Raw genomic sequence first — 140,790 nt, forward strand, 5'->3', positions numbered from 1 at the left:
AAATCAGGGCCAAATGTGCTAATGTTTCTAATGCCAGACATGGGTAGACTTCTTCAATTCATTAGGCCAATGAAAAGATTTTAAAACTATTTTGAGCAGAGAAATGTTAACAGGTTACTTCGAGAAGCTTCTAGAGCAAGGTTCTGGGTTTGTGTGGGTGGGTTTGTATATGTGTGTGTGTGGGGGGGGGTTCTTAAGGATGAGATACCTGCGCACAGAGGAAGGGGGAGCCGAGAACTGCGGGTTTTAGAGATGTATGGGGTAGACCCCAGGGTCTGGAGGACAGCAGCCACGGTTTTGCTCAGGAGATCCAGTGTCCTACTCACGCCCTGCCCAGGCTCCCCCTCCCGCCCAGCCACAGCCCTGATGCAGCTTGCTTCCTCTATTTGCAAAGAGAGAAGGCTTCCTTTTATTTTAGTATGAATTCACACATACTCTATAAATGTGTGAGCTCTGGAAAAGCATTACTATACCTCCAGAAAACCATTATTCATATTTTTTTTGGGGGGGGGAATATTTGTTGTCATTCCTTTTCTTCAAGTAGTTAACATTTTTTTACATGGAAATCCACGTATATTCTTGCATTTTTTGCTTTACTATTGCATGAAAAATCATTTTCCAGTCATGTTACACAGTCTTGAGAAACAACATTTTAAATGGTTTCATAGTATCTTTAGAGAGGCAGTCTACCCTGGGTTCCTTAGTTTATTACTCTCCAACTGTGATTTCAGTGTTTCCGTTTTTACAAATAAAGTCTGGATAGCTACCTGTACACACACACTCACCCCTCTTTATCTACCATCTATGTATCGAAGGCAGGTGAATACGGACGAGAAGATGGACGAGAAGATGGAGGAGGCGTGGGAGGAGAGGGAGGACGAAGGGAGGAGGACCATTGCTTCACGTTAGGAACCCTGGTCGCGGGGAGCGGAGCCAGGAGTGAACACTACAGTCACCGCGCCGAGGCTGCGGAACGGGGCGGAGCGGCCAGAGTCCGAAGGCGGAGGCCAGCCCTCCACACTGCGGAGAACGGGGCGGGCGCCTTTGCCGCAGTGGCACCTGGCCTTGGCCTCAGCGGTCTCTGGCGCCCCCTGCCGTTCTCGCCGTAAACTTGGAAGGGGCGGCTGCTCTTCCTCTCCTTTTCGCCGCTGCCTCCTCCATTTTGCCGCAGCTTTTTCCTTCACCCCTCACTCCCTTGTCTCTCTCCAGCCGTCCGCTTGTTAATGTGGGGGTTCCAGCCCGAGGAGCCCCTTGCGGACCTGGCTGCTTGTTAGACCCAGGGGAATGAGCCGGCCGAGAGGGGGCCCGGGCGGGCCGGCTGGCGACTGGGCCAGGGTCCAGTTCCCCTCCCGGCATTTTGTGGCTGATCTTGAACTGTCGCCCCTAGCTGCGGGGGCCAGGAGCTCCTCCTTGCAGATCCTGGTCTCTCAGTCTCTGTGGTCCCGGGTGGAGGTGCTGGAAGGGACCGAACCCCGCCGCTGTAGGGACTGCACAGCCTTGCCCCTGCAGGCCCCCCACTTCGGGCAGAGGAAATCGGACAGGAAAGCCAGAGGCCTGGGGATGTCAGGGGCCGGGACCTCCCATTGTCAAAGAGAAACCAGAGCTGGACAGTAGTTAGAGTGGTGAAAACAGATTTTACTCAGGACTACGGCAGTAGGGGAAAAGAAACTTCGGCAGAGAACCGGCCTCAGTTCTGAATACGGCTTGGGCCAGTGGCAATGCACAGCCAAGGAGCAGGGAGGGGGTGTATCTGTGGATGGAACATTATTAAGAAGAAATGGCAGGGTCAGGGGGACTCGGGCTAAACGGACCTGTGACGGTTCTTGCTGAGGGCAGGCTAGGGTGATCACACATCACTGGGCAGGGCTGGTGGAGCCTAAGGAGCCTGATCATATATTGAGGGTGATGGGATATGAGGGATTCTGGCCATGGGGCCCCCCACCCGCTCTCGAATTCTAGCCAGGCTCCTGGCCTGAAGGACTTCTCATGGTCCAGCCTCCAGACTTAATCCACGTGGGGCCAGAAGGCATCTGAGTGACCCTCCACAAAGCCAGGGTCAAATCTCTCCACATGAGGTTCAATTAGCATCCTATGTCACCTGGAATCCCCATTTACGTTCCTCTCTATGCCTCCTGTGTTTGGACCGGGGTTATCGCTCCTGCTGTCCCACACCAGGGATTGCATGGCCTGACCCAAGCCACCTAAGCATAGTTTGCAGGCCGGGGATGATTCCCAGTAGTCAGACACGAAGCTTGATTCCAGAACCCACCCAACTGCCAACCCCAGGGACCCCACAGACCTCCCAAGCAGAGCCAGTTCCCCAGGAGGGCTGCTCGGAGGAGGAAGAGAGTTGCAAACGCTAGAGCCCAGGGATTCCTGCCTGCCCACTGATTCACTCACACGACTTGGAGCGCCAAGCTTCCACACGTGACCCAGCCTTACAAAGACTCAGGATCGCCATACCTTTTCCCCCTATATTCTTCTGTCCACACATTCACCAAGTATCTGTAGAGCTCCCGGCTGCCTGAGGGGCAAAGCGGAGTAAGAAGGAGCTCCGAGGGTGAAGGAGGGAAGATGGTATTATGGCCAAGGGCACTCAGGGAGCTTGTGCAGGGGAAACTGGGAAGAACCGGTCAGAAGGGGGGGCAGAAAATGCGGCTCCCAAGAGGTCACCTCAGAGCTAAGCTGTGAGCAGTGAGCTGAGCAGGGATTTGCCAAGTAGACCAAGCAAGGAAGCCTGGGGTCTCTTGGCAAAGGAAGCAGGGATCCTGTGGCCCCAGGTCCCTGCTCACATGACCAAAGCTGCCCCAGAGCAGGGGAGGTGGGCAAGGGGGGACTAGCCTGAACACGGAGGGCAGCACGAGGAGTAGAGGAAGTGTGTTGGACTTGGGTTGGGCAGGTTGATCACTGGCAATGTGGAGGGGGCATCTAGGGTAGCAAGATTGGAAAGATGGGGTGCTAGGACTGGTATTGGCCTTGAACCCAGCATCCTGACAAGCAGACCTAGGTCAACTTTCTGCCTTTAGAGGACTGATTTTCACCAGGTTTCCCCTCTCGCTGCCACCCCCAGTGACAACTTTTATTTCTTTTTTTTTTCAGCATATTGCAAACTCTTTATTGGTTCTGTCCAAAGGCAACTTACAGATTATAAGTGGGTTTATGTGGATCCTTTTTTGAGGGTAGTCAGTTATCATTTTGATAACACAGTCATGGTTTTAATACTCTTTGAAGGGAAAAAGCAAACATTAACACTGGGTGAAAAAGATAATCACCAGCGACAACCTTTAAATATTCCAACATGCCGGGAATCTGCTGATGAGTCACTTGCTAGGATTTCTGTGAAAGTATTGGACCCAAGTCATTTGCGAATAAAGTTGGCATTCTCTCTTTAAAGATTTCCTCCTTTCCTTCCCCGCTCCACCTCACCAAAAAGGGGCGCCTGGCTGACTCAGTCCTAGAGCACGTGACTCTTGATTTCGGGGTCATTAGTTCGAGCCCAAGGTTGGGTGTAGAATTTACTTTTCAAATATAAATTGAGGATTTCCTCCCCCAGAAAAGGCTGGGAACTACCCAGAATTCTGCCTGTAGGTTTAGGAATATCATCTTAATCCATGACACAGTCTCTCCAGCTTCCTAGTGCCCCTGAGTGGAGAGTGTCTTCCTGTCTTTTCCTCTGTTGAGTCCCAGGCCCAGCCAGGGCCCAGAGTAATCATGGGGCTGGGGATGAAGCAGGCCGGGTGCCGGAAGGAGGCGGATTGGCGTCTCCAGTTGCCGCTTTTTCTCAGAACCTGAGGTACCTCTTGGTTATGGGGAGCAGCCCAGGCTCCTTGAAAGCACCTTGGTTTCCTGTACAGGTTTAACCAACCTCAAAGGTGACAACAGGTTTCAGAGAGGAAGGAGGAGCACTACGGAAGGGGCAGGGGCCGGTAGGCGCTCACAGGCTCCCTCATGGTCTTGGATCCAGGCGTTGGGTACCATGGCTGTCACTTGTCAGCGCTCTTGGCCACCATTGGTGTGTTTGAATAAAGTTTGAAATGTAATTCGGTCTATAAAGACAAGCACACAGAACCGAACCAAAGTTTGGAAGCAGAGAGAACAGTTTGGGAAATACAAATCGTAATCCAGGTGAGGAGGGGTGAAGGAACTGACACAGGAAGTGTGGCGAGGCCGATAGACATAACTCCCCTCCAAGCTTCCTGGGAGCTTGAAATCAGGTAGGGCCAAGGGAAAAACAGCCCCCATGGTGCCTGGTGTCCCGTAGATACATCGAGTAAGGGCTGGGCTGTGGTCCTCCCTCTCTGTGGGACGAGTTCTGTCAGAAAACAGACCCCGCAGGTGCTTTCTGTGAGTGTAGGCCAGGAGGAAAGCCTTGATCTGGCTCCTGGCAGTGCTGGGATTCCAAAGGGACGCCATGTTCTTTTCAGCTCTGGAAGTGAAGTAGTGCAGCAGATGACCCAATTAGCCAAGCCCACACCCCCTTCCCAAGCAGCCTTCCTTCCAAGCTAGTGAGGTGATTTGTCTTCTGCCATTCAGGGCTCCATCCAAGGGTGGGCGTTACCACGGGGGCCCTCCACATGCTCTCTGAGACCTCAGATTCCCATCATCCTGCCCCAGTGACCCCTCGCCCTCCCTTGGCATTCTCCTAACCAACCCCCTGTCCATCTCGAATTCAACCAACCTGCCACCCACCCTTCCCAGAAGAAGTTTCATGCGGGCCTGGGTTTCACAACACAGGGAGGGAGGTGGACGCTGAGAAATGGGAGGCGAAGGCTGTAATATCCCATAACTCAAGTGTTGTCATCTCAGCCCGACCATGGCCTTTCACACAGCAATGCAACCTAGAGCTATCTGTGGGGCAGAAGGAGAGCTGTAACCTTTCATTTAGAAAGGACAGAAGAACAGAAGGAAGGAGGTTGGGTGCCTGGGTGCCTGGATGGATAGGAGGAAGGGATAGAGGAGAAAGAATGAGGTCTAGAGACAAAGTGTGGAAGGAATGAAGAAAGGTGGGGGAGAGAGAGAGGAGAAAGAGAGTGTAGGAGGGAGGGAGGGAGGGAAGAAAAGAAAGAGAAAGACAGAGGGAGAGGAGGAAAGACAAAGGGAGGGAAGATTTTCCAGAGGGGTCTCAGAGGAAAGGGAGGCTGAGGGAGGTTCTTGGGCCTGTAGCTCAGCTCTCCTTCTGGATTCAGCCATGACCCCTCAGTGACCTAAGCATCTCTTCAGGGAAGTGCAAGCACAGGGAGTAAGGGGGTTCGTCGGAGACCTGCCATAATCCACCTGCCCACCCCCGCTGCCCCTACTGCACACAGCTTCCCATCCAGGGCAACTTCCACTGAAAAATGATGGCCCCTATCCCAGAGACAGTTCTTCTTTCCTTTTTCTTGGCCCTGGAATATGATTTAATGTGATTTTATTACATTTAAAAACATTCTGGGAGCACAGACATTTCTTTAGCGTCATGTACTCATTGTTTGCTCCGTGCAGGTCACAGTGACTTGTTCCAGAAGCCTCCTCCAGCAAAAAGAGCGGTCCGGATCTTCAAGGGGCTGGCAGTCCTCCCGCTGACAGTCAGATGGCGTCAGCGTCTCACACGGCGGGCAGCCTTGTCCTCAGAGGAGAACATGGGTGAGAACCGCATGGGAACGGTCTGGTCTTGTCGGGGCCGGTCAGGGGGATTAAGGCCCCAAAGAAGCCAGGTGTCTCTGCAAGGAGGAGGATAGTCCCCATAAATCAGTGGCTTCCTTCCCCCATCAGGAAGGACAGAAAGTCCCATCCACCTGGAAGCTTCTGATGCTACTCAACCCAGAGTTCATAGCTCCACATAACTTGGAAGGGACTTGGGTCTGACCCCCCGTGTCTGCCAGGAACCCCTGCATTGTAACTAGCTCTGGGCCTTCCTGCCCACCTTGTGAGTGACCAGGGCCCCACAGCCCTGGGGCAGGCCGGTCCTTGGGAGCCTCCCCCGCCTTCGCTGGTACAGTTGGCTTGGTGTGGCCACACGAGCCACTTCCTCCTGGGCCTCTCTCCTCAGTTCTTCCCTACTCAGCCCCCCACAACCAAACAGAAAGGTCCCCCCCACTACCCCACGTATATTCCCTGGCCCACTGTGTAACGGAGAAGGCTGAGGCAACATTTGGTGTGACTCCCATTCCAGGCGCTCTCCTCATGGCCCACAGACAAGGCAGTCTCTCTGTGGGGTCACCCTGAGCTCCTCTCATTTGCCCCTGCCCCCCCCCTTCCCCGGGGTCAGGCTCTTTGGGTCCCTGAGCTCGCTCCCATACCTCTCTCTGGGGCTCTGCCCTCCAGCTCTCAGAATCACAGGGAAGGAACAGTTCAGTTTCTCTGTGCCTGAGGCCTCGGGTCGGGATGGCCCGGGGCCGGGCTAGGACAGGAGCGCTGAGGTCTCCGTGAACAGTAGGAGCGAACTGCTTGCCTGTGGAAAGGTTTTCCTGTGTTTCCATTTTTCCCTAAGCTCGATAGCCACAGAAGAATTACCGGGCCCAAGGGCACAAGCTCCCTTAAGGTTTCTTATTTACCTGCCTAGAGAATCATTTCTTTCTGCTTAGAGAATCATTCATTTCTTTCTAAGGGAGTGGTTTGATACTCCCAACCCTCGTTATCTCCATCTTCAGCCCCGAATATTATTGTTTCTAATTAATGCTACTTTGACATTTGAAAACCATTGTTTTCTTGCGGTGTTCATTTTCATTTCTTTTTCCACTCGTGAGATGAATGTTTTTCTCATGGTCCAATACTCGTTTCTTTGCTCAGGCCCTTTGGCACTTTAATTTGGGGCATCTACTGGTGTTTTTTTTTTTTTTTTAAGTTCTGTTAAGTGAGCTTTTAATGAGTTCCTATTTTGTGTTATCCAGAAACAGTTGGGGGGCCAGTCTGGTGTAGAGATGAAGCTAACACATGTGGAACCCTTTGGACGACAGGCTTCATGGGAGAACAGGGCTCCTAATGAGATCATTTTAATACTGTAATAAGATAAATGTTTGCATCAGGCACAGGGAAGGGGAGCACATTCCCTGGAAAGAAAATACTGGAGCCAGGTACAGACAAAATAAGAATGAGCCAGGGCACCTGGGTGGCTCAGCGGGGGAAGCATCTGCCTTTGACTCAGGTCATGATCCCAGGACTCTGAGATAGAGCCCCACATCACGCTCCTGTTCCATGGAAAGCCTGCTTCTCCCTCTCCCTCTGCCTGCTGCTCCCCCTGCTTGTGCTCGCTCTCTCTCTCTCTCTGTCAAATAGATAAATAAAATTTTAAAAAAAGAATGAACCAATAGAAGAAAACACGGAAGAATTCACAGACAGAAAGAACAGCAGGAATAAAGGTCCAGGGGCACAAAGCAGTACTAGGTAGAGAAGGCCCACCAGCTGGGGGCTAAGGTGGGAGGGCAGGAGGGCTTGAAAGATGAGGCAGTTGGGGCTAGGAGGGGGCAGAATATGAATGGCATTGGGCTCTACTTAAAGGACCCTGGACCACTTTGGGAGGAGGAGGAAGAACTAAACTGGATGGCTTTTAGCGGGAGAACGATATGGGAATATCTGTCTTGAGATCTGATTCCCTCAGCTGCAGTGTTGAGCATAAATAGGAGAGGGATCCCCAAATAGAAGGGCATATTAGTTTGCTAGGGCTAATGTAGCGGTGTACCACACATTGGGTTGCCTAGCGACAAAAATGCGTTGTCTCACTTCTGGAGGCTGGAAGTCCAAGATCAAGGTGTCAGCAGGGTTGGTGCCTTCTGAGGTTGTGAGGAAGGATCTATTCCATGCCTCTTGCCCAACTTCTGGTGGCTTGCTGGCAATCTTTGGTGTTCCTTGGTTTGTGTAAGCATCACCCAAACTCTGGCTTCATCTTCACATGGTGTTCTTCCATGTGTGTTTCTCTGTGTCCAAATGGCCCCTTTTTATAAAGACATCATATTGGATTAGAGTCCACCCTAATGACCTCATGTATTTTTTTAAGATTTTATTTATTTACTTGAGAGAGAGATAGAGCACGAGCAGGGTGAGGGACTGAGGGAGAGGGAGAACCAGCTTCCCCACTGAGCACGGAGTCTGACTTGGGGCTTGGTCCCAGGACCCTGGCATCATGACCTGAGCCCAAGGCAGCTGCTTAACCTACCGAGCCAGTCAGGCGCCCCCTACTGACCTCATTTAAACTTAATTAACCCCAGGGGCTCCTGGCTGGCTTAGTCAGAGGAACATGAGACTCTTGATCTCGGGGTCTCGAGTTCAATCCCCATGTTGGGTGTTGAGATTATTAAAAAAATAAATAAATAAACTTGAAAAAAAAAGAAAAAGAAACATTATTATCTCTGTAAAGACCCTATCTCCAAATACTGTCACATTCCGAGGTACTGGGGGTTAGGGCTTCAATATGTGAATTTTCCAGGGACACAATTCAACCCATAACAAGAGGAGAGAGAGATTAGCAGCCTAGGACTTGAACTAGAGCCATGGAGGGACAGACAAAAAAGGAGGGACTGGAACACAATTCACCTGTGGATGTAAGAGCCTCAGGTCTTGCTGATTTTTGAAATGTGAAGGAAGGAGAATTCAGCTTCCAGATTTGGAATACTTCAATTTCAGAGTGATTTGTGTGTTAGTATCAGAGGAGGATGGGGAAGGGAGTAGAGGGGGGTCAGGCTGTAAGGTGACAAGATCATTCTAGATCTCTCGGGCTTGAAAGATCTATGGGACATTCCCATAAGTCAAGCAGGAGTGAGATCAGAGCTCGAGATTACACTTGGTAGTGAGATGCATGCAGGTTGAAGTTTAAAACAATGAGCAAGGACGTGATTGCCTAAGGAAAGCAGGTAGAGAAAAAAAAACAAAACGCCAAAAACAGAAGGCACAGGAACCCACAGGTATAAAGATTAGTATGAATTTATCAAAAATTCCAAGGAAAGCTACCTTCCATGGGAATGTTAGATGCATGAGAAAACAGACTGTGTCTGACTTGCTTGCTGCTATGTATTTAACTCCCTAGAACAGTGCCTGATACAGAGCAGCTTTCCAATAATTATTTGATGAATGAAGTTTTGAATAAGGTACTGAGAAATGTATGAAAAAGCAAGAGCTCAGTGCCCCAGAGCCTTGGGAGTGATTCTGTTACCTCTACCATACCTAACTTCAAAAATGCTCATATGGGGCGCCTGGGTGGCTCAGTGGCTTAAGCATCTGCCTTGGCCTCAGGTCATGGTCCCAGGGTCCTGGTATAAAACCCTGTGTCAGCCTCCGGGCTCAGCAGGGAAGCTGCTTCTCCCTCTCTTTCTGCTCCTCCCCTGAATTGTGCTCTCTTTCTCTTTCTGTCAAATAAATAAATAAAATCTTCAAAAAATGGTTTATTAAAATGAGCAAAAAACTAAAAATATGCTTCTAGGTTATTGACTTCGGTGACTTTCAAATATGAGTTGTTTGTAAAAGGTTTCTTTTTTCAAGTTTATTTATTTAAGTAGTCTCTACACCCCATGAGACTTTGTAACAAACAAAACCTGGAAATGAACCAAACGCCCATCAACAGATGAATGAAGAAACAAATTGTGGAATAGCCATGCAGCAATACAAATGATGAATTGCATGCAGCAATACAAATGGATATTGGTACACACAATGGCATTGATGAATCTCAAAATAATACTGCTGCATGAAAGAAGGTACACAAGAAAGGCTACATATTGTAGGATTCCGTGTACATAAAATTCTAGAAAACGCAAACTAATCTATGGTGGCAGAAATCAGATCAGTGGCTGTCCGGTTAGGGCTGGTGGTTGTGGGGACAGGAAGGAGCAGAAGGGAGTAATTAAAAAGGGGCAAGAGGCACCTGGCTGGTTCAGTCAGTAGAGCATGCAACTCTTTTTTTTTTTTTAAGACTTTATTTATTTATTTGAGAGAGAGAAAGTATGAGCCCAGGGGAGAGGTAGGGGAAGAGGGACACTCCCTGCTGAGCAGGGAGTTGACTTCGGGCTTCGTCCCAGGTCCTTGGGATCATGACTTGAGCTGAATGCAGAGGCTTAATGGACTGAGTCACCCAGGTGCCCCGAGCACGCAACTTTTGATCTCGGGGTTGTGAGTTCGAGTCCCGTGTTGGGGGTATAGATTACTTAAAAATAAAAATCTTTAAATTAATAAATAAATAAGGGGCAAGAGGAAACTCTTGTGAATGATGGTATGTTCACTCTCTTGACCGTGGCGATGGTTTCACTAATGTACACCTCAAACTTATTGAATTAAATACCTTAAATATGTGCAATTTATTATATGCCAAGTCTGTCTCAATAAAGATGTTATTTTTCTTTTTTTTTAAAGATTTTATTTATTTATTTGACAGACAGAGATCACAAGTAGGCAGAGAGGCAGGCAGAGAGAGAGGAGGAAGCAGGCTCCCCGCCGAGCAGAAAGCCCGATGCGGGGCTCGATCCCAGGATCCTGGGATCATGACCTGAGCTGAAGGCAGAGGCTTTAACCCACTGAGCCACCCAGGCGCCCCTCAAGACCCCTTTTGAGTGTAGAGATTACTAAAATATTCTTTTGATGTGTGTGGAAGAACAAAGAAAAAAGAAAAAGTATTGTCATTATCAGCAGATATGATTGTCTATTCCAAGACTACAGAGAAAGAATGAGAAATAATAAAAATAATAATGATCAGAAGAATAAGAAATAGTAATAAGAATTAGTGATAGACAGCAAATTTGATGTAATATTGGCTAGATATACCAAAATCCATCGCATTTCTGTACACTAGAAATAAACATTTAGAAAACATAACTGAAAGATAGCATCTCAAGAGAATGAGACGGTAAGCCACAGGCTGTTTTGGTTTATAAGCTCCTGGGGAGCTTTCTGTAGACTCTGAAACTGGCCCCCAAACAGGGAGGCAGGGAGGGGCAGAGGGAGGAGAAGGGGAAGCAGACTCCCCGCTGAGTAGGGAGCCAGACCGGCAGCTCAATCCCAGGACCCTGAGATCATAACCTGCGCCAAAGGCAGATCCTTAGCAGACTGAGCCGCCCAGGTGCCCCAGGTGGCAGGTTTAATAAGCAAAGGGAGCTCATATACGAGGCTTGTCTTGGGCAGCAGCAAGACAAGTGGATCCCTATACCCACCTGCTAAATCCGAAAAGTTTATGTAAATAGAGGCCTTCACTGGTTTCAATCCCATATACCATGCAGGAGTTCACAACACCCCATCACTATCTCAAGGCTCTGCCTTTGGACCAGCCTCTGGAAGAGGGAAAAGCAAGCAGAACCCATGTTCCGAGGACAGGGGAGGTGGTGAGGAGCCTCTGAGTGCCCAGGTCCAGCTCATGGGTCAGTCAGCTATCATGTCTTGTCCATGACCTTCCCCAACACTCTACCCATCACAGCAGGCTCTTACAATTTCTCTGGCTGCATTAGAGGCAGATGCCACACAACAATGTAAGTAAATGTAAGAGAAAACACTGATTACGACAATGATTCCAGGTGCCCCTGTGTGGCTCAGTCAGTTAAGCATCTGCCTTGGGCCCTGGTTATGATTCCAGAGTCCTGGGATCGAGCCCCACGTCGAGCTCCACGTTGGGCTCCATGTCGAGCTCCCTGCCCAGTGGAGAGCCTACTTCTCCCTCTACCACTCCCCCTGCTCATGCTCTCTCTCCCTCTCTTTCTCAGATAAACAAATAGAAATCTTTAAAAAAAGACTGATACCAAAATCAGTGACAACTTTTTCCATGAGAGCTCCATGATCTGAACCACTGATTTATTAAGTCCCCTAGTCTGGGGATTGGATCACTTAAGGCGTTTACTCGTGGCCTCGTGCGATTTATTAAAGATGACACATTAGCAGACTCATCAGGTTGAACACACAACTTTCTGTTGGGATAATGGCACAGGTGCCTCCTTACAAGGCAGTAATAATGTCTAAGGCCATCCTGTTTTGGAGGACAGTTTTTTTCACCGGACACATTTCAAGTGTTCAGGCTTTGTTGGCTATCATTTAAGGCTTGCTGGGTGAAGGTTTCTAGGTGTGCTGTAATATCGGCCATTCCAATGGTGGGGGCAAAGAAGGTGGCCAAATGGACCCATGGAAAACAGGATGTGTCCATCTGGCCTTGAGGAGAGGGTGGTGGGCAACTTTAGGAATTTGACCAGGTTGAGCACACCATACATGTTGGTGGGGGGAGGCAGCACTATCCTGTGTGAGGAGATGGACTGGGGATGGGATAAGTCAGACCAGGATCTCCATCTTCTCCCCTCATTCAATGTTGCGTGCTCCATTTCAGGTATAATCCATTCCAATGGTTCTGGCTTGCAGCAAGACAATGGGATCCCAGGGGAGATTGAGTAGTTCCCCCCCATGCAGGGGTGCAGAGTAACTCACCCATCCTGGTGCGATGTCCCATTGTAAATCCCAGGAGATAATGCCTTTCCCAGGTTTGATGGGACTTAGCGTTCTCAGCAACACAGCACGTAGATCCACGGTGAGAGTTGAGGTAATGGTTGTTCTCCAAGACTTCCGCAACTTTACCGTGTTGGGTGTTTCGACAGGGGTCCCAGTCTGGCATATGAGGCAATAGGTCCTACTGGTTGGTCATACAAATGTATTAAAGCCTGGGTCAGTACTTTAATCCACCTGACCAAGGTGGTTTTACCTGTTATTAATTTAATCTGTCGTTTTAATATTTCATCCTTCCTTTTTACCAACCCTGCTGTTTGTTTGTTGGTTGCAGGAGAGATGGAACCTCTGCTCAGTGTCACGTTCTTCTTCTTCTTCTTTTTTTTTTTTTTTAGAGAAAGAGAGAGACAGCAGGTGTGTATAAAGGGGGAGGGGCAGAGGGAACGGTGGGGGGAGAGAGAGAATCTTAAGTAGGCTCCACGCCTAGTGCAGAGCCCAATGTAGGGTTTCATCTCATGACCCTGAGATCATGACCTGAGCCGAAATCAAGAGTCGGACACTTAACTGACTGGGCCACCTAGGTGCCTCTCAAGGTCATGTTCTATGCCCAGTCTTGTATGTCATGACTTTTGAAACAGGACTCCCAATCACTGTTTAGTCCATTTTAATCTCTTTTTTAAAGATTCTATTTATTTATTCGACAGGGAGAGATAGCAAGAGAGGGAACACGAGCATGGGGGAGCTGGAGAGGGAGCCTAATTTGGGGCTCGATCACAGGACACTGGGATTATGACCTGAGCTGAAGGCAGCCGCTTAATGACTGAGCTACCCAGGTGCCCCACAATGATGGTATCTTTACATAGTTGTTTTTTTTTTTTAAATCTCCTAATGGCCGTAGTCTGGTTAGCCTGGCAATAGGGGAAAACGTGGGTTGGGCCGGATGAATTGTCCACAACAAACCAAGGTATATTTAGAACCCTTACTTGGGGCGGGGAGAGGGCAATATAATCATTTGCTAATCTCTCACTGGTTTAACCAAATCACCATACTTCAAGGGCAGTCTGGCACCCTTGGCAATGTGCCATCCTACTCCAGCCCTGTGGTGGCCACTCTTTATATGCACCCGATCTGCTGTAACCACTGAAAACTCAGTAGCTAAGGTTCATCCCAGTGCTTAGGGTCTCAGCTTTCTCATTGCCAGTGGGGTGTCAGTGCCTTATGAGCTGAGCCATGAAAAAGGGAGGGCTGTTTCAGGCTCCTGTAGGCAAATTCAGATATCTTTTCACATACACCCTGATCCCACAAGGGCTTATTTATGATTATTTACCCCTTGGTTTTCCACTGTCCAAGCCATAGAATTAATCCCTTTAGAACAGTCCAACTGTCAGGGCAAAGAGTTAATGGGCAGAGGTCAAGAGTGATCGCCAGACAAACCGCCAGACAAACCGCTCCAAGCCCAGCCCATTGTCTGCTGCATTGATTGCCATGTGAGGGAGTTCTCCCTGCTAGGAGTTGCTGCTCGGTGGGGTATGTGGCGTTTCTGCCCCTTCCAGAGCTGGGATCTAAATCCTAGGGGTATTCTGCGCCATAGCGCCTGACCCAAACCCTCTTGAGTCACAGACACATGTAATTCAAATGGTCGCCCTGCTTGGGAGATGCCCAGAGCTTTAATCTCTTTCCCTGATATTTTTCCCTTCTCAAAGGCAGCTTACCACTGATCCCCAGTCCCATGTGTGCTCTTTCTTTACCAGGAGGCACAAGGGATGGAGGCACCCTGCCAAGTGGGGAATGAAAATCTTCCCAGACTCCCAAATCCCTACAGAGACCTGGACCTTATTAATCATAGCTTTGGGAACAACATGAGTTTTTTTTTTTTAAAGGTTTTATTTATTTATTTGACAGAGAGAGGGATCACAAGTAGGCAGAGAGGCAGGCAGAGAGAGAGAGGAGAAATCAGGCTCCCTGCTGAGCAGAGAGCCTGATGCGGGGCTCGATCCCAGGACCCTGAGATCATGACCTGAGCCGAAGGCAGAGGCTTTAACCCCTGAGCCACCCAGGCACCCCGGGAACAACATGAGTTTTAACTAGACTTAACAACGTGAGACCTAACTAGACCTTAACTTAACTAGACACCCAAAACCTTACAGCAGTGTCTATGCCTTGAATTTTCTGTGGGTTCACTGCCTACCCTCTCCCTCACAGATGCTCCAGCAAAGCCTTCAGTGTGTTCTGTGGCAGAAGCAAATATTCACATGCTAATATTATATCATCAACATAATGGACCCATTTTACAGATGTGGGGAAGAAGAACAAGGATAGGTCTCGGGCCACCATCTCACGACATACTGTGGGCTGTGCGGGTGACCTTGGGGGAAGACTTGGAAGGCTCATTAGTCTCCTTCCCACATGAAGGCACATTGAGCCTAGTTATCAGAAACTTGTCAAAGTCTTTTCCATGAATCTCCTTAAAGATGAAGCACTGTTTTTTTTTTTAAAGATTATTATTTATTTGACAGAGAGAGACACAGTGAGAGAAGGAACACAAGCAAGGGAAGTGGGAGAGGGAGCCCGATGCGGGGCTCGATCCCAGGACCCTGGGATCACGACCTGAGCCTAAGGCAGACGCTTAACGACTGAGCCACCCAGGTGCCCCAAGATGAAGCACTTTTGCAAAAATGCTTTCTGTCAAAGCCTCAGAGTAAAACAATAACTATCTGTAAGTGACAAGAGACTTAACATGGCCATGGTCAAAGATCTGGTGAGAGTCCACGACAATGCAATTGACAAAAGAATTTGGGTATTTCTGTGACATACATTTTAAAATTATGACTGATAACATTATACCAGGACATATCTGATTTTAGGAATTTCATACAAATACATCTTTCAGCATCCTTTTTTGACAGGCTTCCCATGAAATGTAGCATATACAAAAAGCTGCGTAGTCATAAAAAATTTAGCTCTTTGAATAGAGACAACTCGGTTTTTTAAGTAGTCAAAGACCAGATAAAATCAAAACAATCTTTGTTTTTCAGTCAGATTACAGTAAAAGTAAAGAAAAACCATTGTTTATGGTTTCCTTTTTTAATGATTTTATTTATCTATACTATTTTAGAGAGAGAGCATGCGAGCAGGGGCGGGGGTGCAGAGGAAATAAATTTCAAGCAAACTCCATGCTGAGCACAGAGCCTGACATGGGGCTCTATTCTATGACCTTGAGACCATGACCTGAGCTGAAATCAAGAGTCGGATGCTTAACCGACTGAGCCACCCAGGTGTCCCTACAATTTCTTATTAAGAAGAGGCCAATAATCTAAGAAAACTGTCTTAGCAGAGAGAAAATAAAATTCTAATCTGGCAACAGTGTACTTTTGATATTAAAACTCTCTTATTTTTTCTTTTCAATTTGCATAAGTTCATTCCAACTCCTACGTAAGTCCATTCCAACCTCTTAGCTTGACTACCCATAAAATTCCTTTCTGTATTCCTTTTCCGTAGACCTTCTACAACTTTCTACCCATTCAGCTTTCACCCCAAAACTAATGAATCAGGTACACACTCACAGGGCTAGAGCTTTTTATTAATACTTGTGATCTTATGGAGGCTGTGGGCTGGATTTGGGGCAAGGGAACTCCTGCAACAGTCTGTATTTAAAAAAAAAAATCTTCCCCGTTTGTTTTTCTTTGGTCTCTGGTCAATGTTTTTGTTGTCTCCTGGGGTGTTTATGTTTCAAAGACATGTGATTTACAACTTCCTGGGACAGAGAAAGAATGCAAGTTTTCTCCTAGGAGTGTTGGGGTAATTGCTATTTAAAATGTTCCTTAGTACGAGGGGTCAGAAGGCGCAGGGCAGTTCATGCATTTCAGCATCAATCACCACGACATCCTCCTCTTCTCTTTCCAAACTTTCTCAGAGATTCCACCTCTTAACATCCTCATCAGGCTTTGCCCCAAGTACCCAGATGGTAATCTGAGCCAATGTTACGCTCTCCTAGCTTTGCCAAAAGTCACGCAATAAGACCTCTAAGTTGGGGCGCCTGGTTGGCTCAGTGGGTGGAGCGTGCGACTCTTGATCTTAGGGTGGTGAGTTCGAGCTTCATGTTGAGTGCAGACATTACTTAAAAAAAGGAAAAGACCTCTGACTCATGATTCTTTCCCCCCACCTGGTCTGCCAGCCCCGACGCTGATAGAGCAGCGCACAACCACGGGTCCTTCTCTAACCTCAGCTCTTCTAACTTTCTAACCCGAGCTTCTGCCTTTAGCTGGGTGTCGGTGGCCAGCCCGACTGCCCACAGGAGAGCCCAGCCCACTGTGGAAACCATGCATTTCCCTTCTTTGCTGCTGTGTGCTCTGCGCAGTTCCTCAAACAAACCCCTTAAATCAGTCGGCATTTTTGGGGTGACCTTGTGCTCAGGCGGCGGTCCACAGCGTCTGACATATGGCCCCCACCTCCCCCATGTAGAGGTCAATGGCCAGTTCAGGATTCCCCTCTGGGGATGCCTCATTCCCAAGGCCCATTTCTTTGATTTCCTGGATGGCTCACCAACTGTTGGTTTATAAGCTCCTTGGGAGGTTCCCAGGTGTGATTGGAAACTGACCCCCGAATGGGGAGGCCAGGGAGAGACGGAAGAAAGAGGCAGGCCCCTCCAGACTGGTAGGTGACAGGTTTAATAAGCAAAAGGAGCTTATGGATCAGGCTTGTCTTGGGTGGCCGCAAATGAATGAATCCCCGCACCCACCCGCCAAATCTTTTTTTTTTTTTAAAGATTTTATTTATTTATTTATTTGAGAGAGAAGGAGAGAGAGAGAACACAAGTTTTGAGGAGGGGCAGAGGGAGAGGGAGAAGCAGACTCCCTGCCAATCGGAGAGCCCGACCCAGGGTTCCATCCCAGGACACTCTATCGACTGAACCACTCAGGCACCCCCCGCCCCAAGTCTTAAAAATTTATGCAGAGGCCTTAAGTAGGTTCACTCACATATGCTATTGCAGGGGGTCTCAACACAACATCACTATCTCAAGCCTGTGTCCTTGGGGGCAGCCTCTGGGAGAGGGAAAGGTAAGCAGAGCCCACAGCTAGGTTGACTGGCAGTTGCGTCTCTTCCATGACCTTCCCCAACAGACTGGGAGAAAATATTTGCAAAAGCCATATATCTGGGGCGCCTGGGTGGCTCAGCGGGCTAAAGCCTCTGCCTTCAGCACAGGTCATGGTCCCGGGGTCCTGGGGTCCTGGGATCGAGCCCCACATCGGGCTCTCTGCTCAGCAGGGAGCCTGCTTCCCTTCCTCTCTGCCTGCCTCTCTGCCTACTTGTGATCTCTGTCTGTCAAATAAATAAATAAAAATTAAAAAAAAAAACTATCTATCTGATAAAGGACTGCTGTCCAAAGTATATAATCTCAACAATAAGAAAATGAACGTCCCGATTAAAACATGAGCAAGAGATCCGAACAGACATCTCAGCAGTGAAGACATGGATGGTGAATCAGGATATGAAAAGATGCTGCCACATCACACGTCCTGGGAGAATTACAAATGAATGCGACGGGATACCACTGCACACCTATCAGAATGGTGAACATTCAGAACGACATACCAAATGCTGGCAGACATGTGCAACAACTTTCATACGTTGCTGGTGGGTATGCAAAACGGTCCAGGTGCTCTGAAAGACAGTTATTCCATTCAGTGGTGGATATATATGTCATTATACATTTCTCGAAACCCATAGAATGTACAAGGCCAAGAGTGAACCCTAATATAGACTATGGACTTGGGGTGATAACTTTGTGTCCATGTAGGTTTACTGATTGGAGCACGTACCACTCCAGTGGGGGCATGTTGATAGGGAGAGAGGCTGTGTCGGGGGGGAGGGGGGCAGGGGGCTATATGGGAATTTTCTGTGCTTTCTCCTCAGTTTTACTGTGAACCTAAAACTTCACTAAAAAAAATAAAATCTATTAAAAGTATATATAGCAGGGCACCCAGGTGGCTCAGTCAGTTAAGCGTCTGCTTTTGGCTCAGGTCATGATCCCAGGGTCCCGGGATTGAGCCCCACGTCGGGCTCCCTGCTGGGTGAGGAGCCTGCTTTTCCCTCTCCCTCTACCACTCCCTCTGCTTGTGTTTGCTATCTCTTTCTCTCTGTGTCAAATAAATAAATCAACTCTTTTAAAAATAAAATAAAAAACAAAAAACATACATAGCATCTTCAATAGCAGCCCCAAATATAAAAACCTATAAATAAATATAGGAAGAATTGTAAAAATAATTACAGCAATTACTGCGTGCCCTGCACGATAGCAAGTACTTTATATATGCATCTAATCCTTAACGCAGTCCTATGGCATAAGTAATGTTATCCCCAATTTGCAGATGAGGGCGCCATAGCACTGAGGTTAAGCAACTTTCCCACAGTCGGACAGCCGAGCAGAGTCAGGATCTTGATTCATGCAACAGTCTGCAGAGTCAACTTTGATGGCCAAATTATGACATTTTATGACAAGACAGAAAAGGAGACTGAAAGAAATGAAGAGTCATACCAAATTTATCCACAGGGAGACTCAACGTCAATAAGATGTTGAGAGTCCCCAAATTAATCTCGTATTCAATGCACTTTCAGAGAAAAGCTTAAAAAGTTTGCCTGAGGACATTTTGGACTCTTTCCATAATTTGTGTATCCGTCGGGTAAATAAAATGATGAACGGATAAAGAAGAAGTGTGTATCTTTGATGGAATATTATGCAGCCATCAAAAAGAATGAACTCTTGCCATTTGCGATAACGTGGATGGAGCTAGAGTGTTATGCTAAGTGAAATGAATCAGTCAGAGAAAGAGAAACACCATATGATTTCACTCACATGTGGAATTTAAGAAACAAAATAGATGAATACGGGGGGGGGAAGAGAGGCAAAGCAGGAAACAGACTCTTAATGATAGAGAACACACTGAGGGCTGCTGGAGAGGAGGTAGGTGGGGGGATGGGTTAAACGGGTGATGGGGATTAAGGAGGGCACTTGTTGTGATGAGCACTGAGTGTTGTAGGTAAGTGATGAACCACTGAATTCTACCCCTGAAACTAACATGACGCTATATGTTAACAAACTTGAATTTAACAACGTGAAAAGGAAAAAAGTTTCCTGAGGACCTTCACAAGCAGACTTTAAAATTTTCATGGAAGTGTAATGGCCTCAGACACTTTTAAAAAAAAGAATGAGATGGGGAAATTGCCCAACAGATTTCAAGATTGTAAACACTGTAGTAACCAAGGCAGTGTGATAGTGTTGAAAGGAAACACAAACATCCCAAATAAAGGACAGTGCCCAGAAACAGAACTGATTAGAGCCATTTGACTTATGACAGAGCCAGACAGCAGATCAGTGGGGAAAGAATGGATATCTTAATTAACAGCTGGGACAATCCGGTATCCATATGCAATCCAACATGCAAATCAGTCGTAGAGGGATTGAAACATAAATGTGAAACCCAAAACTCTAAAAATTAGAGATGGTAAGGGAATAACTTTATAAACTTAGGGTAAAAAAGAATTTCTCTTTTTTAAAGATTTTATTTATTTATTTGAGAGAGCAGGAGCAAGCATGAGTAGGGGTGAGGGACAGAGGGAGAGAGAAAGCAGGGTCCCTGCTGAGTGTCCCATGTGAGGCTCCATCCCAGGACCCTGATTCCATTTCACTCGAGACTTCCATGTGATCCCTTCCATGGGATCAGGGATCATGACCTGAGCTCAGGAGGTTGAGAGTCTGACTCTTGGTTTTAGCTCAGGTCATGATCTCAGGGTCCTGAGATCAAGTCCCGTTTTGGGTTCCGAGCTCCACATGGAGTCTGCTTTTCTCCGTCTCTCCCTGCCCCTCCCACTCATGCTCTCTCCCTCTCTAAAATAAATAAACAAATCTCTTAATAAATCAATAATACTGTTAGAAAATGAATAATACAACCTGTGGGGTGTTATTTGTGCTAAAACCAGGTAAGGCATAATCTCCAGGAAGTATGTTGAGAGGAATAAGAATCCATGCACTGACATCATTTAAATAAAGTTTAAATACTTGCACAAGTACTCTAAGTTCAGGGATTTTTAAAAAACATTATTTAGGGCTGCCTGGGTGGCTCAGTGGGTTAAGCATCTACCTTCGGCTCAGGTCATGATCTCAGGGTCCTGGGATGGAGCCCCGCATTGGTCTCTCTGCTTGGTGGGGAGCCTGCTTCCCCCCCTCTCTCTGCCTGCCTCTCTGCCTACTTGTGATCTCTCTCTCTCTCTGTCACACAAAATAAATAAATAAAATCTTTTTAAAAAAATTTTTAAACTTTATTTATTTATTTATTTATTTGAGAGTGAGCCAGATAAAGAGACACGCACACATGTGCACTCTCGCACACACACGTGTGCATACACATGAACACGTGTGGGGCGGGAGAGGGGGCAGAGGGAGAGGGAGAAGAAGATTCCCTGATGAGCCAGATGCAGGGCTCCAACCCAGGACTCCAGGATCATAACCTGAGCTGAAGGCAGATGCTTAACCGACTGAGCCACCCAGGCGCCCCAAGTTCAAGGATTCATACGTATTTTGTAAAAATGTAAAAAAAAATGCAGAAAAGTAGCAACTATGTGAGTTAAGTCTGTTCTCTGGAATGTGCTCCCCAGGCAGATGTCCAGGAAGGGGTATGGCAATTTCCAACGGAGTAAGCTCCTTGTAAGCCCCCAGAACTGGTCCCAGGTTCCTCAGGGTCTTTGTCATGGGCTGCTCAGGAAGGCCCAGAGATGGAGAATGTGGAGCCACATTGACCTCACTGAGAGCAAAGAGGACTGGGTAACCCCAGCCTATGCTTTGCTCCTTTCCGTCCTCTCCCATTCTCTCCCCATCCAGTCCAGGAGAACCAGTTGCTGCATCTTTGGGGCACCCTCTCCTGATCCGGGCTTTCCCAGGATCTGTGGGACTTTGGCCAAATTCTTGAGCCAGTCCCTTCATTTTGAAATAAATGCCACATGCAAAAGAATGCAATTAGGCCTCTATCTTACACCATCCATGAAAATGAACTCAAAATGGATTAAAGACTTACACGTAAGATGTAAAACTGTAAAATTCCTCAAAGAAGACACAGCAGAGAGGCTCCTTGACACTGGTGTCGGCAAGGATTTCCTAGATTTGACACCAAAAGCACAGGTAACAAAAGCAAAAGTAGACAAGTGGGACTCCATCAGACTAAAAAGCTTCTGCACAACAAGAGAAACAATCAACAGAGTGAAAAGGCAACCTATGGAATGGCAGAAAATATTTGCAAACTATCTATTGGATAAGGGGTTAATATCCAAAAAAATTTTTAAAGGGGGGGGCAACTGGGTGGCTCAGTCGGTTAAGCACCTGCCTTTGGCTCAGGTCGTGATCTCAGGGCCCTGTGATAGAGTTCATCAAGGAGTCTGCTTCTCCCTCCCTTTGTCCCTCACCCTCACTGCCCCCTCCCCGCACTCGTCCTCGTGTGTGTGTGTGTGTGTGTGTGTGTGTGTGTGTCTTGCCCTCGTTCTCTCTCAAATAAATAAACAAAATCTTTAAAAATTTTTTTCAAAAAAAAAAAGAATTTCCTACAATTCAATAGCAAAAAACCCCAAATAACCAATGTAAAAATGGGCAGGACTTGAACAGATATCTGTCTAAAGACATAGAAATGATCAACAGGTGCACAAAAAGACGCTCAACATCGTTCATCATCACGGAAATGCAAATCAAAACCACAATAAGATATCACTTCACACCTGTCAGGATGACTATTATAAAAAAAAATAACAAGTATTAGTGAGGATGTGGAGAAGTTGACCCCTTGTGCACTGTTGGTGGGAATGTAAATTGGTGTAGCCGCTCTAGAAAACAGTACGGAGGCCCCTCAAAAAATAAAAAAATACAACGACCATATGATCCAGCAACCCCACTTCAGGTTTTTATCCAAAAGAATGGAAACCAGGATCTTCAAGAGATTTCTGCACTCCTATGTTCACATTATTCGCAATAGCCAACTTAGGGATACAACCTAAATATCCATGGACAGATGAGTGCGTAAGGAAAATGTGGTATAAGCGGGTAGTTTGGGGGCACCTGGGTGGCTCAGTCGGTTAAGCATCTGCCTTCAACTCAGGTGACAATCCCAGGGTCCTGAGATCCAGCCCTGCATCGGGCTCCCTGCTCAGCGGGGAGCCTGCTTCTCCCTCTCTCTCTCTCTTTGCTGCTCCCCCTGCTTGTGTATGCTCTCTCGCTGTCAAATAAATAAATAAAATCTTTTTAAAAATACGAAAATGTGATACATACATACAATGGAATATCATTCAGCCTTCGGAAAGAAGAAAATCCTGCCATTTGCGACCACACAATGAACCTAGAGGGCATGACGATAAGTGAAATAAGCAGGTCACAGAAAGACAAGGACTGCGTGACTACACATATACAAGTAACCTAAAATAGTTAGGCTCATAGAAGCAGAGAGTAGAATGGTGGTGGTCAGGAGCTGCGAGCGGGTGGTGAGGAGGAGGATAAATGGGCAGGTGTTGCCTAATGGCTATAAAATTTCAGTTATGCAAAGAGGAGTAAGTTCTAGAGATCGGTGGTGCAACATAGTGTCTCCATATAGGTAACTATATAGGCCATCTCTAGTTAACAAAAAGGTATTGGGCACTTTAAAATATATTAAGAGGCAGGATTTCACGTTGAATAGTCTTATCACCCAAAGAAAAACACACAGACACACACACAAGGGAATTCTGGGAGGCGATGGATATGTTTAGCATCTTGCTTGAAAACAATGGCATCAGGTCCAATGGCACACGTCCAAACTCACCAAGGTGTGTAGGTTGAATATGTGCAATATTTTGTATATCGATTCTACCTCAATAAAGCTTAAAAAAAAAAAAGAAAAGAAGGGTAAATATATGAGACTTTGTGAGGTTTTAAACTTGTATCCGCTGCGTCCAAGGTGGCTGGTGCTCAGGAAGCAATCAATACTGTCTTGCGTATTACCCAGGGGATAACGGTTAACTCTCTGTCCGCGCAGCTCCCTGCAGCCCCCGACAAGCCAAGCGCTGCCCCTGTCGCCAAGGGCACAAGTGCGTTAGATGGGCCTCCCGGGCAGCGTCCGCGGTGGCGCTGCCCGCACCCATGAGAGACATAAAGCGGGGGGAGGGATTGTGCAGGGCTGAGGGAGACCTAGAAACCTAGAAGGGAGGGGCTGGGTGGGACGTGAACAGCCCGCCCGAGGTGCCCAAGGAGGCCGGAGAGGCGGGGGAGGGAGGGGGACGGGGGTGAGTACGCTGGAGGGGGCGGCGAGAAGGCTCCAGGGAGGGAAGCACCCCACGGCGGGGAGGAGGGGTGCCTGGCTCTTCCAGGTCAGAATGCCAGCTCCCCACCGGGGGAAACAGAAAAGCACCAATCTCTGGATGAAGCAGCCTCCTTGCCCATCGCGTAACCTAACCCCGCCCCCGAGCAAACTAAGGCATTCATTCGTTCAACCCTTAGATCTTTCCAGAACCCTCCAGGTATGTCTGGGGTTGGCCAAACGCAAGCTCACCCCCAGAATCAAAGCCATACCTCCTTAGCGACCAATGCCAGGGCGAAAGGAGTTGGAGAGCCGGTTGGGGGGCGGAGCTCAGGGGCTGCAAGAAGAGTATTTACATTTAACCTTGGCCTTCGCACACCTTATATCTGGAGAAAATGTGTTGGAGCCCCAGGGGGATGAGGGGGATATCTGCTAACCTCCTTAGTGGTTTCTAAATGCCGCTCTCCACAAAAGGATACAGGGCCCTTTGGAGAAATAGCTTGTTCTAGGGCTGAGCAAGGGAAGTGTAAGATAAGCTTGCAGCATCTTGCACCAGAAAGTAAGGGAATGCTCAGGAATGATGGGGACATATCAGAATGATGTGGGAGGCAGATCGAAGGGGCCCTCACTGGGTCAAATCTGGACCATATAAGCACCAAAATTAATAATAATAGGACTTCTAGTTCCCACCAAGTTGGAGGAGCCCCATTCCTCCCAAGCCCTCCCTCTTACAGCTAAAAACCCCTGTAATTAACAATAAACATAGGAAGACTCCAAAAGGTGGAAAGAAGACAAACTTCCTAGGGACTCCAGGACTCCTAGGGACACAACAGTGAATTTCCCCAGCTTCCGATTGCTACCTGTGGACCCTGGACAGGGGCTCCAGAAGCCTCCAATTCCCAACTCCCGACAGGCACCGAAGAGATATAAAAAATGAAAAGCTACAAGGAAAGCCTGTTCCCCTTAGCCATAGGTCCCCGGAAAACAGGTGGACTGACAACAGAAAAGTTTTTAGACAATACCAGCCCTGCGAGGCCAAACACAATGGAAAATCCACAGCACTGCTCCCCCCCCCGCCCCCCCAACAACAGCCAGATTTCATCATTTCATCAGGGGAACGTGGCGCTCATGCTCCACCCCACCCCTCAGCAGGAGGAAGTGAACTGAGTCTCCATCCCCAGCCACCTGAACAGATGAGAGAGGGCTCTAAGCTGGATTCCACATTCTCTTCACCTCCGGCGTCAACAGGACCCAGCAGACAGGTGAGCTCACAATCCCACACAGAGATAAGGGGGTGGTGCCTGCCTGGGCCCTAATTTTGCTGGGGGCAAATTTCCTGCTGGGGGAGGAGATGAGTTTCCACTGCACCTGCAGTAGAAGGAGGCAGTGTGAGTAAGCGCTCGTCTTCACGGGGCACTTGGAAAGACTGTGCATTCTACAGGCGTTGGGCAGGTCACGGCTTCCATATACTTGCTGAGTTTTTGTCTAGTAGTTTTATAAGTAGTTGATAAGAGCGGCTGCTGAAGTCCTCAACTATAACGGTGTGTTTGTTTATTTCTTCTTTCAGCTCCATTGATTTTTTAATTACTATTGAAGTGCAGTTGACATACAATGTTACATTACTTTTGGGTGTATGACATCGCGATTTGACAATTCTATACAATATGCAGGGCTCAGCCCAAAAAATGTAGCTACCGTCTGTCAGCGTACAATGTTATCACCGTATTATTGACTATAATGTCTATGCTGTTCTTTTCAACATTATGACTTATTTATTTTATAACTGGAAGTTTGTAGTTCTTAATCCCCTTCACCTTTCGATCGTCTCCCCAGCTCTTCTTCCTCTCTGGCAACCACCAATTTCTTCTTTGTATTTATGAGATCTTTTTTGTTTGTTGTTGTTGTTTCTTTTGTTTGGTTTTTTTAGATCCCACATATAAATGAAATCATATGGTATTTGATTTTCTCTGTCTGACATAGTTCCTGTAACCTAACACCCTTTGGGCCTATCCGTCTTGTTGTGAATGGCAAGATTTCATTCTTTTTTATGGCTGAGTAATATTTCATTTTGTGTATGTATATCACATCTGCTTTATCCATTCATCTATGGACTGACACTTGGGCTGCTTCCATATCTTGGCTATTGATAATAATGCTGCAGTGAACATAGGGGTGCATGTATCTTTTTGAATTAGTGCTTTTGTTTTCTTTGGATAAATACCCAGTAGTGAATTACTAGACTGTATGGTATTTCTGTTTTTAATTTTTAATTTTTTAAAGATTTTTGTTTATTTGACAGAGAGAGAGAGTCACCGCAAGAGAGGGAACACAAGCAGGGCCAGTAGGAGAAGCAAGGAGAAGCAGGCTCCCTGTGGAGCAGGGAGCCCCATGCGGGGCTCGATCCCAGGACCCTGGGATCATGACCTGAGCCGAAGGCAGATGCTTAACGACTGAGCCACCCAGGTGCCCCTGTTTTCTAATTTTTAAAGAAACCTCCATAATGTCCTCCATAGCGGCTGCACTAATTCACATTCCCACCAGTAATGTATGACAACACTAGTTATTTCTTGTGGTTTTGATACTAGCCATTCTGACTGGTGAGCATCAGTTTTTGTTTTATGTACTTTGAGGCTCTTTTGTTTGGTACTTGCATATTTAGGATGGTATATTGATCCTTTCATCATTATGCAATATCCCTCTTTGTTTTTACTAAGGTTTTATTAATCTGATATTAATACAGCCACTCCTTTTTTAAAAAGTTAATGTTTGCATGGCATATCTTTTTCCATCCTTTTACTTTCAATCTACTTATGTCATTGTGTTTGTGGTGAATTTCTTGTAGATAATATCTGATATGGTGCTCAGTGTAAGTAGAGAAAAGATTTAAGGGGCACCTGCGTGGCTCAGTCCTTCAACGTCTGCCATGATCCCAGGGTTCTGGAATCAAGCCCCACGTCAGGCTCCCTGCCCCACGGGGAGCCTGCTTCTCCCACTGGCCTGCTTTTGTTCCCTCTCTCACCGTCTCTCTGTCAAATAAATAAATGAAATCTTTAAAAAAAAAGATTTAGGGATGCCTGGGTGGCTCAGTTGGTTAAGCTGCTGCCTTCAACTCAGGTCATGATCCCAGGGTCCTGGGATTGAGTCCCACATTGGGCTCCCTGCTCAGCGGGGAGCCTGCTTCTTTCTCTGCCTCTGCCTGCCACTCTGCCTGCTTGTGTGCTCTCTCTGATAAATAAATAAATAAATAGATAAATAAATAAAATCTTAAAAAAAAACATTAGGGGCACCTGGGTGGCTCAGTGGGTTAAGCCTCTGCCTTCGGCTCAGGTCATGATCCCCGGGTCCTGGGACTGAGCCCCGCATCTGGCTCTCTGCTCAGCAGGGAGCCTGCTTCCCCCTCTCTCTTCCTGCCTCTCTGCCTACTTGTGATCTCTGTCCATCAAGTAAATAAATAAAATCTTAAAAACAAAACAAAACAAAACCATTAATTTGGAGCACCTGGGAGGCTCAGTGGGTTAAGCGTCTGCCTTTGGCTCAAGTCATGATCTCAGGGTCCTGGGATCTAGCCCCGGATCAGGCTCTCTGCTCAGCAGGGAACCTGCTTCCCCTTCTCTCTCTGCCTGCCTCTCTGCCTACTTGTGATCTCTCTCCCTCTACCGAGTAAATAAATAAGATCTTTAAAAAAAAAAGATTTAAGGGGCGCCTGGATGGCTCAGTTGGCTAAGCGACTGCCTTCAGCTCAGGTCATGATCCTGGAGTTCTAGGATCAAGCCCCGCATCAGGCTCCCTGCTCCATGGAGAGTCTGCTTGTCCCTCTCTCTCTCTCTCTCTCTCTGCCCTTCCTCACACTCATACTCTCTCTCTTTCTCAAATAAATAAGTAAAATGTAAAAAAAAAAAAAGATTTAAGAGAATTATATTTAAAAAGTGGGAAAGGGGAGGCACCTGGATGGCTCAGTTGGTTAAGCGTCTGCCTTCAGCTCAGGTCATGATCTCAGGGTCCTGGGATCAAGCCCTACATTGGGCTCTCCGCTCAGTGAGTCTGCTTCTCTTTCTCTTTGTGCTTGCTCTCTCTCAAATAAATTAAATAAGTAATAAAAAATAAAAAGGGAGAAGGGTGAAAGAAGTAAGGTGTCTATACTTCATTCGAAGTAGTAAATGCTGATACCAACAGATGATTTACACGTATCTACTTGTTACCTAGAGCAACCACTAAGAAATCTATACAAAGAGATATACTCCAAACACTATAAATAAATCAAGTTGGAATCCTAAAACATGTTCGAATAACCCACAGGAAAGTAAGAGAAAGAAATAAGAAGGAGAAAACATGCAAAAAACATATTAACATGGCAGACTTAAACTGTAATATATCTGTAATGACCTTAAATGTAAATGATCTGGGCGCCTGGGTGGCTCAGTGGGTTAAAGCTTCTGCCTTCGGCTCAGGTTATGATCCCAGGGTCCTAGGATGGAGTCCCGCATCGGGCTCTCTGCTCAGCGGGGAGCCTGCTTCCTCCTCTCTCTCTGCCTTCCTCTCTGCCTACTTGTGATCTCTGTCTGTCAAATAAATGAATAAAATCTTTAAAAAATTGTTAAAAAAAATAAAAAATGTAAATGATCTAAGTTCATCAATTAAGAGAGATAGGCAGAGTGGATTAAAAACATGATCAGAATAACATGCTAGAATACATAAAGAACTCTCAAAACTCAACAGTAAAGGGCCACTTGGGTGGCTCAGTTGGTTAACTGTCCAACTCTTTTTTTTTAAGATTTTAAAAATTTGTTTATTTTAAAGAGAGAGAGAAAGAAAGTGCATGTGAGAGCGCGAGCAAGTGAGGGGAAGAGGAGAGGGATAGGGAGAGGGCCAAGCAGACTCTGCACTGAGTGTGAACCCATTGCAGGGCTCAATCTTATGAACCTGAGATCATGACCTGAGCCAAAATCAAGAGTCAGATGCCTAACCAACTGAGCCACCCAGGTGCCCCAGTTGTCTGACACTTAATCTCAGCTCAGGTCTTCATCTCAGGGTCATGAGTTTGAGCCCTGTGTTGGGCTCCACACTGGGCATGGAGCCTACTAAAAACAAAACAAAACAAACAAACACACAAACAAAAAAAACCCTCAACTGTAAAAAAACAAATCCCACTAGAAACTGGACAAAAGGTATGAAGAGGCATTTCACTGAATGGGATATGCAGTGGCAAACAAACACATGAGAAGTTGTTCAACGCTGTTATCCATAGGGAAATGAATATTAAAACCAGAATGAGCAGGCGCCTGGGTGACTCAGGGGGTTAAAGCCTCTGCCTTCAGCTCAGGTCATGATCCCAGGGTCCTGGGATCTAGCCCCGCATTGGGCTCTCTGCTTGGCAGGGAGCCTGCTTCCTCCTCTCTCTCTGCCTGCCGCTCTGCCTACTTGTAATCTCTGTCTGTCAAATAAATAAATAAAATCTCTAAAAAAAAAAAAAGTTTAAAAAAACCAGAATGAGCTCTCACCATGCACTCCTAACAGAATGACTAAAATAAAAAATAGAAATCCCAAATGCTAGCAAGCATGCAGAGAAACTGGATAACTCATACATCGCAGGTGGGAATGTAAAATGGTACAAGCACTCTGAAAAACAGTAGGGCAGTTTCTTATAAACTAAACATGTAATTACCATATGACTCAACACTTATACTCTTCGGCATTTATTACAGAGAAACAAAAACTTATGTTCAAATGAAAAAATTGTACACAAATGTTCATAGAATCTTTATTAGTAATAGTGAAAATGTGGAAACAGGGGCGCCTGCATGGCTCAGTGGGTTAAGCCTCTGCCTTCAGCTCAGGTTGTGATCTCGGGGTCCTGGGATCGAGCCCCGCATCGGGCTCTCTGCTCAGCAGGGAGCCTGCTTCCTCCTCTCTCTCTCTCTGCCTGCATCTCTGCCTACTTGTGATCTCTGTCTGTCAAATAAATAAAATAAAAATCTTTAAAAAAATGTGGAAACAATTTACATTCCTTCGGCCAGCAAACACGTAAATAAACTGTGGTACATCCATGTTATGGAACACTACAGAGCAATAAAATGGAATGAAATGTTCCAAAAGGAACACGCAACTTGAGTGAACCTCCAGGGAATGATGCTGGATGAAAGGAGCCAAACCCAAATGGTCATATGCTCTATGATTCCATTTGTGTAATAGTCTCGAAATGACAAAATGATAGATACAGAGAACACATTCGTGTCAGGGAACAGGCACATGGAGGAGAGGATAGAGGGTGAAAAGGTAGTGGATGTGGTTATTAAAGGGCAGCAGAAGAGAGCCTGTGAATTATATCAATGTCAATCCCCTGGTTGTGGTATCATACTATGGTTTTGAAAGGTGTACTATTGGAGGAAATTGGATAAAGGATCTCTCTGTATTATTTTTTGCAATTGCAGGTAAATCTATAATGATCTCAAAATAAGTTTAATTTTTAAAAATGCATAGCTCACATTTGATGGTCATATATCTCTGGTTTAGATCATGGCTACAAAGTAATCACCAGAGGGTGATGAGAATAAAGTGGGGAAGGCAGGAATCTTCTGGAAACAACAGAGAAAAACAAACAAGCACGTGGTGGCAGGAGCCACATTGCCTGGGCTAGAATCTTGAGTCTGCCACATACTTGTTCTACAGCCCTGGCTATTAACTCCCTTCCTCCGTGCCTCAGTTTCCTCATCTATAAAATGTAGATGAGTTAATATGTATAAATCACTTAGAACAGCACCTGATACATAGTTAGCACTCAAGGATTTCTTATTATTTCTATTTACCTAGGAAGGATAATGCTCAACTTCTGACATTGATTCCCCAGCGCACTAAAAAAATGCTAGGTTACGACCCAGCAATTGCACTCCTGGGTATATATCCTAAAGATACAAACGTGGTGCTCCGAAGGGGCACGTGCACCCGAATGTTTATAGCAGCAATGTCCACAATAGCCAAACTGTGGAAAGCGCCTAGATGTCCATCAACAGATGAATGGATAAAGAAGAAGTGGTATATATACACAATGGAATACTATGCAGCCATCAAAAGACATGAAATCTTGCCATTTGCGACGACGTGGATGGAACTAGAGGGTATCATGCTTAGCGAAATAAGTCAATCGGAGAAATATAACTATCATATGATCTCTTTGATATGAGGAAGTGGAGATGCAAGGTGGGGGGGTTTGGGGGGAGGTAGGAAAAGAAAAAATGAAAAGATGGGATTGGGAGGGAGACAAACCATAAAAGACTCAATCTCAAGAAACAGACTGAGGGTTGCGGGGGGGAAGGGGGATGGGAGAGGGTGGTGGGGAAATGGACATTGGGGAGGGTATGTGCTATGATGAGTGCTGTGAAATGTGTAAACCAGACGATTCACAGACCTGTACCCCTGGGGATAAAAATACATTATATGTTTATTAAAATAAAAAAATTAAAAAATAAATAAATAAATAAATAAATGAAACAAAAAAAAATGCTAGGTTGATATCTTTAAAAAGTACCATAAAACCACATCACATGAATATTTAACTTATGAAAATTTCATTATTCTGGGGATAACTAACATATACTATATGTACCCATTTGTGTGACTGTTCAGACTTGCTGTCTTCTTTTTGTATTACTCCATTCTTCTCCACCTTTATCCTAATTTGTATAATAAAAACAATATTAGGGGCGCTTGGGTGGCTCATTGGTTTAAAGCCTCTGCCTTCAGCGGCTCGGGTCATGATCCCAGGGTCCTGGGATGGAGTCCCGCATCGGGCTCTCTGCTCAGCAGGGAGCCTGCTTCCTCCTCTCTCTCTGCCTGCCTCTCTGCTTACTTGTGATCTCCGTCTGTCAAATAAATAAATAAAATCTTAAAAAAAACCCCAATATTAAATTTTAAAAATAAAAATAAATAATAATAGTAACTTATAGCCCATAGACTAAAACAGGGCATTGTGAGTGCATCCTGATATAAAGCCATGAATAAATTAAATATTTGATGAGGGAGAGGATATCTGCATGATCTCAAAGTGACTCTCCATAAATTACGTGTTAATTACAAAGGGGGATAGAGTAACTTTACAGGGGAGAAGCCTGGCAGATCCACTTCAATCAAGCAATTACAATGAATATTATCGGTAAGGGGAGAAATTGACATTATGTGCCACCTGATTGGATGCCCTTAGGACACAGCATCGCTTCTGTTCTATCCCTGACAAAGATACATAACCTGAACCTCACCATGAGGAAACATCAGACAAACTTAAACTGAGGAACATTCTACAAAATAACCGCCCTGCAATCTTCAAAAGTTTATGAAAGACAAAGGCAGACTGAAGAACTAATCTTGATTGAACAACACTAAAGAGACACGAAAACTCAACACTAAACATAACTGAACACTGTTGGAACAAGAGGTGAACACTGATGGGGTCTGAGGATTAGACAGTAGGAGTGTTGGGGGCAGGGGATGGGTGAGCCCGATGATGGGTATTAAGGAGGGCACGTATTGGGGCACCTGGGTGGCTCAGTGGGTTAAAGCCTCTGCCTTCTGCTTGGGTCATGATCCCAGGGTCCTGGGATCGAGCCCTACGTCGGGCTCTCTGCTCGGTGGGGAACCTGCTTCCCCCTCTCTCTCTGCCTGCCTCTCTGCCTACTTGTGATCTCTCTCTCTGTCAAATAAAAAAATAAATAATCTTTTAAAAAATCCTTAAAAAAGAAAACAAACAAAAAAAAAGAAAGTCGTTGGACAGCTACATAGAAAAATGAACAAGAAATTGAAACAGGCAATTGACAATATTGACATAGAAAAGTTGACATAGAGGGGCACCTGGAGGCTCAGTGCCAAAAGCCTCTGCTTTTGGCTCGGTTCATGATCTCAGGGTCCTGGGATAGAGTCCCGCATTGGGCTCCCTGCTCAGCGGGAAGCCTGCTCCCCCTTTCCCACTCACCCTGCTTGTGTTCCCTCTCTCGCTGTGTGTGTCTCTCTTTGTCAAATCAGTGAATAAAATCCTTAAAAATATATATATAGGGCACCTGGGTGGCTCAGTGGGTTAAGCCGCTGCTTTTGGCTCAGGTCATGATCTCAGGGTCCTGGGATCGAGTCCCGAGTCGGGCTCTCTGCTCAGCAGGGAGCCTGCTTCCCTCTCTCTGTCTGCCTGCCTCTCTGCCTACTTGTGATCTCTCTCTGTCAAATAAATAAATAAAATCTTTAAAAAAATTTTTTAAAAAATTAAATTAAAAAAATATATATATATGATACAGTGTCATTAGCTTGAACCGCTATGCTGTACCTTAGATCCCCCAACTGTTAATCTTATAACTGGAAGTTTGTACCCATTGACCGACGTCTCTCCATTTCCCCTGCCTCTCTACCCCCGTAATCAACACTCTACTCCATTTCTCTTTGTCTTTGTTTAGAGTCCACATATCAGTGATATCACAACGGTATTTGTCTTTCTCTGTCTGATTTATTTCACTTAGCCTAGTACCCTCTAGGTCCATCCAGGCTGTTGCAAATGGCAGGATTTCCTTCTTTTTTATGGCTGAGTAAATACTTCATTGTGTGTGTATTTATCTATTTTTTCTTGATCTTTTCATCCATTGATGGACACTTAGGTTAATTCTATGTGTTATAAATAACACTGCCATAAACACAGGGGTGCATAAATCTTTTTGAGTTGGTGCTTTCATTTCCTTAAGATAAATACCCAGCAGTGCAATTGGTAGATCATATGCTAGTTCTATTTTTAATTTTCTGAGGAGCCTCCATACTGTTTTCCACAACAGCTGCACCAACTTACATTCCCATCAACAGTGCACGAGGGTTCCCTTCTCTCCACAGTCTTGCCAACACTTGTTCTTTCTCATCTTTGCTGAGAATAGCCATTCTAACAGGTGGGAGGTAATCTCTCATTGTGGTTTTCCCACATTTCTCTGATGATGAGTGATGTTGAACACTTTTCATGTACCCGTTGCCCACTGTATGTCTTTGCTGGAAAAATGTCTCTTCAGATCCTCTGCCCACAATTTAAATTGGATTGTTCATTTTCCCCTTTTGAGTTATAGGAGCTCTGTATGTTTTAAACATTAACCCTTCATCAAATACACAATTCGCAAATATGTTCTCCCATACCCTTACGTTGCCTTTTCATGTTTGGTGGTCCCTCTTGCTATGCAAAAGCTTTTTAATTTGATGTGGTTCCCCTTGTTTATTTTTCCTTGTGTTGTCTGTGCTTTTAGGGTCACATCCAGGAAACCACTGCTGACCAACATCAAGGAGCTTTTTCTTGGTGTTTTCTTATGCGAGTTTTATGGGTTCGGGTCTTAAATTTAAGTCTTTAATCCATTTCGAGTTCATTTTGGTGAGTGATGTATGTCCAGCAATATTTTTTTTACCCAACAGTTTTACCTCACAAATGGGTAAAGGAAACACATATTACAGTTAGCTGCCTTACATTCTGTGGGCTCATAGCCAGAGAGCAAAACTTTCTTGGGCTATTAATTATTTTTATTTTTTTAAAGATTGTATTTATTTATTTGACAGAGAGAGATACGGCAAGAGAAGGAACACAAGCAGGGGGAGCGGGAGAGGGAGAAGCAGGCTTCCTGCAGAGCAGGGAGCCTGATGCTGGGCTCAATCCCAGGACCCTGGGATCATGACCTGAGTCGAAGGCAGACGCTCAATGACTGAGCCACCCAGGTGCCCCAAAGATTAATTATTTTTAAATGACTCTTCTCTTACAGACTTCAAGATGTAGGCGTTTTTCTGCCTTACCAACTTGGAGATTTTGATGCCAAAAGGGCATGTTATTTCCAAGTGCTGTGGCTTTTCCTTCCTCAGGTAATATCCTGACATGTTTCTATTTCGGGGAGTGATTAGTTGAATTGTCCGTTCTGTGGCCTTTCTTCCTCTACATCTCACTGCTTGTAAAACAGCAGAAATTCAAAGCGCTCTGAAATTTTTCGATTGCAAGTTTTCACTATTTTCCCTATATGCTATTTTCCTGACTAGTTCCAAGAAATTTCAAACATTTCTAGGGTATCTAGTAATTATTTGGGGGAAAAAAATGAAAACTCGAGATCTATCTTATGCCTCATACCAAAGTAAATGCCGTTGGGATAGAAGCTTTAAATGCTGAAAACAAAACAAAACAAAACAAAACGACCCAGACAAGCCTAAAGAAAAAGAAAAACACATTGGAACTATTAAATTAAAACACAGGCGAATATTTTTATAACTGACAAATCAGCTGTCATGAAAGAAAAAAAAATCGCTCAATTAGGCCTCCTAAAAATATAATTATGGATGTTTCTGAGCATTTTGCTATTCTTGTACCAACATAATTTTTTTTAAGAAAAATGAGATCAGTGAATGCTTATTGCTTTGCAACTTATTTTTATTCACTTGGCAATGGAATAATGGCATCTTTCCAAGTTAGTGCCTTTGTTTTAATGGATGTAGAAGTATCTCATTACATTGGAATTGAGAATGTATTCTCTTTCATAGTCTCCTCTTTTGTTAATATCTTAACTAACTAGGTTACAGGAGAAGCAACAAATAAGCCCACAGCGATATTTATAATGCCTAGAGAGTCTTATCAAAGGGTTTCAAAGGACCTAATCCAAAGGTTTTTTGACATCCTCTGCTCCACTGTGTGGCTGGAGATAAAGGATTCTGGAAAAACAAAATGCTGAGTCACAGAACATATTTTTTTTTTTTTACCACCTCTCAGGTGGATATGAATTTTAATATTAAAAAAATAGTAATTAAGATTCTGAAGACCATAAAGTTACGAAGGTTGGAAAATTACAAAGTTTTGCTTTCCAGAGTGATGATAAAAGTGTACCATTTTAGTCATTAACTTTAAAAAAAATAAACAACACATCAGTACAGGTCAGGTGTTGTTAACCAAAGGGAGAGAGGGAAAAGCAGCTAACTTTATGATCTAAATATTGTATCCTCTAAGCAGTTTTCAAAATGTGTACAAAATCAAACAAATACCTCTTTGTTTTCTTTGGTTCTCAGAATTTTTCCCTTAACACTGGCCACGGCCTGTTTCCTTCCAGAAAATTCCCTGGATGGGATTTTGCACGTAGCCCAGTAGAGGGCCCTGTGTTCTGAGCCGCAATCAGGCATGTATTTAAGACGCTGCAGAGACCAGTTAGGAAATGAGGAATGAGGGCTTCCAACCTCCCACACTCCACCCACAGGCCCATCAGTTTCCAGTTACAGCCGTTTGGCTAACAACAGATGGCTTCTGAGCTTCCTTTTAATCAAGGAGGCAGAAGAAATGGTTTCTAAGAATAACTAGCAGCTTGGGAAAATATCCCTATTATGTGAATTACCATGCAAGTATTTTATACTGCAGCTTTTATTCCCCTAGGACTCCTAGCCGCATTTGAAAATGTATTTGAAAGATATCTAGACGCATAATATGAATGCTTAGGAGAAATGCATTAAAAAGGAAGACATCACAATGGTAAATAATGATTACTACTGAAGAGATTATGGCTGATTTTGCCACATTCTTTTGTTTTCCTGATTTTAAGCATAGCACTTTTTTTTTTTTTTTTTTTGGTTTGGAATATTCCGTTTTCAAAGAGAAAACACAGAAGGGAAAATCAAGAGACAGGAAGTAAATACATGCCTATCAAAACAATTCAAGGGGTGCCTCTCTGTCTCAGTCAGTAGAGCCCGGGACCCTTAATCTCAAGGCCATCAGTTCAAGCCTCACATTGGGTGCGGAGCCTGCTTCAAAAATAATAATAATTCAATTCAATTAAAATTAAAAAAATTCAAAACATTTGGACCAACTTTTTAAAATTTTTATCAAAATCATTTTTTAGAACAGTCTAAAATGTGCATGAGAATGATTCATTTAGCCTTTACCTAATTGGTCATTTTTTAATTTTTAATTTTTTAATTTTTGATCTTTTGTTATTTATGTATTTCAAAATTTTTATTTATTTGGCAGAGAGACAGAGAGGGATACAGAGGGAGAGGACAAGCGGAATCTGTGCTGAGCGCAGAGCCCCACCCAGCTCCATCCCAGGACCTGAGATCATGACCTGAGCAGAACATAAGAGCCAGCCACTTAACCGACTGAGCCACTCAGGCGCCACTCATTGGTCATTTGTATCCTTTCAGCAAAAAAGTGGAAGGATGTACTTATGTGAAGAAGGCATGGATCACTTTTCCAGGAAGAAATTTAATCTTGATTTCAAGGAGGGGGGAAGAAACTGTCCAATGACTCTCTGTCGTTGAAGTGTGTTTTGGATTAAGAGATCATTTACTTATATTTTTCCACAAATATTTACAAATTCCTTTGAGGTACCAGGCGCTTATCATTCCATTAATTCTCTCCCCATTCCCCCCCCCAAAAGATTTCCCTGACTAATCTAGATTGCAAGCCCTACGTCTCAGGAAACCAGCACTGTTACCATTTTCATTCCCTCTGGTAGATCTCTCTCCGCAAGTCCAGCTGTCACTTGGCCAAGGCCCCTTCATTCCTTAGTTCTTCAACTATGCTTCAGGGAGACCTTCTCATGTCTCCCATCGCAGCTGGCTTCTGCCCTTCAGGCATGTGCTTTCTCTATACCCCTGGATGGGCACCTTCCTCAAACTCCTTGCAGACACCAGGTCTTCTGCTTAACTGTGGGCATCAAGAAGGAAGGCCAGGAAACCCTGGAGCCAAACCTGCGGACATGGAAATGCCATGTATGCCCAAGTGAGCTGTACTTACGGAATACGTAGGTTTGTATGCATTCTCTAGTTCCAAGATAGGGTATTTCTTCTCTTTCCCACCATATTTTCTTTTACATTTTTAGAAAGGTTTTATTTATTTATTTGAGAGAGAGGGAGAGAAAGAGAGAGAGAAAAAACAAGCCAGGAGAGGGCCAGAGGGAGAGGGAGAAGCAGACTCCCTACTGAGCAGGGAGCCCGATGTGGGGCTCGATCCCAGGATCCCGAGACCATGACCTGAGCCGAAGGCAGACGCCTAACTGACTGAGCCACCTGGGCGCGTGGCCCTATTTTACATTTTTAATTGTTTATTTTGAAATGCTTTTAAATTTAACAGAAAACTTGCAAGAATGGTACATAGACACTTTGATGAGGGTAGGGTTCTTTTTTTTTTTTTAAGATTTATTTATTTATTTATTTGACAGACAGAGGTCACAAGTAAACAGAGAGGCAGGCAGAGAGAGAGGAGGAAGTAGGCTTCCCGCCGAGCATAGAGCAGGATGCAGGGCTCGATCCCAGGACCCCCGGACCACGACCCAAGCGGAAGGCGGAGGCTTTAACCCACTGAGCCACCCAGGCGCCCTAGGGTAGGATGTTTTGTAGACCAAACTCCTCCCTCCCACTTAGTATTCATTGATTATTCTTGCATATTTATTTAAATTTTTAGTTTGACTTTTAACTTTTTTCTTTTTTTAAATTTAAATTCAATTAGCCGACATACAGTACATCTTTAGTTTCAGACGCAGTGTTCAGCAGTTTATCAGTTTCATACAACACCCAGTGCTCATCCCGTCACGTGCCCTCCTTCATGCCCATCACCCAGTTACCCTGTCTCCCCACGCACCTCCCTTCCAGCAACCCTCAGTTTGTTTCCTAGAGTTAAGAGTCTCTCATGGTTTGTCTCCCTCTCTGTTGACTTCCCATTCAGTGCCCTCGCCCCATTCCCTATGATCCTCTGTGCTGTTTCTTATATTCCACATACGAGTGAAACCACATGATAATTATCTTTCTCTCATTGACTTATAACTTTCAACTACCCATATGGCCTGTGTTTGTGTTTTCGCTTTAGGACCTGCTGGGAGGGAGTGTTAGACTCTATAGATGTTCTTCTCGAAGAAGAGCAAGTTTGGAAGACTTTTTCCACGAGGTGTCAGAATGTCTATAAATTAGGGCAGTGTGGTAATGGCACAGGAATAGACAAGCAAATAAATTTAGCCGAATGGAAAGCATGGCAACTCGCCCAGCACAGAACCTTGATATGATCCAGGTGCTACTATAGAGCATTGGGGGAAGGTGGGCGTTTTCAATAAATGGTTCTGGGCCAGTTGTGTATCTATATGGAAAAAAACTGAAATTGGTTCCCTATTTCACACTATCTATGAGACATCAACTCACAAGGCATTATAGATCTCGATAAGGGGGTACCTGGGTGGCTCAGTCAGTTAGGCATCAGACTCTTGGTTTTGGCTCAGGTCATGATCTTGGGGTCATGAGACCGAGCCCCACGTCAGGCTCCGTGCTGAGGGTGGAGCCTGCCTGGGATTCTTTCTCTCTCTCTCTGTCCCCACTCTTCCTCACTCATGCTCTCTCTCTGTAATACAACCCCCCTCCAAAAAAAGATGGTGATTATGGAAGGTGATGGGTATGTCAACTTGGTTGTGGTAATCATTTTGTAACATATAGGTATATCAAACCATTACCTTGTCCATTTTGAGATTTTATTTATTTATTTGACAGAGAAAAGAGAAAACGAGAGAGGGAACACAAGCAGGGGGAGTGGGAGAGGGAGAAGCAGACTCCCACTGAGCAGAGAGTCCGATGCGGGACTTGATCCCAGGACCCTGGAGTCATGACCTGAGCCGAAAGCAGATGCTTAATGACTGAGCCACCCAGACACCCACCTTGTCCATTTTAAATATATATAATTTTTTGGTCAATTATACCTCAATAAAGCTAGAAAAAGTCCCCAACCCAGCTATGGTGGGATACTCTGATGTGGCACTTAGATTTCCCTTCAAGCAAGAACTTGTGGTCCCAGCTGCTGGGAGCACTGAGAACACAGTCTTTAGCCATCAAACCCTGGAAGGGTGCTTATGGCTGCAGAGAGGCACTTTGCACAAGGCTATGCCCTCCCCAGGGCAGTCCACACCCAGTCACTGACTAATAAGGGGGTAGAAAGGCCTGGCTATCTTCGGCCCTACTCTGGAAATCTCTGATGGGCCACCCTCCATCTAGAGCTATTCTGCGTGATCAGCCAAGGCTGTCCAAGGCACTGCACATAAGAGCTCTCCTTGTCCTTCAGTCCAATCCAGCCTCTCCCATTGTTTCCATGTGCACCGATGCCAAGAACATTCCCGAATAAACAGTCCATGAACTAAACTCCACCACAGGGCCTGTTTATTAGAAAACTCAACTTGCACAGTCACCTTTCAATCTTGAGGCCTCTGTTGTCAGATTTTAAAGGAAATGACAGACATTGTGACTACCTGAGCAGAGGGACTAGTCCTTGTCTTCAAGGTATATGGTTTCAATAAACTTCTGTATATAATATAGTTAATACTGTGTATCTAGATTGTGCCTCAAGCCGCAAAGCTTCAGCCTACTGTGAAATATGTGCATTCTGAACAAAGATAAAAATGGAAAATATCCTTTAACCCAGCTCAGATTTCTGTTCGTTTGTACAAATACTAAGGCACACAGACTCTTGGATTAAACATGAAAATTTGCCTGCTAATTGTGAAGAACATCGGTGCTCTAGAAATGTAAGGGTTTTTATGTGAATTAAAACCTCATACTGGGTGGTGGGGGTGCCTGGCTGGCTCAGCTGGTGGAGCATGGGACTCTTGATCTCAGGGTCGTGAGTTCGAGCCCCGCATTGAGTGTAGAGATTACTGACAAATAAAATCTTTAAGAAAAAAACTCTTAGATGGGATGCCTGGGTGGCTCAGTTGGTTAAGCGGCTGCCTTCAGCTCAGGTCATGATCCCAGCGTCCTGGGATCGAGTCCCACATAAGGCTCCTTGCTCGGCAGGGAGCCTGCTTCTCCCTCTGCCTCTGTCTGCTTGTGCTCACTCTTGCTCCTCTCTCTCTCTGACAAATAAATAAATAAAATATTAAAAAAAAAAGAAAGAAAAAGAAAAAAACTCTTAGGGCACCTGAGTGATTCAGTTGGTTAAGCATCTGCCTCTGGTTCAGGTCATGATCCTGGGGTCCTGGGATGGAGCCCTGCGTCAGGCTTTCTGCCCGGTGGGGAGTCTGCTTCTCCTTCTCCCTCTGCCGCTCCCTCTGTTTGTGCTCTCTCTCTCTCTCTCTGTGTCAAATAAATAAATCAAATATTAAAAAAAAAGAAAAAACCCTCATTTTGAGGCTGAAAGTAATTTTCACCATCTTAGTCTTTTTTTGTTTCTTATTCTTCTGTATGACATAAAATTTAAAATTACTCTCAATAGAGACATTTAATATCAGAATAAAAGACTTGCATCTTCTTGAAATAGTATTTTAGTACAATATAAATGACCCATTTCGTGCAATATAAATAGATATTTATAAAATTATAAATTTTTAGTGCGAGTCTCTGTAGAAATCTTTCAATAGTGCCACTAGAGGGCCTACAGAGCAGCAAACACTTGGTACCAGAGAACTTGCTAGGTTTAGCAACTGCTGGTTTTAAGAGCATTGAAAGCTTTAAAAAAAAAAATTATTTATTTATTTATTTATTTATTTATTTATTTGAGACAGAGAGAAAGATAGGAAATGCATAAGCCGGTGCAGGGGAAGGGGTAGAGGGAGAGGGAGAAGCAGACTCCCCGCTGAGCAGGGAGCCCAAGGCAGGGCTCGAGGCCAGGACCCTGAGATCACGACCTGAGCCAAAGGCAGACGCTTCACCAACTGAGCCATACAGGCGCCCCCCTTCTGGACTTTTCTAATCGTACTTTTAAAATTTTTTCTATTTTTTTCTTTTGATGCCCACGTCGGTCACATAGAGTGCTATATTAGTTCCAAGTGAGTCAACAGGTCCAAACCGCGCCCGGGGTTCCTGGCTAGGAGTGCCCTCTTTTATCCCCGTCTCCTGTTTCACCCGTCCCCCCACCCACCTCCCCTCTCGTAACCATCTGTTGGTTCTCTGTCTTTAAGAGTCTGTTTCTCGATTTGTCTCTCTCTCTTTCCCCCTTTGCTCATTTGTTTTGTTTCTTAAATTCTACGTGTGAGTGAAATCATTCTTATCTCACTTTGCATTATATTCTGTAGCTGCATCCGTGTTGTTACAAATAGAAAGACTTCGTTCTCTCTCTATGGTTGAGTAATATTCCATTGTCTATGAACTGCCTCTTCTTTCTCCACTCATCAATCAATAGACACTTGGGCTGCTTCCATATCTTGGCTATTGTAAACAATGCTGCTATAAACACCAGGGGGCATGGATCCCTTTGAATTAGTGTTTTTGTATTCTTTGGGTAAATACCCAGCGGTGTGATTGCTGGATTGTAGGGGAGTTCTGTTTTTAACTTTCTGAGGAATCGCCATACTGTTTTCCACACTGGCTGCCCCAGTTTGCATTCCCACCCCCTGTTATGCGATCGGGACACAGCAAACTTTTTTGAAGAGAAAGTTTTGAGAGAAACTCACCCTTCTGAGGCATTCTTGGTAGCTTTGGCACCATTTGTCTTTCAGCCTCAATTAAAATTCTTCTCATATTACAATACAAATTACATTATGTTAGGAGTAATATTGGGAATAAAGGAAGGGACCAGCATTTCGAGACCTAGGCCCTGCTGGAAGAGGCAGGTCTAGGTCCCCTCATTCTGTCCCTGGCAAGTTCAGCTTCCTCATCCTTGGGACCAAGGAAGAAAGAAGAGGGGTCTGATTTTCTCATTTATCTTTGCCAGCCTCTGCCCGGACTGATCACCAGTTTGGACACCTCACTAAATTAATGCCATGAGACATCTCTTTTCCTTCTGTATTGGAAAAGGGTGCCCATGAGATAGCATGATATTTAGACTAAAAAAATAGGCATCATCTATAAAATTGTAAAGATCTTCAAATGTGTGTGCATTTGTGAGTACCAAGAACTTGTCGCTCTGGTAGCGATTTCCCAAAAGAATCTCTGATGGGCCACCCTCCATCTAGATAAAAAGGCATTTTTGAATAGTTTCCTTCCATGCCTTTTCCTAATGTTGTCTTTGCTCATATGGGTATTGGGAACATGAGTCTGAAACAGAACTGTGTAATCTAGAGGAAAGAAATGTTCCCAGATCCCCATCCTTGGGTGAGAAATACGGTGTATCAGTCTTCCGGAGCTGCCATAACAAAATACCACACTGGGGGAATTCAACAATGAAAATGTATCTCTCACTGTTCTGAAGGCTGGAAGTCCAAGGTCAAAGTGTTGGCAAGATAGGTTTCATCCTGGGCACCTGGGTGGCTCGGAGGGTTGAAGCCTCTGCCTTCGGCTCAGGTCATGATCCCAGGGTCCTGGGATCGAGCCCCGCATTGGGCTCTCTGCTCAGTGAGGAGCCTGCTTCCTCCTCTCTCTCTGCCTGCCTCTCTGCCTACTTGTGATCTCTCTCTGTCAAATAAATACATAAAATCTTAAAAAAAAAAAGATAGGTTTCATCCTGAGACCTCTTCTTTTGGCTTGTAGATGGCAACCAACTCACTGTGGGCTCACAGAACCTCTTCTTTGTAGGGGAGAGAAGGAGGCAGGAAAGGAAGGAGGGAGAGAGAAAGAAGGGTGAGGGTTGGGGAAGAGAGTACATGAGTGCTCTCTGGTGTTTCTTCCTATAAGAACACTAATCCATCAGATCAGGGCCCCACTCTAATGACCTTGCTTAACCTTAATTATTTCCTTAGAGGCCCCATATTCAAACACAGCCACACTGGGGGTTAGGGCTTCAACACAGGAATTTTGAGGGGACAAAATATTCAGTCCGTAACATACAGTGAGGCTGTCCACGTTCTCTTCCATAAATAAGTTGGATGTACTAGATGTGCTTGTTTCCCATATATATATTGATTAATCTCTTTCAATGTTAAGGTTGATGATGGAATTCCACAACATGGAACATTTTTTTCGGAAGGTTCAGAGAATATTCATCCTATGCCCAAAGGTATTTGTATTTCAAAATAGCTGTTGGACAGGAATATTGTGTGGAGGCATATTGTATACCTATTTTTTCTTTCCTTTTTTTTTTAAAGATTTTATGCTCAAGTAACCCCTACACTCAACGAGAGGCTCAAATTTACAACCCTGAGATCAAGAGCTGTACCCTCCACTGACTGAGCCAGACAGGTGCTCCCAGATTATTTCTAGAACACGCATTTAACTGTGAGCTCAGAATTAATCCTGGGGGTGACAGACGGGTCTTCTCAAGAGAAAGAATGTGCTGTGCAGAGAAACTTCTGCCAGTGTGAGGAGAAAAAAAAAAAACAACACACAGCTTCAGGGAAGCAGCAGCTTTTAAAGAAACTTTGGCCAGTAATACCATTTTTTGGAAAAAGCACCCAAGGTCTTGGTTTTGGGGATTGTGTGGAGTCATTAAGAAAGGGAGTAAACACTTCTGTTTCTAACCAAGATGAAGTAACAGGGAATAAATATAACCTCCCATCCGAAAGAACCAAAAAATCCCAGACAATATAAATAAAACAATGATTTTTTAAGATACTGGACATCACGCACTGAAGGACCATGATCCCTGAGAAATGGAAAATAAACAAGGTCAGCCCTGTGATTGCCCTAGCTTACTGTCTTGAGAGTTTCCAGACCCAGCAAAGGGCCAGCGAACGAGATGGAGCTCAGTGGACTCCCTGAGTTGAGGAGAGCTCCTGGCTGTGATAGCATGCTATAGTGTGATCGCACGCTATGGTTTTGCAAGATGTTATCACTGGGGAAAATTTGGAAAAGGGAACACAGATCTCTCTGTGTTATTTCTTATATATTTTTTAAAAGATTTTATTTATTTATTTGTCAGAGAGAGAGAGAGAGAGCGAGCACAAGCAGGCAGAGTGGCAGGCAGAGGCAGAGAGAGAAGCAGGCTCCCCACTGAGCAAGGAGCCCGATGTGGGACTTGATCCCAGGACCCTGGGATCATGACCTGAGCCGAGGGCAGCGGCTTAACCGACTGAGCCACCCAGGCGTCCCTCTCTGTGTTATTTCTTATAGATGCATGTGAATCTACCATTATCTCAAAATGCAAAACCTTAAAAAAAAAACCACTTTGAAAGTAGGAGAAGGATGTCTGGGTGGCTCAGTTGGTTGAGTGGTTGAGCATCTGCCTTTGGCTCAAATCATGATCTCAGGGTCCTGAGGTTGAGCCTGAAGTCATTGGGCTCCCTGCTCAGCAGAGAGTCTGCTTCTCTCGCAGCCACCCACCCCCTGCCTGTGCTCTCTCTCTCTCTCTCTCTCTCTCAAATAAATAAATAAATAAATAAACAAATTCCTTTAAAAAGTAGGAGAAGGGGCGCCTGGGTGGCTCAGTGGGTTAAAGCCTCTGCCTTTGGCTCAGGTCATGATCCCAGAGTCCTGGGATCAAGCCTCACATCGGGCTCTCTGCTCAGCAGGGAGCCTGCTTCCCTTCCTCACTCTCTGCCTGCTTCTCTGCCTACTTGTGATCTGTCTGTCAAATAAATAAATAAATAAATAATCTTTTCTTAAAAAGGTAGGAGAAATAAAGTTGCTTTCAGATATACAAAAGCTGAAAGAACGGATCACCAGCAGACCTTCAGTATAAGAAATGCTAAAGGATGTCCTTCAGGCAGAAAGCAAATGATACCAGATAGAAATCAAGACCTACACAAAGGAATGAAGAGCAAGAGAAGTAATAACTGTATCGGTAAATAAACAAGATTTCATATAGTTAAATCTCTTTTTAAGATGTTACTTAAATCTCTTTATTTTATTTTTTTAAGATTTTAGTTATTTATTTGACTGGGGTTGGGGGGGCGGGGAGAGGCAGAGCAGGCTCCCCGCTGAGCAGGGAGCCTGACTCTGGGCTCCATCCCAGGACCCTGGGATCATGACCTGAGCTGAAGGCAGACGTTTAACCGACTGCCTTTAAGTAGGCGCCCCTACTTAAATCGCTTTAAAAGATACTTGCCTGCTTATAAATAATCATAATAACGTGTTATGGGGGTTTTAACATGTGAAAATATAATGCATGACAACAAGAGCATAAATCTCAAGAGAGAAGCAATAGAAGTATACTGTTGTGAGGTTCTTGTACTACCTATGAAGTGGTATATTGTCTTTCAGAGGCAGACTATGGTAAGTTAAGTATGTTTATTATAAAGCCTAAAGCAACCGCAAAAACCCTCAAAGGAGATAACATGGAATCATCATAAAAATATGCAATCCACAGGGCGCCTGGGTGGGTCAGTCGGTTAAGCCGCCAACTCTTGGTTTCGGCTCAGGTCGTGATCACAGGGTCATGGGATCAAACCCGGTATCAGGCTCTGTGCTCAGGGAGTCTACTTGTGGATTCTCTCTCCCTAACCCTCTGCCCCTCCCCCTGCTCATGCTTTCTCTTTCTCTCTCTCTGTCCTCTTCTAAAATAAATAAATAAATCTTTGAAAAGATACTCAATGTGGGACACCTGGTTAAGGGTCCAGCTCAGGTCATGATCTCACAGGCTGTGGGATTGAGCCCCCCAGTCAAACTCCAGACCCACAAGTTCATGTTTCCCCTGACTCAGTACTTTCTAGGCTTGTAAGCCCCCTAGAAACCTGTGAGGCCAAGGATACCTATAATTCTTGACTTCTCCCAAGCTTCAAGCCTTCTGTTCTGCAAGCAGAGAACTCCTGTCCTTAGAGCCCAAGTTGCAAGTCCTCAGAGACCCAGAATCCTTGAATCCACAAGATCCCCACAGTCCTCCAGACCCCAATACCCAGAGTACCCCAGTTTACACAAAAAGGAGTCTCCAAAGCCCCTTGAGACCCAGAATTCCCTCAATCTCCCAGCGCAGACCCCCAGATCAACCCATTCCTGTCCTCCAGATTATCTCTATGGTGGGCCATGGCTATCTGCCCCCGGACCTCCCCTCATTTGCTCTCTATCACTCTCTCAAACAAATAAATAGATAAATCTTTTAAAAATCTTTAAAATGTTCCTACAAGGGGGCACCTGGGTGGCTCAGTGGGTTAAGCCTCTGCCTTCAGCTCAGGTCATGATCTCAGGGTCCTGGGATCGAGCCCCACATCAGACTCTCTGCTCAGCAGGGAGCCTGTTTCCCCCTATCTCTCTGCCTGCCTCTCTGCCTACTTGTGATCTTTCTGTCAAATAAATAACTAAAATCTTTTAAAAAAGAAAAAAAATGTTCCTACAAGGAAAATTTCAGGTGCTGGTTGCTTCACTGGTGAATCTATCAAATATTAAAGAGGAGGGGTGCCTGGGTGTCTCAGTGGGCTAAAGCCTCTGCCTTCGGCTCAGGTCTTGATCCCAGGGACCTGGGATAGAGCCCCGCATTTGGCTCTCTGCTCAGTGGGGAGCCTGCTCCCCCACCCCACCTCTCTGCCTACTTGTGATCTGTCAAATAAATAAATAAAAATCTTTTAAAAAAGAGGAAATAATGATTCTACACAAACTCTTCCCCAAAACTGGAGAGGTGGCAATACCTCCCAACTCATCCTATGAGGCTGGCATTACCCTCATACCAAAATCAGACAAAAACATTAACAGAAAAGAAAAAAAAAAACAACTATGGACCAATGCCTCAGTAACATAGATGCAAAAATTCTAAATAAAATTTTGGCAAATCAAATTCTATAATATATTAAAATGATAATACATTATGACCAAGTAGGGTTTACCCTAAAAATGTAGAATTGGGTTAACATTTGAAAATCATTGAACAGAATGCACCACAATAACAATAACAAACTAGAGGAGAAAACCATATGGCAGAAAAGCATTTCACAAAATCTAACACTCATTTTGATAAAAACTCCCAGAATATCAGGATAAAAGGGAACTTTATGAACCTTCTAGAGGGTATCTTTGAAAAGGAAAAGGAAAGAAGAAATGGAAGACCTTCTCAAGGCCCTAGAACAGGCTGAGCTGGTTACGGGCTGGTAACCCAGAATGGCTCACACGTCTGTTAATGGGTACTGAGCCTTCTGAAATGAAACTAGTCTTCATATTGGATTCTTTGGGATGTTTAACCTTCTGTAATCCTGTCAGCGTCCTTGAACTTGGGTCATACCAAGTTCTGCCAGGGGCCATAGATCGTTGCTCTAATACTTTAACAATACTGATGGTGATGATAGTGATAACGGGAATAGCTAATAATTCCTACTTAGTCACTGTGTATCAGGCACTGTGTAAAGTTTGATATAGATTAGTTCACAGAGTATTACAGAAGTCCTTAAATGACAGCAGTACTTAGGAAATATTAAGATAATATTAAGATAAGGCTGAGACACGTGGAGAGAGGAATCAACTTGTCCAAGGTCACACAGTTACATAGCAGGACATGTGGATACCTGCACACTAACTAGACAAGCAGTCAAATCCTAAGGCATTCTAGGTAATTCTAGAATTGATTTTCTCAAACCACGTGACCATACATAACATTTATGTAAGTGCATAAAAACTATGAGGAATTCTTTTATATATACAAAGGACTACATATAATATGCATATTGTATCAGGAATGGTATAGAAAAGACCACATGTGGGTCATTTAATGAATGAAATAATGAAAACTTACTTGGAGTACATTGGCGTGAAATCTCATTTACAACAGTTTTAGATGTTGGCTAGGAATTTATTAAGTATGTGTGATGTAAACCAACAGATACTAAACTTTTTCTTTCACCTATGATGGGCCTGTAGATCAGTGTATATGTGCTTGAAATAAATCTGTTAACCTTAAGAAAAGTTTTACCAGATGCATTTCTGATGAAATCCAAAGTAGACCCTTCTGAGTCACTTTTTTTAAAAGATTTTATTTATTTATTTGACAGACAGAGGTCACAAGTAAGCAGAGAGGCAGGCAGAGAGAGAGAAGGAAGCAGGCTCCCCGCCGAGCAGACAGCCCAAAGCCAGGCTCCATCCCAGGACCCTGAGATCATGACCTGAGCCGAAGGCAGAGGCTTAACCCATTGAGCCACCCAGGTGTCCCCTGAATCACTTTCTTTGGGGAAATTATTTTTTGTTTGCTGTTAAGTTAATTACAAATTGAAAAATAATTGCCAACCATATTAAATAGTGGCCCCTACCAGGGAGCTACCAAGGAGGACAAGAGGTGAATGTTACTGTTCATGGTACCTCAAAGGTGGTTCCATTGCTCAGTTTGTAGGTTTTTTTGATCCTTTTGCCTGAGTATTAAATATTTTCATACTTGACCTTTGTTTTATTTCTAAAAAATAAGCACACTGACCAAAGGATTCCGTCACCAGAGGAAATTTTTAATAACAATTACAGGACTGTTATTTGGTTTAATTATTTTCCCCCTCTTTATTGAGAAGTAATTGACTTTTTTTTTTACTCTTCTGATCCTTTGGAGATTGAAAATACATAATAAACCAGCACGTTTGTTTAATTTTATGAAAGCATGGGAATGCCATATGTAGCATATAATGAACTTAATTTTTTTTTAAACAAAAGAATCCCGTGTTGGTTTAATGGTGTTTTTCATCCATTTGGATCATAGGGATAGCAAATTCAAATTCCTGCTCAAAGCATTTTGTTAGATTTTTTAATGAGGAAAATTTATGTTAAAAGCAATGTTTTGGTTCACATGTAAATTCCTCACACTTCTTACCCCTGGGTTGTATATTAAAAATCTCTTCCAGGAATATTCAGAAGTGGAAACTTCCACACTCTGCTTTAGAGGGACCCGATTACGGATGCATTGCCATTAATTTAAAAGTTAACGTTAAGTTGCTGGCTTGTAGTAAGTCTCAGGCTTGTATCACCTCCCATTGGCTGGGATGGCCCAAAGCCCACCTCCTGTGCGTAGCTATTAGTTTGTCAGTGGCTCCTCCGCGTCCCGACGTCCCCTCCCTTCTCATTCTTAAACCCCAGGGGTTGAGGTAGAACCTATCAATGCCCGCGGCATCCCAAAGCCCACCCTCCTCTCCATTGCTACTGGCTGATCTCGACGCCTGTCGAGGGCTGGAGGGCGGAGTGGCCTAGCGGAGTCGATAGGTGAGGGTCCTGAGTTAAGCATGAGGGGCGCCCAGCCAAGTCTTCCTCCTCAGTGAAATGTGTATATGCGCGGTCATCTCTTCCGAAATGGGTAGCTGAGAGGGAGACATTGCGATCGGGTCTCAGAGGCGTCGCGATCGGGTCTCAGAGGCGTCATTCTCAAGGCGGCGGCGGCGGCGGGAGTCGAGGGCGTTGGCTTTGGGAAATGGGCGTAGCAGGTTCTGGAGGCGGGCTTCAGGGAGTCAGGACTGCTAGGGTGGATCCAAGATTCCTTAAGGAGGTGTCCCTGGCCTGCACCCTTGTTGAACAGTTTTATCAAACTTGAATTCCTGGACTGAGCTCTCTTCTCTCTCCCTCCAGTTAGGGGAGCCTGAACCTCGGTTTGCTCATCTGAAAAATGGGTAGCATTGCAACAGCAGTCAGTGAAGCAGTGAAGCAGACTTAACAGACTGAGCCACCCAGGACGCCCTGTAATTTTGTTTTTAGACACGTGTCTAAGGCTTTTAAATCAACAATAGGAAAAACCAACGACCAACAACCACTTTTAAATCGTTTAAAATTTCTAGGTGGGTAATTTTGAAAAAATCATTATCAGCTAGTTCCGGTTTTAATTTTTGTTTTAATACATGGTGCTTCTGATGGTTTTAAATGTATGATGATGGTGATGTTAAAAACCCAAATCACTTTATTTTTTTTAAAGATTTTATTTATTTATTTGACAGAGACAGAGACAGAGAGGGAGGGATCACAAGCAGGGGGAGTGGGAGAGGGAGAAGCAGGCCTCCCTCTGAACAGGGAGCCTGATGTGGGGGCTCGGAGCCAGGCCCTTGGGATCATGACCTGAGCCGAAGGCAGACGCTTAATGACTGAGCCACCCAGGCTCGCCCCCAATCACTTTAAAGGCCTTCATGTTTTGTTAGGTACCTGTGAGACACTTGGCTAAAGTCATGCCAGTTAGGATGGGTTTGAAGTGAGTCTATGAGTCCTCGGGAGAGAACCGTCCATCCCTTCCTGCCACCCCACCCCTTGGCGCCTGCGCAGTGACTTCATGGAGGGATTTTCTTTGCAATGGTCGAGCAACAACCCGGAAGTCTGTCTTCAAATACTGCCCAGAAATTAAAATTTTTAAACAAATTTAATAATATATAACTGAATAATATTTCAGTGAATTGGAATTTAAAATGTATTTCCCCGACCCTGGAAATTATTCTTAGTTGGAGTATTTTGGAGCCCTTCGCTGAGCTCCAATAGTTGTTCCTGACCCCATGTGGTGCTGAGGTGGGGGCCAGGGCTCTTGGACTGAGAAATGGAAATTTGGGGCCCAGGGATTCAATTTCAGAAAAGAGAATTTAAAAAAAAAATTCTCTAACCAGTAAGAATTTGCAAGAAATCACGATGTTTGGAACTATGTTTGAAGCCATATTCTTTTGCCATGCGTTTTTTTTATGAGGTATGCTTTACATACAATAAAATGTCCCCAGTTTCAGTACAGAGTTCAGTGCTTTGGACAGATTCATACTGAACAGCCCAATCACCTCCAAAAGTTTCCTCATGTGCTTCCGAGTTGTTCTCCCCTAAGATAACAACTAGTCTGAAAATCCCTCACTGTAGATTAGTTTTGCCTGACTTAGAATTTCATGCAAAAGGAATAATACAATATTTCTTCTTTGATTCTGGATTCTTTCACTGAACCTTATATCTACAAGATTCAGAAACATAGGAAGTAGTTTGTTTCATTACTGAGTAGTATTCCATGATCCCACTGTTGAGTTTCTTGTCAATTCTTCTGTTTACTGGATGCCTGGGATGTTTCCAGTTTTTTGTTATTATGAATAAAGCTAATATGGCCATCTGCGTGCAAGTTTTTGTGTGCACATATTGCAATCGCATGCTGTGGACGGCTCACTGAGCTGATTTTGCAAATCTCAACTGTGGTTAAGCGATGTCATATTCCTAGCTTGAAATAAGTCATGGTGGGAGTGTTTACACCATAGTTGGCAAATGCTACAAATTAGAGGGGTTTTTTTTTTCCTGGAGAGCTGGTTGTTGAACATCTACCAGCACATCACTGGACATAAGCTCTTATTTCTTTGAATACCTGGGAGTCAGATTGCTGGATTGTGTGTGTTTACCTTTATAGGGAGCTTTCAATCTCTTTCCAAAGTGGGTCACCATTTTACACTACCAAATAGCAAAGCATGAAAGTTCCAGTTGCTCCACATTCTCAATGACATGTGGTCTTTACTGTCAGTCTTTTTAATTTATTTTTTTAAAGATTTTATTTATTTATTTGACACACAGAGATCACAAGTAGGCAGAGAAGGGGGAAGCAGGCTCCCTGCTGAGCAGAGAGCCCGATGCGGGGCTCGATCCCATGACCGTGGGATCATGACCTGAGCCAAAGGCAGAGGCTTTAACCCACTGAGCCACCCAGCGCCCCTATTGTCAGTCTTTTAAATTTTTGCTACTGAATGGTGAAAATCCCGAATAGAATGGGGCGGTGGAAAAATGGAGGTTCTATGACAGCCCAGTAAGCCAAACTTGTCTCTCTCTTTATAAGCAGAGAAACGTTAAATACACACTGAAGCATGTTGCCGTCTCCGCACCTAGTGACTTTTCTCTTGCTCTTTCCCATTTCACCACATAAGGAAGCTGAGGCTCCAAACAGGAGAATGTAGCCAGTTCAAACACCACAGGCAATTCACACTGTCGGGGAAATAATTAAAAAATAAAAATCTTGTGCCAGCTTGTGAATCCTCTCCACAAAGGTAGAAAAGATTGAAATAGTTTTATTATTGAATAAACATTAAACCAGATGGCAATGTGGAACTCAAGCAATGTGCTAAAGAGCTTTGGAAGAGGGGCGCCTGGGTGGCTCAGTGGGTTAAGCCTCTGCCTTTGGCTCAGGTCATGATCTCAAGGTCCTGGGATGGAGCCCCGCATCAGGCTCTCTGCTCAGCGGGGAGCCTACTTGTGATCTCTCCCTGTCAAATAAATAAATAAAATCTTTAAGAAAGAATTAAAAAAAAATTTTTTAAAAGAGCTTTAAAAAAAAAAAAAAGCTTTGGAAGACAGAAAGAAACATCTATGCAGCCGAGCAGCTCTAATCCATTATATACACATTCTCAAGAATGGCAATTTGTCCTCCAGCAAGAGAACTTGATAGCACTGTTTGCTATCCATAGTTTATCTCCACTTCACCAGGAGATCAGGGTAGCCATCTGCCCTTACCCAAAGGAAAAATAAAACACCTATCTCTTTGACAAGCAGGTTAACAACTTGGGGCCAAGAGCCTAGGTCAAATTCCTACCCAGACGAGGAGATAAGGGTACTAGAGTCGCTGATGTTTACACTTCAAAGAGATGGCTCCAAGGCCCTTGAGAACAACATTACTGGGTAGTGATATGGACAAGAGGCCTATTTAGCTTTTTGCAAGATTTACATACATCTGGAAGGGAGAAGGAAAAAATTTTTACAAGTTTTCTAAAGGAAAAGCTCTAAGAAAAGGGAGGATGGAAAGCCTCATTCACTTTTGACACCAGGGAAAATTCAGCTTTTGAAAAGTTCTTCACCCTACAGAGTGTCTTCACACTTTCCCCTGCTCTGTGCCCCATTCCAGGTCCACACTTCCCCTCCCCTCTTTAACATGGTCATCTATGACTTATCTCCCCCCAAATCCTTACCAAAGCCATTCCTCAAGTAAGCTGCACAGAATGGGGCAGGATGCTTCTGCTAGGGCCAGACACCCCGGCCCCGGCCCGACCTGAGACCCGCTGTTATCAAAAGCTATGACTACAAGTTTCTTAGAACTGGCAAACGTTGCAGTTCTGCGGTCTGATGGCAACTCACTTCAAATACGGTAAAATCGAGACACAGGGAAAGCCCAAATGGGTACCTAGGGCTTCGGGTCACTGGCCAAAAAAAGGGCACTTAAAGATTCCCCGCCCAGATTCAAGAACCCCTAGAGTCAGCCCCAAGTGGCTGAAAAAAATTCCAGCTTTACTCCAGCACGGCACGATGGGGGTTAAAGTCCACTGCGCGGCGCTCTCCACCCAACTGCGCCTGCGCGAGTCCGGACAGGCGAATTTGCCTCAGACCCTGACGTTTCAGGCAGCCCCTCCTAATCCGGAACACGACCCACATTCCGCCGGTCCTGCTTTGACAGGCGTGACCCTAACCCAATAAGGATGGAGAGGTGAATCCGGCGGAGCCAATGGTGAAAGTCCGAGGGGCGGTGGAGGCGGACTCAGCGAGGAAACAAGAAGACAGCCCAAGATGGAGGCGGCGGTGGCCGTAGCGGCCTGACAGGTGAGGGCGGGCCCGGCGGGGTTAGGTTTCTGGAGCGACCGCCGGGCACGGGCAGGGAGCCGGGACCGAAAGCTTAGCTCCAGGATGGCTTCGCCTGGACGCCGGCGCCCCCCGCCCGGAACCGGAGGAGTGGTTTGACCTGGGACGAGACCATCGTCGACAGCGGGGGTGGGGTGGGTAGACAGGAATAGGGGTGCAAGGCTGCGGGGGATGGTTTCGCCCGTCGCGTGTGGCAGTGCGCCTGCGCAGAGCTGGAAGGCCCTCGGTAGGCGGGGCCGGGCTGAATGGGGCCTGGGCTGTGGTGTGCCCGGACTCCCTCTAAACCTCCTTGAGATGTCTTGATGACCCTGCCTTGCCGGCAATGGGGAGTGCGTGGAGCTGTGGTTTACTAGTCGCGACCCACTGGGAGAATGTTTGAGGATTTCTCCGTTATTCCTCTTTAACCCTCCCCAGCCTCCTTCCATTGTCACCAGTAATAGGTCTGTGACCCCTTCATTAGTTAGGGGGGAGTTTGGCCCCCTCCACCCCCGCTTTCAACCTGTTTATCTCACCTCGATAGTGTTTGGTAATGCACCATTTCCCTCCATTCCCCCACGACAGTGTCTGGTGATGTCCATTATCCATACTTCTCCCCACTACAGTCCCTTCAGCACAGTTTCTGCTGAGACCCTATGAAGTCCCCATCATAGTCTGATGACAGCCATTAGCCACCTAACTGTTTGAGAGCCTGCCATCGTTACAGCCCAGGGCTTAGGGATTCCCCCAGGGCCCCTAAGAACACCGTTTGGTGTGGTTCCCATTTCCCCCCAACTAAGGGCAGTATCTGATGATCTCTTCCATTTCTTTCCCATCATCCTGTCTGTGACTCCTCCCTCACCACAGTATCTGGTAACCACCCTTTCTCCATTAAAAAGCCAGGACAGCCTGTTCATGTCCTTTATGGACGTGACACGCCCAACTGCAGTGTGGTTTGACTTCCTTGTTACCCCCCAGCACAGAGACTGGGTACGCCTGTGCCCTCCAGGACAGTATGTGCTGCCTCTCCTTGTGTCGTTACTCCCCTCTCCTCTGCCCCCACCCTATGCAGTGAATCCTAGACCTTGGCCCTTAAAATAGTGAGACAAACAACAGGAGAGCAGCCTGAGCAGAGGAGAGACTGGATGAGTTCGAGGTGTTTACAAGACCCCTTGGCCTTTGTGTGTAGATTGGGCAACAGCGGGGAGGGGGTGATGTGGAGCCTGGACATTGAAATTTTTTTTGTCCCTGCCACTTTGCTTCCAGACTGTCATTACTGGACCTCTGAATTCCTCCTGTGTTCTAGGAGCCCCATGGCACCTGCTCAGCCCCACCTCAACCCGTCTTGACAAAGTCCTAGGCTCCATGGAGCCACCACGGGGCCCCCCTGCCAACGGGGCCGAGCCGTCCCGGGCAGTGGGCACTGTCAAAGTATATTTGCCCAACAAGCAACGCACGGTGGTGAGTCTGACGGGCAAATCTGGCAGGAGGTCGGGGCGGATCCAGTTGTGACTGGGGGTGGGGGGGAGGAGGCTTCTACAGAGGCCGGGCAGAGTCGGCTGGGGCCCATGTTGGGCACTGACCACCCCTTCCATCCCCCGTGTGCACACACAAATGCATAGGTGACTGTCCGGGATGGCATGAGTGTCTACGACTCTCTAGACAAGGCCCTCAAGGTACGGGGTCTCAATCAGGATTGCTGTGTGGTCTACCGGCTCATCGAGGGGTAAGTGTGCCCCCACCCTGCCACTTCGCCTCCCTCCACTGGGCTCCCCAGCCTCCCATCCCCTCCTCGGAGGCCCCTGACTCCTTCCCTCTGTCGTGCAGTGTGCCGTTAGTCTTTCCTTAAGCTCAGTGAATCCATGAGTGCTTGCAGCTTTTGTTTCATAACTTCATTTGTTCATCGGCCTTTGAGGCCAGCAGCTCGTCTCTCCTTGGCCCTCAGGTCCTTGCCCAGCTCCTGCACCCCATGTGGGAGTTCGTCTGTGGTGTTCTTTCACGATTTCATCTGTTTGCCAGCTCTCTGCATCCTCTGCTTCCTCATTCTCGGTCGGTCTGCCGAGCTGGGCCATGCCGGCCTTCCATTTATTCCTCTGTCCTGGGCTTCCTGAACTGTTTGATTCCATGCCCACGTGGCTTTTTATTTGTCATCTCAGTGCCGATCGGCCACTTTTTTAGGGGCTTGCTGAGTGCTTCTGAGATTTCGTGGCTTATTCCCCCTCACCTTGTGGTTAAGAGCATGGACTCTTGACGCTGGCCAGCCACTCACAGTCCTTGGTGGCCTTGGCCCAGTGACTTGAATCCCTCTGAGCCTCCGTTTCCTCATCTGTAAAATGGGGGTTAGTAAGATAGTAAGTAGTTCCTAGAGTTGCCGTGATGAAAATGAAACACATCAGATGTTGCTCCATGGATGGTGGGCGTGGAGGGACTTTTGGGGGTTCCCTTCCTCCCACAATCTCTGTCCACCCTCTCACTCACTGCCTTCCATGCTTCGTACAGGCGAAAGACAGTCACCGCCTGGGACACGGCCATTGCCCCCCTGGATGGAGAGGAGCTCATTGTAGAGGTCCTCGAAGATGTTCCACTGACCATGCACAATTTTGTGAGTGTGGAGTGGAGAGTTGGGGCAGACTGTGGGCATGGGGCGGGGAGGTTCCTTGACCAGGCCTCAACCTTCCCTGCTCTGTGGCAGCAGGTACGGAAGACGTTCTTCAGCCTGGCATTCTGTGACTTCTGCCTTAAGTTTCTGTTCCACGGCTTCCGCTGCCAAACCTGTGGCTACAAGTTCCACCAGCATTGTTCCTCTAAAGTCCCCACAGTCTGTGTTGACATGAGCACCAACTGCCGACAGTGAGCCTGGCCTATGGTGGGTGGGGGAATGGGGATGACAGACGCCACAAGGTTCTTACAGATAGCTGACCCTTGTCCTCTTGCTCCATCCCCTTAAATGCCCTCAAGGTTCTACCACAGTGTCCAGGATTTGTCCGGAGGCTCCAGACAGCACGAGGTTCCCTCGAACCGTCCCCTGAATGAGCCGCTAACCCCTCAGGGTCCCAGGTAGGGATGCCTTAGCTGAAGGCCTGTTGTCGGGAGAAAAAGATCTGGAGGCCTTTGTAGATCACAAGCCGTACTTCATTCATTTGTTTATTTGCACACATTTATTGAGCACCTATAGGTGTGGAGTTTTAGGACCTTTGGCAAGTCACCTAATCTTTCTGGGCCACAGTTTTCTCGTCTACAAAGAGGGGATAATAATACTTTTTACCACATAGCGTTCTGGTGAGAATTTAAATTTGTTAAGGTGTACCCAGTGCTTAGAACAAGATCTGGTAGAGAATAAGAAGTCCTTATTAGGGGCACCTGGGTGACTCAGTGGATTAAAGCCTCTGCCTTCAGCTCAGGTCATGATCCCAGGGTCCTGGGATCGAGCCCCGCATCTGGCTCTCTGCTCAACAGGGAGCCTGCTTCCCTCTCTCTCTGTCTGCCTCTCTGCCTACTTGTGATCTCTGTCTGTCAAATAAATAAATAAAATCTTTTTTAAAAAAGTCCTTATTAATTACAAGGACATATATATAAGTATCTAACTATTTCGTTAATTCTTACAGTATAATCATGCTCAAGCCTTTCCATTTTGAAATACATACTATTTTTTATCGTAAATTCCCTTTTCTCTTTTATGTTCAGTATTACAATACTGTAGTATTTCTTTTTTTTAAAAGATTTTATTTATTTATTTGACAAAGAGAGACAGCGAGAGAGAACACAAGCAGGGGGAGTGGGAGAGGGAGAAGCAGGCTTTCCACCGAGCAGGGAACCTGATGTGGGGCTCAATCCCAGGAACTTGGGATCACAACCTGAGCCAAAGGCAAACGCTTAACCGACTGAGCCACCCAGGCGCTCCAATACTGTAGTATTTCTATATTAAAGCATATTATTGCTCTAAGATAGCACAAATTTATAAAATACACATTGTATTTGTCTGTATATTATAGGATGTATTCATATGGTATATTAATATATCATGTGTTCTATGTATACTATATAATATAAAACACATTTTTATGCAACATAATATAGTATAGGGCATTATGTTACTTTTAATTATGGGTATATGTGGATTACCTATGCATTTCATTTCAGGATAGTGAAAGGAACATTTAAAAATACATTTGTGGGGCTTTTGGGTGACTCAGTCGTTAAGCGTCTGCCTTCGGTTCAGGTCATGATCCCAGGGTCCTGGGATCAAGTCCCACATTGGGCTCCCTACTCATCGGGAAGCTTGCTTCTCCCTCTCCCAGTCCCCCTGCTTGTGTTCCTGCTCTTGCCATCTCTCTCTGTCAAATAAATAAATAAAATATTTAAAAAATAGATATAATAAAAATTAAAAATAAAAATGCATTTGTGACATCAAAATATATATAACATATATCTTTTTTTAAAAGATTTTATTTATTTATTTTACTGACAGAGATCACAGGTAGGCAGAGAGGCAGCCAGAGGGAGAGGAAGGGAAGCAGGCTCCCTGCTGAGCAGGGAGCCTGATGGGGGGCTTGATCCCAGGACCCTGGGATCATGACCTGAGCCGAAGGCAGAGGCTTTAACCCACTGAGCCACCCAGGCGCCCCTATAACATATATCTTTATGTATTTACATCTACGTATAACATACACAGTTGACCCTTGAACAGCATGGGCTTGAACTGCGTGTGTCTACTTACATGTGGATTTTTTACATGCAGTATTATAAATGTATTTTCTCTTATGATTTTCTTAGAAACATTTTCTTTAGCTTACTCTTATCGTAAGCATACAGTATATAATACATAAAACATACAGAATATATGCGTAATCGGCTATTTATGTTATCACTAAGGCTTCTGGTCAGTAGTAGGCTCTTAGTGGTTAAGTTTTTGGGGAGTCAGAAGTTATACATGGACGTTCACCTGGGCAGGGGGTCGGTGGTGCCCCTAATTCCTACATTGTTCAAGGGTCCGCTGTGTAATGTTACTGCAGTACACGTATTTGGAAACATTGGTATCTTAATACAGATAATATGTTATATATTATATAACAACGTATTTGAGTAGTGCACACAGTTAGAAGATATTACATATTACTTTCTTCCCCCCTATGTTGTGTGGCTTGCTGTTCCTCCTTTAGGTCTTTACTCAGATGTCCCCTTGGGGAAGCCTTTCCAGATATCACCCATGACACTTTCTGTCTCCTTGTGTTGCTTCGTTTTTTTTCTTTATTGTACCTGTCACCAATGGACATATTAAATATTCTTCTTCTTCTTCTTCTTTTTTTTTTTTTTTTGGCGCTCTCTCCTCACTGGAACATCAGCCCCATGAGGGCAGGAACTTGTTTTCGTTTTGCCCATAGTTTTATTTCCACTACCTAGAATGCTCTCTGCCAGAGGGCAGGCCCCCAGTAAGTGGCTCTTGAGGAAACGAATGGCAATAGCAACAGTAGGCGGTGACTCTGAGCTACACATACGTTTACAGGGCTGGGGGGGCAGCTTTCCTTGTTCTCGCGTTCATCCCACAGTGATTTCCCAGCCTTTACCCCCCCTCCAGCTCCTGCGCCCCACACCGAGACCCCGAGCATTTTCCCTTCCCCATGCCGGCCAACGCCCCGCTCCAGCGCATCCGCTCCACATCCACTCCCAACGTCCACATGGTCAGCACCACAGCCCCCACGGACTCCAGCCTCATCCAGGTTGGTGGCGAGGGGGTCGTTGCCCGAGGGCACTGGGCCGAGGAGAGAGCCGTTCCTCTTGGCTCCTGTGTGCCCTCTCTGACTCCCGGCCCTCTTCTTCCAGCTCACTACCCAGAGTTTCGGCACCGATGGTGAGTCCACCCCACCCACCCCATGCCTGTGCCTTGCACCCCCTCACCCTCGCACCACCTCTGCTCACACCTCCCCCACAATGATCGCAGCTGCCGGTAGTAGAGGTGGTGGTGATGGAGCCCCCCGGGGGAGCCCCAGCCCGGCCAGCGTGCCTTCGGGGAGGAAGTCCCCCCATTCCAAGTCCCCGTCGGAGCAGCGGGAGCGGAAGTCCTTGGCCGATGACAAGAAGAAAGTGGTAAGCTCCAGGGGAGCCTTTGCTGGGGGCGCCACAGGCTGAGTGATGAGGGAAGCGGGCAGGCCCCTGAGATGCCGCCCATGTGGCCCACAGAAGAATCTGGGGTACCGGGACTCGGGCTATTACTGGGAGGTGCCGCCCAGCGAGGTGCAGCTGCTGAAGAGGATCGGGACAGGCTCGTTTGGCACCGTGTTTCGTGGGCGGTGGCATGGCGATGTGGCCGTGAAGGTGCTCAAGGTGGCCCAACCCACAGCTGAGCAGGCCCAGGCCTTCAAGAACGAGATGCAGGTGCTCAGGTGAGATGACACGTGTGTGGGGCGGGGCAGAGGGACGGGGCGCCTCCCCGGGGAAAGGCCAAGCTGGGGTGCTTCCCGCAGGTCAGCTGCGTTTGCGTTGTGTTAATGAGCTCTTTCTCAATCAGGGAATGTCCCTTTCCCCTCTGGGAAATGGCTTTGTTTCAAGGCCCTCTGATGATGGTACTGTTTGCATTCCGGTTGATACTGATATTAACTAATGTCTCCGCCTCCAAAACGTGCATCTTCTTATTTGCCTGGCACTGAAGTGGGTATGGCCGAGGCCGGCCATGTTACCACGTGCCTTCACATTCATAGCATGATGTTAAGCACATTGCCAGGAAGCCTCGGGCCCCTCCTTCCCCTCTGCTTGTGTTACATTGTTAGCAGTAGGTTTATCCTGCTGGATTCCTGTTACTAATCACAGTCATGCCATGATTTAAAGAACGGTGGGTGTTGTTTCACTTGATTTAGTCCTTGTTTCATTAATGGTTGTAATTCTCTGCTTAATATGTCCCTCATACTATATCAGTTCATTTGCCCTGAGAAGCCCTGGTGTTCCTCTTCTGCCACTCTAGTTACTACCTACCACTCCTGGGCTTGCTGATGTGGTCGTGCCCTCTGACCAATGGGCACAGGTACATTACAGAGTTGATGTTCTCGTAATTTCTTGTGCCATTTTAACATTTATCCTCATTATGGACACCGCGGTAAGAAAACTTTTATTCTCTGTTCCTCTCTGCGAAATGATTTGAGCCCACTGCTAGCCTGCATCACATTAATATTTTAACCATAACTGGACCACTGTGAAGAGTGCTCCTGTCCTCTGTTACCCACTGTGACATGAGCAAAATTGCAGAGCACTGTTGGTGTTCGCATTTGTGTTGCAATTATACCTGCGGTGACTCCTTTTATAAGGAGGGAAGGTGTCCTCCTAAACCAGAGGAGGGGGGTCTGTTCACTGTGATGCAGTTTCTTTGAGGTAGACTCAGGCACCGAGTGGCAGTAACGAGGACAGTGACATTTTCAGGGTGCTTAGCTCTGGTAGGTGCTGTTCCAAGTGCCTTACAGATCATTTGGTACCCGTTCTTGCCAATATCCCTATAAGGTAGCTAGTATAATGATCATAGTTTTGCAGTTGAGGAAGGTGAGGCACCAAGAGGTTAAGTGTCATTCCTAAGGTTGCACAGTGAGTACCTGGGGAAGCCTGGATTGGAACACAGGATCTAATCTGAGTCTTAACTCCAAGCTCTATACTTCTGAGCCTCTCGTGGCAATTAACAGGAAATAGTCACACGTTACTGGGTATCTTTACTGGCATCTGTCAGTATCAGGCTGCTGTATCAATGAAGAAGGTTGGCATTCCACTCTCTTGTCTGTAAAATGGTCACAGGCCCAGGTCACGGTCAAGGTTGGAGGTTGGCAGGTGTTGATGACGGAGAGCCACTGGTCGATAGAGGGGCGGGGTGGGGGTGGGCAGTAGTCTCTCTCTCCTGCTTCTGTTGGGAGACTCGGCTGAGGAAGCTTGGGGACATACGCCACCCCCACCAGGAGGGAATCCCCGCCCATCAAGCGTATCTCACAAATGCACTGAGTCTGGTGGCAGTCTGGCCCTGAGCCTCCTGAAAGGGCGGAAGTGCTGACAGAGGGCAGCAGTGAATAGCCCCGTTCCTGATGCTCCGAAAGTGAGTGATGGTTGCTCTTTTTCCTTCCTGTCCTGGTACTGCCCTCCCTGCCTGTAGGAAGACCCGTCACGTCAATATCTTGCTGTTCATGGGCTTCATGACCCGGCCGGGATTTGCCATCATCACGCAGTGGTGTGAGGGCTCCAGCCTCTACCACCACCTGCACGTGGCCGACACTCGCTTCGACATGGTCCAGCTCATCGACGTGGCCCGGCAGACTGCCCAGGGCATGGAGTGAGCCTCCCGGCCTGGGGACAAAGGGGGGGTGGCAGAGGCTTGGGGTGGGGAGAGGAGGTAACCCCCCGGCCAATCTGCCTTCCACTTCCACCCCTACAGCTACCTCCACGCCAAGAACATCATTCATCGAGATCTCAAGTCTAACAGTATCTGCCTGTCCCAGCTGGGCTGGGGTTGGGGCTTAGCGGGGTGGCTCTTATTGGGGGCCTTCTGGGAATGCATGGAAGGGTCACGTGGCATGTGGCTTAATAGGGCCTCTAAGGCGGGGGCAGTCTCTTGGTCAGGCTCAAGGCTGTGGCTGGTTTTGGTGCTGTTGTTGGGGACTTTGGGCAGGGTCCAAGGTTTGGGAGCTGTGGAGGGCATGGCAAGTCTGAAGCCCCACTCGAGGTGCTTCCTGGTCAGGAGTCATGGGGTGGGAGCTAGCATAAGGGGCAATAATTGGGAGTTCCCTACCTAAGTCAAGATTGTAGCTAGTTTGTATGATATGGGGGGCTTCTGGTCAGGGTCAGGGGCAAGACTGGTGTGGGGGCATCAGTGGGAACCGCCCAGTCAGGATGGGAGATGTGGCTGTTGGGAGCTCCTGTAGTGGCCCTTGACCCTGGTGGACATCTTCCTACATGAGGGGCTCACAGTGAAGATTGGTGACTTTGGCCTGGCCACAGTGAAGACACGGTGGAGTGGGGCCCAGCCCTTGGAGCAGCCCTCGGGCTCCGTGCTATGGATGGTGAGTTGGGCCAGGCTGGACTGGGGCCATCTGGGTAGGAGCTTGGGTGACTGGGGCGGGATGGGGGGAGCTGAGTGGGGATGGGAATGCTTGTGCCAGATGGGGGTGTCTAGACTGCTCATGCTTTGCCTCACATGGGTGCTCTGAGTTGTACCCAGTGTGGCTGGTGGGATCTGGGAGTGCGGCCGGCCATTGGCTGACCTCCGTGGTCCCCCTGCCTGGTCTGGTCTGCCCTATTGAAGGCGGCTGAGGTGATCCGTATGCAGGACCCGAACCCCTACAGCTTCCAGTCGGATGTCTACGCCTATGGGGTTGTGCTCTATGAGCTCATGACCGGCTCGCTGCCTTACAGCCACATTGGCAGCCGTGACCAGGTGAGCCCCACACGTCACCCACAATCTCCCAGGCAGAGGAATCCTTTCAGCCTCCAAAGCCCAGACTTCCTCCTTTGTAAAGACCAAGAATGCCACACTTCCCCCCAGAAACCCAAAATCTTCTGGGCTGAGAACTCTCAGAATCCTCTGGTCTTCCCTACCTAGAATCCCCTCCTTCCCTACACATCGACAATCCTCTGGGTTCTTGAGGTCCAGAACCCCCGGAATCTCTTCTACCCAGAACCGGCCATGCCCCCCAAACACCCAGAAGCCCTCTGGGGCTCTGGATACCTACAGTACTCCAGTACCTCCAGTACTCCAAATCTCCCAAGTCCCAAAGCCCAGCATCCCATTTCTCCCAATGACAGAAGCCGCCTGTGCTTCTGGATTACTCACAATTACCCACAGTCATTCAGGCCTTGGGTATCTGCCAGGCTTTCGGGGCCCTGGAACCCATGGTACTCTGGGTCCCAGGCTCTCCCAAGTTCTCCAGGTTGAAGGCCTGGAATCTTCCAGGCCCTTAGAAACCTGGGGTCCTCTAGGCTCTAAGAACCGAGCACTCACAATCCTACAGGCCACATGGACCCATAGTTCTCTAGGCCCCAGACCCCCGCAGAAATACAGGCCCCTGAGGTTTTGACTCCCCTAGCTCCTCCCAGACCCAGAATTTCATGTTTCCCCTGACTCAGTAGGCTTGTAAGCCCCTAGAAACCTGTGAGGTCAGGGATACCTGTAATTTTGGATTTCCCCCAAGCTTCAATCCCTCTGTTCTGCAGAGAAGCCCTGTGCTCAGAGACCCAGTGTCCTTGGATCCAGTGGATCCCCATAGCACTCCAGATCCCAATACCCAGAGTGCCCTAGTTTCCCCCAAAAGGAGCCCCAAAGCCCCTTTAGAGCCACAATTCCCTCAGCCTCCCAGCCCACAACTCCAGACCACCCCATTCCTGTCCCTCCAGATTATCTTTATGGTGGGCCGTGGCTATCTGTCCCCGGACCTCAGCAAAATCTCCAGCAACTGCCCCAAAGCCATGCGGCGCCTGCTGTCTGACTGCCTCAAGTTCCAGAGGGAGGAACGTCCCCTCTTCCCCCAGGTGGGCCGGGCAGGAGGGTTGGACACACTGGGGAGGGTGAGTCTGAGGAGGAGGAGGACTCTGAGGTGTCCGTGGGAATTGTGCGAGTTCAAGGCTCTGAAGTGAGTGTGTGTGTGTGTGTGTGTGTGTGTGTGTGCATGTGTGCTTCCCCTGTAGGCTGGGGTTTGTGGCTGTCGGGGTGCCTACATGGCTCTGGACACCCCCCTAACCTGCCCCTGCCCCCAGATCCTGGCCACGATTGAGCTGCTGCAGCGGTCACTCCCCAAGATTGAGCGGAGTGCCTCTGAACCCTCCTTGCACCGCACCCAGGCTGATGAGTTGCCTGCCTGCCTCCTCAGCGCGGCCCGCCTCGTGCCTTAGGCCCTGCCCCCAGCGGCCAGGGAACCCATCTCAGCCTGCCACGCCAAGGAGCCCTGCCCACCAGCCAGCCAATGTTCTGTTTCTGCCCTAATAACTGCCTCAGGATCCCCCCATCCCCCTCCCGGGAGATGAGGGTGTCCCCATGTGCTTTTCCAGCTCCTCTGGAATTGGGGGACCCCCAAAGACCAATACCCCTGCTTCCTCTGTAATTTGGTTTCCTCTTGGCTTTGGGGATACTTCTAAATTTGGGAGCTCCTCCATCTGCAATGGCTGGGATTTGTGGCAGGGGTTCCACTCAGAACCTCTCTGGAATTTGTGCCTGATGTGCCTTCCACTGGATTTTGGGGTCCCCAGCACCCCCTGTGGATTTAGGGGGGTCCCCTCTGTGTCTTCCCCACCATTCAAGGACTCCCCTCTTCACCAAGAAGCACAGAATTCTGCTGGGCCTTTGCTTGTTTATTTTGCTTCCCGACTCTTCTCATGGGGTTCAGAGCCGCTGAAGGGTGGGGGGTGAGTCCAGGCAAGGATTGGTTGAGGGGGGAGTGCGGACCACACAAACAGCGCCACTGCACGCATCACCACAGGCAGCACGATGAACGAAGACCACATATGCCAAGCACGGCACGAGAGGAGGCCACGTCAGTCACAGACACAGACATCACGGCAAAGGTGGGGAAGTGGAGGACCACTGGCCCTCCATGTGCAAAGGATTCTGGGAAGATGGTTAGAGTTTGCATATTTAAAGATAGCTGTCAGAGGCAGGAAAGTGGGAGTATGGGTCCCTGGGGAACAGAAGGGTCCTAGCAGTGGGAGGACCTCCCAGTGTGTTGGAAAGGGGCTGGGGGCGGGTAGGAGAAATCTTTGTGGGTTTGGATAGTGGCATCTGACGAGGCGGCTCTCCAGAGATGGGACATCCATGGAGGGGCTCCAGGGCAGGGGTTTCTTAAGGATTTCGGAAATTCTGATGGGGAACAAGGCATACTTGAGAGATCCAGGACCAGGAGTACGGTTTTCCGAGAATTCCAGGGCTCTGGGAGGGGACTGAGTGGTGTGAGGGCCAGAACGGGTTGCCTGGTATTTGGGAGCTTCTGGGAAGGAAAGTGCACTCTGGGGGGCCAGGAGTAGAGGTCTTCAGGAATTTGGAGGTTCTAAAACTGAAAAGTCTTGAGGTGGCGGGGACTGGGCTTTTAAAGGGACTTGGGAATTCCAAAAGTGGGACCTGGAGTTAGGACCAAGAGAGGTTTCCCCAGGGAGTAGGGCATTCAGCGGAGTGAGAAGAGGGGTCTCGGACCAGGAGAGGGCTTCTCAAGGGATTTGGAGACTCCAAAAGTGAGAAATGGATTCAGGGCCCAGAGAGGGGTTGCCCAGGAGGAATTAAGGGTTCTCAGGGTGGGGTGTCAGTCGGAGAAGAGGCTGGCGAAAGACTTCCTCAGGCTGCGGATGGTCTCAGCTTTCACCTCGTCCTGGCTAAGGCTGGGCCTGGGCGGGGCTGGTTCTGGAAGGTTGAAGGCATTGGTCAGAGACTGGGATTTGCTAGAGAGAGACAAGGTGGAGGCATGGGAGGAAGGGGGGGGAGGAAGGGAGGAAGGGGAGAGAAACACAATGTTACCCCAGGCCCGGCCCAGCCCTGCCCCTCTAGTCCTGGGGCTGTGCCTGTGACCCGCCCCCCACCACCACCACCATCACAGGCCTGGACCCTGATGGATCCTCAGGTGGAGTGGGGGAGCCCTGGGCCAGGCTGGGAGGACTTGGGTCTAGGGGGAAGTCGGGGCTTAGTGGGAAGAGTCCTGGGCTGAACCGCCTCCACATTCTAGGCTGGACTGGGAGGAGTGGCAGGTGAAGACGGGCGGGGAGCTTTCCAGTCTGGGGGAGGAGTCCCGGAGGGAGGGTGGTGGGGTTTGCACCCAGGACAGGCTAGTGGGGGGTGGGGGTCTCCCTTAGGGGAGTGGTTGTGTGTGGCATGGACAACTTTCGAGCTAAGGTGCGGGGGAGGTCTGGAGCGGACCAGAAGAGGTAGAGAGGACGGTGTGATGATTTGGGGGGAGACTGAGATGGCCCAGAAAGGAGCCTAGGGAAAGCATGAGGGCAGCTGGGAAGAGCACGAAGTGATGGGAGGACTGTGAATTGGGCCAGGAGGAGTTTGGGGGTTTGCCTGGGAGGAGTCCGTTTGGGCAGGAGAAGGGTGAGTTTTGCTGGGAAGGCTCCAGACGGGCGGGGAGGAAGATCTGCTGGGCAGGGAGATACTCAGGGAGGGTCAGCAAGGCGCCTGGGTTGGGCCTAGAGGGGCTGGGGGAGGGGGCTTTCCCAGGGGCCTATTTGGAGGACAAAAAGAAAAACAAGTTTCTCTGGAATTCTGGCTCGAATCTCTGGGAGGGAGGGCAGGAGCCCCCAGGAACTGGGGCGAGGTTGGGGGGTGGATAGCTTGGAGGAGGGTTCTGCTCAGACTGGAGATGGAACTCTCAGGACTCCCTGTATGGGACCTGGGTCCGAGGAGCCTGGGAGCTGGGGCCACTCTCCTGGTTCGGGAGCCTGTTTTATGAGCAGCAAGGCGAGGGCTGCCGTGGGGTCCTCTTACTTGAGCTGGGGGTGCGGGGGTCCCCCGGCAGTGGCGGGTGGTGGCACATCCTGGCTGGGTTTCTGGGCCAGCTGTGGCTTGGTGGGTCGTCCAGCAGGGCCCGGGCCACTGGGCCGCGGCTGCTGCGTGGTGGGTGGCCCAGTGCGGGGCATGGGACCCGCCTGGCTGGCCTGGCGTGTGGGGCCAGCAGGGCCCGGGGGTTTCTGGGGTGGGCCCTGGCGCTGCTGACCACTCGGCGGGGCCCCCGAGGCCTTTGGCGGAGCCTGACCAGAGACGGATGTCTGACGGGTAGCCTGTGGGGGTCCCGCCTGGCGCTGGGGAGATGGGGAGGCAGGGGGGCGGGCTGCTGGAGGTGCCCCAGGGCCTCCTGCCACCGGCCGGGATTGGCGGCCTTGACCCTGGGTCAGTGGTGGGGCCTGGGACACAGGCTGCTGGGGTGCTGATGTGGGACTTGGTAGGCGCTGGGGCAGGGGACTGCCAGCTGGGGGTCCGAGGCCCGAAAGGTGCTGTTGGCCCTGCGGGGGCGGGCGCTGCTGCAACGGGGGTCCCTGGCGTTGGGGGCCTGGGCCCGGCTGTGGAGGGCCACCTGAGGAACAGAAAAAGTGCACACGTGAGAGGCGTGGGGGGGGGGTTGGTTGCCAGTCCCGTAGGGGCCCCGGAAGCTGGTCCCTCACTTACCTTGTGGTGGGGGTCGTTGCTGAGCCGGAGGCCCCGAGGGCTGCTGGGAGGTCTGGCGGCCCAAGGGCAGGGCCCCTGGGGACGGAGTCTGCGGCAGAGGAGCAGAGCAGGAAAGGTTCAAAATAGTTACCGACCAGCCTGAGCCTCGGCCAATCAAAATGACACGGGCTCCCCCTGCGCTGGGTGTTGCCGAGTCTGTGGCTGAGCTGAGGGGATGTGGGGCTGTGTGTGTTTGGCGGGGGGCTAGTTCCCAGGGGGTGGCTGGGAGGCACTCAGGGTGGGGGGAATCAGGATAGCGGCTGCTTTATCATGTTTTAAAACCGCTGGTCATTGCTGCCACACATGGGTCATGGCTGTGCCCTCTGCCTGCTGCTGATTAGCTCTGTGGTGGCGTGACCCGGGGCTGGCCGGCCCGCCACCAGCCTCCTCGGGCCAGCCTGGCCCTCGCCCAGCACTGGGGGCCTGACCTGGCTGTGGGACCCCCGGCCAGGGGAGGCATCCCGCTGCCGCTGCCTGGGCAGGGCCTGGGCCATCTTGTTGACCACCAGCTCGACGATGAGCTGCTTGTCTTCATCTTGGTGATCCCCGATGAGCGGCATGGAGGAGCCCACCACCTGGGGAAGGAAATGGGGTCCAGTGAGGAGAGAGGCGGCAGGTCCCTGGGAGGGTGACCGTGACAAAGCGCCTTCTGTTTTGAAAGGCATGGGCTGCTGCCAAGGAAGCAGATTCAGGCTGAGAGGCATCAGTTTTGCAGTGTAAGGAAGGCCTGTTGTTCACAAGGTAACTTATGGCCCAGGAAGGGGGGTGGGGGGCCTACAGCACAGAGTAGAGTTCCACGATCAGGCCCGTGGAGCGTGGGGCCAAATCTGCCCCCCCCCATGTTTGGGGATGACCCCTGCAAGCTAAGGGTTGCGTTTTACATTTTTTAATTGTTGGGGGGAAAAAGAACCACAAGAAGATTCCATGCCATGTGAAAATATATGAAGTTTAAATTTCTATGTCCATACAGTTTTAGGAGAACACAGCCGTGCCTTTTTTTCCTCTTTCTTTCTTTCTTTTAACATATTGACTTCAGCTGCTTTTGCAGAGCGGCTGCAACAGAGACCATACAGCCCACAAAGCCTGAAGTGTACGCTGTCTGGCCCTTGACAGAAAACCTTTAACAACCCCTGCTTTACAGTGTGCTCGGTGCTTGGTCGTTCACGAAGAACTCTGTGGCTTATATGGTGCTTTACAGTTTACAAAGCCGCTGTCCTTTTCAAGGGACTAGGGGATACATGTTGTGTTTAGACTTTGGAAAGTGCTTTGCAAGGGCACCACTGTTTACAAAATGCCTTACCACGGATAAAGTGCTACCTACCGTTTACCAAGCCCTCCACTTTTCAAGGCGCTTTAGAGTTTATAAATGGCTTTACTGTTTCCCAGAGGCACAGCTGTCTATAAAGAACTCTGGAATGTCGAAAGTGCTTTGCTCCGATAACAGGGACCTCCCTCCCAGTTTACAGAGCTCCTTTTTTTTTTAATAGTTTTATAAGGCACTTTGCTGTTCACGTGGCATTTCCTACTTTATAAGGTGTTTTACAGTTTGCAGAGGGCTTTAGTAGCCCCCTGCTGGGCCATGGAGAGCTGCAGGGTTCAGTCGCTGCCATGCGCCCGCCGCTCCCTCCGTACCCCCACCACTTTCTGGGTGCTCCCACCTCAATGATGTGATCCCTTCCGTCCTTGCCGTGCAGTGCTTCCACTGCGCAGATGTCCAGTCCCCCAAAAATCTCTGAGCATGTATCCACCCACAGCTTGTACCTGCCGAGATGGGGAGCAAGGCAGCCTGTCAGGGCCTGGCTTGGGGCATGCCACGCTTACCCCCCTCTCCCAACCTGCCCTCCAGCCAGGCCTAGGCCACCCCTACCTGTCAGACATGGCAATCTGCTCGAGCATCGCGGAGCCGGTGTTGGTCTTCCAGTTTCCTGACACTGACGTCCTCCTAGGGTGGGGGGCAAGAGGAGAGAGGACAGAAGCTCAGGGGAGCCTGGGCTGCCCAGGGCAGGGGACGCCAACCCCGGCCCTGGTCTCTTCACTCACATGTAGGCTTTGTAGTTCTGCCCGATCTTCTGGACGCGCACATCATATTTGGCATCGATGAAGGGCTCGGCGGTGGCGTACGTCTTGGTCAGCGCTACAACGCTCGCGATGTCCTGGAAGTCGTGCTGGTTGTCCACCTTTACCTGTGGGGGTAGGGTGGGGATCGGGGTCTGCTGAGGACAGGGCAGCCATGGGCCGTGGGGAGGCCTCTGGGTGGGGGCGTGCACGCCGACGGCCTCGGGAGCTGAGTACAGAGTTTTCACATGGACGCAACAGACACGCAGGTGGGGAGATGCGACTTGAAACATACTGAAAACGATTGAATTGTCCACTTTAAGTGGGTAAGTGTTATGGGCGGTGACTTTTATCTCAGTAAACCTGTGCATAGGAGTGCCCAGACCCAAAGTCAGTGGTCCACACAACAGGAAAGCACACAGAAGCACAGACATGAACATACACATCCCAAGTCCGTATCCTACATACACAGCGCCAGGGTCAGGGGGATGGAAAGCATACAGGACCTTAAGACCCTTGAACATGAAAGATCACATGCTGTGTGTTCAACCCAAAGGCATGCGTACACAGAGACACGAAGCAGGATGCACGAACAAAAGAACAGGACACACAGAACTGGTCGAATGTCTGACAGAAGACTGGGCCACCATAATCTAAGAATGCAAGGGAAACAATACACATCGATAAAGATGCCCCAGGACACACAAGCGTACAGAATGACTGGGGTGCATTGACTATGCAATATACACATACACGCATATGCACGATGCCAGGAGTGTGCACCATACACACACACACACAGACACACACAGACACACACCCCCTCTGGGGACTCACCTTGCCCATCCCGGAGTGTGCGTGCCCCATCTTCACCACCACAGGGTACGTCGTGCTGCTGAGCTGGTTGGGGGGGGAAGGCAGAGCGTGGTCAGGGCTGGGGGTCCGATCGCCAGGGGTGGGGATGGCACTGAGAGAAGCCCATTTAGTGGGAGCCACATCAGGAGCCACTTCCCAGAAGAGGCGAGTCAGAGGCAGACAGCAGCAGGGGTGTCACACAGCGTCTCTGAGCCCAGAATCGAACTCTGAGCCCTGCCTGCCCATCCCTCCCTCCACTATCCCCAAGTGCCAGACATCCCGCCTCTGCTTTCCCGGGCAGAGGCATGGGATAGGGGTGGGGGACTTTTCCGGAAAAGGGAAAGTTTGTTTTGACAGTGAATGGATGATAGAGAAGTGAGTGTGTGCATGTGCGTGCATGGGGGTGTGGTGGTGAGCACACAGTAACCAGACCCCTCAGCCAGGCTTCGTGTGTGAGTGTCGGTCATACACAGACGCAACCTACAGACCTGCACACAAACCCTCAGAACTCAGACCTACACAACCAAACCCAGAGATTCCCACACATGTCAACACCCGCAAGATGGAAAGACCCAGAACCAATACAGGCTCTGGGCACACTCTGCTCTCTGGCTCCAGATATCCACATAATCATTCAGCCAGCTGGGTGCTCGCACTTTGGGGCAGGCGCTCCGGGCCAGCCTCCTTGCCTAGCAGCAGACACACACACACACACACACACACACACACACACACACACACACACGAGCGCGCGCAGCCCCTTTCCTCTCACCTAAACCTACCAGACAGAGGGACACACAACACAGAGGATTACCCATGCAATACAGAGACAACTCTCAGAACGCAGCAGAGACACACATAACTGACAGGCACACACGACACAACCGGGCACAGACTCAACACTCACAGTCACACACGCAACACTCCCAGGCATCCGCACAACGAACAGGACCCATGCCTCCTATAGAGATATCCACCTTTCTAGGTAGTCACATAACCACCACCAACACGCCCCTGGGGAACAAAACGTACATCTAGGGACACACACACACATACACAACATGCCTTGCCATCTATACAAACGGAGACACACACACACACACACACACATTCGGGTGTGGGGGTACCCCGAGCGCCCTGCGACCCTGGCTGGGGAGAGGGGGCGGGGCCGGGCGCCCCCAGCTCGGGGGCCCTGCACCACCGCCCCCTCGCCCTCTCACCCTGAGAGATGGCTTTCCCGGAGGGGCTGCTGGGGGCGGTGGCGGTTCCCAGTTCCCGACAGGCACAGGAAGCCCGCAGGCTCAGGGTGACCGATTGACCTTCAGGCCTCACCCTCTCTCCCCGCACCCCCACCTTCCTCATTTCCCAAATGACTGGCGTCATGACGGGGCCCTGAGAGGCATGGTGTTGGGACAGGGGTTGCGGGGATCCTCTAGTTAGCATTCCAGGGTGACAATGCAGAGGCGGCGCCTGACGCACGCAAGTCTGCAGCGCACACGCAGCTCAGAGCTGAACACCACATCCACAATTACACGCGCAACCTCGACCCGCTCTGCAGAGGCTGACGGGCAACTCCCCGAAGCCACACGGAGCACGCGTGCACCACGCAGAGGGGCACATGCCACCTAAAGGCACACATGCAGTTCCTGGAGGCAGAGACACAGGAGAGCTGCGCGCTAGTGCACACGCACCCCCCCCACCCCACCGCCAATCCCCCAGGTTTCTAGGCCCCTCTTTTCATAAACATTCCCTGTTTGCACTGGACCTGAGCCTGAACACAGCCCCGGGTGTCCGGTGTCGGTGTGCGATTGTGCCGGCCCATGTGTGCAGGAGGGCAGGGAGCTTTGCTCTCTAGGATTCCCCTGGAGAGCCCTGCATTTTGACTCTTGGACTCTCCTCCTCCTCAGGCCACATGGCACCCCCAGGCAGGTCGCTGAACCTTCCCTGGGCCTCAGTTTCCTGATCTGTACAAGGGGCACAACGGAGGCCCAAAGCACTTGGCATGCTGTGGGCAATGGTGGGGTGTCTGCTCCGCACATCTGGCCGGCCCCACGGTCCCCCTCCACCACCCATCGGGCTACCCCCCGGGGACCACACACCTGGATACCCCTCCTTGACGCCCCTCCGGTTTCAAAGCCCGCACTACAAACCAGATGCCCAGAACCCCTCACGTGTAGACATGCAGCCCGACTTGGGGCTGACTCAGGCTGGGGAGTCAGAGCCGGCCTTGGGAAGCAGCGTCCGTGAGGGGCTTTCCCTTCCTGCACAGCTCCCTCCGGCCAAGCGCTGACTTACTCAGCCCCTGCCTCATTCACTCTCCCTCCCCACTTTCACAACCGGCTTCCCCAAATTCCTGGTTTACTTCCCTTCCCCCCATCAGGGTCATTTCTTCATCCTCATTCCTTGGTTGGTGGCTCTTGACCCCTTGGTGTGTCGCATTTTCCTCATCTGCCTAGGGAGAGACGCAAGTCTGTGCCTACCGGGGAAGTTGGGAGAAACAGATTAGTTATTTCAGGGAAAGTGCTTAGTGAGCTATCTAGCACACAGGAAGCCTCCTCCATCCTCAAAAAGCTCGGGGCGCCGTTATCAGCACGGGGGTGGGGGTGGGGGAGGGGCAGCCGACATTGATTAACAAGGAAGCAGCTGGGATCAAAGCACTCACCGAGATTTTAGAGCCGGGTTTAATACCCATAACAGCTGGTGGTGGTGGTGCTGGCCGAGCTTACCTCCCTGAGTTCCGCAAGCTTCAGGAGCAAGGGGGCAATGAAGCCCAAATGGGAGAATTTATACAAAGAATATAGGGCACAGCGCGCAGTAAGTGTTCAGTAAGTGGCTGCCGGCATCGCTCCCATCACTGTTATTATTGGTCTGCCTTCCCTGACTAACAAAGGATGTTAATGAGCCCTTAGAGCCCTTTCCCAGGACCCCAGGGAAGATTCAGGCAGCATCTGGAAGCTGGTGGGCAGGGATTGCTTCACCGCCCCACCTCCCCTCCAGAGGTGTGGGGGTGTTGGTGGGGAAGGGGCAGGGCAGGATGGGAGGGGATCTGTTTTCTCCTGACTCACTGCCCTCTTTCCCCACCAGTGAACTACCACCCCCCCCAACCCCAATGCTCACTAATTCACTGGCACGTTCCCCACTTGCCAGGGCTGTGCCACGCCTCGGGTGAGAGCCTAGCACCAGTTAGCCTGGGTTCAAATCCCAGCCGTGTCCTGTGATCCTGGGAAAGTTCTCCAATCCCTCTATGCTTCTATTTCCTCATCTGTAAAATGGGAATAATACCGGTACCCATCTCAGAGGTTTTACTGTGAGCTTTCAGTGAGAAAAGTTATGCTGAGTGCCTGGTACACAACTGGTGCTCTATAAATGCTGATCGTTTGTCTTTGTGTTTGTTTGTTTTTCTTAAAGATTTTATTTTCAGTGATCTCCACATCCAACGTGGGGCTGGAACTCACAACCCCGAGATCAATAGTCTGAGCCAGCCAGGAGTCCCTGCCTGTGTTTTTTAGAGGGGTTTAAGATCCAGGCTCTGGCTTCAGGCCATCTCAGTTCAAATCCCAGTTCTGCCACTTACTAGCGGTGATCTTGGCTAAGTCACTTAACCCCTCCGTGCCTCAGCTGCCCCACCTTGTATTCCTCTTCCACTCACCTGCCTTATCTCTCTTCCCTGCTTCTACTCCATTTGTTTCCTCTCTGCCTTGCTCGCCCTTCACCAGACTGTCAGATCTCCCGGGAGAGGGATTTCGGCGTGTGCTCAGCACACAGTAGGTGCACAAGCAATGTTTATTAAAGGGATGAACTCACTGGGGCTTCAGCCATGGGGAGCTGGGCGGGGGACTGGGTAGACTTTGGAGAGAGTTTGGAGAATTTAGGAATTGCCTCGGGAGGGGGGCTAGTTCTGCCTCTAAGCCCTGCACAGAGGCTGCCTGGAAGGACGGTGACTGATGTGGAGATGGGGGTGGGTGGCCAGGGCGAGGCCCAGAGGGAGGGAGAGGAGGAGGGTGCATCTCCTTTTCGGCAGCCCTCGGCCCGCCCCTTGGCCTCCACCGAGGGTGGGCGGATGAGTAATGCATCCAGGAAGCCTGGAGGCCTGTGGTTTCCGCACCGCTCCCACCCCCGCCCCTCGCGTGGACATTTATCCCCTGCTGCTCAGGCCCTGCCGCCATCGCCGCAGACCCAGCACCCCCGAGAGATACACCAGAGGTAGGCTGGGGCCCTGGGCAGCCCCCGGGGCCTGAAGCCAGGCTGGAGCTTTCCTGCCAGACCCCTGGCTGCTCAGCCTGGCGGGCGACGGGTTCTGGGATCCTGGGCTGGTCAAGGGGAGGAGGGCGGGAGGGTGCTGGAACGGCTCCCCCAGTCCCCATGCTCCAAACTCCTTGGAACCCCGACATCTACCCCCGACTCCTCCGAACCCATGAGCCCCTAATATCACAGCTGCCTTCCAGGCCACCAGCTCCCCTAAATTCTGCTCCCCCAACCCTCCAGACTCCTAAATCCCCAACTCCACAACTTTCTCTGCTCCCAAACCCTTCAGGCACCCCGCCCCCTTAAGTCCCCAAACTCCCCGAACCCCCAATGTCCTCCCCATTCCTGAGCTTCTCTCCATTCCCCCAATCTTAATATGCACAACCCTGAAACCCCAAACTCCTCCAGCTCCCCAAACCCCAAATTCCTCACCCCAGCTTCTCGACCTTCCCACTTTCCAGCGTCCCTAAATCCTGTAACCCCTCTGCCCCCTTATTCTTTAAATCCCACAATCTCATGCCCTCCCCACTCACTCAGTCCCTGAAATCGCTCAAATACCACAACTCCTAGACTCTCCCAACCCCCAGCCCTCTCAGCTCCTCTGGGCTCCCAACTCCCAAATCCCCAACTTCCTTAAAATCTCCACACACATCCAACCCCTCAAGCCCAGAGTGCAGTCGCTTAGTTGCCTTCCAAGCTGGCAGTGGGGGTGGGAGGGGGGGGCTGCACACATTGGCAGAGGACCACCGAGTACTCCTCCCCACCCCGCAGCACCCACCATGGCACCCTTGGCACCCCTGGCCTCCTGCATCCTGTTATTGCTGTGGCTGACAGCCCCCAGCAGGGCCTGTACCTGTGCCCCACCGCACCCGCAGACAGCCTTCTGCAACTCCCAGATCGGTGAGTGCACCCCACTCTGCCCCACACACTCCGTGCTTTGGTTTCCCCTCAATCCTGCAAGGTTCACAATGGCTCCTACCTTTAGAGCAATCCCACTCAGCCCTGCACTGACTGACTTAGACACACTGGCATCCTCAGTCTTCCTTGATTTCTCCAGGCCCAATCCCACCCCAGCGCCTTTGCACTGGCGGCTTCCTCTGCCTGGGACACCATTTTGCGAAGGTCTTGGGGGTGGGGGCGGCCCCAGATGTCAGGATGGTCTTCCTGGACTACCCTGTTCGAAATTTTAACCCCCATCCCCTAGTACTCCTGATCCCAGCTCTAAAATTCCCCAACACACTGAATGCCTCCCATACGCTTATTTATTTCGCTTGTGTTCAGTCTCTTCCTGGCCAGAATGTGAGCTTCACAAGGGAGCGGGGCTTCTGTGGTTTCTGTTCACTGTGGTGTTCCTACCACCCAGAACAGTGCCTGGCACACGGCGTGCTCCGAAATATCTGTGGAGCGAATGAACACACGATGAGTATATGAGAAAGGCTTAAAGCAGTTCCTGGCAAAGAGTAGTCACTCAATATAGAGATTAATCGATTACCCAGGGTGTACATCGCTTGGCGTGCCAGCTGGCATTCCAGCGATCCCTACTGAAGTCTGGGCTTCGCGAATGTTAGGACTGTGATTATTTTACTTTATGGGCTCAGGCAGTCCATTTGACTCGTCTTCCCCTCGCTCCCTCCTGCAGTCATCAGGGCCAAGTTCGTGGGGACTGCAGAAGTCAACCAGACCGACTTAAACCGGCGTTACGAGATCAAGATGACCAAGGTATCCCTCCCGCCTTTTCCCCAGCACTTCCTAACATCTTCCTTCCCGTCAAAGTCTAAGCCCAGGAAGTTAGCTGTGATGTCAGGATGCTAGAGAGGACTTCAGGGAAGAGCGTGGAGTGGGAGGGCTGTCAGTAAGACAGACTCTTGTTGACAGATGTTCAAAGGGTTCAGCGCCTTGGGGAATGCCTCTGACATCCGGTTCGTCGACACCCCCGCCCTGGAGAGCGTCTGCGGATACTTCCACAGGTCCCAGAACCGTAGCGAGGAGTTTCTCATCGCCGGTGAGGCCCCGCCCCCTCGCCCGGTGCCACGCCAGCCGGTCCCTCCGACGCTGCCCGGCAGCCGGGACGGGGCGAGGCTCCGAGGGGCTGGTCCCAGTTGAAATGGGGACCGCCCTGATCTCAGCCTATCAGAAAAGCCGGGGCTTTGCCCCGCCGGGGTCTGTGAGCCAGGGACGCCAATCAGGCGCCGTCCTGGCCGCCCTCCCCCGGCCCAGCCAATCAGCTGCTGCCTGTTGCCCCCCACCCCCCCAGGAAACCTGCAGAATGGACACCTGCAGATCAACACCTGCAGTTTCGTGGCTCCCTGGAACAGACTGAGTAGCGCTCAGCGTCGGGGCTTCACCAAGACCTATGCCGCCGGCTGCGAGGAGTGCACGGTGAGTGCCTGGGCCCTGCCCGCCTCCTGGAGAGCGACCCTCGGGGCTCTTCCTCTAAACCGTGGCTTGTTTCTTGCTCCCTCTGGCCATACCTTGTCCGTATGGCTGCTCCCCAAACCCTAGGGCTGCCCCTGATCTCTCTTGCTGTTCCCCCGAACCTGACACTGTTCCCTGGAAATTCTGGTTGTTCTTAGCTGTGTCTGATTCCTGAGGACTCCGCCGTTTCCCGGACTGTCGGGCTGCTGCTTTTCCCTCTAAATCCCCCTCGTGACTATTTTCTAGTCCCCTGTCTATTCCTGACCCTCCCCACCCCCACCCCGGGATTATTTCTTGGTTCCCTAGAATGTTCTCCAAGATCCCAAAGTGCTGGTCCCCCAACCCACTGACTCTTTTTCCCCAGCATCTCCGATTCTTGCTCTGACAGCCTCACACACAGGGGTGTGTTTTACATTGCCCTTCTGACTGTCCAAGGCTTTCTCCCGATGGCCCTGAACGTCCTCTGATCCCAGTGACTGTGTCTGAGCCCCATGGCTCTCTCCTATTCCCAAGTCCCCACCCCCCCACCCCTGGGCCAGCTGTTCCCTATCCTTCGGGATAGTTCCCCTGGAAGCCTGCCTGACCGCCCCCCCCCCATGACTGTTCCCCAACCAGTATTCCAGGAAACTGATCACAGTTGGCTGGATTACTGTGGCCAAGCCCAGTGACTGTTCCTCCAGCGGGAGGGGCTGTTCTCAAGTCTCTCCCCAGGTGGGGCAACCCCAGGTCTCCCTACCAGCTCAGTGTTGAAAACCGAGGAGGGGAAGGTTCTGCTGTGTAGGGAAGGTAGGGGCAGGGGAAGAAGCCCTCAGAGACACGCCTCCCTCCCCTCCGCTAGGTGTTCTCCTGCTCATCCCTCCCCTGCAAGCTGCAGAGTGACACTCATTGCTTGTGGACCGACCAGTTCCTCACCGGCTCGGACAAGGGTTTCCAGAGCCGCCACCTTGCCTGCCTGCCCAGAGAGCCTGGGCTCTGCACCTGGCAGTCCCTGCGGCCTCGGGTGGCCTAGATCCCACCCCCAGCGGAAGCCGGAGCCTGCACAATGTTTACCCCATTTCCCACTCCTGTCTGTCTTCATCCCAAAAGACAATGAAATAAAGAACTACCATCCAGCAGGCAGTGTCCCCGTGTCATGTCTGGGAACAAATCCATGTCGCTGATGACCTGGTGGCAGCACCAGGGGACTGAGGCCGAGGGGGGCGAGGGATGCGAAATCTGTATTTCGCCTAAAATTTCAGGTATTGGGAGTCATTCTCCATGTCGGCATCAGCACCCGCGATCGGCCACACCAGCAATGGCCATTTCACCTGCATTGCCCACCACAACGTACCAGATAATCTCGCTTTCCCCGATGCTTAAGAACAACTTACCAGGCTAATTTCTGATCCCTGTTTGCACCGGGCTCTCTAGAAAATTATCCCGCTACTGACAAATCACTATCTCCTGACAAATCACTACCTCCCTGGCAGACCCCTCTATTCACAAGCCCCTCTCCAGTCGCCAAGCTCATCGACAAATGTCTTACTGATTGCCAAACAGCTCTCTTCTCCTGGGCACTGTCCTGATGTCATCCAGGAGGAAGCCCTGCTCCCTCCACATCTGTGGGTATTGCCATCCCCACCCTTAGGTTTCCTACTGTGAGTCTGACTTAAGTGAAAGGGGAAAGCTGGGGGGTGCTCAGAGCGCCCCAGCGTCCCCTCTCACCACGTGACCCAGCCAGGGCCTCTGGAAGAAGGGGCAGCCTGGGCTCCCCACCCGTGGCCTGAGGGAGAGTGGCCGTTTGAGGAATAGGAGGGATGAGGAGAAGTTGTGATCTGGAAATCCCCAAGCTCTGCCCTTCATCCCCTTCCCCTACTTCTTCCTCACTACCCCCTTTTAATATTTACTTATTTATTTGAGAGAGAGAGAGAGCAGGAGCAGGGAGGAAGAAGCATAGGGATAGGGAGAAGCAGACTTCCCGCTCAGCAGGGAGCCCGAGGCGGGCCTGGATCCCAGGATTCCAGGATCCTAAAGCAGGCACTTATCGCCTGAGCCACCCAGGTGCCCCTCCCCTAACTCCTCTGACTACCACTGAAGGCAATACAGCAGTGAAGTGCAGGTAGGGTTCAAAATCAAGACCAGCCAGGTATGTCAGCCGACACTGCCCATGTATCTCCCATACAGACATTGCCTTACCCAAACTGGGGCCTCTAGACCCAAGCCTCACCTTTCTGGCTCATCTTCCCCCACAAATCCTGAGCGACAGATGCTCCAAACATTCCCTTCCGCAGGCCTTCTTGTTCCCCAGCGGGGCCCTTCCCAGTCCCTGGCTTCTGTCCCTTACGCCCCAAAGATCCTGATTCAAGTGAGCTCCTGGGACCCAGAATCTCAGACTGGTGCACACTCGAGCATCACCCTTGATCCGAACCTGCTTGTGAAAAGGCTCTAGTGCACCCTCTTCGGTGAAGGAAAGGAGCTCCCCTCTCCAATTCCCTCCCATCGGACTGCCCACCGCTCCTAACAAGAAGCCAGATCTCCTCCAGGGAGTTCTGGGGTCAACAAGCTGGCCCCCTGGATTCTCTATGGCCCTCCCTCTTGCACTCCTGGGAGATGCCCCCAGGGCCCGACGTATGTCCCAAATCAGGATGGATAGATTTTGAGCTCTCTGCACCTGCTTCTCTGCCCACTCAGGGGACAACCACTGCACCGACAATTTCTGTGTCAACATTGAGACCTCGGTTATGCCTTGGCAGGCTCTGAACCCCGTCCACTGAAAGGGGCAAATGGCCCCTTGGCTGATGCGTATGACTGTAAGGACCCTTGGTGCCCTCATTGCTATGGGCTCAGCTGCTATGGGCTCAGCTGCTCCCAACAGTTCACCAAACCCTAGTAGCAGCTCCCTGCATTCTTCCACTGTTGTTCCTGGTCCCAGGGCCCATTCTCCGAGCCCTTAGCTGGGCTGGAATCCCTGGGAGGAAGGTGAGGTAGGATCAGGCCGCGGAAAAGGCCAGAGCGTGGAGGCCGGTGTCCCGCCGCCTTGCCCGCCAGCAGGTGGTGCCCTGGTTCCAGACGGCAGGGCTTCAAGGCCGGGCTGACCAGCAGGCCCTGCGGAGGCCAGAACAACATCCAAGGCCACCTCCCCAAGCAGGAGCCCCTGGCAGGATTTCTGTCGTCCTGGGGTCCCTACATTCTCTGCATCGCTCTTCTTGAAGATCTACTCCAGTAAAGTGAGTCACACCCCGCCCCACCCCCAGCATTCCATGTGTCTGGGTGTGAATCTCTGCTAGGGACAGACGGATGGCTGAGAGGAAGCACGTGGGGATGACAACCCTGTGAGGTGTGCAGCATGGAGTTGAGGGGGGGCGGTCCCAGCTCAACAGGTGGCCGGGGGGCCTGCCCTCATCTGAGTCTTATCTGAGCCTCAATAATTCTCCCTAAAAAAATGGGCCTCAAGGTGCCTACTCAGAATCCTTCCGAGGTCCATGCTAGGGTTGGAGGATGGTTAATGCATGTGTTCGTCCCATGGGTATTTTTTTTCAGGTCAAAACACAAACGCTCATAAATAACAACTTCATGGGTAATATCACTAACAGTGACTTTGTTTCTAGACGGGCGACGTGTAGTGAATAAGAACATGAACATGAAGGCTGGAGCCAGGCCATTTGCATTCCAGTCCTGCCCTTTCCCTATACAAACCCTGTGTCCTTGGGGAAATCACATGACCTCTTTGTGCCTCAGTTTCCACATCTGTAAAATGGGGATAGAAAGAATGCCTAACTTAAACAATGAATACTGTTACGCTGAAAATAAATAAAAAATTAAAAAAAAAAAAAAAGAAAGAATGCCTAACTCGCAGGAACAGTGTGAGCAATAAATGAGGTCATATATAGCACTTACAAGTATTGGTTATCATTAGTAGTAGCAGTATGCCAAATGTAATTTCACATATAACAACAGTAGTGATCATTCTTATCAGTAACGATTATTTACAATATTGGAAATAATGTATAATATCAGTAGTAATAATTTAATGCACTCGGAAAACCTTAGTTTAACTTGCGATCCTGGTAACCTCCCCAGAGATGTTACAGATGTTTAATATGCTCGTTTGGGATGTTTTTTCTTATTGCTCTGAAACTTGTACATTTTTTCCCAGTGAGCAAGTCTCCCCGACCGAAAAACACCAACATTTTCAAAGACTTCTAAGGAAACCCTCCCCCCCACAGTGATAATGTTCCCCGCTATCAAGTCCTCACCGTGGACGACGAAATCACTGCACATACAAATCTCTTCTGTTGCCAAGACCACAGGTGACCAGTTTCTAAGTACTTGGTAAATCTTTTCTTGGAAAAGTTCCCTCTCCTCACTGTACAAATCCCCTCTTTCACAACTAGCCCCATAACAAATACCTCTGTTGAGCTACTGCCTTATTCATAAATACCCCATTGACATCTCCCCATTGGTGATGACCCACTGAAAAATCTCCCCATTTATAAATACCTGGCAGCAATCTATCACCCACTGAGGGATCCCAGGGACAAATATCTCTCTTCATAATTACCCATCATCTGCATATCCCCTACTGACCACCCAGTTCACAAATCTATTTATAAATGGCATATTCCCGATTTATGACATAATTCTCATGGACAATCTTTTTTTTTTTTTTTTTAGGATTTTATTTTGGGATGCCTGGGTGGCTCAGTCAGTTAAGTAACTGCTTTTGGCTCAGGTCATGATCCCAGGGTCCTGGGATCAAGCCCCATGTCGGGCTCCTAGCTTCTCCCTCTGCCCCTCCCCCTCTGCTCCTGCTCAGGCACTCTCTGTCCCTCTCTCAAAAATGAATAAAATTTTATTTTAAGTAATCTCTACACCCAACCTGGAGCTCAAACTTAGGACCCTGAGATCAAAAGTCACATGCTTCGTCTACTGAACCCAGCCAGTCACCATCCCCCACTGACAAGCTTTAAGGACAAATCACCCTATTCCTGTATCTCTACCCACCGACGTATCTCCTCATTCAGACAGGCCCATCAAAATGCTCCCATTGATAAACCCCCTTGTCAAATCTTCCCATTCAGAAATACCCACCACTGATCTCTATCTCATTGATTAGCCTGCTTGAAAATCTTTCCATTCATTGAGCCCCATATAGCCCCCTATTGATCGACCCTCATTGAAATTTCCCCATCCTTAAATACCTCCAGTTGGAAAAATCTCCTTGCTGGAACAGCTCCCAATGTATTACCAGATATGTTGAAATATCTCTCCCCAGCCCACCAATGACAGATGAAGAGGTATATTTCTTTTCTTTTCTTTTCTTTTTTTGTTTTGTTTTGGATTAAAAAAAAATTTAAGTAATTTCTACATCCAACCTAGGGCTTGAACTCAGAACCCTGAGATCAAGAGCCTCATGCTCCACTGACTGCGCTGACAGAGCCAGCCAGGCGTTCTACACGAAGAGACAGATTTCTATAATAAGACCAGCCCTTTCTTTTCCTCAGTAATGATGGACACCTAGGTCTCACCATCCAGCCCTGGATGCCTCCTCTATGGCAGTAGTGAAAACCCCAAAACCAACTCTTATCACACCGGAAATCTCGCTCCAAAGGAAACAATTAGGACACAGGTTGTCTTTCAGTGTGGGAATGAAGGTGGAGATTTTTGGAAAAAAAAAAAAAAAAGATAAGTTGAAAGTTTCTTTAAGAGGCCACTGGAACCTCAGGTAGACTGCCCAACTCCTGATCCCCACTCCAGTAGAAGGCCGGAGGTACGCTCCCTTGAAAGAAGAAAAGAGAGCTCACGTGGGCAGGAATACCCACGCCACACCTCCCTCTTGTTGATTATTTTTTTATAAAGTTTTTTTAAATTTATTTGACAGAAAGAGATCACAAGTAAGTAGAGAGGCAGGCAGAGAGAGCGAGAGGGAAGCAGGCTCCCTGCTGAGCAGGGAGCCCGATGCGGGCCTCCATCCCAGGACCCTGGGATCACGACCTGAGCCGAAGGCAGAGGCTTCAACCCACTGAGCCACCCAGGCGCCGCTCTTGTTGACTATTTATCTACCCCTGAACTTGGGCCTCCTGCTGAACCTTTGAGGAGAGCTATAGCTCTGATGGATGGAGGTGGGGCCACTGGCCAGAAGCCCAGACTCAGTGTCTTCCCTCACCCCCCCATGGGGCCTTCCCCTGGCCCCCGACCCCTGAAAAGCAGTAGTGTTAGAGAGGTCCTCCCTCAATCTTCTCCTGCTTAGGGGTGAGCTGGGCCTGAGAAAGACCATTTCTCAGCTCTAACCCCTACCCATGTCTCTCAGGCACCTGCCATGAGTCCCACCTTCCTTGCTGGTTCCTGCTTTGCTCCTGGCTCTGTCCGTGACCACCCCTGGGCAAGTCTTTGGATGCTACCATCCACACACCCCTACTATTTATTGTAACCCAGACATGGATAAGTCTGGCCAGACCTTGGAGAGGCCTCCAACACAGAGGCTCATGGTGAGGTTCCAGAAGGGAAGGTAAAGCCCCCTGAGGTGATAGAACCTGGAGGGGAGGTGCTCTGCAAACTTTTTTCAGGAGTCTTAGGGATGGTGGAAATCTTGCCTCAACCCAAAAGGGTTCCCTGACACATTTCTCCCATTCCTAGTTCTCATGGCTTAATTCCTGGGGCTAGTCCTCCTCATGTGGGACCATCATGTGGGAGACTTTGCCAACCTCTTCCTCACACCTGCCTCCCCACCAAAATATAAGCCCCTGACCCTGCTCTGGCGGAGGAAATGGGTGAGTCTCTGAGACTAAAAAGCTACTGATGTGATACTAAGACCTCGGTCCCTCACCCCATAAATTCTCCTTGGGGTACCTCTCCCTTTCCTTCTTTGTTTCACAAACAATCAAGGTTCCTAAAGGGGTCCTGAACCTCTGGTTCACAGGTGTACCCAAATATAAAGAGCAATGTGGTCTGTTCTATTTACATGCTCTCCAAGAACAGCTGTGGGGACATCCACGAGGAGAGTCTCTACCCTGCACGGACTCCTCATCCTCATGCTTCTCCCCATCTCAGCCCTGGAATTCCGTACCCCCTGCCCAGGGTATTTTTCCCACAAGTGTCCCCCCAGGATACTGTGCCCCCAGTTCAGGCCAATCCCAGCAAATTCTATCCCAATACCATAGTGTTCTGAGTCTTTGGGATTGACCACTCGCGGATCACATCCCTAGCCAAGGGACTTCTGGTCACACTTTACTGACCTCCAGGAGTCAGGCATGGCATTTGTCCTCTCTAGGCTCTGCGAGAGATGGGAACTTGCACTTCCGGAAATGAGTGGTGTATCCTCGGAAGGGGCTTTGAGAGGAGCCTATCAGGGAGGCTTCCTAAATATCTACAGGGAAGGGTGGCCCAGGGTGGGCGGTTGGGTGTTGAGTGTGTCTCTCAGGTGTGCATGGCCACGCGCCGCTCTTCCCTGTTCTTTCTGCTCCCCGCTCCCTCCCTGCATCCCCTGCTCCTACACCCTGTTCCCCGTCCCCTGCCCCCTGCTCCTCCTCCACGTTCCCTTTCCCTCTCCTTGCTTCTGCTCCCGCTCCCTCTCCTCGCTCTCTTCCACCCGCCCTGCTCCTCCCTGCTTCCCCACCATGAGCTATTCCCTTTCCCTCTTCCCTGGCCCCTCTGCCCATCCTTTGTGCCCACCACCCTGTCTCCTTGGAGCAAAAAGCTATGAGAACTGTGACGAGGGGTGCTCTGCCCAACCACTTCTACATGCCTTCCTGCCAGCATCCCCCCCACCCCGCCCCACAAAGCCACATCCGTAAGTCCCAACCTTGCACAGGGTCTGTGGAGGGACACCGGCTTATCTGAGCATGGGCAAGAACATGAAGCCATGAGGAGAGCCTGGGTGGCTCAGTCGTTATGCTTAAGCAGCTGCCTTCGGCTCAGGTTACAATCCCAGGGTCCTTGGATCCTGGATCCTTGGTCCTTGGTCCTTGGATCGAGCCCCTCATTGGGCTCCCCGCCCAGCGGGGAGTCTTCTTCTCCCTCTCCCTCTGCCCCTCCCCCCTGCTTGTGCTCTCTCTTGCATCCTCTCTCAAATAAATAAAACCTTAAAAAAAAAAGAGCATGAAGCCACGAACTTGGCTGCCTTCCCTGATGACCCAGTATCTTGAACCCTCACATACAACCGCCTTTTGCCTGGAGCCCGGCCTTCTACTCAGCCACAGCGAGTCAGGGACTCTCCACCTTTCTCACTTGCAAGACTCCTCAAGCCCACCAACTTCCCACTACTGGCCCCTCAAGCCTCCCACAGACCATCGCCTTCTACCTGTGCTAGGGATCTATCTGGTGACGTCGTATTTCTTTGTCTGGACACAAACAACAGGAATGCATTCACTTTGCGACAATGTAAGGAGCTGCACACTCGGGACGGGGTCCTCTTTCCTGGACTTGTCATATCTCCGTGAGATTGGCCCCTCCAAAGAAAACTCCCCAACCTCTTGACGCGTCTCCCACGTGCCTTCCTTCACTTCCTTACTTACTCCTGCCCTCTCTTTTTTCACACAATCCTTACATGCCTGACTCTGTTGATTCACACTCCCAAGCACCTGTCTCCTTCCCCACAGCACGGAATCCATGAATCCTGGGCCCAGAGAAGGGACTGGATCCTGAGAAGCCTTGGGATCAGACTCCCCTGTTCTCCTGGGAACCCTCCATACATACTCACTGAGCCATATATCGCCTGGAGTGTAGGAAGCAAGGGAGGGGAAGCAACCCTGACCATTCCTGGTGCCCTGCAGCCTGGATGGGAGTCAATGGTGTAGTGGAGTCAGAGTCTCCATAGGTGCCTCCCACAACGTGATGGAGGTTGGGCAACCTTCCCACCAGAGCTTCAGAAGTACGGGGTGGGGAAGACGGCTTCCACAAATCCAGGCCTAGCTTACGCCCCTCCATGCTGCACGCTGGGATGGGGGACAAAAGAGGAAATGTGAGTGGCAAGCTAGCCTGCGGGAAGTCCAATGCCCATGCGATCCAGCCGCCATCATCGCCCGCCATTAGCTCTGTCTTCTTCCCGGCCTCTTCGGTCCTGTTCCTTCTGCCTATGTATAGCTACAGAACAGCCAGGAGGTGGGACTGCCCTACTAGGTATCAGTAGTCAATGAGAAAATATAGTCATTAAGCTAGGGTTGCCCCAGGACAGATGTAAAGAAAGTGACCAATGGACTGGATCAGAGACCAGAACTGGCCCCCATTAACACATGAGATTTGGGTACATGGCAGAGGTGGCATACCAGATCTGTGGGGGAGGAAAGGAAAGATATGAAACTGGATCTCAACCTACTTCACCCTGTATAGGAAAATCAATTCTAAAGAACACACGTAATAAAGACATTTGTGAGAGTGCTTCTTCTTCGCTATGTGAAGAACGGTGTTACATAAGTGAATGGACGTTTCAACCATCCTGCAGTGCATGTAGAGAAGTGTCCAAGAACACATGTAATAGAGATGTCTATAAGAGTGATATAAAAAAGGGAAAAAATCCATTTCAGACGAAGGATTTAAATGTCAAAAACAAAGCTTGCCACTTTTATCATCCACTAGATTCCCATATGTACATGGATCTATATCTGGATTTTTAATTTTTCTTTTAGTCTGTCAGACTGCCCGTTCATATGTCAACATCATATTGTTTAAATTAGAAAACCTTCATAGAATGTTCATTGGCAGAGGCATTAGACTCCCTCAAGGCTGTTAGGGCTAATTACCCCCACCCCCCATTATAGCTTTTCTTTTTTTTTTTTTTAAATGGATATTCTTCCATGTTTGCATTTTCATGTGAAGTTCACTATCAACTTTTATCAGTTGCAGATAAAAGCTTATAGGTATGTTTCTGGGGATCACATTGCATTTATAAATGAAGACTTGAGAAGGGAAACTGACATCTTTATGATACTAATTCATTCTATTCAAGAACAAGCAATGTCTTTGCTTTTGTGTGAGTCTACCTTTGTGTCTTTCAGGAGTGTTTTAAATTTTTCTTCATATAAGTTTGCATTACTCCTTGTTGACTTTATCCTGACAGATCTTATCCTTTTTTGTTACCATAGATAGTGTTTTCCCTTATATTATGTTATATCTGGTTCTTTGTGTGTGTGAAAACTAATTTCTACATATTGATTTTATATTTTGCTGTATTACTGAATTCTTTATTGTTTGAATTAACCTTATTATTGGTTCTCCTGGGAATTTCCAGGTATACTATTGGTATTGTCTTAAATAGAGATATTTTTAGGGACCCTGGGTGGCTCAGTCAGTTAAGTGACTGCCTTCAGCTCAGGTCATGATCCCGGAGTCCCAGGATCTGAGTCCTGCAACAGGCTCCCTGCTCAGTGGGGAGTCTGTTCCTCCCTCTGACCCTCCCCACTTTAGTGTTCTCTCTCTCACACTCTCTCTCTCAAATAAATAAACAAAATCTTTAAAAAATAGAGATATTTTTGTATCTTCTTTACCCAGTCTTACATCTATAATTATTTTTCCTAGTCTAACTGCATTGGTCTAATACCTCTAAGTACAACTTTGAAAAGGAGTGCAGACAGAGGGCACTGCCTTGTTTCTGATCTTAGTGGAAATGCCTTCCATGTTGTCTCATTAAGTTGATGATAACTTTAGAATTGATGTATACAAATTTTATCATGTTAAGAAGTTATCAGTTGATTTCTATTTTTGAATGATCATATCAGAATTCTGCCAAAGTCTTTTATTTTTTTATTTTATTTTTTTAAAAGATTTTATTTGTTTATTTGTCAGAGAGAGTGAGCACAGGCAGACAGAGACAGAGGGAGAAGCAGGCTCCCTGCTGAGCAAGGAGCCTGATGTGGGACTCGATTCCAGGACCCTGGGATCATGACTTGAGCCGAAGACAGCCACTTAACCAACTGAGCCACCCAGGCGTCCCTCTGCCAAAGTCTTTTAAAATATCTATGGAAATATCATATGGTTTTCTCTTTAGACCTATTAATAAATTGTATGATATTAACACATTACTTATAAAGAACCATCCTTGCATTCCCAGAAGGAAACTCACTTACTGGGTTATGCTTATTATTTTCTTAATGTAGTTTTGAATTAATTTGCTAAAATTTCAGTTAGGATTATTGCATTGTTATTAACAAGTGAAAATAGTCCATGCTTTTTTGAGTGCAATAAATGTTATAATTGCTTTAGAAAAACCATGTGGAAATTTCTTTTCATTCTCTGTTCTCTGGAACGATTTATTTGGCATTAGGATTAACTGCTCCGTAAGTTTGGAGACTTCTCCTGTGAAACCATCTGGGCCCGATGCTTTTTTATGAAGCAGTTTCTTACTCACTTTCTCTTTTGTTTTATGGAAATTGGTCTTTTAAGCTCTAATGGGGTCAATTTTGGTAAATTGTGCTTCTTTAGGAAATTATCCATTCTGTCTAGGTTTTTAAATTTTATCCATGTATGCTTTTTAATATTTCGACTTGTGGAGCATGCTAATGTCTTACATGAAAAAATATACAATGAAGTCATAGATAGGGAAAAGACTAAAATTTAATAGAAAGAGAAACAAATTATATTTGAAATACAATGAATAAGGTAATCATGCTGAACGAAAAATAAAATAACCAAGAAACTTTTGAATATAACACTTTGACTGTACATCCTCATCTAAAGACCTAAAAAGGGCAAACAAATCTCAGGCTTTTAGTTTGTTTTTTGTAGTGGTGTGGATGTTGAAATTCTAAAAGTATATTCTATGTATTGTGGGACTGAGCAAATGAGAAAACACACTGATGATATTGGAGGCTAGGGTTCTCACTGTTATAGAAGAAAAATATAAGTATAGACTGGGGGAAAGCTAGATAGGACCCTGTGATGTGTTGGGTTACAATTAGAGGTATCAGTGTGAACACATTAAAAAATATATATATATATATATGTATATATATATATATATAAATTTCTTAGCTCTATATAATGAGAGGGCCTAGAAGTAAAGATATTCTGGTATCAATGAGTACATCTGGCTCCCACACCCTGGTTTTGAAGTGCTATCATCTTAGGGCTGGGGTGGGAAAGAGGAAGGTGTGTCTGGAAGTGATGTCAGTGGAATGCCAGAGTAAGGGCCTATAAAGCAATGGGAATAAAAGCATATTCCATAAAAATTCCATATTCCATAAAAGCAATGGGAATACTGGCAAAAGTTGTCAAAATTAATTTTTTCAGAACTCTAAAAATTGGCCAAAGGCTTATAATAATTCAGGAAGCATCTATTCAAGAAAAATGGCTGAATCTCAGTAAGAACAGTATGCTTTGTGGCATTCGGACTTTCTCTGATTCCATCACCTTCTCCCTACCTCCACAACAGCCTTGAAAATCAACAGTCTTGTAGTCCTGATGAAAACCAGCAGCCTATCAGCCAGAGTGGGAGGAAGAACAGGGTTGGAATTTCCTCCAAAAGTCCCATTTCTAGAGAACTATCTTTATTTGACCTGTCTGGCACTTTCCTAGAAAACTCCATTCACAGGGCTTGTCTATTTGATTTGACTCAGAGTTCACCTAGTGTGAACAGCTTTCCCTGGGGTTTTTTTTCCAAAAACAATCAGTAGCAATTGTTTAGCACAGCAAGTGCTGGAGGCAGTGATTATAGTTAGGACAAACATTACAAGCAGACCGAAAAACCTAACAGGAGAAGTTGGGTAAGGAGATCTTCATAGGAAGCTTTGAAAAACACTGACAAATTCCCAGGAATCTAGAAAACCACAAATATGCCCAAGGCTGTGTACATGCTCAGGATCTCTGGCTGACCTTGAGGCTCTGCAAAACCGGGAAGTAAAGGCTAAGGCAAAGTTGTAAACAGCCTGCCAGAGCATTGAGGGCAGTCCCCAACAGGCGCACAGGGTCCATCAGCAAAGCAGGTTCAGAGAGAACACACCTCAACATAATTAAGCCCTTACATGAAAAGTCCATGGCTAACATCTTACTCAATGGGGAAAAACTGAGAGTTTTTCCTCTAAGATCAGGAACATGATAGGGACGTCCACTCTCACCACTTTTATTCAATATACTACTGGAAGTCCTAGCCACAGCAATCAGACAAGAAAAAGAAATAAAAGTCACCTGAATTAGTAAGGAAGAAGTAACATTTTCAATGTTTGCAGATGAAATGATATTATATATAAAAAGCCCTAAAGATTCCACCAAAAAACTACTAGAACTGATTGCTGAATTCAGAAAAGTCACAGGATACAAAATTAATATATAGAAATCTGTTGCATTTCTATACACTAACAATGAAGTAGCAGAAAGAGAAACTAAGAAACTAATTAAGAGAAATTAACAAACAATCCCATTTACAACTGCACCAAAAATAATAAAATACCTAGGAATAAACATAACCAAGGACATGGAAGACCCATACTCTGAAAACCATAAAACACTGAGGAGAGATATTGAAAATGACACAAACAAATGGAAATGTATTCCGTACTCATGGATTGGGAGAACCATTATTGTTAAAATGTCCGTACAGCCCAAAGCAATATACAGATTTAATGTAATCTCCATCAAAATGTCAATAGCATTTTCCACAAAACTAGAACAGATGGTCCTAAAATTTGTATGGAACAACGAAAGACCCCAAATAGCCAAAGCAATTTTGAAAAAGAAGAACAAAACTGACAGTATCACAATCCCAGATTTGAAGATATACTACAGAGCGGCAGTAATCAAAACAGTATGCTACCAGCACAAAATTGGACACGTAGATTAATGGAAAAGAGTAGAGAGTCTAGAAGTAAACCCACACTTATACAGCCAATTAATCTGTGAGAAAGGAGACAAGAATACACAATGGGGAAAAGGCAGTCTCTTCAACAACTGGTGTTGGCAAAACTGGACAGCTATATGCAAAAGAATGAAACTGGATCACTTTCTGACACCGTGCACAAAAATAAACTCAAAATGGATTGAAGACCTAAACGTGAGTCCTGAAACCATAAAATTCTTAGAGACATACACTGGCAATAATTTCTTTGACATCAGCCATGGAAACATTTTTATAGTTATGTCTCCTCAGGCAAGGGAAACAAAAGCAAAATTAGAGTATTGGGACTACACCAAAATAAAAATCTTTGGTACATCAAAAGAAACCACCAGTTAAACAAAAAGGCAACCTACTGAATGGGAGAAGATATTTTCAAATCAGTAGGGGTTAAACTGATAAGGGGTTTATATCCAAAATATACAAAGAACTCATATAGCTCAACACTAAAAGCCCACAAATAATCTAATTAAAAATGGGCAGAGGAGGGGCGCCTGGGTGGCTCAGTTGGCTGAGCAACTGCCTTCGGCTCAGGTCATGATCCTGGAGTCCCGGGATCGAGTCCCGCATCGGGCTCCCTGCTTGGCAGGGAGTCTGCTTCTCCCTCTGACCCTCCCCCTTCTCATGCTCTCTCTCTCTCTCTCAAATAACTTTTTTTTAAAAAGCAGCAAAAAAGAAAGATATTATTAAAAAAATGGGCAGAGGTCTTGAATAGATATTTCTCCAAAGAAAACATCCAGATGTCCAATAGACACATGAAAAGATGCTCAACATCATTAATCATCAAGGAAATGCAAATTAAAACCAGAATGAGATATCACCTCACACCTGTCAGAATGGCTAAAATCAAAAACACAAGAAATAAGAAGTGTTGGCAAGGATGGGGAGAAAAAGGAACACTCATGTACTGTTGGTGGGAATGCAAATTGGTGCAGTCACTGCGGAAAATAGTATGGAGGCTTTTCAAAAAATAAAAAATAGAATTATCATGTGATCCAGTAATTCCACTATGGGGTATTTACCCAAAGGAAAGGAAAAAACTAATTCAAAAATATATATCCCTGGGGCACCTGGGTGGCTCAGTGGGTTAAAGCCTCTGCCTTTGGCTCAGGTCATGGTCTCAGGGTCCTGGGATCAAACTCCACATCGGGCTCTCTGCTCAGTGAGGAGCCTGTTTCCTCCTCTTTCCCTGCCTGCCTCTCTGACTACTTGTAATCTCTGTCTATCAAATAAATAAATAAAATCTTTAAAAATATATATATCTCTAAGCTTATTGCAGCATTATTTACAATAGCCAAGATATGAAAGCAGCCCAAGTGTCTATTGATAGATGAATGGATAAAGAAATGCGGTATATTTACAAACAGGACAAACAGGATTGCTAGACGGGAGGTGACTGTGGGGATGGGGTAACTGGGTGATGGGCATTAAGGAGGACACCTGATGTTATGAGCTCTGAGTGTTATATGCAACTGATGAATTACTAAACTCTACCTCTGAAGCTTATAATACATTATATGTTAATTAATTGATTTTAAGTAAAAATAAGAAACAAAAAAGAATAAAAGAGATAGAAAAATATGCCTAGTGATGCCTGGGTGGCTCAGTCGCTTAAGCATCTGCCTTTGGCTCAGGTCATGATCCCAGGGTCCTAGGATCGAGTCCCGAGTTGGGCTCCCTGCTCAGGTGGGAGTCTGCTTCTCCCTCTGCCTGCCACTCCCCCTGCTTGTCCTTTTTCTCTCTTCTCTGACAAATAAATAAATACAATCTTTAAAATTGTTCATAATTTTTTAAAAACCCACATTCTTAAATACAGAGAACAAACTGGTGGTTTCCAGAGAGAAGGTGGGTTGGGGGGCGATGGACAAAATAGATAAAAAGGATTAAGAGTACACTTATCTTTGATGAGCACTGAGAGAGGTACAGAATTGTTGAATCATTATATTACACATCTGAAACTAACATATAACACTGCATTTTAATTATACTTCAATAAAAAATAAGTAATGAGGGGCCGTGGTGCCTGGGTGGCTCAGAAGGTTAAGCTTCTGCCTTCGGCTCAGGTCATGATCTCAGGGTCCCAGGATCAAGCCCTGCATCGGGCTCTCTGCTCAGCAGGGAGCCTGCTTCCCTTTCTCTCTGCCTGCTTCTCTGCCTACTTGTGATCTCTCTCTCTCTCTCTGTCAAGTAAATAAATAAAATCTTTAAAAAAATAAGTAATGAAGATAGAATGGAAATAAATGAAATAGAGAATAGAAAAACAATAGAGAAAATCAATGAAATCACAAGTTGGTTCTTTGAAAAAAATCAGCAAAATTGACAAACCTTTAGATTAAGAAAAATAAGAGAAAAAACTAATTATTAAAATAAGGAATGAAAGAGGGGAAGTAACTACTAACCCTACAGAATGAAAAGAAATTGAAGAGAGTACTATAAACAACTGTATGCTAACAAATTAGAAAACCTAGATGAAGGGGACGAATTCCTAAAAAGACACAAACTACCAAAACTGACTGAAGGGGCGCCTGGGTGGCTCAGTGGGTTAAAGCCTCTGCCTTCGGCTCATGTCATGATCCCAGGGTCCTGGGATTGAGCCCCGCATCGGGCTCTCTGCTCAGCGGGGAGCCTGCTTCCCCCGCTCTCTCTGCCTGCCTCTCTGCCTACTTGTGATCTCTCTCTCTCTGTCAAATAAATAAATAAAATCTTTAAAAAAAACTGACTGAAGAAGAACTAGAAGATCTGAATAATCCTGTAAAATCAGTAATAACAACAACAACAACACCCTACAAAGAAATGCCAGGAAGGGGCACCTGGGTGGCTTAGTCGGTTAAACGTTAAACGTTTACCTTTGGCTCGGGTCATGATCTCAGGGTCCTGGGATGAAGCCCCATGTTGGGCTCCCTGCTCAGCGGGGAGCCTGCTTCTTCTCCCTCTCCCTCTGCCCCTCCCCTTACTTGTGTGCTCTCTCTCTCTGTCAAGGAAATAAATAAGATCTTACTTAAATAAATCTTAAATAATTTAAGATCTTAAGATCAAGATCTTAAATAAATAAGATCTTATTTATTTCCTTGACAGAGAGAGAGAGAGAGAGAGAGAGAGACAGCAAGAGAGGGAACACAAGTGAGGGGAGAGGGAGAGGGAGAAGCAGGCTCCCCGAGAGCAGGGAGCCTGATGGAGGGCTCGATCCCTGGACTCTTGGATCATGACCTGAACCAAAGGCAGATGTTTAACTGACTAAGCCACCAGGCACCCTAAATAAATAAAATCTTAAAAAAAAGAAGAAGAAGGAATGGTCAGGACTAGATGTCGATGTCTTTACCTGCGCATTCTACAAGTATTTAAAAATAATTAACACTAATCTTCCACAGCTCTTCCCCAGAAGAGAAGGGACCACTATCCATCTCATTCTGTGAGGCTACTAGTACCCAGATACCAAAAACAAAGACATCATAAGAAAACTGTAGATCAATATCCTTTCCGATTATAGATACCATAATTCTCAACAAAATACTAAAAACTGAGTCCTAAAAAGGATTATACACCAGACCGAGTGAGAGATGGTCCAGGAATGCCAATGTGCCTCAACTCGCATGGAACTCAAGTAATGTAATACACCGTATTCACACAATAAAAGGAAAAAACCCACACGATCATATCAGTAAATACAGAAAAAACATTTGACAAAGTTCAACATCCTTTCATGATAATAATACGCCACAAATTAGGAATAGAAGGGAAATTTGTTAACACTGAGGGAGAAGTTAACGTATGTCAGACGCACTTGTTCTAACCACTTTACGGTCATCAAATAATTTAATTCTCACACCCACTCTGGGAGGCAGAACCTATTATTACCCCCATTTTGCAGGTGGGTAAACTGAGGCACGGAGCATTAAGTAACATTTTCTATGTTAGGAAGCTAATAAGTTGTAGGTCTCAGATTCCAGTATAGAAATTCTGGCCAGAGTCCACGCTCTCAACCACGGTCAGCTATTCTGTCCTCTCAAGGAACGTGAAATAATAATAATGATAAGCAAATTGGGTTTCCTAAGAACGAATGATTTGATCTTCATCTGTAAGAAAACTTAATTCGTAACACTGTTAACTTAATGTCAGTGGCCATAACTTGTAATACTGGTGAGAATTTTTAATATTGATACCAATGTTTATTTAACCAAGTTGGTAATGTTGGGTCAATATTGACATTTAACTGTAATTTAACTCACACAAGTAGTGTGATTATTTATATAAGCAAACATAATTTATAACATTGTTAAAATTTATAAAATTATAAAATTAGTTGTAAAGTTTGATGGCATCAGTAAACGTGATTCAATTTCTATTTGCAATTGAAATTTGATTCATAACTGTGGTACTCATAAATTATATTAGTACTTGTAACTTTAATATTAGTAATTATTCATAATATAAACTGGAGTTGTTAAAACCATATTAATGATTTCTATTAGAAGCTACCAGATAATTCAAAACATGGTTACTCATAATTCATATTAGTAATCTTAATTTGTAACACTGGCAGAAATTTGTAATATTAGTTATAATATTTGATATTAGTAATGATCATGCAATTTCTAGTAAGCATAATATAATTCAAAACAGAGACTTATAATTTATATTAGAGCATAATTTGTAATACTGATAATAATTTGTACTAATAGTTATGATCTTCAATGACACTAGTAATGATTATTCAATTTCTGTAAGGAACTGCAATTTGATTCATAACATGGGTCCTCATAATTTACCGCAATAACGGTAATTTGTAGTAGTAGTGCTAAGTTGTAATATTGGTGAGTTTATTTTACAATAATAGTAACCCACAATTCAATTGCTCCTGTTAAGCAATTTAATTTGTAACATCGCTAGTGATGATTTTCGTTGCCAATCCTCATTTGCAACATGGGTGACATTTCTATCACGAAGCATATTTGCTAATATAAGTAACCATGACTTGATTTCTATATGTAATATAATCTGATTCATTACATTAGCTCTGTTCGTTTACAGTAGAAGTTGATTTTTAATACCGGTGAGAAAAGATACTATAAGAAACAGGATCAATGACTGCAATCACACTTGTAAGCCCATCAGTAAATTCATGCTATTAATAAACCCGGTCGCGAAGCAACTTCACCCCCCCCCCACACACACACTGGCTGCGCTCCCTGACACCGTCGCCATTGCTAATAATGCGTCCCCTGGAAATAAGGTCGCAGTAGGCACGACGCTTTCCCCTCCTGCCCTTCCTACGGCCCCCAGACTCACCATCTCTTTGTGATTGGGGTAGAAGGTCTGATCGATAAGAGGGAATTCCTCTGTTCCCAGTTTCTTGTGCAGTCGAACCATCTGGGCGAACTAGGAGAGCCAGGAGAGATGGGTCAGCACGCCCTTCGCGGGGACAGAGTCTCTAAGCTGGGATTCTGAGCTTCGAGAACCCCCCCTCCCAGATGACAGGGATTTCGAAATCCCACACGCGTGCATACAGGAGATAGTCCCTCCGCCAGCAGCGCCCTTCCCGCCACTTACCACCCAGGGCTTGTCGCAGAAGTTGTAGACAGAGTGCAAAGAGTTGACGCTGGGGATCCCGGCATACTGCAGCCCGATGACCAGACTGCGGTAGTCTCCGTTCCGAGCCATGCTGAAGGCGTGCTGGCGGATCAGCACAAAGTCCGGCTTCAGAGACCTGGGGTGGCAGGGGGAGAGATGTCGAGGATACGCACCCCACCCCCCAGAGCTCCCCACCACCCTTAGAACAAAAACCACCTCTCGAAATCTCTGCAGCTCCTAGAAATTGCAAAGTGGTTGCTCAGGTCTGCGCGCACACACATGCAAGCTGTTTCCTCCCGCAGCAACACCCTTTCCACACTTTCCCACTATCTGGTGATCCCAGGGTCCTGGGATCCAGCCCCATAGCGAGCTCCCTGCTCAGCGGGGAGTCTGCTTCTCCCTCCCCTCTGCCTCTCCCCTTGCTCGCGCGGGCGCTCACGCTCTCGCTCTCTTTCTCTCTCTCTCTCAAACAAATAAAAAACAAAACCTTTTTAAAAATGTCTCTCACAGTATCGGTCTTCCTCCTCCAAACTGCAGACCCTTCCAGCATCCAACGATTCCTTTATCCCTTTGCTGCTATATATTTTTTCTTAACAACTTTACATTTTCTGATTTGTTTATTGCATGTATCCCACAGTAGAATACAAGGTCCGTGAGGGCAGAGGGGTTTTTTGGGGGCGGGGAGCAGGGGCTCTTTTGGGGGGTCAGTTTTCTTAACTGCCAGGTCCTCAGCACATGTAACAGGTCCAGGTGCACAATCAGCACTCAGTAAATATTTGTTGAATGTAAAATGCTGAGGGCAGCAGCTGGCATACTGTAGATGCTCAAGAAATATTTGCTGATTTAATATCTAAAAAGTTTGGCTTGCAGTCTGCTAGGACCCTTGGCTCTGCAGAAGAGAGGCGATCTTCCCACATTCTGTACCTCGTTTTATTTTTTTTTAAGATTTTATTTATTTATATGACAGAGAGAGATGAGAACGAGAGAGCAGAAGCAGGGGGAGTAGCAGAGGGAAAGAGAGAAGCAAGTCTTGGCTGGGCAGGGAGCCCGATGCAGGACTCGATCCCAGGACCCCAGGATCATGACCTGAGCTGAAGGCAGACGCTTAACCAACTGAGCCACCCAAGCACCCCCCTAATTTCTTTTTATTTATTTATTTAATATAGATTTTTATTTATTTATTTGAAACAGAGAAAGAGACAGCAAGAGAGGGAACACAAGCAGGAGAAGTGGGGGAGGGAGAAGCAGGCTTCATGCCAAGCAGGGAGCTTGACATGGGACTGGATCGCAGGACTCTGGGATCATGACCTGAGGCGAAGGCAGATGCTTAACTGACTGAGTCACCTAGGCGCCCCCCTAATTTCTTTTTATTTTTTTTTTTAAGATTTTTTTTTTTTTGACAGAGAGCACAAGTAGGCAGAGAGGCAGGCAGAGAGAGAGGGGGAAGCAGGCTCCCTGCCAAGCAGAGAGCCCGATGCAGGGTTCCATCCCAGGACCCTGGGATCACGACCTGAGCCGAAGGCAGAGGCTTTATCCCACTGAGCCACCCAGGCGCCCCTAATCGACATCTTTTATGCCTTAAACTTACACAGTGTTCTATGTCAATTTAAAATGAAATTAGTAGGGGGGCACCTGGGTGGCTCAGTGGGTTAAAGCCTCTGCCTTTGGCTCAGGTCGTGATCCCAGGGTCCTGGAATCGAGCCCCGCATCGGGCTCTCTGCTCAGCGGGAGCCAGTTTCCTTCTCTTTCTCTCTCTGCCTGCCTCTCTGCCTACTTGTGATCTCTGTCAAGTGAATGGATAAAATCTATTAAAAAAAAGATGTCGATTAGATACACTTATATATTGTAATAGAATTGTCACTGTAGCATTATTTAGCACTTCTATTATGTCACATAATTATCACTTCCTTTTTGTGGTGGGAATAATTAAGATCTGGCCTCTTAATAACTTCCATAATTAAAATACAATATTGTTGGGGCGCCTGGGTGGCTCAGTGCGTTGAGCCTCTGCCTTTGGCTCAGGTCATGATTCCAGGGTCCTGGGATCGAGCCCCGCATCAGGCTCTCTGCTCAGCGGGAAGCCTGCTTCCCTTCTCTCTGCCTGCCTCTCTGCCTACTTGTGATCTCTCTCTGTGTCAAATAAATAAACAAAAATCTTTTTAAAAAAAGATATAATATTGTTATCTATATTCACTATACTGTGCATTGGATCTCCAGGACTTATTTATCTTCCAGGTATAGGTTTATACCCTTAAACAACTCTTCTATTTTTTTAAAGATTTTATTTATTTATTTGACGGAGAGAGAGATCACAAGTAGGCAGAGAGGCAGGCAGAGAGAGAGGCGGAAGCAGGTTCCCCGCTGAGCAGAGAGCCCAATGCGGGGCTGCATCCCAGGACCCTGAGATCATGACCTGAGCTGAAGGCAGAGGCTCAACGCACTGAGCCACCTAGGTGCCCCTAAACATCTCTTTTATTCTATCACCCCTCAGTCCCTGGTAACCACCATTTTACTCTCTGTTTTTACGAGGTTGGCTTTTTTTAGATTCCACAGACAAGAGATATCATACAGTATTTGTCTTTCTCCGTCTGATTTATCTTACTTAGCATAATGTCCTCAAGGTCTATTCACGTTGTTGCAAAGGGCAGGATTTCCTTCTCTCTCGAGCCTAAATATTTCATAGTGTATACACACCACATCTTTATCCATTCATTCACTAGTGGGCACTTACGTTGTTTCCATACCTTGGCTATTGTAACATACCTAAGTTCCTGCTCCCAGGAGGATGGGTGGAGAGGTGGGGGACGCTCCCACAGCTCTAAGGGAGTCCTTATGCCTGTCCCATAACACCAAGTTCACCTCTCTGCTTACCGCACGACCTTCACCCCGTTCCGAAGAACTTCCATGTCCACAGAGAATCCACCATTGGCGTGAGCCACGAGGTTGAGATCAGAGAATTCAGCCTAGGAAGGAGAAAAAAGATCCGTGATTTACCCACATCACACCAAAACGACCATCCAGTTTTCGGTCTGGACAGCTGACCCCCAGCTCCATCCGCCCCAACTAACCTGTTCTACTTTAATGTCAACTTCTCCATGGATCTTCTTCCCTTTGAAGTATTTTGCCCTGGAGAGGAAAAGCAGAGCACAGCCATCAGTCTCAGGAAGTCAAAACCCAGGCCAGTTCCTTTGACCCTTTTGCCCCTTCAGAGCCATAAAGTGCTTCGTGATTGTTGAAACACTGCAAAGCTCGACAGTGCTTGGGGTACCCTAAGTTCTGTTGTGATCCCTTCCGGAGGTGTGTAAATGTCAGAGGACATTGTGAACTCTAAACGAAGTCCTCAAACCACAGCCGGCAGGCAGACATTCCCCAGAGGGTTGTTTGCTCATCACACCGCTCCCAGAAATGTTTTCTTCTAAAAGCTTTGCCAAAGGAGGAGTGCGCTCTGCAAGCGGTAATGTACTTTGGAATTGCATGGAGGTTTGTAAATGGCAATAAAACAAAGCAAAACAAAACAAAACACCAAAGAAACCAAAACAAACAAACAAAACCAAAAACCCGTAGAGAATATGTATACATGAAGTGTGCTGGGGGAATGCCTCAGTCGCCTGTGTCTGCTTGTGCATCCTGAAGGATCTCTCTGCGCCCTGGCCCTTCCCCATGGAGGATCACACTTGTCCACGCATGCCTGAGAGCTCTGAGGGACCCAACTATGGGTGGGCGACTAGATAAAAGAGGAGCAGATCGAGGGGTGCAGGCTGGCGCGCAGAGTGCGAGGGGGAAGCCACAGGAGGGAAAAGGGATAGAAGCAGCGGTGAGTGCGGCATGAACTCCCACCTCACTATCCCTGGGCCAAGCTGGGTTTCCAGCGGCATCCTTCCCCAGGCCCAGGATTCCTACCTAACAGGCTTCTCTACACGCAGAAGTTCATCTCCAGTCAGGGGTCTCAATCAAGAGGGATGAGGAAAGGAGGCACTCCCAGGCTTGTCTCTGACACAGACACCCACCCAGCATAAACGGGCCCTACAGACTTCATGGACAAACCCCAAAGACCCCAAGCACAGCCATTTTCTCCTCTCCCTCTCCCTCCCTCCCTCCCTCCCTCTCACAAGCACACTCCATTACTGACATTGTCCCCTCACAAGCGTTGGAGGAGAATTTCTCGGAGACCGACACATTTTTTCATTTATAAAATAATGATGAGTGTAGACTCTATCACTGTCTTTCAAAGTTTTAAAAAAAGATTTCATTTAATTTATTTGAGAGAGAGAGAGAGAGAGAGAGGGAGAAGACGAGTGGGGGAGGAGAGGGAGAAGCAGGCTCTCCTCCGAGCAGGGAGCCCCATGCAGGGCTCGATCCCAGGACTCCCAGAATCATGACCTGAGCTGAAGGCAGATGCTTAACTGACTGAGCCACCCAGGCACCCCATATTTCAAACTTTTTTGACCCTGAGTGTAGTGAATACTGTGGTGCTCTGCTCAGATGGCCTCTTCACAGCCAATGCACTCTGAGTGTCAGCTGGTGACATCTTAGGGCTATGTCCCACTGGGAACTGTCTTCTCTCGTAGAGAATTGCCTTGGTCAAGGTTAGATCTACTTTAGGCAGCCCGTGTCTTCTCTCTGGTCCATGGGTGAGTACAAAGGCTAGCCTCTTGGCCTCAGTATAGGCTGACTCTGAAGGACCATCCCACCTGCAGGGGTTCCCCCTAGTCAGTCTCTGATGCAGCTGCCTTGTGGACCAGCTGCCCCTTCTGCCCAACCCTGCCCTTCTTACAGGGGTTGATCCTAAAGGCACTCCCCAGCAAGCCTCCTGCATACAAATGCCTGCCTCGAAATCCAGTCCCAGAGAACCCATCCTAAACCAGTGTGCCAGAAATGTCAAGCCACAAAAAAGGACTCTAATGCCATTCTGGAATTGGGTCACCCAGCAGCCAGCAGGCAAGGAGGAACCCTCCTTTGTTGGGTGGGCACGGAGAGCCACCCACATACTGTAGCCACATAACACACTCTGCCGCAGGTCTGGGCTGTGGTACCAGCAGGATACCACTCACACCCTTATGTTCTGGCACATTCCATGATACTGGACGTGTCCATGGTGGGAAAAGAGGCAGTGTGGAGTTCATTCTCATGAGCATAAGAATTACAGTGTGGCACCCCCCGGGGTGTGGGGGTATCAGTAACTTTTACTGAGGGTCAACTGTAATGAGATCCTGGCAGAAGGGAGTGCACCAGTTGGTGAAATGTCCCTGGTACTCTAGAGGCCTGGGGGAAATGGTCAGCAGACTCCGGTGACTGTTTGCTAAACGCCAATGATTAGCTGAAGAAAGATGGGATATGTTCAGGGTGAGTGATCCCTAATCCAACGCAAAATGTGGAAGCCAGAGGATCCCCTTGGTTACATTTAAGGAAACCCTAATCCTCTGCAACTGGAGGGCAGGCGTTGGGGAAGACCAGGGACTTAGGGCATGATCCTAAGTGTAACAAAACTTCAGAGGAGGTTGAATTCTCAAGCCTAGCACATCTCTTATGTCATGATCAGGGCCCTAATAGGCCAAGAGTGAAGCCCTTAGACTCGGGATGGGGATATCTGGGAAGATGCAGGTAATAGCTTAAACTTATTGATTCACCGGAACCGACTGGGCCTGCAGAGGTAGGCTTCTCCTCCTCGTTAGAATATAGACCTTCCCTCTGCTTGAAGGTAATACAGAGGACTTGAATGAAGCAGGTGCCTTTTTTTTTTTTAAAAGATTTTATTTATTTATTTGACAGAGATCACAAGTAGGCAGAGAAGCAGGCAGAGAGAGAGGGGGAAGCAGGACCCTGCCGAGCAGAGAGCCTGATGCGGGGCTCGATCCCAGGACCCTGAGATCATGACCTGAGCCAAAGGCAGAGGCTTTAACCCACTGAGCCACCCAGGCGCCCCAAGCAGGTGCCTTTTAAAACAATGCTCGCCCCTTTCACAACCTCCCTCCCTCCCCTCTTAGCAACCAGATCAATAAGCAGGGTCAAATCCTAGTAGGTCTGATTGGAGAGGTACATTTGCAAAGGAAGGAAACAGTATACAGAAGCTGAAAAATCTGGCCAGTATGTACTGACAAGAGCTGTAAAAGTATGCAAGAAGCTGGGTCCTAAGGACAACGGACCAAGGAGGTGGAACATGAAGTTGGAGCACTCTCCCAGGACCCAGAACTGGAAACCCTGGCAAGGACCGTTGGATGAGTTGTGGAGGCTTGGAGAAAAGAGTGGCCCACACCAAGTGAAGCAGAAATGCCAAATCTTCCATGGCAGACTGTGGAAGAAAGGATCAAAGGACTCAAAGAAGCAGACATGTTAGAGAAGTTATGCTACATGAGTCTAGGAAACTCATCAGCTGACTCTGTTCTATGGGAAGGGCCAGAGGATCTACCCAACTTACAAAATCAATAAGGAATATGCTGGTAAGAGTGGCACCAGCCGGGCTGAGAAGCACAGTAGTGGGAAGGTGGTAACTGAAGTCCTGTCCCACGTCCTGTTCGCAGTGGGTCCCCTGGGTCCACAGGTCCACCCCATGGTCACTTCTCCAGTCCGCAAATGCATAATTAAACTGGACATATCTGTAGTTGTCAGAGCCCCTACGTGGGTTCCTTGGCTTGCGGGGTAAGAGCTATTGTGGTGGGAAGGTCCAAATGGACGCCTCTAGAACTACACCCCCCACCCCGATCAAATCAGCAAATCCAAGCTAAGATTATATCTATCCCAAGGGTGATGGTGGAAACTAGCGCTACTTTGAAAGATCTAAGGGATGCAGGGTGTTAGTCCCATCATATCTCCCATGGAATGGACTAGTTCGGCTCCTGGAGAATGTCTGTAGACTCTTGCAAGCTCGACCAAGCAGTATCCCCAAGGGAAGCAGCTATACTGGACAGGCTGCCATTGTCAGAGCAGAACTCGGGTCCAGCAGGTAGCCGCTGACTTCCTGAATGCACTCTTCTATTCTGACCAGAAAAGAGGATCACGTTCACATGGGACTGACAGCAATATCTGTTGAAGGTCTTGCCGTGGGGTCATGCTGTCTTTCTCACCCTGTGTCGTTCTATGGTCCAAAGGCACTGGGCCATCTGGACATCCCCCAGGATGTCACAAAGGACCGCTCTATCAATGGCATCTTATTGACTGGGCGAGACAAGCAAGGGATGAGTAGCACGTTGTCTGGCTAAGATGTATGCTCTCCAGAGGGCAGGAGATGAACCCTACAAAGACTCAGGGGTCTGGAACATAAGTAAAAGTTCCAGGGGTCCAATGGCCCAAGGCAGGCCCAGGACAGCTCCCTCTAAATAATAGGGCAAAGCGTCACATCTCGCACCTCCCGCCACGAGGAAAAGCACAGAGCACTTGGTAGGCATTGTCAGGTTCCAGAAGCAGCCTATCCCGCACCTGAAGATACTACTCTGATTCCTATTTCAAGGGGAGCATTAGGCTGCCCTCCCTGAACGGGGGCCAGAGCAGAAAGGGATCCGCAGGAGGGCCAGACCATGGGGCCAGCCATCTTTCCACTTAGGCCATATGACCCTGCAGATCCTATGATACCGGATAAGCCAGTAGTGGGAAAAGATGCAATGTGGAGCTTATGGGAAGTGTGAGTGGGAGGCCCTTGGGGGTTCTGGAGCAAGGCCAGGCCATCTGCAGCAGAGAATCACGTGACTCTTGAGAACCACTTTCTGGTGCCCTACCAGGCTCTGGAAGAGACAGAATGCATGGCTATGGGGCACCAAGCGATTGTGCCTCTGGGTGCCCCTCGTGAGCTGGCCCACCAAATAATAACATCACATGGACCCAGCAGCTGGGATCAGGCTCAAGCAGGACTGAGCAAGCTAACTGAACAGGTAATCCCGATGCCCGTGTCACCCATCCTGGTGCCCCGGTGTCTCCCTCAGCTCGCCAAGGGGACCCCTCACAGCCAGCGGCTGAAGGAAGGGAGAAAAAGCCTCAGCTTGGTTCACAAATGGACTGGCTTGGTATGTGGGGAGAAGCCAAAAAGGGACAGAGGCTGTGTCATAGCCCCACTCAGGGTGGTTGTGGAAGACAGTGGCAGAGCTCCCAACAGGCAGAGCTTTGGGCTGGGCCCCCGGTAATCTACTTAGCAAGGAAAGGGAAATGGCCCACGATTAGAATATACATTCACCGGTGGGCCACGGTGGGTGGCTTGGCTGATTGGAGGCCTTGAAGGAAAAATATTAGGAGATCAAGACAAGGAGTATTATGCTAAATAAAATAAGTCAGTGGAGAAAGACAAATACCATATGATCTCACTCCTAGGTGGAATTTAAGAAACACAACAAATGAGCAAAGTGTAAAAGGGGGGGGACTCTTAACTATAGAGTCCTAATAGACTCTTAACTATAGAGAACAAACTGATGGTTACAGGGGTGGGAGGGCAAGGGTGAAATAGACGATGGGCACTGGGCGACGTAAGGAAGTGCTGACTCACTAGACTGTAGACCTGACACTAATTATCACACTGTGTGTTAACTAGCTGGAATTTAAATAAAAACTTTAAAAAAAGAAGATCAGGACAAGGAGGTCTGGGGCACAGAAACGTGGGTGGACATGGGAGTGGGCAAAAAGTGAGGAGCGAAGATCTGTGCATTGTGTGTTAACACCCACCAGACAGCATCCACAATGGAAGAGGCACTAAACAACCAGGTAGACGGAATGAGTCAGCCCGATGATGTCAGCCAGCCTCTCAAGTCGGCCACCCCAGTGTGAGCAGACGGGCCCATGAATGAAGTGGCAAGACAAGCAGAGAGTGGCTCTAAGTGGGGCCAATGGCGTTATTGCTGGAGGTCCAATCTTTCAGCAGCAGAGACCAACCCTGAGCCCGTGACACGGCACTGTCCCTATCCCTTAAGAAGCCTAGCTAGCCACTTGGTGGCGAGCTGACTCCATTGGGCCCCATCCACCCTGGAAAGACGAAGGATTCATTTTGACAGGAATATTGTATATGGGGGGTTTGTTTTTCCCGACCGCAGGGTCATAGCCAGTATCACTGCCCGAGGGCTCACCTAATGTTGGAGCCACCGGTATGAGATCCCTCATAACACTGCATCAAATGGAAGGACACACTTGATAGCAAAGGAGGTCCTGAAGCAGGCCCATGACCTTGGAGTTGATTGATGATGTTATACATCACAGCACCCAGGAGCTGCTGGCCTGGAACATCTTGCAGCCAGGGCGAAGATGCTAGCTTGGACATGATACTGTAAAAGAATGGGGCACCGTCCTCCAAAGTACCCAAAATCAGCGGCCCATTCTTTGCTCTGTGTTCCCAGTAGGTAGAACATACGGGTTTGGGAACTCGGAGGAGAAAGCAGGAGGGGCCCAGCTTACCATCACTCCCAGTGATCCACTTTTGGAACGGGTGCTTCCTGCTCCCTCAAGGCTCTGCAAGGTTAGAGGTCCTGGTTCTCCAAGGGGGAACACCGCTACCAGGGGACACAGCAAGAATCCTATTACATTCGAAGCTACGGATGCCACCTGGACACCTAGGTTTCACACGCCAATGAATATGAAGAGGAATGAAGAGGAATGAATCACTGTCTTCACAGGGGTACGTGGCCTTGAACATCAGGAGGAGGTGGGGTTGTTATTACATGGCGAGAGCGGGGGGTGGGGAGAGATATGTTTGGCACACAGGAGATCTTCTCGGCTGTCTGTGGGTACTCCTTGCACAGCTCTGCAGGGAAATGAGCAAGGACAGTGGCCACAGCCTGAGAAGGGCATGGGGACCAAGGGCTCAGGGATCCCTCAAGGATGAGGGAATGGATCACTCATCAGGTAAGCCACAGAGACCAAGAGAGGCGCTAGCTGAGGGGGAGGGGAATCTAGAATGTATGGTAGAAGAAGGAAAGGGAAGAAGCAGATCATTTATTTCTGCAGCAGTGGAGGCTACTAACCCGTTCTCTTTCAAGCTTCCCCGCCCCCCCACCCCGCCCGAAAACCTGACCAATCACAATCCTGGAGATGCTGTGCCCAGATGGGGTGATTAACTTAATCTAAGAAGTGAATCTGAGCAGTATAAGGAGTGGACTCTGTGCTCCCCTCAAATCTTCCCCCACTCCCATTTGCTCTCCGCACCCGCCCTCCAACCCCCACACCATGCGGCTCACCTTCAAGCCTTCCTATCTAGTTCCCAACTTGCGGGGAAATTTGCTGCGGAAGGCTCACGGTGCTCACTGGGAGTCCCTCACTGGGAACTGCCTTCTGCAGCAGGGGTCTGCCTTCCCCAAGAGAAGGCCTCCCTCCAGGGGGCAGCCCATGCCTAATGATTGACTGATGTAAGAATACAAAAGCTTGGACACCACCCCACCCCCCCCCAAGTGAAGCTCTCTCTGAAGGGCCATCCTAGCTCCCTAGCTCCCCCCAAGGGTTGGCTGAGGCTTCTGTTGTGGCTGCATCATAGCTCAACCTTTCCCTCCACTAAATCCTGCTTCCCTCACTCCTCCTCCGCAACAGGTGTTGTTCCCAAGAGCTCTCCCCAGTCAATCTGCACACAAACCTCAGAGTCTCAGGGCCTGCTTCCAGGGAAGTCTAAGAAAAGAAGCCACAAGAAGAGATATAGTTTATATAACCCACTGTATACATAGATACATAATAACCTACCCTATATATGTAATATATGTTATATGACATCTCTACTGTTACACAGCAAATATAATATTGTGTGGCTTATGTAACATATCATATATTACATATTACACACTAACCATATATGTACCTAGAAGGTATATAAACATATCTATAGAACTGGAATGAAACTTTCAGTAAATGATTACCTTTACTATGTGCAATGGAGTCTGATATTTTCTATTCTATTTTATTCCATTTCACGAAGAAAAACACACACATATGTGTGTATATATATATATATATGTATTATGTACTATAAACCTATTATATAGCAAATGTATGATAGAGCATATGCCACATATAATATATGGCATACATTACTGATTATATTTTCCTGGAGTAACAGTTCCACTAAATGGTAATAATCCCACTTACTATGTGTAATATATTTCTTGTTAGATTCTATTTTCATTTATACTACTGCATGAAGAAAATGAAATCCTGGTTACAAGCCAGTAGGTGACCTGCAGTTTGAACTAAACACTCGGCTACATTATCTCTAAAAGGGGGAGATGATTCTCAACTCAGAGTTTGCAAGTGTGCACCACAGAGGACCTGAGACCCAGGAAAGGGTGAGAGTGGTGAGATTTGGTGGAAAAGGTGTCAGACTCTATCTAGGAGTACAATCCATTACGGAGTCTGCACAACTCCTCCTCTATTCCAGGCTGAAATCCCCAAAGCCTGGATGGTATTTGCAGTATCTGTAGGCAGGTGATGCAGAGGTCTCTGTTCCCCATGCTGAGCCTGCTGTGCGTACACAAGCCCTCTCCCTTTGTCCATCCCACCCCAACTATAGTAGACACTAAATAAACACTTGCTAGATTGACCAGAAGAAAAGACTAGAGCAGCTGGTTAAACGGGGGTTTCTGAGATGCAGGAAGAGAAGGGAAGAATCTTTCACTGAATTTAACAGGTGCTCAATAAATGCTTGCTGGACAACTTCAAAAACAATGGAAAACATTGGAGTTGTAATTATGGAGAGGGGGAGGGTCTTGTCAGTATTCCGTAGATAATTAATAAATGTTTGCTGGAACAAAGGAAAATGCAGCAAAGGAACTTCCTGGAGTGTGGGAGTGGGGAAGGGAAGTCTAAAGGAGAGTGGCTACCAGTATACAGCAGAGGCCCCATTAATGTTTGTTGACTTCAATGGAGCAAATTTAGCCAAGAAGATGGCTCCTGTGTGAGGGGATGTTGGTGAAGGAATTACAGTAAGTGTTCAAGAACTGCTTTATGGGTTGATGGAGAAAAGAAGGAGGTGGTTGTTTGAAAAGAATACAGTCAGAGATTAACAAATGCTTTTTGGATTAATTGGTGGGGGGAAGCAGTTGGGAAGATGGCTACGAAGAGAGGGAGGGGACCTAGCCAGAATACGGTAGGTGCACATTGTGAACTTTCCAGATTGCACAGAGTCAAAGGTCAGATGAGGATTGTCAAAGGGGGAATTAGAGCTTCAAGAGGGGGAGGGAAAGAGGCACTAAATATGGGGACCTTAGTATACAGTAAGTGTTTATTCAACAGTTGTGGGGTTGAATGGAGAAAAAGGTGTAGAGAATCCAGCCGGTGGTTGGGGTTAGAAGGAAGGGGAACTGAAGGAAGGATCTTCCTAGTATGTAGTAATGCTAAATGGATGCCTCCCACACTCTGACACATGGAAACTATGCAGTAAATACCTATAGAGTGAATAAACGGCTCTGAATAGAGAGAAAGGCTGCTAGGTAAAGGCAGCAGGGGAGGAGCGATCTAAACAGTAAAAAGCTGGTACTCAATAAATTTAGGTTGAAGTAGACTCCTGGAGAGAGAGGTCTTGAGACAGGACAGCAACTTTCAGACTTAGAAAAGAAGACATTGAGAATGGCCCTTATGTAGTAGGAACTCAAGTAAGTGTTTACTGGCTTAAGTAGAAGAAAGACCTTTTGGGGTACGGACTTAAGATTGGGAGAGGGAATCCTAGGGACATTGAGGGGAGTGGAAAAAGGGTAATCCTTATAAACTGGGCTCTAGATTTATCAAAAAAAAGGACCCTAGAGAGAGGCTTTACGACTGGCACAGTTTCTTCTAGGGGTAAGGAAGAGGTGTCTACTCCCTGCACACAGCAGGCACTGCATATGTGCTTACCGGATCCACTAAAAGAAAAAGACTTTGGGAAGGAGGTATGAACATAGAGCACACAGACAGCACTCCATAAATGCTCACAGGAGCCATGGGAAGAAAAGGTCTCTGGGGGAAGGTGATTAGAATCAAGCACCTGGCAGACAGTACAAAAATAGATGCTCACTGGATCCATTAAAAGAAAAGGTCTTTGCTGGAGGGTGGGCTAGGGGTAGGCATACAATCACTGGATCCACTGGAGGAAAAGTCTTCGGGGAAGGGGAATGGGGCTGCAGAAGCCTGATCTATGTAAGCTTGATTCTCCATCCATGAAAGGAAAGGCTCTTGTGGTGAGGGCATAGAATCAGGCACACGGTTGTCCTCCTCAAATGCTCCAAGGGGTGAGTAAAAAGAAAAGGCCTCTGGAAAGAGGATTGAAATGGTGCACACACCAAGTGTTAGATATTTGATCACTGTATTAACTGGAGACAAGTCTTTATGGAGAAGGTCTAAGGTTGGGTCATGCAGAAGGTGTTCAACACATGCAGACTGATGTCACTGGGGAAAGGGTTTGGGGATGGGGTAAACAGCAGGCACTCAATAAATGCTTGCTGAATACACTGGAGGAAAGAAGCTTTCGAGTAGGCTCACGCAGCAGGCAGGCAATAAATTCTAGGTGGGTTCACCAAAGGAAAGGTCTTTGGAGTAGCCTGAGAATGGAGAATAAACAAGGCCCTCAATAAATGCTTTCTCGATCCATTGGAGGAAAAGGATTTTGGGGAGAGTCTGAAGATGAGTCACGCACAGAGGCTCAAAAATGCTCATGGGACTCATTTGAGCAAAACACGTTTGAGAAAGGGGTTTGGAGATAGGGCGTACACCAGGCACTTAGTAAATGTTTTCTAGGTGCTTTGGAGAAATAAGCTCTTGGAGAGGGGACTTAGAGTTGGAACACACAGAAGGCATTCAATAAAGGCTCACAGGATCCATTAAAGGCAACACTTTCGGGGAGAAGAGGGGATGGGATACACAGCAGGCAATCCACGTTCACTGAATAGCTCGAAAGGTCTTTGGGGGGAGGATTGGGATGGGGCACATACCACACTCTGGATACATGCTCACAAGATCTGTTAGAGAGAAGGCCTTAGGGCAAGACTTGAGGGGGACAAGACACATAGCGAACTCTCAACGAATGTTCACAAAATTCAGGGAAGCCAAAGGCTTTGGGGAACGACTCCCAGAGAAGGCACACTGCAGGTACTTGATAAATGCTAACAAGATCCATTAAAGGACAAGGCCTTTGGGGTGAGGGTTGAGGGGGTGCGGCAAGGCACATTAGGCTCCCGAATGCTCACAGGATATCCTAAAGCCAAGTCTTTCGGGACGGAGTTACACAGCAGGCGCCGGATAACTGCTCCCTGTATGAATCGAAAAGGCCAGGTGGGGGGCAAGGGCGGAGCACAGAGGGTGCATACGGTATAATAATTTAAAGGAAAAGGGTTTAGGCTAGGGGGCCAGGTGCCTGGCACACAAGCCGTGATTGGTAAGTGCTCGTTGTGGAACGATCTGGGGACCCAGGCCCGCGGGAAGACGTCCGCGGCAGTGGCTTACCAGTCGGTGTGGGGCTCGTCGATGACCAGCAGCACCCTGGCGGCAGCGCCCCCACGACCTGCGCCCCCAGAGCCGCCGCCCACCTGCTCGCTGAAGGTGGCCGCCGCGGCCGCCGTGGTCTGCTTGACCGCGTTGGACAGAGACGAGAAGAAGCCACCACCCCCCGAAGACCCAGGACTAGGGGCAGCCGGAGAGGCCACAGGGGCAGACGCGGAGGCCCTCTCGGCAGTGGCAGTCGCGGGACCGGGCGTGGCTCCGGGGCTGGGGGCAGCCGGCGGCGGCGGGGGTGGCTGCGGGCGCTGCAGGTCTGTCATGTACCCATTTGGCAGATTGGCCATGAAGTTGCTGTCCGACAGGCGGCGCCGCAGGTAGTTCATGGCTGCGGCGCGGGGCAGGGGGTCCTAGGAGCAGTCTGATCAGGAGCCGCGGGGGCGGACCGCGCGGGGCCCAGGAGCACTGCTGCGCTCTCAGGCACGACGCGACTCTTCGGTTGCCCGCTGCAGACTGAGGTAGCGCTGAGTCGCCGCCGCCGCAGCGCGGTTGGTCGCGCCCGTACCCCCCTATCTCGCGCCCCTCGTGGTGCTGTCCAGCTGGGCCGGCGGCGGCGCGGACGCGACCAAGGCGACCGGGAAGGGGAGTTTGGGGAGGAACGGCGAGTGACGTCAGCGCGCCTTCAGTGCTGGGGAGGCGGTGGCACGCGCCGGCAGGCGGGGGCGAAGGAGCTGTCCGTGGTGCTGAAGGCGGCAGTGCGCACGCGCCACGCCGCATCCTGTTTCCCCTCCCCCTCGTCCGATTGGGGATGCGCAATTTGGGGGGTGGGGGCAGGGTAGATATTTCTCGGGAGGGTCGGGGTGAGTGGTCAGGCAAGACCCCCCACGCCGCCTCATTCTGGTCTTCACACCCAGACGCACCCACACGCAGGATTCTCTGCAGATACTCAAGTTTCCAGTGTTGATATTCACCACAGAAGTCATGTGGGGCGTGGGGGGAATAGAGGCACACGCAGAGACTCAAAAGTAGAAAAATAACCTCCTCACTGCGACAGATGGGGGTCACAAGCAGTACCCTGTAAGGGGAGATCAATTTCCCATATCCTACGGGCTCAGCTAGGCAGAGAGAGGGTGCGGGGGTGGCATAGACAGCATCAGACAGGCAGACTTGGACACCTGGGCGGGGTACACAGCCTTGCCCTGGGTTGCTGGGGCCTGGAGGCACAGAGGAATGACACACACGTGGAGATACATATAGACACAAACAAAAGTAAAGAAACACACAGAGGCACATATAGACAGAGATCACACTGATCTAGGTATCTATACAGATGCCCAGGGTAACACACATGGGCATGCATGCAAACACGCACGCATATGCCTACACATACACACACACACACACACACACAGAGGCACCACACCTACACACACAGACCCAAGGAAACTCACACGAACATGCACACCCAGACAAATCACATACCCACAGATGATCACGATAAACCTAGATCTGCCACAAAGATACATTCCCTGAAGCTCCAAACCTGATGTGTGTCCATCTCTGTCCCTCCAACCCAGGCCCTACACACACACACAGACTCATTCTATATGCCCCCATTGCTCTGCCCTGGAAAAGCCAAAACCCACCATAACCATCAGTGCCCATGGCTGTCTCCCCCACACCAGAGAACTTTCCACAGACAGAGGCAGACCCATCCTAGGGTATGCACACAGTAGGTGTCAAATGATGTTTGCCACATGAGCAAATGACCTTGATAGTCCAGGCAGAGGGGGCTGTGGAAGCCACCCTGTCAGCTCCTTTAAGATCCTGACTACAATGAAAGTGTGGATCCATTTAAAAACAATCATTTGTTGACAGCACCCAACTAAGCTGTTTACATGTATTATTTCATCCAACCCTCACAACAATACAATGGGGTGGGAAACATTCCCATTTTACAAATGAAGGAATCCAGGAGCTCCAATTCATTCCCAAAGGGCCATGTTCACTTTGTGATCCATGCATTTTTTTAAAAAAGAATGTGCTAGAAAGTGGTGCCAGTGTGGCTGAAACAACGTGAGTGTCTGTGTGGGGGTGGTTTGTGGCAGGAGATGGGGTCAGAGAGGTTAGCAGGGACCACACTGAGCAGGTCCTTGCAGGCCATAGTGAGTGATGTTGGTGGATCAAGTGAGGTAAAAGAAAGTACGGTAAGAAAAAGTCAGATTTGGAGTCTCTCTGTCTGCAGGATTTTCAGGTGAATCATCCATTTATTCATTTGTTCATTCTTTATGCATTAAGTCCTTGGTCTGTTTAAACAAGGTAGTAAAGGTGTGGAGTCTAGAGTCAGAGTGCTTAAAGTTCAAACTAGGTTTCCACCGCACCCCTGGGAAAGTGACTTATCCCCGCTGAGATTTGGTTTCTTCATCTGTTAAGATGATCACTTGACCCATCTCTAAGGGTGTGGGAGGGGTGGGGGGAGGAGACAACCTCTATATTTTCGCATGTGCTGTGACTTCTGCCAGTAATGTCCTTTACCTCTCTCTCAAGGATCATCTTTGGCCAGGATCCCCAGGACTCAGATTCCATTCCCTCTTCCCCTAGCCTCTCCAGTCCTCAAGTCCAATACTTACAAATCATTCTTTACTCTCTCCTCCATGCCAGGCAGCTTCAGTCCTACCTCCAAGGCTTTTGCTTTGGCCATTCTTTCCCTCTCTTTCGTGGATGCTGTCTCAGGCGTTCCTCATCCCAGTGTTGCCCAGATGGGGAACTCCCGTGAATCACATATTTTCCAACATTTAGAAGTATGTGCTTCTCAGTTTTTTGCTTAGTAACTGAAGTAAACAAGCTGTGCTAGACCCATGGTGCCCTCTCTGGGGGACAGGAGCATCTGCAAGTCTTATAGACCTATCTTGCTCCCCTTAGGAATCTGTCTCCAGAATGCCTCTTCTCAGGGCTCCTATTCCCATGTTTCTAGGACTCATGGCCCCCAGCATCGTTCCCTTTCTCCAGGTGGCTCGGTTTCCAGAAATTAATGTTTTGGAGATTGTTTTGCAGAAGAATGAGGATTCCTCTTAGGAGTGTCTCAGCTCTCTGATGCAGAGGTAGGGCTTCTCTGCACTGTCTCCATCTTCTCTAGCAGGAGTGAACAAATAGAAGGGGCTCCAGGAATGATTTTCTTTGTTGTGCATTGGTGAACCATGACTCTCAAACACACACCCTTGACATATGTTTGTAATCAGTATTGTACCCACGTTTATAACTCACACACATATATGTCCATGACACCTCAACGCACATGTACATGTGGGCACATACACACACACACACCTATAACTCAGATTGTTATGGCACACACATGGGTGTAACTTTACACGCACTCCACATACACTCAATGCATCCTTAATTCTTGCACAGACCTATCAGTCTGCATATCACACATACACAAAGATATGTTTCATGATGCCCAAAGTTCCACTGTCTTATAGACACGTACCTCTCATACCCTCTAGTAGGCAACCAGAGTCACTCCCTTTCAGCTCGTTCTTCCCAAGATGACCCAAAAGTCCACTTTGTCTTTACTTCAACCCATCAACTGACCTATTTTATGGGGGGAATCGACCCAGAGAAGTGAGCACCCTGACAGAATCCAGGTGCCACTCATCTCCCAACTGAACCCTTCCACAGAGGGGTCCCTCCTCTCACACCACACATCATGCTTCAAATGTCCAGCCTGCTACCTTTCTGTGCCTCAGTTTACTCCTCTATAAATGGGAATAATGATAATAGCGACCCTCGTAGGCTTATTGTGGAGTAAATGAATTCATGCTGTGCGACCTAAAACACTACCAGGCACACAGTAAGTACTCTCTAAGTATTAGCTAATACCATAACTATGATGATTCTTGTGATTTGTCTCATCATGAGGGGCTAAGCGTTCAGTAAATGCTAATTAGTGCAGCACTGAATGAGCAAATGCTAACAGCATTAGTGTCTGGGTTTGTTCCCTTCACTGTGGAGACACGTGCTGTTCTGACTCCTCTATTCTCCATGAGGTCCAGCGCTATTGTTAGTATACAGTAGGCGTTGATAAGTGTTGAAAAAAATGTTCAACGAAAGGATCGCATATTCTGAGTTTGTTCCCTCGCTCACATGTCCTCTCCTTCTATCAGTCCTCCTCCATCCCAGATGCCCAGACTTAGTCCTAGTATACAGTAGACGCTATAAAATGTTGAATGAATGCACAAATACTAAAGGAATCTGTGCCTGGGTTTGTCTCAGGGGCCCCTTCTGGCAGGTGCTGACTCTGGCTTCTCTTCGCTCCCGCCCCAGCTCAGAGCACCTCACAGGCACTTCCTCGGTCCACCCCCGGCAGACCGCCACCCCCATTTCGGTCTCCGCTAATTGCGGCATTGGATCTGGGCTGTTGGGAGTGGGTGGGTGCAGGTGTTCGCGCGGCTGGGTGCCAACCCCAGCCACGCCTCTGCCGCCTCTGCTCGGTGCCTGATTGATGCGGAACCCGCCAGCCAAGGGGCTCTGGCGGGTGGGAACCTAGGCATGCCGGCCAATCAGAAAGTGCCCGCCAGGGCGAGTAGCCAACCAGAAAACCTGTAACCCGGAGTTCTGCAGAGGGACGTGCTGGGCCCCCAGCGACGCTGCGCAAAGGGTGGGGGTGGGGGAGGCAGACCCTGGAGCTAAGGCAGCGGCACAGGGACTGATACTCCACTTCACTTCTGCCAAACTATGACCACAGTGGAAAATACTGTTTTCCACAACAAGCCAGTGTGACCCTGCTTGTGCTGTACCCTTTGGCCTAGAAGATGCTATTGCCCCACTCCTGGGGAAGTGGCCCATTTATTGAGGTCTGGGAGGGCAGGGTGTCAGAGTGGGAGAGGGAGGTGTTAGAGCTTCTCATCCGCAGGATCTTGGCAGGCAGGCACGTGTAGACATGGCCGTTCCTCCTCCACCACCAACCTCTGCCCCTGCAGAGGTTCGCACCGCGGAAATGGTGTCCCCCAGAAGGTCACGTTCTTCTCACCCTGACCTTCGACCACGGTAATGGTGGGCCTGGGGCAATAGAGGGGGAATGGAAGGGAGAAACTCAGGGAAGGCAAGAATGCATTCGACAAACTCTTATTGAGTGCCTACTGTGTCCAACACTATTTGTTAGCTATGAGATACTGGGCAATTTCTTTATCTTCCCTGTACTCATCTGGAAAATGGGAATAATTGGACGAATAATAAGACCCAGCTTACTGGGCTAAGTGAGGATAAGCGAGTTCATTTTGGTCAAGTGCTCAGGGTGGTGTCTGGTACACAGTAAGTACTCAATAAATGCTAGTAATTGTTATTAGTTAACAAGAGCTACCTTCTCCTACCTCCAAATTCCTTTACATCTCTCCCTATTGCCCACTGGGGAAAAAAAAACAAAACAAAACCAAATGTCTTGCCCTGGTATTCGAGGCCTTATTTTGGGGCCCACATGCCTGCCCCAAGCCAATCTTTCTCTCTTCCACTCTATCCAGACTTAGTCCCACATCCAGAATGGTCTGTGCCTGGCTTGTTCCTCCCACGAGACAAGCATTCCATTCATTCACTCTCACCCCCGTTCCCTCAATCAAATCCATTCATTTCTCTACTCTGTCAAGTGCTTCCTGCCTCCACTCAACACCTCTAACTCCTCTTCAGGACCCACTAGAAACCCCAGAGCTGGAGACTATTTCCCAGATGGCAGGCCTTCCGTGAGCTGAAAATCTCCCACTTCATCTAGCGGCTTGACGTATGTGGAAATAAAGAAGGGAGGAGTGAGTGTTTTTCCGCTAACACCTGGGCCGCCAGGAAACCAGCTTTGGGAAATGGTCACCAGGGTCCAGGACTCTGCTCACACAGTCTTGACACTGGGAATGCCTTTCCTGACCCCTTCCTGCAGGGTGAGACCTGATCAGCTTCCTGGCTCCGGGGCAGGGTGTCAGCCCCTTTTCCCTGTACCAACTGCTCCGCATCTGCCTTCTGGCAGGGCCCTGCCGACTAGGAGCCCTCAGGGAACCCACAGGACCTGGGTTCTCTGTGTCTGCAACTGTCGCGGAAAAGGCCTCAAGCATCTTGGGGTGGTGAGACGTTGAGTGAGATGCGGGGGGACTGAAGGAATGAGTAAGCGGACCAAGGCCTGAGTGACCGAAGGAGCAAATGGAAGTGTGGGTAACCGAGAGGGCTGAGTGCATGGTCGCAGGAAGGACTGAGTGAGTGGCCGTGTTGGCTGAGGGACTGAATGAGAGACTTCTGGAAGGGCACAGAGGCCACCCGTTCTCCCCTCAGGAGCCCCTTTCTCGGCTGCTTCTTTAGTGTCTCTCCTCTTGGGCAGGAGGGAGATGAATGATACTTGTCAAGGCAGGCACCTTAGACCCAGTGGCGGATGTCCTGGTTGTGGGGAGCTGAGCTGACTCTCCCACCCTCACTGCTCACATATGGATCTCGTGACCCCCTTTCTGGGCACGTTCTGCCCCTTGACTCACGCGAAGTTGGGGAGCTCGGCCGTGCAGCGGCGCTGGCGGGTGCGGACGGGGTTGGGTCCGCACGGAGGCATGCACAGTCCCCAAGAACTCCACTCCGACCACGAGCCTTTCACTGCAATGAGTCAGAGTGAGAGGTCTCAGTGGAGTGGTGAGAGGGAGACGGAGAGAGGTGGCAGGGATGCGGGGTCCAAGGGAGAGGCAGAGGGCCCCCCCACTACACAGGCTGCCCCATCCTCACAGTGGAGTCTGTGGGGGGCACTCACATCTACAGCGCTGGATGTCATAGCAATGACGGATGTCTTGCTGTTCCCCGGGGCACCGCCGGCCACCAAAATTACGGCCCTTGCAACTCCTCCAGCGTGACTGCTGGCCCGGGATCTCCATACAGTTTATACTGCCTATGCTCCTACGGGTGCAGGGGCTCCACTCCTCCCAGGAGCTCCACTCTCCATCCACTGCAGAGACAGGGAGCCAGTGAGGGGATCTGGAGGAAGGAATGACGACTGGCGGAAGGGGCAACAGTGAGGAGAGGTGGGGGCCAAGGCATTGGGGCTGGGAATGGGGGCATTTGAGGCAGGAACAAGGCATCAGCAGTGGGAACAGGGCAGCAGGGGTGGGTGAGGGGCTTAGGCACAGAGACGGCACATCTCGAGCTACTGACCAGGGCAGGACACGGCTGTGTTGCAGATGTGGGCTCGAGTGGCCTCACCAGCACAGGGGAGGCCCCCATGCTGGGGCACAGGGTGATCACACTTCCGGCTTTCCAGGGTCTGGCCCAGGCCACAGGTCACAGGACAGGAGGTCACGGGACCCCATGCCCCCCAGCCCCCAGCCACTGTGGGGGTGGGGGATAGGTGTGAGAAGAAAGGCCACCTCCATCCCCCACCCCCCTCAGCCCCTAGACCCTTGAGGCAGACTGCCCCAAACTGAAGGGTTCCATGGTCACATGCTTGAAGATCTCTGTCCCCTGAGACAGCAGAGCATCTGTGCCCAAATCGAAAACAGAGTGTCAGAGGCCTCATCCCTGTGTACCTGGGCAGGGTGGCAGGCTGGAGCAGGGCCGGGTTTCATGCTCTGACCCTGGGCATGGCTTCCCAGGAGGCTCCTTGGAGGGCTCAGGTGCAGAACACGTTCGGCTTCGTCTCTGGGTAGGCGCTCTGGGTCCACCATTGCAGGACCCCGAGCAGGGGCCCCAGGGACCCCAAGCGGCCCATGCCCCATGTACTGTAGTGGGATAGGGGGTGTGGGGAGACACCAAGTATGGTCACAGTGTGGAAGTTCCTGGAAGTTCCCTGCCGTAACCCCCCAGACCTGTCCCCGGTCCCCGCATCAGTGGCCTTCACTCACTAGGGCAGACCTGCTCGGTATCACAGGCCTCAGACTCCTGTGGTGTTCCTGGGCAGTGGCCCCCACACTTGGGGGCAGGTTGATTACATGCTCGCTGACGGGTCCGGGTCCCTTTGGAACAGGTGACAGAGCAAGGCGTCCAGGGCTCCCAGTTGGACCAGCCACCCATCTCTGTGGGAGAGAAGAGAGGGGACAGGAGGGAAGTGGGGCCATCATTCAGGGGTCCTTGCTTCCTTGTGTGCCCCACATCCTCTGCCACACACAATCCACCACCATTGCCTTCCCGCTGGTCCTATTGCTTCAGCCCTCACCACAGACCATCCGCCCTCCTCCGGACAGTGAGAGGGATCTGTCACACCTGGAGTCAGATCACATCTCTCCTCTGCCCGCCAGCACCCAGTAAAAGCCAGTGTCCTCACCATGGCCCACAAGGATGGGGGGTAGGGGGTAGGGGGCCTCTCCTTGGACCTTGCCTCCCACAGCTCTCCTCCAGCCACACCGACCTCTTCCTCAGCACTTTGCAAACGTCAGGCGGCGCTGTCCTACCCTCTGGGCCCCTGCCCTGACTGCGTTCCCAGGGCCAGCCAACCGACAGTGCTCAGCCTCCTCGCTGAGCCTCCTCACCAGGACAGCACGGCCGGTCCTCGCAGGCCTGCAGCTGCCACTCCAGGGTCCCGGGCTCCACCTTCTCGGCACACTGCCCACCGTGGCCTATGCAGCGCCGGTGCCGCAACTGGGATCCCTCGGTGCAGGTCACCGAGCAGGGGGCCCATGCAGACCACGGGGACCATCGTGGGAGCCTGTCGAGGGGAGCGCACGAGTGCTACCCTAGCCTGAGCTGGCCGGGGCGGGGGAGGGGGCGGTGTACGGGACTGCGGGGTGAGGGCAGGCATAGGCATAGGCGGATGTGCAGGATAAATGCACGTGGAATGGATTGATCAGAGCACCTACCCCTCAGGGATGCTGGGGATCGAACGGGAAGAGGAGGGCACACAGTAAGTACTTAATAATACCACTGACCCTCATGATCGGGGACCTGGAACCCTTTGAAGTCCCCCAAGTCTAGTGCCGGACATGCAGTAAGCAAATGTAGGACTAAGGGCCCAGAACTGCTTCAGAAACCTACCAGGCCACCACCATGCTTGGTAGCTGGCAAATGGAAACTTCTTAATAGGAGCCATGGTCCCAGTGAGCTTAGAGACCCCGTCAGGGATACCCCAGGTCTGGGGCACCTGGGGCGGCGGGAGGTGGGTGTCTCAGTCAGTTGAGCGACCAACTCTTGATTTTGGCTCGGGTCATGATCTCAGGGTCGTGAGATGGAGTCCCGCATCAGGCTCCACACTGAAGCGTGTGGAACTCTCCCTCTGCCCCTCCTCCTGCTCTCTCTCAAGAAAAAAAACTTAAGAGAAATACTCCAGGGGTGCGTGGGTGGCTCAGTGGGTTAAGCCTCTGCCTTCGGCTCAGGCTCAGGTCATAATCCCAGGGTCCTGGGATCGAGCCCCACATCGGGCTCTCTGCTCAGCAGGGAGCCTGCTTCCTCCTCTCTCTGCCTGCCTCTCTGCCTACTTGTGATCTCTGTCTGTCAAATACATAAATAAAATCTTTAAAAAAATTTAAAAAAAGAAGAGAAATACTCCAGATCTCTCCCCGGCTCCATGCACGGCATAATACTAAATAGCTGTCGACTGTTGACCTTACTAGGGGCCCAGGGCTGCCTTCCAAAACCCTCAAGCTCCCCACTCCCATGGTGTACCTGGGATATATGCTAAGCTGTGGGAAAACGTGTCTGGCATACAGTAAGGGCTCATTACATGTAGGCTGGCATCATGATTAGGAGCCTAAAGCCACCCTCAGAAATCCTCCAGCTACCCCTGACCTCTGCAATGCTTCCAGTAGGCAGGAGGGGCTCAGTAAATGTAAGTTATGGCAGTGGTTCTCAAGCTGGGGTGACTCTGCCCCGGAGCAGGGTGGGGGCATTTGACAATATCTGGAGGATTTTGGCTGTCACCATCAGTTGGGGGGAGTTGCTCCTGGCGTCTAATGGGAGGCCAGGGATGCTGCAAAACACGGGCTTTGCAAAGCACAGGTCAGGCCCCCACAACAAAGAATTTTCTGGCCCTCAATGTCAGTAGAGCCAAGGCTGAGAAACCCCAAGCTCTGGTCGCAATCAGAGACTTGGAGTCACCCTTGGAAACTCCAGAGAAGGAGAGAGCCCAATTCTGGGTGGCCCTTGTACCCCAGGCTCCCCCTCACCTGCATGCCTGACAAAGCTTGCTGCCGGGCTCCTGGAAGCCATAGGCAGGGTTGAGACAGCAGTCTTTCACACTGACACCTCCCCCCAGGAGGCCCTTGCACAAGCCGGAGGACTCCTCATACTTGGTGTAGCAGAATACGGTGGCTGAGCCTGGAATAGGGTGGGGGGGGCACGGTCAGCGGTGTGATGGGTCCCTGCGCCCCTGCGGGCCAGCTGGACCCTCCTGCACTCACCTGTGGCCGGCAGCAGGATGAGCAGCAGCAGCAGCTGAGGAACGTGTCCCCGTATGCCCATGTCGAGTACTGCCACCCTACTGGGGAGGAGGCCTGGCTTTGTACAGGGTGACCTGGCTCTGGGATCCGTGGCAAAGAGGAACTGGACCAGGAGGAAGTGGGCGGGTAAAGGGCAGCTGGGAGTGGAGGGGGCGGGGGAGGCGGGGGCGGGGATGCGGAGGGCGCCATGCAGGGTCCCAGCAGTTCCGACTTCTCTACTGGCACCTTTGCCCTGAAGCCTCCTGCCCCCCACCAACTTCCTGTCTCACTCCTGGTCCGATCTTGCTTGTCACTGTATCCCCAGCAAACACGCCCTGCCCACCAAATATTTAGCACTCAATCAGTGTCCCCTGGGCACATTCTTACTGAGAGGAGATGGAGCATAAACTTCCCAGCTGTGTGACCTTGGGCAAGTCGCTTGAACCTCACTGAGCCTCAATTACCGCCCCCCCCCGGAAATGCGGTCTCTACCACAACGATGGGGTCAACCTCACAAGGGTGAAAGGAGCTCAGTGCGGTGCTCCTGACTGAGTGGGGCAGGCAGCGAGATCACTGCTTCATCCCCTTTCCTGAAAGTGAGGTTGCCTGCGGTCATCGGTCATCGAGGGCAGGGGAGGTCAGCAGCGGGGGAAGTGAGAAGGGGAACTGAAAAGAGTGTGGGGAGAGGGTTTGAGAGTGAATTGGGGATATCGGCTGTCACAGGGCTCCTGCTGGGAACCCCCCCCCCAACACACTGGCCTGGAGGAGGGAATCAGCTTGGCTGTGTTCTTTCAGAGTAACTGGGGATAGGAGACAACCCCCCACCCCCACCCCAAGCCTACAGCAGTTTGTTGCAAAGATTGGAAGTTTAAGATTTTTTTAAAGTCCTCAGAACAGTGCCTGGCATGCAGTAGGTGCTGTGTGTTAAATACCTTCATTCAACACTTGCTAAGCCCCTACTGGGTGTCAGATGCTGTTCCTGGCACTGGACGGAGCAGAGGGTAAGACGGTCAGAAATCCTGGCCCTCGAGGGGCTTATGCTCTAAAAGAGACAGACACAGAATGTCCCCTCTCTCAAGAAGCCTTCCCCAGCTACCCTTTTTGTATGGGACCCCTGTCACTCTGTAGTGCAGGGGCTCTCAAACCTTAGTGTGCCTCAGAATCACCTGGAAGGTATGAACAATCACAGAGTGCTGCCCCCAACCCCCGTTTCTGATTCTGTAGGTCTGGGGCGCGACACGAGAATGTACATTTCTAACAGGCTCCTAGGGGACGCTGCTGCTGCTGGTCTGGGAGACACACTTCAAGAGCCACTCTAGCCATCGACACCTCTTATTCTTCGTAGACGTCATCTGTAAAGATGATGCTAAGTGCTCCTTCTTTTACTGTTCAGTCCTCTTTAGCCCCTTTCCATGCAGGTAAAACCAAGCTCCATGGACCCACTCTTATCTTTTTTTTTTTCCTTTTTTTTAAAGTAATCTCTACACCAAACATAAGGCTCGAACTCACAACCCCCGAGATCCAGAGTTGCACGCTCTTCCGACTGAGCCAGCCAGGAGCCCCCTCTTTTCTTGTTTCTTATTAGCCCTGATGAGTGGAACTCCAGAGCTCACTTTAAAACCAGGAATCTCTTTAATGAACAAAAAGGAGTCAAAGAAAGTTAGGAAGGCAAGGTCTTGTTTCCTCTGCGTTCGTGGAGGGTGAGGTACTGTTCTGCAAATTAGCCCAGAGTAATAGACTTTGATTTGGTCAGGTTGTTAAAAGAGAATTTTCTCAAGAATGTTGGTCTGTCGTTACGGGGCGATAAGGTGTGTTGACATCTGTATCCATTACACATGTACTGTTTCCTGATCAGACAGGTGTGTTTTTGGAAGTACGCTTTGAACAAAGGGGCTTTGTTAAGATTCCAAGACTTTAGACCTCAGCGCTGTGTTATCCTGTGGAAAGAAATTTCCCCAGAAACCTGTGATTCCAGTTGGCTGTTTTTTCTAATCACTGGTTGCCCTGGTAATAATGTTATAATCAATACTTCCTTTGCACCTAAACGGTATACCCCGAGAACTCCCCGTGGGAAGAGAACTGTTGGCACTTTCTTTCCCTATGTTTGCGCAATGAAATGACTGCAGCTTTCTTATCTAAACAGCATGAGCCAAGTCTTTTCTCATGAAATTATTGCACTGATGATGACATACTTATCTGTTTCTTGTCCATTGGCCTCACTAAAACACCTGCTTGCTAAAGGGCAGGGGTTTGTGTCTGGTTTGGTAACTGCTGGGTCTGCCAGGCTCAATAAACAAGCACTGGACGGATAAACCACTCGTCAAAATTCTAGAGAGATTCCGATGCGTGCGACAAAGAGTCTGGATTGGAGGTAAAAAATGTGGGCATCACCGGTGGGGGGATTAAGTTGTGTCTCAACTGCTGGGACTGGACCAGGAAGAGAATCCTAGGTGAAGCCCTGGGAAACTCCAGAATTTCAAATTTTGGAGAACTGGGAGAGGACAGTACAGGGGATGGAGGAGGAGAGACCAATGGAGGAAGTGGATTTTTTTTCCCATGCCTGGCACACTTGATTTGTGGTCTCTCATACAGTCTCATTTGGTCTTGGTCATTTTCTGTTACTTTTCTTCCTTAACACAGTTACACACACAATTCTGGACCTGCAGCCTCTACCAGGAGGCTTAGGAACAGGCTCACATACATACTCAGTCCCACAGCCTCTTGGACTGGCCCTTAGTCACACGCTCGTGGTCATTTTCTCTGTCATGAATTCCTGGTCTCCTACTAATAGTGTCACACACACACACACACACTCTCGTCTTAACAGCCTCCCTCATTCAGCCATGATCACCAACATCTCTTACCAGTTTCTTACAGGCACACAAATGCAGTCACGCCTTTAGATGTTTTTACCACTCAGTCCCTGATTTACAGCCCCTGCTGGTCTCTCGGGAACTTTCTCACACACGAACTCAATCACCACCTCTCCTACTCCTTCTCACCCAGGCCCCCATCTCGCACACCCACAGTCCCTGGTGGAAGCTAAGATGCACACGCACACACCATCACACAGCACCTCTGATGCTGCTTCGGTCACCTCATCTCACATCTCAAGGGGCATGCGGCACACCCAGGCCTCATTTATGGCCTCTAAGTGTCTTGCAGAGACGTTCACACACACCCCCACACAACCAATCTCTCGGCCACTGCCTCAGTCGCCCATTCACCAGCATCATCACTTTTCCTTGGTCAGCCTCTGCCATCTGTGGTCACTAATTCCCAAGTGCTCTGAGGCTCTCAAAGTGTCACACAGTCTTTACGGCTGGCCTTGGTCCTTTATGCCATCGTTTCCTCAGCAGCAACACTTGAACACGAGTAGGGCCTCACCCACTTCTCCCACACACCAATCCCCCCAATCCCAGGGTCTTGTCTTCTCTGTTCTTCCCACACATAAGGCGTCCTACTGAAGTCCCTCATGACATGTTTCGCATACCTGCACACGTGCCCACACTGCTCGGCCGTTGGTTCTTCTCTCACATGGCACCATGCTCCTCCTTGGCTCTCACTCAGACACTTATGTGGTCTCTCATACTGTTTCGGTCACTCGGCCTTGCCATCCTTTTCTCTCATGCTGTCCCAGTCCCTGAACCTCTGGGCCAGACTGGAGTAGTAACTGTAACCAATCTGCCACTGGTCTCGGGTACACACACACACACACACACACGCTTACAGCCTCATGCTCCCCCTGTCAGAGCCAATTTTTCTTCAGTTTCTCACACAGTCTTTGCCAGTCTCACATGAACGGTGTTCACACACATGGTCACGCATTCTTGGATCTTGGGCCTCACAGCCATTTTCTCTCACACAAACAGCTCTTTTCCACAAGGCTTCCAGGACCTCAGTCGCTACGACAGCCTTGCACGAAGTTTCACACACCATCCATCTCCCAAACGTAGTCACCTGCTTATTTACAGGCAACCTTCTCGCTGGCACCCAGTCCCTGACCATCTATCTCCGCCACACCTTCATGCCCATATGGGCTCACACGTTGTTCTGGTCACTCAGTCTGTCTTGCTCACCACCATCAGCCTGTCAGACGGTGTCAGGGGTGCCGTTCCCGCTACCTGTGCCTAAACGGGACGTCCCGCGTACCTCCAGACTCTTGAACCTTAATCTGCACTCGGTCTCACAGTGATTTTTCGGGCACAGGGCCATAATTTCTTACATAGGCCTGGTGTGATTTGTGGTTACAGCTGCCACTCACAAACACACGCGACTTCACACACACACACACACGCGCGCGATCGTAGCTTTCCACACCTTCTCTCTTCTTCACATGCTGGGGCTACCAATCTGCAGTCTCCCATGCACGCGGTCACGCTCTCTCTCACAGTCAATTTCACACCCTCGCTGCCCTTCACAGAAGCTCACGCCTGTCACAGTCAGTCCCAATGGCTTCGGGGGAAAAAAGGCTAGCAGCCTCCAGCATCACCTTTAAAAATATATATTTACAGGAACAATTCCCCATTCTCTGGGACTCTTAGAAAAAAAAAAGATCCATTTTTGGGGAAGTAAAACAAACAGTGGAGACAGGTGTAGCACCGTCCCCCAAATCACCAACCCCCAGGTCCCCAGGCCCGGGCTGGGCCGGTGCTGACAAGAGGGAGCCCAGGAGTCCTGTGAACCCACCCTCTCCAGCCTGGAATTCAGATAGGACAGGACTTATGTCCCCCATTCCTCCCTCCCAACTCCAGGGACACTTAAAGGGTCCTTTGTACCCGCCCGCAGGAAATTGGGGGGCTGGGAGGGAGGGAGCTGAAAATACACGTTTGGTATCAAAAATAAACACTTGGGGGTGGCAGGAAGATTCCCCCCCCCAATCCCTTCCTTCCCACCCACCCCATCTCAGATATAGGAAGAGATGCTTTCCTCTCCCCTATTGAAAAGCCCTGTTTAAAAATAGATTATACTATCAAAATGGCAAGGGGTGGGGGACAAGGAGACCTGGAGTACTGGCTGGAGGGGTCCCCCAGACGGGAACCAGCTCCCCAAAAAAACCCTCCATTGGGAGGTAACAGGCAGGACCCCAGGAGTTTGGCAGACACAGGAATGGCTTCTCGGGGGGAGAACAAAAGGGGCATTCCTCCCTGGCCGAAAAGGTGGTATCTGAGAGAAAGGCTGGGGGGGTGGAAATTCCTACTTCAAGGGTGTGAGTCTTTCCTTGGCCAAGATTCCCAACCTGCTGAACAGCACAAATGCTTCCTGGGCCGTTGGGTGTGGCCAGGAATAATAAACAACAACAAGCTACCTTTTCCACTCACACCCCAAAATGGAGACAGGGCTCCCTCAGCTTCCCAAGGGCCGGCTGAGAAATAAATAAAGAAAGGTCCTTCTCAAGCCAGACCCCGATTGTCTCATCTTGGGGAGAAAATATGGAGATGGGGGAGATGTCCTCACCAACCCCTCAAAAGGGTTGGGCCAGGCTCCTCTCAGTGGCCTTCAAAAAATAAATAAATAAACCGTCCCCACCACTGCTGTAGGAGACGTGTAAGGGCGGCCACTAGGGAACTGACCAAGAAGAGAGAAGTTGTATGTTTCCTGTGGAAGGGTTACTAAAAGATCTTTCCTAAGAATCCCTACCCCACCACAACTAGAGCACAAGTCTGTCAGCTGAACTATGTTTCTCCTTGAGACGGCTGGCTGGAGAGAAGTTCAGGGCCATGGATGGAGTGACCCCAGAAGGGGGTGGTGGTGGTGGTGGTAATCATGGCTTCTGGGGCCCTGGGGAGAGCACCACGGGGGTTGAGAGGCCATCCACGCTGATGGAAGGGATGTGCACCTGGGCGCTGCCACTGGACGGAAACTGGGGACAGAAATAGGGAAAGATCACGCATGGGGACCATGCTGGGGTCTCTCACCCTCTCCGAGATGGGGGAAGGGGATCCTACCTGGAAGGAGAGCTTGGCTGGGCTACGGGGTGCAATGGGACTCAGGGTGCTCCAGAAGTGAATGCTGGGGGGCAGCGAGCTGGGCGTCAGCAGCACCGGGGTCTGCGGGGAAGGGGTGGTTGGAGCTCAAGTGAGTAGAGAGCAGGTGTGGGAAGATGGAAGGAACTTGGCTCCAGTCCCACCAGATTTCCCACTCAGCCTTCTGAGCTCACTCTCCCAAAGTGTACAGGCTTACCCCCTGACTGTAAGATCAAGCCCATGACACCTCTCCAATGTTACAGACAACCCCTCCCAGGTCCTGAGAGCCCACCTCCAGCTTCACTGGGCGAGACCTACAAGACCCCATCCGCATGTTGTTCTCAAACCTCACACGTCACCATCCCAACAGCTTAGGATCTACCTCCAACTCTTATATCCCACCAACCCATATACCTCACAGGAAACCCACTAAGGAAATCCCAGCCCCAAAAGCCCCACGCAGGATCCCCAAGCCATGCCCCAACCCAGAAAAGTTTTGCCCTGCCCAAGGCCTCTCAGTCCCCGCCCACAAAACCCCCCAGACCTGCCCATCATTCCAAAAGCCCATCCTTTGCCCTGGCACCAGAGACCAGCTTCTCCCTCCCCGTTAATCAAGCCCTGTCCCTCCAGCCAATGGCACTCGGAGGCTCCACCCTCCCGCTCACCCAGAGATGACCGCACTGGCCCTTGCAGTCTAGCTCCTCCCTTGCCCGCCCCACCTCTTCACAGGCACTCACCAATGTGTGCGTAGGTAGCAGGGACGGGGTCAGCGCTGGCCCCGGTGCCTGCAGCCCAGAGCCAGTTCCCGATCCTGGAGTCCGTTCGGGTCCTGGCCCACCCAGCAAGCTGGGGCTGAGTGGGAGCTCCAGGTCCCGGGGCTTCCGGCCCTTCTGAGGCTGGGCAATCTCTGTGCTGGAAGCAGTGGAAGCCGGGAGGCCGCCCACCGGCGCTGCAGTCTCCATGACGACCGTGGGCAGCCGGGCTGGCACGCCCTCCGCAGGAGGGACTTCCGGCCCGGCCTTAGCGGCTTCCTGTACAAACCCCGCCTCCCCACCGACTGCGACTTCCAACTCTTCCTTGGGCCCGTCCACTTTCACTTCTGGGGGCAGTGGCCTGCCCGACCCGGGCTCCACATTCAGCTCTTCTGATTTAGGGTTCTGGGCCTCGGGTGGGGTCAGGATGACCTGGGAGAGGAGGTGGGGCGGGCAGAGGGGGCGCGTAAGGATTGCTGGGCTAATGAAGCCAAGGACTTGTCTTGGAAGGACTTGTCCTTCGTACGGGGCGGGGCATGACTACACATCAAGACAGGTCCACCAGCAGGACGTGACGCTTTGCCGAGGATGTGAGGCTGCTTCTGGGGAGGCTTTTCTCTGCGGGACAGGGCTTCCCCTAAGGGTGGGCCTCTTGGGGATACTGCCCTCATTCATGAAAGCAGTGGTTCTCAAAATTTTGCTTTAGGGGCTAGCAGCATATGCCTCATCTGGAAACTAGTTTTAAAAAAAATTCTCGTGCTTGTCCCCTGATCCACAGAATCAGAAACTTTAGGGGTGGTGGATGGGCCCCAGAAATCTGTCGTTTCAAAAGCCCTCCAGGTGATTCTGATGAATGCTAAGCTGAGAGAACCTATGCATTAAACAAATACGTTCTTAGTACTTGCATGGCTATCCTCCCCAACCCTTTCTCCCAGGGAACTTGTGTGTCCCTCCTTCCATGGTATCTAAATAGAATGTCTATGTCCCTTCTGCCAGCAGCCCTCCTCATCTGGGAATTGTATACCCGCCCTCCTACTGAATTTCCATCTTCCAGTCCTTACCTGCAGAGGGAGGCCAGCCTCCTCAGCCTCCAGGCAGGCCTCCAAGGGGCTGGGACTGGTGCTCCTGCTCCCAGACGGGGGCACTGCTGCTCCCGAAGGGGTGGTGTTGGGGAGCACAGAGGCAGGCCGAGGATGAGGGGGCGGCTGTGGCTGTGGCTGCAAGGACTGGATGGTGAAGGTAGAGTAGAGGCCTGAGCGCATGTACTCATTCCGGCTGCTGCGCGCCAAGCCCCCGGGGCCCGCCATTCCTGCACCCTTGGGTGTGCCTGGTTTCCCAGAGGCTGTGTCCCCGGGGGCAGCATGTACAGCAGTGGGGGCCACATTTGCCACAGCAGAGGTGACAGACACCTCAGGCTGGGGCGGGCAGTCCTCAGTGGAGCACCTCGCGACTTCAGGGTAGGACACAAACTTGTAGACGAACTTCTGGCCGCTCACTTTGCGGATGATGTTCTGGGAAGGAAGCAGACAGGATAAAGGGCCTTAGAATTCTGAGAGGGCCGCAGTGGAGGGAGGGTATGGAAGAGGGGGTGGAGGGGTGTCTCCTAGGGTCTTTCTTGCCCCTCTCCTGGCTTTTTACATATACACCATTCCACTAACACATCTGCCCCCAAGTAGGCACCCCCCCAGCCCACTTCTCACCCACATCTTTCCCAATTTGGGGGCTTCTCTCTTCCCCATTGTGATTCCCCTGTCTTGTAGTTTTCCCAGTTTCTCCCCTTTCCCTCTTCTCCCTTCCACAACTCTTTCTTTAGTCTACTGCCCTTCCCTCCATGTCTCCTTCCCATCCATCCCTCTCCAGGTCTTCCCGTCACTCTTCATCTCCAACTGTTCAGTACCCCCACTCCCTCCTCAGAGACACACACCCACACCCTGTAGCACCTCTCCACAAGAGGCCCCACCTAGGGGAACCAGTGCAGGGACAGGCTTTCCTCCTGGCTCCTGGAACCCGGAGAGTCTGTGGGCTAACAGGGCCAGGCCTTGGGGGTGGCTGCCAGGACAGCTGGGGAGTGTGGCTGATGCAGTAAGACAGGAAAATGTAGTAACTGATGTAAATACTGGAAGAGACTAAATTAATAGAGAAGAATGTAGCAGTGAATTATTAATAAAGAGGATTATTTAAAGCTATCGATAGAGAGGTAGAACAGGGCAAGGTCACTAGGGAGGACAGGCTGAAGAGCCTCATTCTTTTTTGTTTTGGGGCTTTTTCTGAGTTGTCATAATTTATTTCTGGACTTAGCTGTAACTGAGGAGCCTCATTCTTAATACTGTGGTACAGGTTTAAGGGGTGCCTGGGTGGCTCAGGTCATGATCCCGGGGTCCGGGGATCGAGCCCTGCATTGGGCTCTCTGCTCAGTGGGGAGTTGGCTTCCTCCTCTCTCTCTGGCCCCCACCCCGCTCATGTGCGCTCGCACTCACACACTCTCTCCGCCCCCCTCACTTGCTCACTCTCTCAAATAAAGAAATAACATCTTCAAAAACGTTAAAAAATATTGTGGTACAGGTTTAAGCTAAGGCAATTAGAAAACGAAGTGACTGACAGCAACCAGACAGGAGCATTAAAATACTGGTATAAGTACTGGAGGGAATCTCAAGGCTGGCTGGGTAGATCGCAGACCATGTCTGAGATATTTCAGGGTAGGTCTGGACAGTCTCAAGAATGCTGTGGTGGTTTCAGGGCACAGAATGAGGTGGCCTCAATATTGTTTTGGTGGTTTCAGCTAAAGGAATAAAATATGAGAATGGAATAAATGCTATGATTTACAGTGTGCAGCATAGGTCCAGGACTGTTCTGGGGGACAAAAGGCATCTGGGGGGCACCAGGGCACCCTAGAGACATCTTAATGCTGGTCAGGTATGTCACAGGGTGGGTTTTTGTTTCTCAGAAAATGAATGAAAAGGGAATATTCATTAATATTGCTTTGGAAGTTTCGGATAAAGAAGAAAATGAAATAACTGGTTTATTGTGAGGAATAGGAAATCCAGCACTTGTCTAAGAATCTGAGAGGATGAGGAAAATGTAAAATTTTAGCTATAGGCATAAGAGGATAAAATAATAAAAGCTGGGGTGGGGTGGGCCAGTGTTGCTTTGGGAATGCATGAGAATGGAGTGTGGAGCTGGCATTATACATGTTGTTCTGGAGGTTTGAGAAGAAAAGAACTGACAAAAGCGTTCACAATCCTAGAGGATGAGATAAGGAAAAGTTAGTATAATATTGCCATGGACGTTATGATGCTAGGAATAAGATTATTCTGGAATTCTTATTCTGGAATAAGAGCAGATTATGAAATAACTGAGGAGTCCAGGACTGGTCCAGTTCCAGGAGACAGGATAAGGAAGTCATTATTATACTGTTTTCCAAATGTTTAGCTATAGGAATAAGGCAAGAAAATGAAAAGTTGTGTGGGGGGTAGTGGAACAGCATGAACTTGGGGACCTCAGAAAAGGGGTAAGTAGGGGTATTAGTATTACTATGAAGGTTTCAGCCTTAAAGTAGTAAGACAGAGAAAATACCTTAGACTGGGGTGCCTGGGTGGCTCAGTTGGCTAAGCAACTGCCTTTGGCTCGGGTCAGGATCCCAGGGTCCTGGGATCGAGCCCCATGTCAGGCTCCCTGCTCAATGGGGAAGTCTGCTTCTCCCCCTCCCCCTGCTCATGCTCTTTCTCTCACTTACTCTCTTTCTTTCAAATAAATAAAGAAAAGAAAAGAAAAAGAAAATACCTGAGATAAATATTTGGGGTGCCCAACATTGGTCTGAGAGTATGAGAGGGTAGGGTAAAAAATAGTAAATTCTGTTTTCCAAGTTATAGCTATGACAATTAAGACAGGGAAACGAAATAACCGATATAAATGTCGGCAGCTTCCAGTCCTGGTCCCAGAGGCCTTACCTTGTCATAGTAGTAACGCAGGGCCCGGCTGAGCTTGTCGTAATTCATGTTGGTCTTGTTCTTACGCAGCCCCCACAGCCGGGCCACCTCCTCAGCATCCACCAGCTTGAACTCACCGCCATCCCGTGAGGTCCACGAGATGATGTGGCCGTTTCCCTGCTCTCTCAGCAGCTGCAGCAGAAACTGCCACAGCGTCACAGAGGGGTCCATCGCTGGCGGAGTGCTCACGCCATCCCAGGGGTACCTGGAGGGCAGATGGCTCAGAGCTGAGAGGCTGTGAACACAGGAGGCGACCAAGGTCAGCAGGAGGAGGAGTCCTTTCTTTCCATCTTGTCTCCGCTTCTGTTCCCAAAGCACCATCATTCCCTAAACACCCTCAGACTAAATTCTATGTGCCCTCAGCCTGGCTTTGGACGACTCCCCAGAAGGAGACTTCTGGGGACAAGAGGATGGTGTGAATGTAGTTTGCATGTGAGACAAACGTGAATTTTGGGGGGCCAGAGGTCACACTGTGGTAGGCAAAATAATGGCCCTCTCAGAAACGTCCACATCCTAATCCCTGGAACCTATATGTTATGTTATGTCCATGGCAAAAGGAACTTCGCAGGTGAACTTAAGGTTCCTGTAGTTTCCTCATATCTGCAGGGGATACGTTTCAAGACCCCCAGTGGATGCCTGAAACTGTGGACAGTACCAAACCCTATATATAACTATGTTTCTTCCTATACATATACACACAATAAAGTGTAATTTATAAATCAGGCACGATAAGAGATTAACAATAACTAATACTAAAATAGAACAATGATGGCAATATACTAGAATAAAAGTTCTGTGAATGTGCTCTCCCAATATCTCATTGTTCTGTACTCACCCTCTGTGATGATGTGAGATGATTAAATACTCGTATAACGAGATGAGGTAATGACGTAGGCACTGAGACACAGTGTTAGGCTACCACTGACCTTCTGATGACAGGTCAGGAGGACCATCTTCTGCTTGACTGCAGGTAACTGAAACCGCGGAAAGCAAAGCTGTGGATGGGGGGGTACTACTGTACAGAACTTAGGGAGATTGTTCTGGATTATGTGAGTGAGCTGAATCTAATCACAGGAACTCTTACTAAAAAAAGCAAGAGGCAGAAAGAGAGCTCTGAGAGCTGCAATGACAGAAGAGGCAGGAGAGATTCAAAGCATGAGAGAGACTTGACCTGCCATTTACTGGCTTTGAAGATGGAAGAATGAGGCTCAAGCTGGGGGAATATGGTGGCTTCAAAAAGGTGGGAACGACCTTCAGCTGATTATCAGTAAGGAAACAAGGACCTTAATCTTATAACCTCAACAAACTGAATACTGCCAGCAGCTTGCATGAGCAGGAACCAGATCCTGCCCTGGAGCCTCCAGAAAGGAATGCAGCCCCGCCCATACCTGGGTTTCAGCCTGGTGAGGCTGGGCTGGACTTTTGACCTCTGGAGTGCCAAGATAATAATTTGCATTGCTTTAAGCAGTTCGATTTGCAATAATTTGTTATAGCAGGAATAGAAAACTAGCATAGTTTCCCTCACCTGAACGTTTTCATTTGCAACCTCTGCCACATTAAATATCAAGTTTTCCAGGAGGTTCCTTCTGCCAGCCCCTTCTGCCAGCACCTCGTTCATGCCCTGCAGGGCTGCTCTCTTCTCTCTAGAAGTCTTCCCCATCATTCCAGTCCCAGCCACAGGAGCCTGGCCTTTCTGAAGCTTTCCTGAAACTCAATGCCTGCTTTCTTCTGTCAACTTTGCACTCCTTGGGCCTGTTGCTGTCCCTTTGGGTCCTCCTTCTTGGTAACAGCAATAACTAACATTTGCTGAGTTCATAATGCTTGGCTGGTATTGTTCCAATCAGGCAATATGGCCTACCAGACAATCACTCAGGCTCTAGAACCAGACTGCCAGGACTGGAATCCTTGTTCTGCTACTTATTAGCAGTGTGACCCTAGGCATATTCTCTCTCACTCTTTTTTTTTTCCCAAAGATTTTATTTATTTATTTGACAGAGAGAGAGAGAGAGAGAGACAGCGAGAGAGGGAACACAAACACGGGGAGTTGGAGAGGGAGAAGCAGGCTTCCCGCTGAGCAGGGAGCCCAATGCGGGGCTCGATCCCAGGACCCTACAATCATGACCTGAGCCGCAAGGCAGACACTTAATGGACTTAATCACCCAGGGGCCCAGACCCTGGGCATATTCTTTAACTTCTTTGTGCCTCAACTTTCCCATCTTTAAAATAGGGAAAATAACATGCTCACCTGTAAAATAGGGATACTAGTAATACCAAGTTCACAGAGTTATTCTACAGATTAGGTATCACATGCTTGGAGTATGATAAGCTTTTAATAGAATCTAGTTTCCAATTTGTTCATAATTCCTTATCTGCTATTCCAAAATCCCCCAAACTCTAAAAACAGAAAACTTCTTGGGGTGCCCGGGTGGTGCAGTCAGACAAGCACCTGACGCTTGGTTTTGGCTCAGGTCATGATCTCAGGGTCATGGGATCCAGCCCTGCATCGGGCTCTGGGCTCAGCGCAGAGTCTGCTTGGAGATTCTCACTCTTCTTCTCCCTCTGCCCTTCCCCCTGTGCACATATGAGCTTGCTCTCTCAAATAAATAAATCTTAAAAAAAAAAAAACCACAACCAAAAAACCCAAAAAACCAGAAAACTTCTTTATCACCCTTTGGGCAGCAAAACCAGATTGGAAATCAATGAAGTCCTTTCCGGTCTTTAGTGATCCTCACTTAGTGCTGACTGTTCCTACATTCTGCTACAGAAATCTGAATGTGGTTGATTACTGAGGGCGTTATGTAACATTTTGTATGTGCACCTTGCTACCTTTCTAAAATCTGAAAAATCTGAAATTCTGAAACACATCTGGCCCCAAGGGTTTTGGATAAGGGCATGCAGACCTGTACTGCTATTTTTATAGGTACTGACTCATGTATCTTTTATCACAACTCTGGGAAAGTAGGCGCTCTTTATCATTGGTAATTTACAGAGGAGGGAGCTGAGGTACAAAATGTCCAGATGACGTCCTATGGGCCATGGAGCCCAAATGGCACAGCCAGGATTTGGACCCCATGCAGTCAGATTCCCATTATCTAAGCATGTAAACTGTTAGGCTAAACTGCTCCGACGTTGTTCCCTCAGCACGTCCCCTCTCCCCAACCCCAAAACTGCCCTCTTCGCTAAATTGGAGGGTGAACTGGAAATGAACACGGAGCTTCCTATTCATTAAGGAACAAGCTTTCATCAATCGACTGTTCACGGGCTGGGACTGTTGGGTTAAGAATAAGACCTTTCAAACCAGGTTTTAAAGAACCATCCTTCATTCTTTAATCTGTAATGAAATATACAATATGATCAGCATGAGTCTCTCTTGTCTGAGCTCTTTTGAAGTTCAGGGCGGACACAGTTTTAGGCCATTATACAAGTCACAAAGCCATGAAAGTGTCCACATTTGAGAGTCCTGTCATCAGAGGCTTTACTGAGTTGACTTCAAAGACTTGCTTGTCTCAGAGGCACAGAGTCCAGTGTGACTCCTGGTGGCCAAGACGGGAAATGTTACCAGATCCTCTTCCAGTCGTGATCGGACCTACTAATTAAGGTAATATCTGATCGTTTGCTCCAAGCCTTGACAGCACACGGGGTTTCACGTTTTGTTTATCGTATTTCCCACGTGATCCCTCAGAAGAGGCCTAGTAATCTGCCTCACTCAGATGTGTTTACGTCTCTTTGTCTCATTCATTCAGCAACCATCTCTTGAGTGCTTACTGTGGGCTGGGGGCTGGGTGGGGATGCAGCAGTGAACAAAACAAAAATTCTCATCTCAGTGGGGAAGACAATTAAGGAAGAAGATAAATGAGTCAAAGAGTAAGTCAGATGGTGAGCTATGAAAAAAGGACTCAGGGAAGGAGCGGTTCTTTCTGAAAAGGGTAGTCAGGGGAGGGTAGGCCCTGAGCAGGCGACATTTGAGCAAACACCTAAATGAGGTGAGCGAGTCAGGTCAGCGATGACCCAGGGAACAGGGTGATCCAGGCAGAGGACACTGCTAGGGTGAATGACCCTGAGGCGGGAGCGCACAGGGCAGATCAGAGGAAGAGCAAGGAGTCAGGCAAGATCAGAGAGGAAGGAGTAAGGGTACAAAAAGTAGTAGCGAGGTGAGAAGAGAGGGGTTATGGGGGCCAGGCTGAGTGAGGCTTTTGTGGGCCCTGCCAGGACTCTGACTCTGAGAGAAGAGCCACATGAGGTCTGTGAACAGAGGGGCAACAGGCCGTGACCTGGACTTTAACTGGATCCTTCTGATTATAGTGAGGAGAACTGGCTGGAGGGCCTGACGAGGCTATGGCGACCGTCCAAGTGAGTGATGGCCACGGCTGCAGTGGAACTGGGGAGGGATGGCTGAGTTCTGGACAAAATGTGGAAACAGAGTGAGCGGGACTGGCTCATCAAACAGTATGGCGGCGGGGCGGCGGGGGGGGGGTCAGTTAGAGAGACGTCATCAAAGGTGATTCTAGGTGTGTGGCCTGAGTGCCTGGAAGGATGGAGCTGGGACCCTCTGAGATGGGAGCACAGCAGGAGAGCAGGGTTTGGGGCAAGATCAGGAGGTCAATTCTGGAGATCTCAGAGGCCTGTTAGACACCTACATGCATGCTATGAATAATGACGTGAATTTTGAAAATAGTCATACAACCCTTACTGTGTGTCACACACCGTTTTCATCATGTAACTCATGTAATCATCACAGCAACACCGTGGGGGTGGGCATTATTATGATCCTCCCATTTTCCAGAGGAGGAAATAGGCACAGACTTCAGTCACCTGCCCCATGTTATGCAGCTGGAAGTTTGCAGACTTGGGGTTCAAGCCCAGGCAGCCTGGCTGCAGGCAGTGGTCCCAGTGCTTTACAAGAGCAGCTCCTTATAAAGTGAGACAGAGAGGCAAGACCCTCGAGGGTTTCGGGGATGGTGTTTCCCATGGGGTGAGCAGGGATGGTTCCCCGAGGAAGTGTCATGCTGGCAGAGACCTCAAGGAGGGGAGGTAGCAAGCCACGTGAACATCTGTGGCAAGGGCCTTTGTATGAAGACTAAAGTGCCCATGAGCTTGGCACCCTGCATCATGGGTACTGTGAGTTCACCCAGTTCCCATCTCTGAGGACACGTAGATACCCCTCCCCCTTCTCACATCTGATGAACTCTATTATACGATCCTCAGGTTCTCCTATCTCCTGGGCAGAATGAATTCCTCCTCTGTGTGATCCAGTGTGCCAAATAAACCTGTCTGCTCTTGCAAAGCCCTTCTCTCTGGCTCTCTGGTCTCCTGCTCCTCTGCCCTGTTCTAGCTGTGTGACCTCGGGCGAGTTACTCAACCTCTCTGGGTCTGTTTCTGCATCTGCAAAATATCCTCCAAATATATGATTCGTAAAGGCTTTTGTGAGGATTAAGTGCCAATATATGTAAAGGACTTAGAAAAATATCTCTGGCATGTGGTAGACACTCAACAAATGTTAGCTCTCAGCTCATGTATTAGCTGTTTCCATCCCCCCACTCTCCAACCTTATGTATTACCATGGCCTACACCATCTGGCTCCCATCACCGCTCTAACCTTGTCTCCTGCCTGCCTCCCTCCCTCCACTCTGCCCCAGCCACACTGGCCTCCTCCGTTGTTTCTTGAATGCACTAGGCATAATCCCACCTCAGGGCCTTTGCACCAGCTGTTCCTTCTGCCCCTAGAACACTCTTCCCCTAGACTTGATGGCTTCCTCCCTGATTTCCTTCAGGCCTTAATTCAAGAGTCACCTTCTAAGGGAGGCCTGCCCAGTGCCTAAGATTTCAACCACCCCCATATTCTCTCCCTATCTTCCCTACTTCATTTTCCCCCTTAGCGCCTGTCTAACATACTATCTAATTTTACTTACTGTTTTATTTATATAGTCCATCTCCCCTACTTTTAGCAAACGTCTGCTCCACAAGGACAGGAATGTTTGCCTGTTCTGTTCCCTGCCGTATCCCCAGCACCTAGAAGAGTGCCTGGTACTCAGTAGGTGCTAAGTGTTTGCTGAATGAACAGTCCCAATTAGCTTCTTTAACTAGCTCTCATATGCCCTCTTCATCTCCATCTTCCCCCCAACCCTGATCTGTCTAAAATAATATTTTTCACATTCATTCATGTGATAAAGTCTTACTGGGCACCTACTATATACTAGGTATATCTACCCAGCAATAAATAAGTGGACAAGAAACTGTAAGCCCTCATGGGACTCCTATTCTAATGGGGAGGGCCAATAAACTGGTAAACTACACAATGTGTCTGATAGCGACCGAGGGCAAAGGGACCAGTCAAGCCAAGAAGGGATCTGAGGCCTGCTACATATGCAGCTTCAGATTGTCAGGGACAGGCTGACATCTGAACAGAGCTCTGAAAGGAATCATGCAAAGATCGGGGGTAGAGCGTTCCAGGCAGAAAACAGAGCCGAAGCAAAGGCCCTGAGGCTGGACTGCATCTGCTGCATCTGGGAATGAGTGAGGAGCTCAGTGTGGCTGGCATAGAGGTGGGAGGATAAGGTGCAGAAGGTGAGGTCAGGGAGGTGACTTATTTTATTAACTCCCAGCGATGCTTCACACTGGAGGGGGTTCTGGTTCTGATTCCTCCATTTTAGAATTGAGGAAGCGGAGGCAGAGAGAAAGTGGTTAAGTCACTCAGGTCATAAGCTGCTGTGATTGGGGGTGGATGGGTGCTCAGACAAGGTGTGGAATGGAGACAGCTCTGCAGTCCCAGGGAGAATGGCAAAAACAAAAGCTTGGAGATGGTAAGTAATTTGGTGTTTGAGGAGTGGGGTCTCAGGTGGGATGGGATTAAGTGAGGGAGGGGAGCCTCAAAAATTAGTCTGTGTTCTGAGGGGCAGCCTAACTGTGTACTTACTACACAGTAAGTGTACTTACTACTCAATAATGTATTGAACCCCCTATGCTGAAACTTTCCTGGGTACCTATCTCACAGGGTTGTGGTGAGGATTCAATGAGCTCACTGATACAAAGCTCTCTGCCAGGTACCTAGTAGGTACTCAGTAAACATTAGCTCCTAAGGGCATTATCACTCTCTGATGCACCCACTTATTGGAGGGAGGCAGACTGTCTTAGGGGTTAATGATGTATACGAGGGGGTGTATTCTAGAGTAAAAAAGCCCTGGGTTCAACAAGCACAAGGGAGGAGCCACTGATAAGGAGGGGGGGCAGGGAAGGCATGGACTGATCCATCACAAGGAAAAGAGGGGGAAAATAAAACCCCCTCCTGGAAGAGGGATTACAAAGCACACTGGACTCAGGGGAGGGCATGGGGGTGTGTGCCTGAATGCAAGCACATGGGTAGCAGGGAGGCCAATGAACAGATCCGCTGCAAAGGTGGGGGTGGGGGAGTGCAAAGGCTCATCTTATTTGGGGGGGGGTGCAAGGGGAGCAGAAAGGCATACTGACTGTACCACAGTAGATGGGGTGAAAAGCCATCACACAGACCAATTAAAAGGAGAAGAGAACGAGGCCATGGACTGGGCTACTGAAAATGGGGAGATAAAAAGCACTGATCTGACCCACTATTAAAAGGAAGGGAGAATCTCAGGGACTGGGGCAACAGCCAAAAAAAAAAAAAAAAAAAGGTTAGGGCAATGGGCTGATGACCAGGGGGATGTGAGTACAGGCAATTAGACGGGTCCACCCTAAAACAGAGTGTGTGATAAAACCGTGGACTAATGCGCTGGGGGACTGGAGGAGGCAGGTATACAACTTCACAGATTAACTCACTGCTAAAGGGGGTGGGGGGTGTACAACGCCATGGATTGATTCACTACAAGGAACAGGAGTGGTGGAACAAACAAGGCCACAGACGGGGCCCTTGAAAGTTAAGGACAGGAGAAAAACATTCAGATGCACCTCCTGTCAAGTAATCGGACAATGCTAGAGACTGCTCCCCTATAAGTGGGGGTGGGGGCAGGACCACGGACGAGTCCACTGTACAGTGGGGTGGGGAGAAAATACAAGCCCGCAGACCGATCCATTATAAAACAGGAAGGGGGGTCAGGCCACGGTCAGATCCACTACAAGGGGCGAAGGGAGGGGACAATACCACAGGCAGGTCCACCAGCCGTGGTGGCGGCGGTGGGCAGTCGAACACCAGCAGGCCACGGGCCAAGCCACATCCCTCGCGCGGGGGCGGGAAGGATACGTGGGGTCACGGACGGGCCCTCCACCCTCCAAGCCCCGGGCTCACCTGTGTGTAGCGCAGTGGCAGTATTGGCAGCTCCGGGGGGCGGGGGCTCCATGCGCCGCCCCACCGCCCCCCAGGCCCGGGCTCCGAGGCGGCGGCGGCGGCGGCGGCGGCGGCGGCGGCGGCGGCGGCGGCGGCGGCGG

At 48.7% G+C, this 140,790-nt stretch overlaps 5 protein-coding genes across 9 annotated transcripts; 2 read left to right on the plus strand and 3 right to left on the minus strand.

Moving 5' to 3' along the window:
• Positions 1-53,828: 53,828 nt before the first annotated feature.
• Positions 53,829-65,192, plus strand: ARAF (A-Raf proto-oncogene, serine/threonine kinase). Of its 3 annotated transcripts, none has more exons than XM_080795040.1 (16): positions 53,829-53,885; positions 55,167-55,361; positions 55,523-55,626; positions 56,400-56,502; positions 56,596-56,750; positions 56,859-56,957; positions 59,458-59,617; positions 59,721-59,748; positions 59,839-59,984; positions 60,078-60,280; positions 62,020-62,196; positions 62,299-62,345; positions 62,805-62,923; positions 63,166-63,297; positions 64,254-64,388; positions 64,614-65,192. In XM_080795040.1, the coding sequence occupies exons 2-16, from the start codon at positions 55,266-55,268 to the stop codon at positions 64,746-64,748; spliced, it is 1,839 nt and encodes a 612-aa protein (XP_080651166.1). In that variant the 5' UTR covers positions 53,829-53,885; positions 55,167-55,265; the 3' UTR covers positions 64,749-65,192. The 3 variants fall into 3 exon arrangements, with proteins under 3 accessions (XP_080651166.1, XP_080651168.1, XP_080651167.1); XM_080795042.1 differs by having other exon boundaries at positions 59,476-59,617; XM_080795041.1 differs by having other exon boundaries at positions 53,835-53,885; positions 55,207-55,361.
• SYN1 (synapsin I) lies at positions 65,188-111,717 on the minus strand (the record flags this gene model as incomplete). 2 transcript variants are annotated; one of them, XM_080795039.1, is made up of 13 exons in its annotated part: positions 65,188-66,243; positions 67,324-67,909; positions 68,002-68,089; positions 68,469-68,615; positions 69,699-69,801; positions 69,908-69,982; positions 70,081-70,223; positions 70,933-70,995; positions 96,695-96,784; positions 96,956-97,112; positions 99,848-99,939; positions 100,045-100,102; positions 111,341-111,717. In XM_080795039.1, the coding sequence occupies 13 exons, from the start codon at positions 111,715-111,717 to the stop codon at positions 66,216-66,218; spliced, it is 2,007 nt and encodes a 668-aa protein (XP_080651165.1). In that variant the 3' UTR covers positions 65,188-66,215. The 2 variants fall into 2 exon arrangements, with proteins under 2 accessions (XP_080651165.1, XP_080651164.1); XM_080795038.1 differs by having other exon boundaries at positions 65,194-66,281.
• Positions 75,025-78,724, plus strand: TIMP1 (TIMP metallopeptidase inhibitor 1). The gene is made up of 6 exons (XM_080795047.1): positions 75,025-75,153; positions 75,967-76,095; positions 76,835-76,914; positions 77,071-77,197; positions 77,450-77,574; positions 78,449-78,724. Exons 2-6 carry the CDS (start codon positions 75,975-75,977, stop codon positions 78,617-78,619), a joined length of 624 nt encoding a protein of 207 aa, XP_080651173.1. The 5' UTR covers positions 75,025-75,153; positions 75,967-75,974; the 3' UTR covers positions 78,620-78,724.
• Positions 111,718-116,124: 4,407 nt separating the features above from the next.
• On the minus strand, positions 116,125-121,804 carry CFP (complement factor properdin). Its single transcript, XM_080795045.1, has 9 exons — positions 121,675-121,804; positions 121,441-121,591; positions 119,812-119,987; positions 119,188-119,358; positions 118,873-119,064; positions 118,502-118,675; positions 118,104-118,295; positions 117,841-117,952; positions 116,125-116,395 (listed from the first exon to the last, which is right to left on the minus strand). The coding sequence occupies exons 1-9, from the start codon at positions 121,733-121,735 to the stop codon at positions 116,230-116,232; spliced, it is 1,395 nt and encodes a 464-aa protein (XP_080651171.1). The 5' UTR covers positions 121,736-121,804; the 3' UTR covers positions 116,125-116,229.
• A 4,376-nt stretch (positions 121,805-126,180) lies between these two features.
• On the minus strand, positions 126,181-140,782 carry ELK1 (ETS transcription factor ELK1). 2 transcript variants are annotated; one of them, XM_080795044.1, is made up of 6 exons: positions 140,651-140,782; positions 132,358-132,631; positions 129,472-129,921; positions 128,396-128,842; positions 127,641-127,742; positions 126,181-127,555 (listed from the first exon to the last, which is right to left on the minus strand). In XM_080795044.1, exons 2-6 carry the CDS (start codon positions 132,565-132,567, stop codon positions 127,457-127,459), a joined length of 1,308 nt encoding a protein of 435 aa, XP_080651170.1. In that variant the 5' UTR covers positions 132,568-132,631; positions 140,651-140,782; the 3' UTR covers positions 126,181-127,456. The 2 variants fall into 2 exon arrangements, with proteins under 2 accessions (XP_080651170.1, XP_080651169.1); XM_080795043.1 differs by lacking the exon at positions 140,651-140,782 and having other exon boundaries at positions 132,358-133,317.
• Positions 140,783-140,790: the final 8 nt, after the last annotated feature.

This window comes from Martes martes (genome assembly GCF_963455335.1).
Source record: "Martes martes genome assembly, chromosome: X".
In the NCBI taxonomy this organism is placed as follows: Eukaryota; Metazoa; Chordata; class Mammalia; order Carnivora; family Mustelidae; genus Martes; species Martes martes.

What these genes read in the sequence shown, in the direction of transcription:
- TIMP1 (XM_080795047.1), top strand. Translation starts at nt 75,975, where the DNA reads ATGGCACCCTTGGCACCCCTGGCCTCCTGCATCCTGTTATTGCTGTGG. An exon ending in CTTCTGCAACTCCCAGATCG is followed by an intron (nt 76,096 to 76,834) that starts GTGAGTGCACCC and finishes TCCCTCCTGCAG; the next exon opens with TCATCAGGGCCAAGTTCGTG. An exon ending in ACGAGATCAAGATGACCAAG is followed by an intron (nt 76,915 to 77,070) that starts GTATCCCTCCCG and finishes TCTTGTTGACAG; the next exon opens with ATGTTCAAAGGGTTCAGCGC.
- ARAF (XM_080795040.1), top strand. Translation starts at nt 55,266, where the DNA reads ATGGAGCCACCACGGGGCCCCCCTGCCAACGGGGCCGAGCCGTCCCGG. An exon ending in ATGAGCACCAACTGCCGACA is followed by an intron (nt 56,751 to 56,858) that starts GTGAGCCTGGCC and finishes AATGCCCTCAAG; the next exon opens with GTTCTACCACAGTGTCCAGG. An exon ending in CGGGCTCCGTGCTATGGATG is followed by an intron (nt 62,924 to 63,165) that starts GTGAGTTGGGCC and finishes GCCCTATTGAAG; the next exon opens with GCGGCTGAGGTGATCCGTAT.
- ELK1 (XM_080795043.1), bottom strand. Translation starts at nt 132,720, where the DNA reads ATGATGGTGCTTTGGGAACAGAAGCGGAGACAAGATGGAAAGAAAGGA. An exon ending in TGCTACCTACGCACACATTG is followed by an intron (nt 127,743 to 128,395) that starts GTGAGTGCCTGT and finishes CCTTCCCCGCAG; the next exon opens with ACCCCGGTGCTGCTGACGCC. An exon ending in CAGCCAAGCTCTCCTTCCAG is followed by an intron (nt 127,556 to 127,640) that starts GTAGGATCCCCT and finishes TTCTGTCCCCAG; the next exon opens with TTTCCGTCCAGTGGCAGCGC.
- CFP (XM_080795045.1), bottom strand. Translation starts at nt 121,735, where the DNA reads ATGGGCATACGGGGACACGTTCCTCAGCTGCTGCTGCTGCTCATCCTG. An exon ending in GGACCGGCCGTGCTGTCCTG is followed by an intron (nt 119,359 to 119,811) that starts GTGAGGAGGCTC and finishes TCTCTCCCACAG; the next exon opens with AGATGGGTGGCTGGTCCAAC. An exon ending in GCCGAGCTCCCCAACTTCGC is followed by an intron (nt 116,396 to 117,840) that starts GTGAGTCAAGGG and finishes CTATTGCCCCAG; the next exon opens with GCCCACCATTACCGTGGTCG.